This window comes from Oncorhynchus masou, unplaced genomic scaffold, assembly GCF_036934945.1.
Source record: "Oncorhynchus masou masou isolate Uvic2021 unplaced genomic scaffold, UVic_Omas_1.1 unplaced_scaffold_1440, whole genome shotgun sequence".
NCBI lineage: Eukaryota > Metazoa > Chordata > Actinopteri > Salmoniformes > Salmonidae > Oncorhynchus > Oncorhynchus masou.
The window spans coordinates 30,001-152,006 of record NW_027004368.1 but is presented as its reverse complement, the minus strand read 5'-3'; the positions used below and the strand labels follow the sequence as shown (position 1 = coordinate 152,006).

The 122,006-nt window shown below is 46.6% G+C and overlaps 2 protein-coding genes across 2 annotated transcripts; both read left to right on the top strand.

Moving 5' to 3' along the window:
• Positions 1-14,136: 14,136 nt before the first annotated feature.
• On the top strand, positions 14,137-69,618 carry LOC135530852 (b(0,+)-type amino acid transporter 1-like). Its single transcript, XM_064959024.1, is given in 14 exon segments — positions 14,137-14,213; positions 26,765-26,893; positions 48,761-48,908; positions 53,108-53,254; positions 53,257-53,349; positions 54,017-54,142; positions 58,323-58,422; positions 59,575-59,619; positions 61,880-62,003; positions 62,380-62,483; positions 62,734-62,830; positions 66,575-66,724; positions 68,479-68,653; positions 69,132-69,618. Coding segments are annotated over 13 exon segments (1,494 nt in total). The 5' UTR covers positions 14,137-14,213; positions 26,765-26,770; the 3' UTR covers positions 69,194-69,618.
• A 42,098-nt stretch (positions 69,619-111,716) lies between these two features.
• On the top strand, positions 111,717-112,481 carry LOC135530851 (E3 ubiquitin-protein ligase RNF182-like). Its single transcript, XM_064959023.1, has one exon. The coding sequence runs from the start codon at positions 111,717-111,719 to the stop codon at positions 112,479-112,481; it is 765 nt and encodes a 254-aa protein (XP_064815095.1).
• The last annotated feature ends 9,525 nt before the right edge of the window (positions 112,482-122,006 follow it).

Below are 122,006 nucleotides of genomic sequence, written 5' to 3'. Positions count from 1 at the left end.
TCTTCTTATATCTAACAAATAAATTATTCTCCAATCAACTTAAAGCAGAGAATACTTGATATGGAAAATACATATTATGACCTGTCTGTATGTATGTATGTATGGTCAAAAAACTATATCCATCCGCATCTAGCAAGGACTCCCTCTCCCGAAGGCCCAACTTCCTGCCTTTATCCTAACACACTTACCACAATACAATGAATAGGCAAGAGGGGGGACAAAAACTGAGTTACACAAACGACAAATGAATATATCTCAAATCAGGTAAATATAAATCATAATGGTACGTACCTAATATTTCATCATTTACATTAATATTTAATATATTTACACAAATATACATGGAGCTCCATATGTTCAGTCTTTTACACAAATATGTCCAAATCGGCTCTAACATACCGGCCCCAATTGCTGACTGCCTGAATGCACAACAATTACTTAATATTCAGACATAGAGCCAATACACAAAACATTCTATACCAGAGCACTATTACAGTTGATAGCTATATACAAATATACAAGGTGCCATATAGAAAAATAGTCCATAGATCTCAGTCTGAGTTGAAGTGTAAAGGTGTTCAACTTCCAAAAATGTCAAAGAGTTTGACGTCCAAAAATGTTTGACATCAAAGAATGTAAGAGTATCGACATCAACGAATCAGAGGTGCACGTGATTCTAAGATGGAGCACTGTGTGTGTGTGTGTTTCACTCAGTCGCCTCAAGGAGCAGACAGAGTTTATTGATAGGTCTGTAAGATATTGGTCTTAGTCTTAACCATGACGCTCCGGACAAGACCTTTGGCCCCTGGCAAGGCCTCCACCACACGCCCCATTAGCCAGGAGTTCCTTGGGCGGTGTCATCGGCGATGACCACGAGGTCACCAGGACTGAAGTTTCTCTTAAGTTTTGTTCCACTTGTTCCGCTCCTGCATAAGTGGAAGATACTCCCTGATCCATCTCTTCCAGAAGAGGTCAGTGATATATTGTACTTGCTTCCATCTCCTTCGTGTATAGGTCGCTTCTCTGGAATAGTCCTGGTGGCAGGACTGGCTTAGCTTTCAGATGAAGCAGATGGTTGAGGAGTCAGGGGTTCTAGATCATTAGGGTCATTTGTTACAGTAGTGATTGGTCTGTCGTTCATAATCGCCTCAACTTCACACAAGGCGGTCTGCAAAGCCTCATCATCCAGTACTTGCTCTTTAAGGACTGAATAGAGGATCTTTTTCACCAGTCGGATCAACCTCTCCCATACCCCCCATGGTGGGCTCCAGAGGGAGGGTTGAATGACCATGCCACTCCTTCCTTCAGTAATTCATTTTGAATCTTGCTGTGATCCAGCTCTTTCATAACTTCTTCTAGCTCTCTGTGTGTTCCAACAAAGTTGGTGCCATTGTCTGTTCTGATACTTGTTACTGGGCCCCTTCGACAGATAAACCTGCACAGGGCATTGATGCAGGAATCAGTATCCAGATAACTAGCAACTTCTAGATGGACAGCTCGACTCACAAGGCAAGTAAAGATCACACCATACCGCTTCACATGAACGCGGCCTCGCTTCACCTCTATGGGGCCGAAGTAATCTATGCCCACATGGGTGAAAGGCGGCAAATCAGGTGACACCCGATCTTGTGGAAGGTCGGCCATCTTCTGTTCTCCAGCTCTAGCTTGCATCCGCCTGCAAAAGACACAGCTCTTAAGGATCTTCCTTGCTAAAGAGTTGGCACAGGGTATCAATATCGCTGGCGAAGTCTAGAAAGCATGTGACCTCTCCCAGAGTGGCCAACCTGCTCATGGATATGGAGTAAGATCAGTCTAGAGATGTGGGAGTCTTTTGGAAGGATCATAGGATTCTTTAGTTCCGTGAAGCATTGCAGCTTTGCTTAACTTCCTCCCTACTCTCAGAATGCCATTGTCAACAATTGGATCAAGCTTACAGATTGAGCCACTTCTCTTGGCACATTGTTTTCCTTTCACAACTAGTGCAATTTCTTGTTTAAAGTGCTGTCGTTGTTCAAATCGGATGATGACCTTTTCTGCTTCATCTAGGTCATCCACAGACAGACTTTCTTTCCAAACGTCAGTTTGAACTTGTCAATTTGTTCCTTCAGTGAGTTTGTCAGACTCTGATCTGGATCAGTTTGAGAGAGAATTTTCCTTTTCTGGCTTAACTGTAGAAGACGTTTCTTCGGTTTCAGCATCCAGGCAACTGCTTTCTTCAAGCTGTTCCATGTTGAATAGTACTCAATCAGTTTGCTGGTTGGACTCTTTTCTTCCACACTTGTACTGTTTACGATTACGTCTTCCTCACCTCTGGATCATCCGGAGGGATGGAGTTAAGCTCCTCGGGGACTTTCGGCCATTGAGTTTCTGGTTTCTCCAGGAATTCTGGTCCATTGCGCCATCTCTTTGAGTTCAGGAACATTTCAACATGTAATCCTCTTGAGGCATCATCGGCTGGGTTGTGTTTGGAGTTCAAATACCTCCACTGTTTTGCTTTCGATAGGTCACGGATCATAGCAACCCTAGCTAGCCACAAAGGTATGGAATCTCTTGGTATCATTGCGGATGTATTTTGGCACAGACTGGCTGTCAGTCCAAAAGTTGACTCCTCAAGTTCAATCTGGAGCTCCAACCTTAACATCCTGTCCACTCGCACTGCCAATGTTGCTGCAGCAAGTTCCAGTCTGGGGATTGTCATCTGCTTGAGTGGAGTCACCCTTGATTTCCCAGGATGAATGCAATGTGAACCTTTTCCGTACCGTTTGTGAACCTAAGGTAGCTTGCCGTGCCATAACCTTGTTCACTTGCATCACCCGAAGTGATGCAGCTGTGCCGTCATGACTTGACCAAAGTTCTCAGGCTTCATACACCTGTCTATCTGGAATCTGGAGAGCTGGTCCAGCTCTGAGAGCCATCTCTGCCATGAAATAGAGTGTTCTTCAGGGATGACTTCGTCCCATCCACACTTTAGCTTGCAGAGCACTTGAAGAATTTGCTTTGCCTTTAATACAAATGGGGCGAGGAAACCTAATGGATCATAAATAGAGCTGAAAGTTGAGAGAATACCTCTTCTTGTAAGGGGTCTGTTCTTGACAGTGACCCGGAAGGTAAACGCATCACTTTCAATGTTCCATCGGATTCAAGTGCTCTTTCAACAGGCAGCTTTTCTCTGTCCAGGTCAATTCCTTTATCTGCTTGGCTATGTGTTCATCAGGGATAGAAGCCAGCACAGTGCGGCTGTTGCTGACCCACTTGGTCAATTTGAACCCACCCTGAGAGCACACAACCCTGAGGCTTTTGTGAGGGCTATGGCTTGTTCTTCTGTGGCCACTGACTTGAGGCAGTCATCAACATAGAAGTTGGACTTGACTGTTTGGATCACCTCTTCATTGTACCTCTCACAGTTGTCTTCTGCAGTCTTTTGCAGTGCAAAGTTTGCACAACTTGGAGAGGATATAGCACCGAAAAGATGAACCTTCATTCTGTACTCCTCCAATCTTTTGTTAGTATCACCGTCCGGCCACCATAGGAATCGCAGGAAGTCTAAGTAATCTTCATGGACACGTACTTGATGGAACATTCCTTCGATGTCTGCCATCATGGCAATGTGCTCTTGCCGAAATCTTAGCAAGACTCCTATAAGCGTGTTTGCCAGGTCAGGGCCTTGAAGGAGTTCACTGTTAAGAGATGTAACTTTATAGGATGATGAACAGTCAAACACTACTCGTATCGTTCCTTTGCGCTTATGGTGAACGCCATGGTGTGGTATGTACCATACCTTGCCTTTCTCTCTGAGGAGCTGTTCTTGTGGTACCTTCTCGGCGTAACCTTTTGTTATCATCTCTTCCATGAAGCCTTTGTACTCTGCAGCGTAACCTTTGTCCTTCTTGAACTTCCTGATAATATTTAGAGCCCGCTGCTTTGCCATGTCACGATTGTTTGGCAGGACTACATATTTTTTGCGAAAGGGCAACGGTAAGTAGTAGTGATGGTCTTTGAGGGTTATGGGAGCTTGATACGATCTCCATAAACCTACGATCCTCAGCTGACATCTCACTTTTCTCTTCATACCCTCTCTCAGGGAAGTCATGGTTGTACTGATTTACAAGAAGAACCCCAGGTCGGCCATTGAGATACGATTGGCCATCACCGTAGGATGCCCAGATTCTTCTGCCATGGTACAATTGTTAAGAGGACCGTTCATCACCCATCCAAAGAGGGTTTTCACTGCATACGGTCCGTTGCCTTGACTATTTATGATTTTCCAGGGTTCCATTGCCTTTGGAGCATTTACGCCAATCAGGAGTTCGACGTCGGCGTCAATTTCCTTCAACTGAACCTCTTTCAGGTATGGCCACCTTTTGAGATCTTTCTGAGTGGGAATATTTTCTCTTGTCACTGGGATCTTATTTTGGGTGTAGACCTTTGGTAATGCAAGAAATGTGTCACCTTCCACATTGCCAATCTCTAATCCAGATATCTCAAAGCTCTTGGTAGGACTCTCCTGCCCCATTGTGCGTAGCAGAATTTCAGTCTCACTGCCTTTAGCTTGCAACTGCCTCATGAGTCTCTCCGTACAAAATGTTGCTGAGCTACCAGAGTCGAGAAATGCATAGGTTAACGTAGACCTGCTTCCATTTGCCATCTTTACTTGAACTGGCACAATCGCAAGTGCACAATCTGTACCGGCCCCGGTATCTTCACCAGCTTCCAGTGAAACAAGAGCACTGCTGACAGTCTCCTCCGCCTTACTGCTACACCCTCGTATCGGCCTTCAGAGATCTAAATCTCTCTCTTCCTTCAATGTGCAGGATCGTGGGGTGCTTTCTTTGACATTTCTGACAGGTCATCCTTCTTTTACATTCTTTGCTTAAGTGTCCTCTCATCAAACAGCCAAAACAAAGGCCTTTTGATCTCAGAAACTCAACCTTGGCTTCGTGTGGCTGTGCCTTCACCTGTTGGCAGTCGACCAGGAAATGCTCACCAGCGCAAAATACACATGAGATACTGGGAGAATAAGAAGGGTAGGTGCCTGGTTTCTTGACTTTGAATGTTTGTTCTTTTAGAGGTTTTTCAGGGTCACAATCTGCCACTACAGCTACTGCAGTGGCAAAGCTGCTTCCCTACTCTTGGACTTGAACTGCTGCTTAAAGTCAGCTTCTGTTTTGGTTTTAAAAAACCTTTTGTTGATCAGGGATCTTGGATATCTCCGTACAAAGGATCCTGCAGTATTTTGGCCTGTTTTTCCATGAACGTCACAAGGTCACTGAACTGGGCCCTCAGGTGGCTTCTCTCTAAAATATCACATGCCGTAGACCTCCATTTCTCTCTTAGTTTGTAGGGAAGTTTTGACATGATCAACTTTATGTTGGAGGGAAGATTAAGCTCTTCCATGTTCTGTAGGTCTTGCATAGCGTTACAGCATCCTCTAAGATAGAGTGCATAGCCACCTAGTCCCTTTCCATCATCCGGTTTGATGTTTGTCCAGTTCAAGCTTTTTCCATGTAAGCAGTGGTGACTTTGATTTCATTGCCAAAGTGTTCCTTTAACAACCTCTTAGCCTCTGCATATCCTCTTCTGGCTTCCATATGCAGACAACTACGGACCAGATCCTTGGGCTGACCAGAGGTGTACTGTTCCAGGTAATAGAGCCTATCCTGGTGACTGCTGGTCTTATCTTCTATACCATGCTCAAATGCACGCATAAATGGCCTAAAGTTTAGAGGATCACCGTCAAACATAGGTATCTCCCTAACAGGGAGTGTGGCCTGTTTGTGCTGTAGTACAAGGAGGTCAGCAATTTCATTCTGCCTTTGCATGGCAGTAGAGAGGTTATCATGGCTGATACCCGCAGTGTTGATTCCGTGTTGATTGCTAGACCTTGATGTTGGCTGCTGAAGGGTGTGGTTTATGGCTGTTTTCTGAATAGGTTTTGATGGCTTTGTGGTCGGTTGTAAAACTCTTTGTAGCGGGGTCTTTGGAACTGCACCTAATGCAGCAAACTCAACAGGTGATGGTTCAGGTTCCTTATAGACCTCGGGTTCCTGGTTCTCAAAGTAAGAGTTCATTCCATCTTCTTGGCTTAGAAAATGGGCTGCCACAACATGGGATTGAGAAGTTGAGTCACTCTCCAGGACCTTCAGTTTGGCATTATATGCTGCTATGTCCGTTTCCAGTGCCATTTTTTCCATCCTAATATTCAGTTGAGCTTTCTCCAGTTCCAATGCATGCTTGTCCTGTAATGATGCTTGGCGAGCTAGTAGAGCTGCTCGTTCTGCCTCAGCTTTTAGGCGTGCAGAGGACACTGAGGAAGCAGTCTTAGAATATTTTGTTTTACTTGATGTTTTTGACACATTGGAAATGCTGTCATGTGGTTCAATGAGCGTTTGTGGCTCGATTTCAGCTTTTTCCATATTTCCACCTCTTTCAGGAAATGTTCATAAGTTCTCATTCTTGGTTGATAATAGTTAATGCTCTCCTGTTCATGTTCCTCCTCTGTGACCAGCTCTAGCACAGAATCATGAGCATTCTTAAAGTCATTGAGAACAGCATGAAATGCTTCAAGACTCTCCTCCACAGTTTCAATGTTTCCTCCATCAACAAGAAGGGCTTTTATTTCATTCATTTTACGTGTACACACTCCAAGTTTGCCTCTCCGGGCTGCATAGAGTGAATTTAGATGCTCCTCTGCCCTCTCCAGTGGAGTCTTATTTGGGATTTCATCCTCCATCATTCACTTTTAGTAAACTCAATTTACAATGACACAGTTGTTGGTTTTTGATTGTTAAACGTAATGCCCCTTTAGACCTCCTTTAATGCTTTAAAACAGTCCTCCATTTCAGCATATTGACCCATTTTGAATTGCACATGTGCAAGTTCGGCATTTTATATGCGTTTTAAACATTTCATCCCATTATCAGTTGTCCCTTTAATGAAGTTTAAACACACAGTTGGCTTTAGATCCTTAGATTGCATTCGTTGCATTGCATTTACACATGAGGCCAAATATTAGACATAAGATTAACCTACATTGTGCGTAGGATCTCAGTGTTACCCAAACTTAAACTTCTTAATTGTTTTCACAACGCTGTGTTTTGAATTCCATTCCCAAGTTGATCAAACATTCCAATTAAAAGCACGTTTGCGCTTCCATAATATGCATGATCAAACGATCGCATTGAACAGGGCAGCTCATTCATTCGCAGTGGTTACTCACGGCTGGCGAATTCTAGGAGTTCAAATCCTTCCAAGCGAGCTGTCCTTGCGATCCGAATGCAATTACAAATACAACAATATCCAGCGTGTGTCGGAACCGGAGATTTCCTTCCGATAGTAATCCTTCACGGAGTTTTTTGACTTGATTGTAGTGGCTTCCTTTAGCCTTTACCATAGCCACTGCCCAAGCCTGAAGCGGGGTTGTTTGGTACGCATACAGTCCACACTCAAGGTTTCCCAAACGGCCAAACATTCGATGACATCCAGGGATATGGTGCAACAAAAATGTTTATTCTTCTTATATCTAACAAATAAATTATTCTCCAATCAACTTAAAGCAGAGAATACTTGATATGGAAAATACATATTATGACCTGTCTGTATGTATGTATGTATGGTCAAAAAACTATACCGCTCCCGCATCTAGCAAGGACTCCCTCTCCCGAAGGCCCAACTTCCTGCCTTTATCCTAACACACTTACCACAATACAATGAATAGGCAAGAGGGGGGGACAAAAACTGAGTTACACAAACGACAAATGAATATATCTCAAATCAGGTAAATATAAATCATAATGGTACGTACCTAATATTTCATCATTTACATTAATATTTAATATATTTACACAAATATACATGGAGCTCCATATGTTCAGTCTTTTACACAAATATGTCCAAATCGGCTCTAACAGTCTGTCTGTCTGTGTCTGTCCTTATGTATCTGTCTGTCCGTCTGTCTGTCTGTCTGTCCTTATGTATCTGTCTGTCTGTCTGTCTGTCTGTCTGTCTGTCTGTCTGTCTGTCTGTCTGTCTGTCCTTATGTATCTGTCTGTCTGTCTGTCTGTCTGTCTGTCTGTCTGTCTGTCTGTCTGTCTGTCTGTCTGTCTGTCTGTCTGTCTGTCTGTCTGTCTGTCTGTCTGTCTGTATCTGTCTGTCTGTCTGTCTGTCTGTCTGTCTGTCTGTCTGTCTGTCTGTCTGTCTGTCTGTCTGTCTGTCTATCTGTCTGTCTGTCTGTCTGTCTCTGTCCTTATGTATCTGTCTGTCTGTCTGTCTGTCTGTCTGTCTGTCTGTCTGTCTGTCTGTCCTTATGTATCTGTCTGTCTGTCTGTCTGTCTGTCTGTCTGTCTGTCTGTCTGTCTGTCTGTCTGTCTGTCTGTCTGTCTGTCTGTCCTTATGTATCTGTCTGTCTGTCTGTCTGTCTGTCTGTCTGTCTGTCTGTCCTTATGTATCTGTCTGTCTGTCTGTCTGTCTGTCTGTCTGTCCTTATGTATCTGTCTGTCTGTCTGTCTGTCTCTTTCTGTCTGTCCTCATGTATCTGTCCGTCTGTCCGTATGTATATTTCTGTCTGTGTCTTCCTGTCTGTCTCTGTCTGTCATTATGTGTCAGTCTTCCTGGCTGCCTGCCTGGCTGCCTGCCTGCCTGCCTGCCTGTCTGTCATAGAGGCTGTAACAGATCAAGCATTAACAGAACCAGGTCATATAAAGTTGTAAACCAATGACAGTAGTTCACAAAGTGGTCCCTCTGCTTCACTACATTAAACCTTAACCCTCGTAGTTGTCAGGCTGGCTGCCCATCAGTAGAGCTGTTACAGTGTGTGTGTTGTGTTGTCAAGGACTTGTTGCCTTACATCCTGGTATTAAAATGGATTTCTTGGGGGTTTGTATCCTTTGATTTACACAACATGCCTACCATTTTGAAGATGCAAAATAGTTTTTATTGTGAAACAAACAAGAAATAAGACAAATAAACTGATAACTTGAGCGTGCATAACTATTCAACCCCCCCCCCCTCCCAAAGTCAATACTTTGTAGAGCCACCTTTCCTGCAATTACAGCTGCAAGTCTCTTGGGGTATGTCTCTATAAGCTTGGCACATCAAGCCACTGTGATTCTTTGCCCATTCTTCAAGGCAAAACTGCTCCAGCTCCTTCAAGTTGGATGGGTTCCGATGGTGTACAGCAATTTTAAGTCATACCGCAGATTCTCAATTGGATTGAGGTCTGGGCTTTGACTAGACCATTCCAAGACATGTACAGTTACCCCTTAAACCACTCGAGAGTTGCTTTAGCAGTATGCTAAGGGTCATTGTCATGCTGGATGGTGAATCTCATTCCTTCAATTCTGACCAGTTTCCCAGTCCCTGCTGATGAAAAACATCCCCACAGCATGATGCTGCCACCACCATGCTAATCTGTGGGGATGGTGTTCTCAGGGTGATAGGAGGTGTTTGGTTTGCACCAGACATAACGTTTTCCTTGATGGCCAAAAAGCTACATTTGACCAGAGTACATTCTTCCATATGTTTGGGGAGTCTCCCACATATCTTTTGGCGAACACCAAAAGTGTTTGCTTATTTTTGTCTTTAAGCAATGGCTTTTTTTTCTGGCCACTCTTCCGTAAAGCCAGGTCTGTGCACAAACAGTTTGAGCTTCTACTTTTAAAAATCCACCTTCCCAGAAATAAGTCTCTCAATGTTGCCACTTGAGACGCCCCTCTGCCCCCAGCTGTGCCCTGGACACCATATGTGGATTAATTGTCCCCCATTTATCTTCAGAGTTTGTACTGTTAGGTAACCTAAACTGGGATATGTTTAACACCCCAGCTGTCCTACAATCTAAGATAGATTCCCTCAATCTCATACAAATTATAAAGGAACCTACCAGGTACAACCCTAAATCCATAAACACGGGCTTCCTCATAGATATCATCCTGACCAACCTGCACTCTAAATACACCTCTGCTGTCTTCAACCAGGACTCAGCGATCACGGCCTCACTGCCTGCGTCCGTAATGGGTCCACGGACAAACGAGCACCCTCATCACTGTCAAATGCTCCTTAAAACACTTCAGTGAGCAGGCCTTTCTAATCAACCTGGCTCAGGTATCCTCGAAGGATATTGACCTCATTCCATCAGTAGAGGATGACTGGTTATTCTTTAAAACTGCCTTGCTCACCATCTTAAAAAAGCATGCCCCATTCAAAAAATGTAGGACTAAGAACAGATATAGCCCTTTGTTCACTCCAGGCTTGACTACCCTTGACCAGCACAAAAACATCCTGTGGCGTACTGCATTAGCATCGAATAGCCCCCGAGATATGCAACTTTTCAGGGAAGTCAGGAACCAATAGAAATGGGCAGTAAGCTAGCTTTTTCAAACAGAAATGTGCATCCTGTAGCACAAACTCCAAAAAGTTCTGGGACACTGTAAAGTCCATGGAGAATAAGAGCACCTCCTCCCAGCTGCCCACTGCACTGAGGCTAGGAAACACTGTCACCACTGATAAATCTACGATAATCGAGAATTTCAATAAGCATTTCTCTACGGCTGGCCATGCTTTCCACCTGGCTACCCCTACCCCGGTCAACAGCTCTGTACCCCCACAGCGACTTTCCCAAGCCCCATTTCTCCTTCAGCCAAATCCAGCTGGTGTTCTGAAAGAGCTGCAAAATCTGGACCCCTACAAATCAGACCCCTTACTCTCTTTCTAAAATGATCCGCCGCAATTGTTGCAACCCCTATTACTAGCCTGTTCAACCTCTCTTTTGTATTGTCGAAGATCCCCAAAGATTAGAATGCTGCCGCGGTCATCCCCCTCTTCAAAGGGGGAGACACTCTATACCCAAGCTGATACAGACCTATATCAATCCTACCATGCCTTTCTAAAGTCTTCGAAAGCCTAGTTAACAAACAGATAACCGACCATTTCGAATCCCACCGTACCTTCTCTGCTATGCAATCTGTTTTCTGAGCTGGTCATGGGTGCACCTCAGCCACGCTCAAGGTCCTAAACGATATCATAACCGCCATTGATAAAAGACAATACTGTGCAGCTGTATTAATTCTTACTCTGTCAATCACCACATTCTTATCGGCAGACTCAACAGCCTTGCTTTCTCAAATGACTGCCTCACCTGGTTCACCAACTACTTCTCAGATAGAGTTCAGTGTGTCAAATCGGATGGCCTGTTGTCTGGACCTCTAGCAGACTCTATGGGGGTAACACAGGGTTCAATTCTCAGGCTGACTCTTTTCTCTGTATACATCAATGATGTTGCTCTTGCTGCTGGTGATTCTCTGATCCACCTCTATGCAGACAACACCATTCTGCATACTTCTGGCCCTTCTTTGGACAATGTGGTAACAAACCTCCAGACGAGCTTCAATGCCATACAACACTCCTTCCGTGGCCTCCAACTGCTCTTACATGCATGTAAAACTAAATGCATGCTCTTCAACCGATCGCTGCCCACACCCACCTGCCCATCTAGCATCACTACTCTGGACTTAGAATGTGTGGACAACTACAAAAACCTAGGTGTCTTGTTAGACTGTAAACTCTCCTTCTAGACTCACATTAAGCATCTCCAATCCAAAATGAATTATAGAATAGGCTTCCTATTTCGCAACAAACTATCCTTCACTCATGCTGCTAAACATACCCTCTTAAAACTGACCATCCTTCCAATTCTTGACTTCGGCGATGTAATTTGCAAATTAGCCTCCAACACTCTACTCAACAAATTGTATGTAGTCTATCACCGTGCCATCTGTTATGTCACCAAATCCTCATATACTACCCACCACTGAGACCTGCATGCTCTCATTGACTGGCCCTCGATTCATATTCGTCGCCAAACCCACTGGTTCCTGGTCATTTACAGTCGTGGCCAAAAGTATTGACAATGACACGAATATTAATTTTCACAAAGTCTGCTGCCTCAGTTTGTATGATGGCAATTTGCATATGCTCCAGAATGTTATGAAGAGTGATCAGATGAATTGCCATTAATGCCATGCACTGAATCGCCCAAAAAACATTTTGACTGCATTTCAGCCCTGCCATGAAAGGACCAGCTGACATCATGTCAGTGCTTCTCTCGTTAACACAGGTGTGAGTGTTGGCAAGGCTGGAGATCACTCTGTCATGCTGATTGAGTTTGAATAACAGACTGGAAGCTTCAAAAGGAGGGTGGTGCTGGGAATCATTGTACTTGTCTGTCTGTCTGGTTATCCATCAACCATGGTTATCTGCAAGGAAACACATGCCGTCATCATTGAATTGCACAAAAAGGGCTTCACAGGCAAGGATATTGCTGCCAGTAAGATTGCACCTAAATCAACCATTTATCAGATCATCAAGAACTTCAACGAGAGCAGTTCAATTGTTGTGAAGAAGGCTTCAGGGCGCCAAAGAAAGTCCAGCAAGCGCCAGAACCATCTCCTAAACCTTATTCAGCTGTGGGATCGGGGCATCACCAGTACAGATCTGATCAGGAATGGCAGCAGGCAGGTGTGAATGCATCTACACGCACAGTGAGGCGAAGACTTTTGGAGGATGGACTGGTGTTGAGAAGGGCAGCAAAGAAGCCACTTCTCTCCAGGAAAAACATCAGGGACAGACTGATATTCTGCAAAAGGTACAGGGACTGGACTGCTGAGGACTGGGGTAAAGTCATTTTCTCTAATGAATCTCCTTTCCAACTGTTTGGGGCATCTGGAAAAAGCTTGTCAGAAGAAGACAAGGTGAGCGCTACTATCAGTCCTGTGTCATGCCAACAGTAAATCATCCTGAGAACATTCATGTGTGGGGTTGCTTCTCAGCCAAGGGAGTGGGCTACATCACAATTATGCATTAGAACACAGCCATGAATAAAGAATGGTACCAAAACGTCCTCCGAGAGCAACATCTCCCAACCATCCAGGAACAGTTTGGTGACTAACCATGCCTTTTCCAGCATGATGGAGCACCTTGCCATAAGGCAAAAGTGATAACTAAGTGGCTCGGGGAACAAAACATTGATATTTTGGGTCCATGGCCAGGAAACTCCCCAGACCTTAATCCCAATTGAGGTGGTCAATCTTTAAGAGGCGGGTGGACAAACAAAAACCCACAAATTCTGACAAACTACAAGCATTGATCATGCAAGAATGGGCTGCCATCAGTCAGGATGTGGCCCAGAAGTTAATTGACAGCATGCCAGGACGGATTGCAGAGTTCTTGAAAAAGAAGGGTCAACACAGCAGATATTGACTCTTTGCATCAACTTCATGTAATTGTCAATAAAAGCCTTTGACACTTATGAAATGCTTGTAATTATTCTTTAGTTTTCCATAGTAACATCTGACAATATTATCTAAAGACACTGAAACAGAAAACTTTGTGGAATGTAATATTTGTTTAATTCTCTAAACTTTTGTCCAGGACTGTGTAAGTGTTTGTTAGGTAAAGCCCCATCTTATCTCAGCTCACTGGTCACCATAGCAGCACCCACCCGTAGCACGCGCTCCAGCAGGTATATTTAGCTTGTCATCCCCAAAGCCAACTCCTCATTTGGCTGCCTTTCCTTCCAGTTCTCTGCTGCCAATGACTGGAACGAATTGCAAAAATCACTGGAGTCTTATATCTCCCTCACTAACTTTATGCATCAGCTGTCAGAGCAGCTTACCAATCACTGCAACTGTACACAGCTCATCTGTAAATTGCCCACCCAACTACCTCATCCCCATATTGTTATTTATTTATTTTTGCTCCTTTGCACCCCAGTATCTCTACTTGTACGTTCATCTTCTGCACATCTATCACTCCAGTGTTTAACTCACAATCTATTTCGCCACTATGGCCTATTTATTGCCTTTACCTCCCTCATCCTATTTCATTTGCACAAACTGTACATAGATCTTTCTATTGTGTCATTGACTACTTTTGTTAATTGCACGTGTAACTCTGTCGTTAATATCACATTGCTTTGCTTTATCTTGGTCAGGTCGTGTGTGTGTGTGTGTGTGTGTGTGTGTGTGTGTGTGTGTGTGTGTGTGTGTGTGTGTGTGTGTGTGTGTGTGTGTGTGTGTGTGTGTGTGTGTGTGTGTGTGTGTGTGTGTGTGTGTGTGTGTAAGCATTTCCAATATGTGCATCTTTGTTTCAGCTTCCAGAGAGCTATCTGAAGACGTCCCTGGGTTCCTGCATCAAACACAACTACTAGCATTTCTATACAGGAGGTGAGGAATCATATCTATACAGGAGGTGGGTATCATTTCTATACAGGAGGTGGGTATCATTTCTATACAGGAGGTGGGTATCATATCTATACAGGAGGTGGGTATCATATCTATACAGGAGGTGGGTATCATTTCTATACAGGAGGTGGGTATCATTTATATACAGGAGGTGGGTATCATATCTATACAGGAGGTGGGTATCATTTCTATACAGGAGGTGGGTATCATTTCTATACAGGAGGTGGGTATCATTTATATACAGGAGGTGGGTATCATATCTATACAGGAGGTGGGTATCATTTCTATACAGGAGGTGGGTATCATTTCTATACAGGAGGTGGGTATCATTTATATACAGGAGGTGGGTATCATTTCTATACAGGAGGTGGGTATCAGATCTATACAGGAGGTGGGTATCATTTCTATACAGGAGGTGGGTATCATTTCTATACAGGAGGTGGGTATTATTTCTATACAGGAGGTGGGTATCATTTCTATACAGGAGGTGGGTATCATTTCTATACAGGAGGTGGGTATCATTTCTATACAGGAGGTGGGTATCATATCTATACAGGAGGTGGGTATCATTTAAATATAGGAGGTGGGTATCATTTATATACAGGAGGTGGGTATCATTTCTATACAGGAGGTGGGTATCATTTCTATACAGGAGGTGGGTATCATTTCTACACAGGAGGTGGGTATCATTTCTATACAGGAGGTGGGTATCATTCCTACACAGGAGGTGGGTATCATTTCTATACAGGAGGTGGGTATCATATCTATACAGGAGGTGGGTATCATATCTATACAGGAGGTGGGTATCATTTCTACACAGGAGGTGGGTATCATTTCTATACAGGAGGTGGGTATCATTCCTACACAGGAGGTGGGTATCATTTCTATACAGGAGGTGGGTATCATATCTATACAGGAGGTGGGTATCATATCTATACAGGAGGTGGGTATCATTTCTATACAGGAGGTGGGTATCATTTCTATACAGGAGGTGGGTATCATTCCTACACAGGAGGTGGGTATCTAAGATCCTATCTAAGATTCTAGAGAGCATCCAATATTAGCCTGGTCACAGATCTGTTATGTAGAGAGAAACCCCATATAGAGGACAGACTGACCAGTCTAACACCATATAGAGGACAGACTGACCAGTCTAACACCATATAGAGGACAGACAAACAGACTGACCAGGCTAACACCATATAGAGGACAGACAAACAGACTGACCAGTCTAACACCATATAGAGGACAGACTGACCAGGCTAACACCATATAGAGGACAGACTGACCAGGCTAACACCATATAGAGGACAGACTGACCAGGCTAACACCATATAGAGGACAGACAAACAGACTGACCAGGCTAACACCATATAGAGGACAGACAAACAGACTGACCAGGATAACACCATATAGAGGACAGACTGACCAGGCTAACACCATATAGAGGACAGACAAACAGACTGACCAGGCTAACACCGTATAGAGGACAGACTGACCAGACTAACACCATATAGAGGACAGACTGACCAGTCTAACACCATATAGAGGACAGACTGACCAGGATGACACCATATAGAGGACAGACTGACCAGGCTAACACCATATAGAGGACAGACAAACAGACTGACCAGGCTAACACCATATAGAGGACAGACAAACAGACTGACCAGGCTAACACCATATAGAGGACAGACTGACCAGGCTAATACCATATAGAGGACAGACTGACCAGGCTAACACCATATAGAGGACAGACAAACAGACTGACCAGGCTAACACCATATAGAGGACAGACAAACAGACTGACCAGGCTAACACCATATAGAGGACAGACTGACCAGGCTAACACCATATAGAGGCCAGACTGACCGGGCTAACAGCATATAGAGGACAGACTGACCAGGCTAACACCGTATTGAGGACATACTGTCCAGTCTAACACCATATAGAGAACAGACTGACCAGACTAACACCATATAGAGGACAGACTGACCTGGATAACACCATATAGAGGACAGACTGACCAGGCTAACACCATATAGAGGACAGACTGACCAGGCTAACACCATATAGAGGACAGACAAACAGACTGACCAGGCTAACACCATATAGAGGACAGACAAACAGACTGACCAGGCTAACACCATATAGAGGACAGACTGACCAGGCTAACACCATATAGAGGACAGACAAACAGACTGACCAGGCTAACACCATATAGAGGACAGACTGACCAGACTAACACCATATAGAGGACAGACTGACCAGGCTAACACCATATAGAGGACAGACTGACCAGGCTAACACCGTATTGAGGACATACTGTCCAGTCTAACACCATATAGAGAACAGACTGACCAGACTAACACCATATAGAGGACAGACTGACCTGGATAACACCATATAGAGGACAGACTGACCAGGCTAACACCATATAGAGGACAGACTGACCTGGATAACACCATATAGAGGACAGACTGACCAGGCTAACACCATATAGAGGACAGACAAACAGACTGACCAGGCTAACACCATATAGAGGACAGACTGACCAGGCTAACACCATATAGAGGACAGACTGACCAGGCTAACACCATATAGAGGACAGACAAACAGACTGACCAGGCTAACACCATATAGAGGACAGACTGACCAGGCTAACACCATATAGAGGACAGACAAACAGACTGACCTGGATAACACCATATAGAGGACAGACTGACCAGACTAACACCATATAGAGGACAGACAAACGGACTGACCAGGCTAACACCATATAGAGGACATACTGACCAGACTAACACCATATAGAGGACAGACTGACCAGACTAACACCATATAGAGGACAGACAAACAGACTGACCAGGCTAACACCATATAGAGGACAGACAAACAGACTGACCAGGCTAACACCATATAGAGGACAGACTGACAAGGCTAATACCATATAGAGGACAGACTGACCAGGCTAACAGCATATAGAGGACAGACTGACCAGGCTAACAGCATATGGAGGACAGACTGACCAGGCTAACACCATATGGAGGACAGACTGACCAGGCTAACACCATATAGAGGACAGACTGACCGGGCTATCAGCATATAGAGGACAGACTGACCAGGCTAACACCATAGAGAGGACAGACTGACCAGTGCACTATATAGGGAATTGAGTGCCATTTTGGACGCCCCTGGTACCTCACTATATTAAAATATATATATATTTACCGTATATTGTGGCAAAGAAGGGGGTTGAGTGATAAATGGCAGATATGTGGGAGCAGAACTAATAAACGGGCTCTGCCCGATCACTAAAATGGCCATCCTGATCAGAACTACAGATCACAAAATGGCCGACCGTTAAACACTCAAATTCCCAGAAGCAAGGGGAACGACCGGAAGGTGGGGCCGACCCACAGATAAGGGGTCAAGACAAACCAGGAAGAGAAAGAGGAAGGGGCTGGGGGATCTGTTAACTATAGAGAAAGAGGAAGTGACAATATATATTGGCTGGATTTACTGTGTATAACCTGGACTGTTACTGTGTATGACCTGAACTGTTTGGACCTGTTGGCGTTTGGACCTGGACCTACTGAGAACCCGATTTGTGTACCAAACCCTGCTATCCTTGACCACACCTGTGGCCTGGGAAGACCAGGATGGAGAAACCAACATACAGCTCTGTCCTGTTCGAAATAACTCTCATTATGGGGTCAAAATTCCTTTGACCCCCCGAGCCAAAGAAAAGACAGCCTTTGCAACCCCTGACGGTTTGTTTCAATACACCGTCAAGCCATTTGGCTTACGCGGGGCCCACCTTTCAACGGCCAATGGACCAAGTCCTAAAACCCGCACAGATCTTACGCTGCAACCCATTCAGATGACGTGGGGATCTACAGCCCAGATTGGGAATCTCCCTTACCCCAGGTACAGGCAGCGCTAGACGCCCTTAGAAAGGGGAGCTCACGACAAACCCTGCCAAATGTTACGTGGGGTTAGAGGAAACCAAGTATCTGGGATACGCCGTGGGAAGATCAAATCCCAACTGAAGATGGTGGAGGCAATTAGAGGATGGCCGAGACCAGTAAATAAGAAGCAGGTTCGAGCCTTCCTAGGGTTGACCGGTTACTCCCGGAAGTTCATCCCAAATTATGCCACAGTGGACTCCCCACTTACCGACATGACTAGAGCCAGAGGGCAAAACATGGTCAAATGGGATGAAAGGGCCACCAAAGCATTTAGGACATTACAGGAGGCTCTCTGCTGTAATCCAGTGTTGGTGGTACCAGACATTACAGGAGGCTCTGCTGTAATCCAGTGTTGGTGGTACCAGACATTACACGAGGCTCTGCTGTAATCCAGTGTTGGTGGTACCAGACATTACAGGAGGCTCTCTGCTGTAATCCAGTGTTGGTGGTACCAGACATTACACGAGGCTCTGCTGTAATCCAGTGTTGGTGGTACCAGACATTACAGGAGGCTCTCTGCTGTAATCCAGTGTTGGTGGTACCAGACATTACAGGAGGCTCTCTGCTGTAATCCAGTGTTGGTGGTACCAGACATTACAGGAGGCTCTGCTGTAATCCAGTGTTGGTGGTACCAGACATTACAGGAGGCTCTGCTGTAATCCAGTGTTGGTGGTACCAGACATTACAGGAGGCTCTGCTGTAATCCAGTGTTGGTGGTACCAGACATTACAGGAGGCTCTGCTGTAATCCAGTGTTGGTGGTACCAGACATTACAGGAGGCTCTCTGCTGTAATCCAGTGTTGGTGGTACCAGACATTACAGGAGGCTCTCTGCTGTAATCCAGTGTTGGTGGTACCAGACATTACAGGAGGCTCTGCTGTAATCCAGTGTTGGTGGTACCAGACATTACAGGACGCTCTGCTGTAATCCAGTGTTGGTGGTACCAGACATTACACGAGGCTCTGCTGTAATCCAGTGTTGGTGGTACCAGACATTACACGAGGCTCTGCTGTAATCCAGTGTTGGTGGTACCAGACATTACAGGAGGCTCTCTGCTGTAATCCAGTGTTGGTGGTACCAGACATTACACGAGGCTCTGCTGTAATCCAGTGTTGGTGGTACCAGACATTACACGAGGCTCTGCTGTAATCCAGTGTTGGTGGTACCAGACATTACACGAGGCTCTGCTGTAATCCAGTGTTGGTGGTACCAGACATTACAGGAGGCTCTGCTGTAATCCAGTGTTGGTGGTACCAGACATTACACGAGGCTCTGCTGTAATCCAGTGTTGGTGGTACCAGACATTACAGGAGGCTCTCTGCTGTAATCCAGTGTTGGTGGTACCAGACATTACAGGAGGCTCTGCTGTAATCCAGTGTTGGTGGTACAAGACATTACAGGAGGCTCTGCTGTAATCCAGTGTTGGTGGTACCAGACATTACAGGAGGCTCTGCTGTAATCCAGTGTTGGTGGTACCAGACATTACAGGAGGCTCTGCTGTAATCCAGTGTTGGTGGTACCAGACATTACAGGAGACTCTGCTGTAATCCAGTGTTGGTGGTACCAGACATTACAGGAGGCTCTGCTCTAATTCAGTGTTGGTGGTACCAGACATTACAGGAGGCTCTCTGCTGTAATCCAGTGTTGGTGGTACCAGACATTACAGGAGGCTCTGCTGTAATCCAGTGTTGGTGGTACCAGACATTACAGGAGGCTCTCTGCTGTAATCCAGTGTTGGTGGTACCAGACATTACAGGAGGTTCTCTGCTGTAATCCAGTGTTGGTGGTACCAGACATTACAGGAGGATCTGCTGTAATCCAGTGTTGGTGGTACCAGACATTACACGAGGCTCTGCTGTAATCCAGTGTTGGTGGTACCAGACATTACAGGAGGCTCTGCTGTAATCCAGTGTTGGTGGTACCAGACATTACAGGAGGCTCTCTGCTGTAATCCAGTGTTGGTGGTACCAGACATTACACGAGGCTCTCTGCTGTAATCCAGTGTTGGTGGTACCAGACATTACAGGAGGCTCTGCTGTAATCCAGTGTTGGTGGTACCAGACATTACAGGAGGCTCTGCTGTAATCCAGTGTTGGTGGTACCAGACATTACAGGAGGCTCTGCTGTAATCCAGTGTTGGTGGTACCAGACATTACAGGAGGCTCTCTGCTGTAATCCAGTGTTGGTGGTACCAGACATTACAGGAGGCTCTGCTGTAATCCAGTGTTGGTGGTACCAGACATTACACGAGGCTCTGCTGTAATCCAGTGTTGGTGGTACCAGACATTACAGGAGGCTCTGCTGTAATCCAGTGTTGGTGGTACCAGACATTACAGGAGGCTCTCTGCTGTAATCCAGTGTTGGTGGTACCAGACATTACAGGACGCTCTGCTGTAATCCAGTGTTGGTGGTACCAGACATTACAGGAGGCTCTGCTGTAATCCAGTGTTGGTGGTACCAGACATTACACGAGGCTCTCTGCTCTTTGTGGTTCAGACGGATGCCTCAGAGGTCGGCTTGGGAGCCGTGCTCCACCAAGAAGTAGAAAGGTTGGAACACCCCGTCCTGTTTTTAAGCAGGAAGCTGGAACCACGGGAGACCAACTACACAGTCGTTGAGAAAGAGGCTCTGGCAGTAAAGTGGGCTCTAGAAAGGTGTGAAATACTACCTGCTGGGGAGCCACTTCACCCTCATCAGTGACCAAGCCCCACTCACCTGGATGCATAGAGCAAAAGAGAAGAATGCTTGAGTGTTTTTTTTGAGTCTCCAACCATTTCACTTTCACCAACTGACTTGTTGAAAGGTGTCTCCTTTGATGGTGCCACGTTGAAAGTCGCTGAGCTTTTCAGTTCTGGCCACTCTACTGCCAATGTTTATCTGTAGAGATCGGGAATAGGGTGCCATTTGGCTCTGGTCAACAGTAGTGCCCTATATAGAGTGCCATTTGGCTCTGGTCAACAGTAGTGCCCTATATAGGGTGCCATTTGGCTCTGGTCAACAGTAGTGCCCTATATAGGGTGCCATTTGGCTCTGGTCAACAGTAGTGCCCTATATAGGGTGCCATTTGGCTCTGGTCAACAGTTGTGCCCTATATAGGGTGCCATTTGGCTCTGGTCAACAGTAGTGCCCTATATAGGGTGCCATTTGGCTCTGGTCAACAGTAGTGCCCTATATAGGGTGCCATTTGGCTCTGGTCAACGGTAGTGCCCTATATAGGGTGCCATTTGGCTCTGGTCAACAGTAGTGCCCTATATAGGGTGCCATTTGGCTCTGGTCAATAGTAGTGCCCTATATAGGGTGCCATTTGGCTCTGGTCAACAGTAGTGCCCTATATAGTGTGCCAATTGGCTCTGGTCAACAGTAGTGCCCTATATAAGGTGCCATTTGGCTCTGATCAACAGTGTAGTGCCCTATGTAGGGTGCCAATTGGCTCTGGTCAACAGTAGTGCCCTATATAGGGTGCCATTTGGCTCTGGTCAACAGTAGTGCCCTATATAGAGAATAGGGATCCATTTGGCTCTGGTCAACAGTAGTGCCCTATATAGGGTACCATTTGGCTCTGGTCAACAGTAGTGCCCTATATAGGGTACCATTTGGCTCTGGTCAACAGTAGTGCCCTATATAGGGAGCCATTTGGCTCTGGTCAACAGTAGTGCCCTATATAGGGTGCCATTTGGCTCTGGTCAAGAGTGTAGTGCCCTATATAGGGAGCCATTTGGGTCTGGTCAACAGTAGTGCCCTATATAGCGTGCCATTTGGCTCTGGTCAACAGTAGTGCCCTATATAGGGTGCCATTTGGCTCTGGTCAACAGTCGTGCCTTATATAGAGAATAGGGAGCCATTTGGCTCTGGTCAACAGTAGTGCCCTATATAGAGAATAGGGTGCCATTTGGCTCTGGTCAACAGTAGTGCCCTATATAGAGAGTAGGGAGCCATTTGGGATCCAGCCTGTGAGCTGTTTACCAGAGCATACCTCATCAGAACCGGACTTATGTGATTTGAGTGTTATGTGGTTTAATAGGAATGTGCATCTTTCCCTCTCAAGGCGATTTTATACACATCTCGATTTGTTAGAGGAACAAATCAATGTGATTCGGTTCAATGAACAACATTTTTGCTTGCATGTACACACATTTTCCATTTAACATGAATATCTGCTGCTGATGGGAGCTCAAGAGCTGGGCCTCTCTGAGCTGGGCCTGTCTGAGCTGGGCCTCTCTGAGCTTGGCCTCTCTGAGCTGGGTCTCTCTGAGCTGGGCCTCTCTGAGCTGGGCCTCTCTGAGCTGGGCCTCTCTGAGCTGGGCCTGTCTGAGCTGGGCCTCTCTGAGCTGGACCTCTCTGAGCTGGGCCTCTCTGAGCTGGGCCTGTCTGAGCTGGGCCTCTCTGAGCTGGGCCTCTCTGAGCTGGGCCTCTGAGCTGGACCTCTCTGAGCTGGGCCTCTCTGAGCTGGACCTGTCTGAGCTGGGCCTCTCTGAGCTGGGCCTCTCTGAGCTGGGCCTCTCTGAGCTGGGCCTGTCTGAGCTGGCCTCTCTGAGCTGGAACTCTCTGAGCTGGGCCTCTCTGAGCTGGGCCTCTCTGAGCTGGGCCTCTCTGAGCTGGGCCTGTCTGAGCTGGACCTCTCTGAGCTGGGCCTCTCTGAGCTTGGCCTCTCTGAGCTGGGTCTCTCTGAGCTGGGCCTCTCTGAGCTGGGCCTCTCTGAGCTGGGCCTGTCTGAGCTGGGCCTCTCTGAGCTGGGCCTGTCTGAGCTGGACCTCTCTGAGCTGGGCCTCTCTGAGCTGGGCCTCTCTGAGCTGGGCCTCTCTGAGCTGGGCCTGTCTGAGCTGGGCCTCTCTGAGCTGGGCCTCTCTGAGCTGGGCCTCTCTGAGCTGGACCTCTCTGAGCTGGGCCTCTCTGAGCTGGGCCTCTCTGAGCTGGGCCTCTCTGAGCTGGGCCTGTCTGAGCTGGACCTCTCTGAGCTGGGCCTCTCTGAGCTTGGCCTCTCTGAGCTGGGTCTCTCTGAGCTGGGCCTCTCTGAGCTGGGCCTCTCTGAGCTGGGCCTGTCTGAGCTGGGCCTCTGAGCTGGGCCTCTGAGCTGGGCCTCTGAGCTGGACCTCTCTGAGCTGGGCCTCTCTGAGCTGGGCCTCTGAGCTGGGCCTCTCTGAGCTGGGCCTGTCTGAGCTGGACCTCTCTGAGCTGGGCCTCTCTGAGCTTGGCCTCTGAGCTGGGTCTCTCTGAGCTGGGCCTCTCTGAGCTGGGCCTCTCTGAGCTGGGCCTGTCTGAGCTGGGCCTCTCTGAGCTTGGCCTCTCTGAGCTGGGTCTCTCTGAGCTGGGCCTCTCTGAGCTGGGCCTCTCTGAGCTGGGCCTCTCTGAGCTGGGCCTGTCTGAGCTGGACCTCTCTGAGCTGGGCCTCTCTGAGCTGGGCCTCTCTGAGCTGGACCTCTGAGCTGGGCCTCTGAGCTGGGCCTGTCTGAGCTGGACCTCTCTGAGCTGGGCCTCTCTGAGCTGGGCCTCTCTGAGCTGGACCTCTCTGAGCTGGGCCTCTCTGAGCTGGGCCTCTCTGAGCTTGGCCTCTCTGAGCTGGGTCTCTCTGAGCTTGGCCTCTCTGAGCTGGGTCTCTCTGAGCTGGGCCTCTCTGAGCTGGGCCTCTCTGAGCTGGGCCTCTCTGAGCTGGGCCTGTCTGAGCTGGACCTCTCTGAGCTGGGCCTCTCTGAGCTGGGCCTCTCTGAGCTGGGCCTCTCTGAGCTGGGCCTCAGTCTTTAGACCAGGGCCTATAGGGAATAGGGTGCTTGTTGGGATACAGACCCTGAGTTGTGGCTCCAGTTACCAGGACAGGTAGTAGTGTGACATCAGACAGTCAGATAGAGAGACAGACAGACAGTAGGGTGACATCAGACAGTCAGATAGAGAGACAGACAGATAGTAGGGTGACATCAGACAGTCAGATAGAGAGACAGACAGATAGTAGGGTGACATCAGACAGTCAGATAGAGAGACAGACAGATAGTAGGGTGACATCAGACAGTCAGATAGAGAGACAGACAGATAGTAGGGTGACATCAGACAGTCAGATAGAGAGACAGACAGACAGTAGGGTGACATCAGACAGTCAGATAGAGAGACAGACAGATAGTAGGGTGACATCAGACAGTCAGATAGAGAGACAGACAGATAGTAGGGTGACATCAGACAGTCAGATAGAGAGACAGACAGATAGTAGGGTGACATCAGACAGTCAGATAGAGAGACAGACAGATAGTAGGGTGACATCAGACAGTCAGATAGAGAGACAGACAGACAGTAGGGTGACATCAGACAGTCAGATAGAGAGACAGACAGATAGTAGGGTGACATCAGACAGTCAGATAGAGAGACAGACAGTAGTGTGACATCAGACAGTCAGATAGAGAGACAGACAGTAGTGTGACATCAGACAGTCAGATAGAGAGACAGACAGACAGTAGGGTGACATCAGACAGTCAGATAGAGAGACAGACAGACAGTAGGGTGACATCAGACAGTCAGATAGAGAGACAGACAGATAGTAGGGTGACATCAGACAGTCAGATAGAGAGACAGACAGATAGTAGGGTGACATCCTGATCCTCTCAACCAGCTTCACGATGTAGTCACCAGGAATGGATTTCAATTAACAAGTGTGCCTTGTTAAAAGTTCATTTGTGGAATTTCTTTCCTTATTAATGTGTTTGAGCCAATCAGTTGTGTTGTGACAAGGTAGGGGTGGTATACAGAAGATAGCCCTATTTGGTAAAAGACCAAGTCCATATTATGTCAAGAACAGCTCAAATAAGCAATTAGAAACAACAGTCCATCATTACTTTAAGACATGACGGTCAGTCAATACGAAACGTTTCAAGAACTTTTAAAGTTTCTTCAAGTGCAGTCGCGAAAACCATCAAGCGCTATGATGAAACTGGCTCTCATGAGGACCATCACAGGAAAGGACGACCCGGAGATACCTCTGCTGCAGAGGATAAGTTCATTAGAGTTCAGAGGTGACTGGGTGAATCAGGCCTTCGTGGTTGAATTTCTACAAAGAAACCACTACTAAAAGGACACCAATAAAAAGAAGAGACTTGCTTGGGTCAAGAAACACGACCAATGGACATTAGACCGGTGAAAATCTGTCCTTTGGTCTGATGAGTCAAAATGTGAAATGTTTGGTTCCCACCGCCATGTCTTTGTGAGACGCAGAGTAGGTGAACGGATGATCTCCACATGTGTGGTTCCCACCGTGAAGCATGGAGGAGGAGGTGTGATGGTGTGGGGGTGCTTTGCTGGTGACGCTGTCAGTGATTTATTTAGAATTCAAGGCACACTTAATTTCTACCACAGCATTCTACAGTGAAATGCCATCCCATCTGGTTTGCGCTTAGTGGTGTTTTTCAACAGGACAATGACCCAACACACCTCCATGCTGTGTAAGGGCTATTTGACCAACACGGAGAGTGATGGAGTGCTGCATCAGATGACCTGGCCTCCACAATCACCTGACCTCAACCCAATTGAGATGGTTTGGGATGAGTTGGACCGCAGAGTGAAGGAAAAGCAGCCAATAAGTGCTCAGCATATGTGGGAACTCATTCAAGACTGTTTGAAAAGCTTTCCAAATAAAGCTGGTTGAGAGAATGCCAAGAGTGGAGCTGTCAAGGCAAAGGGTGGCTATTTTGAAGAATCTCAAATATAAAATATACTTTGACTTGTTTTACACTTTTTTGGTTACTACATGATTCCATACGTGGTATTCCATAGTTTTGATGTCCTCACTATTATTCTACATTGTAGAAAATAGTAAAAATAAAATCTCCCTTGAATAAATTGGTGTGTCCAAACTTTTGACTGGTACTGTACATGACACTACATAAAGAGAGACCTAAGACAGCAACACAGCATGGCAGCAACGCAGCATGGCAGCAACACAGCATGGCAGCAACACAGCATGGCAGCAACACAACATGGCAGCAACACAGCATGGCAGCAACACAACATGGCAGCAACACAGCATGGCAGCAACACAACATGGCAGCAACACAGCATGGCAGCAACACAACATGGCAGCAACACAGCATGGCAGCAACACAGCATGGCAGCAACACAGCATGGCAGCAACACAACATGGCAGCAACACAGCATGGCAGCAACACAACATGGCAGCAACACAGCATGGCAGCAACACAACATGGCAGCAACACAGCATGGCAGCAACACAGCATGGCAGCAACACAACATGGTTCAAATGTTGGGCACAGACTACAGCACAAAGGGCAAGAAGGTAGACACAACAATACATCATGCAAAGCAGCCATTAACTGTCAGTTTGTGTTTATGATTGAGTCTTTGAATGACGGGGAATTGATGAGACCAGGAAGAGAACTGACTGTCATCTTTACAATGTCCTCTTACGTGTGTGTGTGTGTGTGTGTGTGTGTGTGTGTGTGTGTGTGTGTGTGTGTGTGTGTGTGTGTGTGTGTGTGTGTGTGTGTGTGTGTGTGTGTGTGTGTGTGTGTGTGTGTGTGTGTGTGTGTGTGTGTGCGTGTGCATGTTTGTGTGTGTGTGTGTAAGTAGGGTAACATGGACGAGGGCAGTGTGAGGAAGAGGAAGGACATGTTTAATGGAGGCCCCGGCCCAACCTCCAATATGTCTGCCTCCAAGCCTGCTGAGGAAGACGTGAAGGCTACCGTGCTACAGAAGGATGTGAGTAATGTAGACGACAGTATGTGTGTTAGTCTGTCTCTCTCTCTCTGTGTGTGTGTGCGAGGAATGTAGAGGACAGTATGTGTGTTAGTCTGTCTCTCTCTCTCTGTGTGTGTGCGAGGAATGTAGAGGACAGTATGTGTGTTAGTCTGTCTCTCTCTCTCTGTGTGTGTGCGAGGAATGTAGAGGACAGTATGTGTGTTAGTCTGTCTCTCTCTCTCTGTGTGTGAGTAATGTGTGTAATGCCTGACAAAAGACCATTTTAAAACCGTCCCACTGCTCATGCCGTGTCTACAGACATCCCCCAAACAAACAAAAAGCGACTCGGAGGGAGATGCACAACTGGTAAATAGTCTCCTTTCAGACATGTCAGTCAGTCAGGTGGCTGCCGGCAGAGACTTCTAGTGCAGCAACGTTGAAGGGCTCTGGCCGGTATTACTGAGCCAGCTAGAAGGATGGAGGATGAAGATGACGTTAAACGGAGTCTACCTCAGCAGGAACGAAAACATGCGTTACTCAATGTTCTCATGACTTCAGTGGAAAAAGTTCCCAATTGTCATACAAAGTAAAGATATCGTCATAGAAAATAACTCAAGTAAAATATTACTTAAATAAAACTATTTAGTTTTAAATGTACTTAAGTATCAAAAGTAAATGTAATTTCTAAAATATACTTGACTTGTTATGGCTCCAATCCCAAAACCGGGATCGATATGACAACTGCCAGTGAAAATAGAGGGCGCCAAATTCAAACCACAGAAGTCTCATAATTACAATTCCTAAAACATACATGTGTTGTATATCATTTTAAAGGTAATCTTGTTATTAATCCCACCAAAGTGTCCGATTTCAAATAGGCTTTTCAGTGAAAGCACTACAAACGATTATGTTAGGTCTTCACCAAACCACAATAAGCACAGCCATTTTCCAGCGAAATATAGATAAAATTAATCACTAACCTTGAATTATCTTCATCAGACTAATAGGACTTCATGTTACACAATACATTGGTTTATTAGATTCACAAGTTCCAAAAACAGAAAGTGATTTTGCATAGCCACATCGTTAGTTTTATTTTTTTAACCTTTATTTTACTAGGCAAGTCAGTTCAGAACAAATTCTTATTTTCAATGGTGGCCTAGGAACAGTGGGTTAACTGCCTGTTCAGGGGCAGAACGACAGATTTTTACCTTGTCAGCTCGGGGATTTGAACTTGCAACCTTTCGGTTACCAGTCCAACGCTCTAACCACTAGGCTACCCTGTCGCCCTTGTAGAAGATAATACAAGTAAGTTATACACATGGAATTATAACCGCTGTGTCAGATTTCAAAAAAAGTTTACGGAAAAAAGCAACCCATGCAATAATCTGAGACGGCGCTCAGAACAGAAGCCAAATTAGCCTCCATGTTGGAATCAACAGAAACCAGAAAATACATGATAAATGTTTCCTTACCTTTGATGAACTTCATCAGAATGCCGTCCGAGAAATCCCAGGTCCACAATAAATGCTTGATTTGTTCGTAAATGTCAGTTATCTAGCTACTTTGGTTAGCGCGTTTGGAAAACAATTCCAAAGTCCAAAGCGCGTCCACTATAACGTGATGAAATGTCCAAACGTTCCATAACAGTAGAAACATGTCAACGATGGTCAACTCCTGGCAGTGGTGACTACTTCCTGTGTCATTCCACCCCCCTTCACATTAGAATCATCAGACGAAGTTCTATTGACTGCTGCCATCTAGTGGAAGGTGTAGGAAGTGAAAACTCATCCATATCTCGCTGTAATTTGGTTGAAAATCTGCCATCCCCAGAAAAAGAAAAAAACAGGAAGTGGAATTTCTCAGGCTTTTGCTATATGAGTTCTGTTAACCTCACAGGCATAATTCAAACAGTTTTAGAAACTTCAGATTGTTTTCTATTCAATACTAATAATAATATGCAAATATGAGCAACTATGACTGAGGAGCAGGCCGTTGAATATGGGCACCTCTGTGCACCTTTCATCCAAGCTACTCAATACTGCCCCTGCAGCCATAAGACGTTTAGGATCAAAAGTGAAGGTATAATTTTTTTCAAATTATTTATATTAAGCGAACTAGATAGCTTCATAATTATAAATATACAGATAGCCAGGGGCACACACCAACACTCAGACATCATTTACAAACCAAATGTGTTTATGAGTCCTCCAGGTCAGAGGCAGTAAGGACGACCAGGGATGTTCTCTGTTTAGTGAGTCCTCCAGATCAGAGGCAGTAGGGACGACCAGGGATGTTCTCTGATTAGTGAGTCCCCCAGATCAGAGGCAGTAGGGACGACCAGGGATGTTCTCTGTTTAGTGAGTCCTACAGATCAGAGGCAGTAGGGACGACCAGGGATGTTCTCTGTTTAGTGAGTCCTCCAGATCAGAGGCAGTAAGGACGACCAGGGATGTTCTCTGTTTAGTGAGTCCTCCAGATCAGAGGCAATAGGGACGACCAGGGATGTTCTCTTGTTAGTGAGTCCTCCAGATCAGAGGCAGTAGGGATGACCAGGGATGTTCTCTGTTTAGTGAGTACTCCAGATCAGAGCCAGTAGGGACGACCAGGGATGTTCTCTGTTTAGTGAGTCCTCCAGATCAGAGGCAGTAGGGATGACCAGGGATGTTCTCTTTTTAGTGAGTCCTCCAGATCAGAGGCAATAGGGATGACCAGGGATGTTATCTTGATAAGTGTGTGAATTGGACCTTTTTCCTGAAATACTAAGCATTCAAAATGTAATGAGTGCTTTAAGGTGTTAGGGAAAATGTATGGAGTAAAAAGTACATTATTTTCTTTAGGAATGTAGTGAAGTAAAAGTTGCCAAAGATGACAGATACTGTAAAGCTCTGGGTGTAGCTGGTGCAGAGGACTCAGGCGCAGGACAGCAGAGATGAGTAACACAAAGAACTTTACTCAACATTTCCAAATACATGAAGTAACAACAAGCCCACAAACATCGGACCGAACTTACAACAAAACAATCACGCACAAAAACCATGGGGAAAACAGAGGGTTAAATAATGAACATGTCATGGGGGAATTGAAACCAGGTGTGTAAGACAAAGACAAAACAAATGGAAAATGAAAAGTGGATCGGCGACGGCTAGAAGGCCGGTGACGTCGACCGCCCAAACAAGATGTCGGCGGAAGTCGTGACAGAATTGAATTAAAAATACTTAAGTATTGAAGTACTACTGAAGTTCTTTCCACCACTGACCTTACAGAAAGTAGGCTACTGAGACAGACAGTGATGTGGTGCTCAGTGGTGAGGCTGAGACAGACAGTGATGTGGTGCTCAGTGGTGAGGCTGAGACAGACAGTGATGTGGTGCTCAGTGGTGAGGCTGAGACAGACAGTGATGTGGTGCTCAGTGGGGAGGCTGAGACAGACAGTGATGTGGTGCTCAGTGGTGAGGCTGAGACAGACAGTGATGTGGTGCTCAGTGGGGAGGCTGAGACAGACAGTGATGTGGTGCTCAGTGGTGAGACAGACAGTGATGTGGTTCTCAGTGGGGAGGCTGAGACAGACAGTGATGTGGTGCTCAGTGGTGAGGCTGAGACAGACAGTGATGTGGTGCTCAGTGGTGAGGCTGAGACAGACAGTGATGTGGTGCTCAGTTGGGAGGCTGAGACAGACAGTGATGTGGTGCTCAGTGGTGAGGCTGAGACAGACAGTGATGTGGTGCTCAGTGGTGAGGCTGAGACAGACAGTGATGTGGTGCTCAGTGGTGAGGCTGAGACAGACAGTGATGTGGTGCTCAGTGGTGAGGCTGAGACAGACAGTGATGTGGTGCTCAGTGGTGAGGCTGAGACAGACAGTGATGTGGTGCTCAGTGGTGAGACAGACAGTGATGTAGGAGGAAGCAGAGGAGACCGAGAGAGAGGTTAGTAGAGTGGTTCCCAAACTTGAAGTCGGGGCCCCTGGGAGAATCAGCACTAATCTCATCAAACAAGATAAGAAAAAACATAAGATATGTTTCAATATGAACATCTCAACAGGACCTATCCTCCCTATAGACCTACATCACAATACAATCACTGTATGTTTCAATATGAACATCTCAACAGGACCTATCCTCCCTATAGACCTACATCACAATACAATCACTGTATGTTTCAATATGAACATCTCAACAGGACCTATCCTCCCTATAGGCCTACATTACAATACAACCACTGTATGTTTCAATATGAACATCTCAACAGGACCTATCCTCCCTATAGACCTACATTAAAATACAACCACTGTATGTTTCAATATGAACATCTCAACAGGACCTATCCTCCCTATAGACCTACATCACAATACAATCACTGTATGTTACAATATGAACATCTCAACAGGACCTATCCTCCCTATAGACCTACATTACAATATGAACATCTCAACAGGACCTATCCTCCCTATAGACCTACATTAAAATACAACCACTGTATGTTTCAATATGAACATCTCAACAGGACCTATCCTCCCTATAGACCTACATCACAATACAACCACTGTATGTTACAATATGAACATCTCAACAGGACCTATCCTCCCTATAGACCTACATTACAATATGAACATCTCAACAGGACCTATCCTCCCTATAGACCTACATTACAATACAACCACTGTATGTTTCAATATGAACATCTCAACAGGACCTATCCTCCCTATAGACCTACATCACAATACAACCACTGTATCTGGGCCCTTTACAACATCAGATAATAATAACCCAGACTAGATCAATCTGGGACCTTTACCACATCAGACAATAATAAACCAGACTAGATCAATCTGGGACCTTTACCACATCAGATAATAATAAACCAGACTAGATCAATCTGGGACCTTTACCACATCAGATAATAATAAACCAGACTAGATCAATCTGGGACCTTTACCACATCAGATAATAATAAACCAGACTAGATCAATCTGGGACCTTTACCACATCAGATAATAATAAACCAGACTAGATCAATCTGGGCCACAGTATCCCAGAACGACAGACAAAGACTAATGTTTTTTTCCAATAGATGACAGAGAACATAATAAAGTTTTCAGAGAACCACAGTGGTTTGTAAACCAGGCTTTAGTGACATTTAGTAGAGAAAATCCCCACGTCTTTAAAATATACACTGCGTCTGTGCCTTGCTGTAAATATGTGGTATTTTTATGTTTGAAGAACAACACAGTGGTTTCCACATCCCGTCCTGCTCCAGCAACGTCTAGCGAAGTCAAATCAAGATCAAGAGAGCATGATGTGCTGTTTTTAGCGAATCACATTTCTATCTTTTAGGTTGATTAAACTAAAGTATAAATGCCACCGATTTCCAGCTGTGTTGACCAGTGTAAGGAAGTGGGTACAACAGATTGATGAGGAACTTGTTTTATTTAAATCCATTCTGGATTTCCGAATGCGCCGTGTTTAACTCATAGGCTCCGTGAATGAACCTACAGCAGCCAAGGTGATCATGGCTGGGGTCATTGTATAACTAATAGGCTAGGTGAATGAACCTACAGCAGCCAAGGTGATAATGGCTGGGGTCATTGTATAACTAATAGGCTAGGTGAATGAACCTACAGCAGCCAAGGTGATAATGGCTGGGGTCATTGTATAACTAATAGGCTAGGTGAATGAACCTACAGCAGCCAAGGTGATAATGGCTGGGGTCATTGTATAACTAATAGGCTAGGTGAATGAACCTACAGCAGCCAAGGTGATCATGGCTGGGGTCATTGTATAACTAATAGGCTAGGTGAATGAACCTACAGCAGCCAAGGTGATCATGGCTGGGGTCATTGTATAACTAATAGGCTAGGTGAATGAACCTATAGCAGCCAAGGTGATAATGGCTGGGGTCATTGTATAACTAATAGGCTAGGTGAATGAACCTACAGCAGCCAAGGTGATAATGGATGGGGTCATTGTATGACTAATAGGCTAGGTGAATGAACCTACAGCAGCCAAGGTGATCATGGCTGGGGTCATTGTATAACTAATAGGCTAGGTGAATGAACCTACAGCAGCCAAGGTGATCATGGCTGGGGTCATTGTATAACTAATAGGCTCTGTGAATGAACCTACAGCAGCCAAGGTGATAATGGCTGGGGTCATTGTATAACTAATAGGCTAGGTGAATGAACCTACAGCAGCCAAGGTGATCATGGCTGGGGTCATTGTATAACTAATAGGCTAGGTGAATGAACCTACAGTAGCCAAGGTGATAATGGCTGGGGTCATTGTATAACTAATAGGCTAGGTGAATGAACCTACAGCAGCCAAGGTGATCATGGCTGGGGTCATTGTATAACTAATAGGCTAGGTGAATGAACCTACAGCAGCCAAGGTGATAATGGCTGGGGTCATTGTATAACTAATAGGCTAGGTGAATGAACCTACAGCAGCCAAGGTGATAATGGCTGGGGTCATTGTATAACTAATAGACTAGATGGACTGAGGTAGGTAGATTGAACAGCTAACAGGCTGTGTGTTTGTAGATGGACTGAGGTAGGTAGATTGTATAGCTAACAGGCTGTGTGTTTGTAGATGGACTGAGGTAGGCAGATTGAACAGCTAACAGGCTGTGTGTTTGTAGATGGACTGAGGTAGGTAGATTGTATAGCTAACAGGCTGTGTGTAGTAGATGGACTGAGGTAGGTAGATTGTATAGCTAACAGGCTGTGTGTAGTAGCTGGACTGAGGTAGGTAGATTGTATAGCTAACAGGCTGTGTGTAGTAGATGGACTGAGGTAGGCAGATTGTATAGCTAACAGGCTGTGTGTTTGTAGATGGACTGAGGTAGGCAGATTGTATAGCTAACAGGCTGTGTGTAGTAGATGGACTGAGGTAGGTAGATTGTATAGCTAACAGGCTATGTGCTTGTAGATGGACTGAGGTAGGCAGATTGTATAGCTAACAGGCTGTGTGTAGTAGATGGACTGAGGTAGGCAGATTGTATAGCTAACAGGCTGTGTGTAGTAGATGGACTGAGGTAGGCAGATTGTATAGCTAACAGGCTGTGTGTTTGTAGATGGACTGAGGTAGGCAGATTGTATAGCTAACAGGCTGTGTGTAGTAGATGGACTGAGGTAGGTAGGTTGTATAGCTAACAGGCTGTGTGTTTGTAGATGGACTGAGGTAGGCAGATTGAACAGCTAACAGGCTGTGTGTTTGTAGATGGACTGAGGTAGGTAGATTGTATAGCTAACAGGCTGTGTTTGTAGATGGACTGAGGTAGGTAGATTGTACAGCTAACAGGCTGTGTTTGTAGATGGACTGAGGTAGGTAGATTGTATAGCTAACAGGCTGTGTGTAGTAGATGGACTGAGGTAGGCAGATTGTATAGCTAACAGGCTGTGTGTTTGTAGATGGACTGAGGTAGGCAGATTGTATAGCTAACAGGCTGTGTGTAGTAGATGGACTGAGGTAGGCAGATTGTATAGCTAACAGGCTGTGTGTAGTAGATGGACTGAGGTAGGCAGATTGTATAGCTAACAGGCTGTGTGTTTGTAGATGGACTGAGGTAGGCAGATTGTATAGCTAACAGGCTGTGTGTAGTAGATGGACTGAGGTAGGTAGATTGTATAGCTAACAGGCCGTATGTAGTAGATGGACTGAGGTAGGTAGATTGTATAGCTAACAGGCTGTGTGTTTGTAGATGGACTGAGGTAGGTAGATTGTATAGCTAACAGGCTGTGTGCTTGTAGATGGACTGAGGTAAGTAGATTGTACAGCTAACAGGCCGTATGTAGTAGATGGACTGAGGTAGGTAGATTGTATAGCTAACAGGCTGTGTGTTTGTAGATGGACTGAGGTAGGTAGATTGTATAGCTAACAGGCTGTGTTTGTAGATGGACTGAGGTAGGTAGATTGTACAGCTCACAGGCTGTGTGTTTGTAGATGGACTGAGGTAAGTAGATTGTACAGCTAACAGGCCGTATGTAGTAGATGGACTGAGGTAGGCAGATTGAACAGCTAACAGGCTGTGTGTTTGTAGATGGACTGAGGTAGGTAGATTGTATAGCTAACAGGCTGTGTTTGTAGATGGACTGAGGTAGGTAGATTGTATAGCTAACAGGCTGTGTTTGTAGATGGACTGAGGTAGGTAGATTGTACAGCTAACAGGCTGTGTGTAGTAGATGGACTGAGGTAGGTAGATTGTATAGCTAACAGGCTATGTGCTTGTAGATGGACTGAGGTAGGTAGATTGAACAGCTCACAGGCTGTGTGTTTGTAGATGGACTGAGGTAGGTAGATTGTACAGCTAACAGGCTGTGTGTTTGTAGATGGACTGAGGGAGGTAGATTGTATAGCTAACAGGCTGTGTGTTTGTAGATGGACCGAGGGAGGTAGATTGTATAGCTAACAGGCTGTGTGTTTGTAGATGGACTGAGGTAGGTAGATTGAACAGCTAACAGGCTGTGTGTTTGTAGATGGACTGAGGTAGGTAGATTGTATAGCTAACAGGCTGTGTGTTTGTAGATGGACTGAGGTAGGTAGATTGTACAGCTAACAGGCTGTGTGTTTGTAGATGGACTGAGGTAGGTAGATTGTATAGCTAACAGGCTGTGTGTTTGTAGATGGACCGAGGGAGGTAGATTGTATAGCTAACAGGCTGTGTGTTTGTAGATGGACTGAGGTAGGTAGATTGTATAGCTAACAGGCTGTGTGTTTGTAGATGGACTGAGGTGAATGAACCTACAGCAGCCAAGGTGATAATGGCCGAGGTCATTTTTGCTTGTTTGCTGTTCTCCAAATAGCATTTTAGAGATTTTAAATCGTATAGAAATGCAGTAAATGAGCTTCAACATTGTAATTTATGTTTATGTGGTCACCCTAATGTGTGTGTCTGACAGAGAGGGAGCCTGAGTAGAGTTTCACAGCATAGGATCTCCAATGGCTCTCACGATCATTAATGTAATCCGCCAGCCAGCCAGCCAGCCCAGAGCAGACAGCTTTAACTACTGTGTCAGCTGGTACCAACCTCTATCCCCCCCGTTTTAACCCTGCTGTAGTCTGTTCCACACTCACTAAACTCACTGATCCCAGTATGTCCCAAGTGGAACCCTAATCCCTGTGTGGAAAATAGGGAGCCATTTCATACGCAGACTCTGTCTCACTGGCTCTCTCTGTCAACATTATTCCTCTCAGAACAGCAATCTGGGACCTTTACCACATCAGATAATAATAAACCAGACTAGATCAATCTGGGACCTTTACCACATCAGATAATAATAAACCAGACTAGATCAATCTGGGACCTTTACCACATCAGATAATAATAAACCAGACTGGATCAATCTGGGACTTTTACCACATCAGATAATAATAAACCAGACTAGATCAATCTGGGACCTTTACCACATCAGATAATAATAACCCAGACTAGATCAATCTGGGACCGTTACCACATCAGATAATAATAAACCAGACTAGATCAATCTGGGACCTTTACCACATCAGATAATAATAAACCAGACTAGATCAATCTGGGATCTTTACCATATCAGATAATAATAAACCAGACTAGATCAAGCTGGGACCGTTACCACATCAGATAATAATAAACCAGACTAGATCAAGCTGGGACCTTTACCACATCAGATAATAATAAACCAGACTAGATCAATCTGGGACTTTTACCACATCAGATAATAATAAACCAGACTAGATCAACCTGGGACCTTTACCACATCAGATAATAATAAACCAGACTAGATCAATCTGGGATCTTTACCATATCAGTTAATAATAAACCAGACTAGATCAATCTGGGACCTTTACCACATCAGATAATAATAAACCAGACTAGATCAATCTGGGACCTTTACCACATCAGATAATAATAACCCAGACTAGATCAATCTGGGACCTTTACCACATCAGATAATAATAAACCAGACTAGATCAATCTGGGACCTTTACCATATCAGTTAATAATAACCCAGACTAGATCAATCTGGGACCTTTACCACATCAGATAATAATAAACCAGACTAGATCAAGCTGGGACCTTTACCACATCAGACAATAATAAACCAGACTAGATCAACCTGGGACCTTTACCACATCAGATAATAATAAACCAGACTAGATCAATCTGGGCCCTTTACCACATCAGATAATAATAAACCAGACTAGATCAATCTGGGACCTTTACCAGCTCAGATAATAATAAACCAGACTAGATCAAGCTGGGACCTTTACCACATCAGATAATAATAAACCAGACTAGATCAAGCTGGGACCTTTACCACATCAGATAATAATAAACCAGACTAGATCAAGCTGGGACCTTTACCAAAAACACCCAATTTTCTGTTTGATAAATCTTTGGACGTGAAGTAAAAACCATTATTTTGCTCTTCAAATATAACAATACCACAAATGAAGTATGACATTGCATTCTGGTTCCGTTCGTGTGATAACTGACCAATTATGACATTGCATTCTGGTTCCATTCGTGTGATAACTGACCAATTATGACATTGCATTCGGGTTCCATTCGTGTGATAACTGACCAATTATGACATTGCATTCTGGTTCCATTCGTGTGATAACTGACCAATTATGACATTGCATTCTGGTTCCATTCGTGTGATAACTGACCAATTATGACATTGAATTCTGGTTCCATTCGTGTGATAACTGACCAATTATGACATTGCATTCTGGTTCCATTCGTGTGATAACTGACCAATTATGACATTGAATTCTGGTTCCATTCGTGTGATAACTGACCAAGTATGACATTGCATTCTGGTTCCATTCGTGTGATAACTGACCAATTATGACATTGCATTCTGGTTCCATTCGTGTGATAACTGACCAATTATGACATTGCATTCTGGTTCCATTCGTGTGATAACTGACCAATTATGACATTGAATTCTGGTTCCATTCGTGTGATAACTGACCAAGTATGACATTGCATTCTGGTTCAATTCGTGTAATAACTGACCAAGTATGACATTGCATTCTGGTTCCATTCGTGTGATAACTGACCAAGTATGACATTGCATTCTGGTTCCATTCGTGTGATAACTGACCAAGTATGACATTGCATTCTGGTTCCATTCGTGTGATAACTGACCAAGTATGACATTGCATTCTGGTTCCATTCGTGTTCTCGCTTGCTACAAGTACATAAGCTACTCGAGTGACCAACATCAATCATCCTGGCTTTGTGTACACGGCCTTTGTATGGTAGCTGTAAATGTATAGTGCTGTTACAGTGTACAGGGTTACTGAGTGACTCTGAAAACAGTATCTGACTGACTGAGGAATGTTAGGAAGCTGTTTACGGGTCAGTACCTCTCAATAGAACTACTGCTTCATTCTGTAGTTTACACTGTGAGGCTCTCAGCAACCCAGGGTCAGTACCTCTCAATAGAACTACTGCTTCATTCTGTAGTTTACACCGGGAACCCAGGGTCAATACCTCTCAATAGAACTACTGCTTCATTCTGTAGTTTACACCGGGAACCCAGGGTCAGTACCTCTCAATAGAACTACTGCTTCATTCTGTAGTTTACACCGGGAACCCAGGGTCAATACCTCTCAATAGAACTACTGCTTCATTCTGTAGTTTACACCGGGAACCCAGGGTCAGTACCTCTCAATAGAACTACTGCTTCATTCTGTAGTTTACACCGGGAACCCAGGGTCAGTACCTCTCAATAGAACTACTGCTTCATTCTGTAGTTTACACCGGGAACCCAGGGTCAGTACCTCTCAATAGAACTACTGCTTCATTCTGTAGTTTACACTGGGAGGCTCTCAGCAACCCAGGGTCAGTACCTCTCAATGGAACTACTGCTTCATTCTGTAGTTTACACCGGGAACCCAGGGTCAGTACCTCTCAATAGAACTACTGCTTCATTCTGTAGTTTACACCGTGAGGCTCTCAGCAACCCAGGGTCAGTACCTCTCAATAGAACTACTGCTTCATTCTGTAGTTTACACCGGGAACCCAGGGTCAGTACCTCTCAATAGAACTACTGCTTCATTCTGTAGTTTACACCGGGAACCCAGGGTCAGTACCTCTCAATAGAACTACTGCTTCATTCTGTAGTTTACACCGGAACCCAGGGTCAGTACCTCTCAATAGAACTACTGCTTCATTCTGTAGTTTACACCGGGAACCCAGGGTCAGTACCTCTCAATAGAACTACTGCTTCATTCTGTAGTTTACACCGGGAGGCTCTCAGCAACCCAGGGTCTGTACCTCTCAATAGAACTACTGCTTCATTCTGTAGTTTACACTGGGAGGCTCTCAGCAACCCAGGGTCAGTACCTCTCAATAGAACTACTGCTTCATTCTGTAGTTTACACCGTGAGGCTCTCAGCAACCCAGGGTCAGTACCTCTCAATAGAACTACTGCTTCATTCTGTAGTTTACACCGGGAGGCTCTCAGCAACCCAGGGTCTGTACCTCTCAATAGAACTACTGCTTCATTCTGTAGTTTACACTGGGAGGCTCTCAGCAACCCAGGGTCAGTACCTCTCAATAGAACTACTGCTTCATTCTGTAGTTTACACCGGGAGGCTCTCAGCAACCCAGGGTCAGTACCTCTCAATAGAACTACTGCTTCATTCTGTAGTTTACACCGGGAGGCTCTCAGCAACCCAGGGTCTGTACCTCTCAATAGAACTACTGCTTCATTCTGTAGTTTACACCGGGAGGCTCTCAGCAACCCAGGGTCAGTACCTCTCAATAGAACTACTGCTTCATTCTGTAGTTTACACCGGGAGGCTCTCAGCAACCCAGTTTACACCGGGAGGCTCTCAGCAACCCAGGGTCAGTACCTCTCAATAGAACTACTGCTTCATTCTGTAGTTTACACCGGGAGGCTCTCAGCAACCCAGGGTCTGTACCTCTCAATAGAACTACTGCTTCATTCTGTAGTTTACACTGGGAGGCTCTCAGCAACCCAGGGTCAGTACCTCTCAATAGAACTACTGCTTCATTCTGTAGTTTACACCGGGAACCCAGGGTCAGTACCTCTCAATAGAACTACTGCTTCATTCTGTAGTTTACACCGGGAACCCAGGGTCAGTACCTCTCAATAGAACTACTGCTTCATTCTGTAGTTTACACTGGGAGGCTCTCAGCAACCCAGGGTCAATACCTCTCAATAGAACTACTGCTTCATTCTGTAGTTTACACCGGGAGGCTCTCAGCAACCCAGGGTCAGTACCTCTCAATAGAACTACTGCTTCATTCTGTAGTTTACACTGGGAACCCAGGGTCAGTACCTCTCAATAGAACTACTGCTTCATTCTGTAGTTTACACCGGGAACCCAGGGTCAGTACCTCTCAATAGAACTACTGCTTCATTCTGTAGTTTACACCGGGAACCCAGGGTCAGTACCTCTCAATAGAACTACTGCTTCACTCTGTAGTTTACACTGGGAGTCTCTCAGCAACCCAGTTTACACCGGGAGGCTCTCAGCAACCCAGGGTCAGTACCTCTCAATAGAACTACTGCTTCATTCTGTAGTTTACACCGGGAACCCAGGGTCAGTACCTCTCAATAGAACTACTGCTTCATTCTGTAGTTTACACCGGGAACCCAGGGTCAGTACCTCTCAATAGAACTACTGCTTCATTCTGTAGTTTACACCGTGAGGCTCTCAGCAACCCAGGGTCAGTACCTCTCAATAGAACTACTGCTTCATTCTGTAGTTTACACCGGGAACCCAGGGTCAGTACCTCTCAATAGAACTACTGCTTCATTCTGTAGTTTACACCGGGAACCCAGGGTCAGTACCTCTCAATAGAACTACTGCTTCATTCTGTAGTTTACACCGGGAACCCAGGGTCAGTACCTCTCAATAGAACTACTGCTTCATTCTGTAGTTTACACCGGGAACCCAGGGTCAGTACCTCTCAATAGAACTACTGCTTCATTCTGTAGTTTACACCGGGAGGCTCTCAGCAACCCAGGGTCTGTACCTCTCAATAGAACTACTGCTTCATTCTGTAGTTTACACTGGGAGGCTCTCAGCAACCCAGGGTCAGTACCTCTCAATAGAACTACTGCTTCATTCTGTAGTTTACACCGTGAGGCTCTCAGCAACCCAGGGTCAGTACCTCTCAATAGAACTACTGCTTCATTCTGTAGTTTACACCGGGAGGCTCTCAGCAACCCAGGGTCTGTACCTCTCAATAGAACTACTGCTTCATTCTGTAGTTTACACTGGGAGGCTCTCAGCAACCCAGGGTCAGTACCTCTCAATAGAACTACTGCTTCATTCTGTAGTTTACACCGGGAGGCTCTCAGCAACCCAGGGTCAGTACCTCTCAATAGAACTACTGCTTCATTCTGTAGTTTACACCGGGAGGCTCTCAGCAACCCAGGGTCTGTACCTCTCAATAGAACTACTGCTTCATTCTGTAGTTTACACCGGAGGCTCTCAGCAACCCAGGGTCAGTACCTCTCAATAGAACTACTGCTTCATTCTGTAGTTTACACCGGGAGGCTCTCAGCAACCCAGTTTACACCGGGAGGCTCTCAGCAACCCAGGGTCAGTACCTCTCAATAGAACTACTGCTTCATTCTGTAGTTTACACCGGGAGGCTCTCAGCAACCCAGGGTCTGTACCTCTCAATAGAACTACTGCTTCATTCTGTAGTTTACACTGGGAGGCTCTCAGCAACCCAGGGTCAGTACCTCTCAATAGAACTACTGCTTCATTCTGTAGTTTACACCGGGAACCCAGGGTCAGTACCTCTCAATAGAACTACTGCTTCATTCTGTAGTTTACACCGGGAACCCAGGGTCAGTACCTCTCAATAGAACTACTGCTTCATTCTGTAGTTTACACTGGGAGGCTCTCAGCAACCCAGGGTCAATACCTCTCAATAGAACTACTGCTTCATTCTGTAGTTTACACCGGGAGGCTCTCAGCAACCCAGGGTCAGTACCTCTCAATAGAACTACTGCTTCATTCTGTAGTTTACACTGGGAACCCAGGGTCAGTACCTCTCAATAGAACTACTGCTTCATTCTGTAGTTTACACCGGAACCCAGGGTCAGTACCTCTCAATAGAACTACTGCTTCATTCTGTAGTTTACACCGGGAACCCAGGGTCAGTACCTCTCAATAGAACTACTGCTTCACTCTGTAGTTTACACTGGGAGTCTCTCAGCAACCCAGTTTACACCGGGAGGCTCTCAGCAACCCAGGGTCAGTACCTCTCAATAGAACTACTGCTTCATTCTGTAGTTTACACCGGAACCCAGGGTCAGTACCTCTCAATAGAACTACTGCTTCATTCTGTAGTTTACACCGGGAACCCAGGGTCAGTACCTCTCAATAGAACGACTGCTTCATTCTGTAGTTTACACCGGGAGGCTCTCAGCAACCCAGTTTACACCGGGAGGCTCTCAGCAACCCGGGGTCAGTACCTCTCAATAGAACTACTGCTTCATTCTGTAGTTTACACCGGGAACCCAGGGTCAGTACCTCTCAATAGAACTACTGCTTCATTCTGTAGTTTACACCGGGAGGCTCTCAGCAACCCAGGGTCTGTACCTCTCAAAAGAACTACTGCTTCATTCTGTAGTTTACACCGGGAACCCAGGGTCAGTACCTCTCAATAGAACTACTGCTTCATTCTGTAGTTTACACCGGGAACCCAGGGTCAGTACCTCTCAATAGAACTACTGCTTCATTCTGTAGTTTACACCGGGAGGCTCTCAGCAACCCAGGGTCAGTACCTCTCAATAGAACTACTGCTTCATTCTGTAGTTTACACCGGGAGGCTCTCAGCAACCCAGGGTCAGTACCTCTCAATAGAACTACTGCTTCATTCTGTAGTTTACACCGGGAGGCTCTCGGCAACCCAGGGTCAGTACCTCTCAATAGAACTACTGCTTCATTCTGTAGTTTACACCGGGAGGCTCTCAGCAACCCAGGGTCAGTACCTCTCAATAGAACTACTGCTTCATTCTGTAGTTTACACCGGGAACCCAGGGTCAGTACCTCTCAATAGAACTACTGCTTCATTCTGTAGTTTACACCGGGAGGCTCTCAGCAACCCAGGGTCAGTACCTCTCAATAGAACTACTGCTTCATTCTGTAGTTTACACCGGGAACCCAGGGTCAGTACCTCTCAATAGAACTACTGCTTCATTCTGTAGTTTACACTGGGAACCCAGGGTCAGTACCTCTCAATAGAACTACTGCTTCATTCTGTAGTTTACACCGGGAGGCTCTCAGCAACCCAGTTTACACCGGGAGGCTCTCAGCAACCCAGGGTCAGTACCTCTCAATAGAACTACTGCTTCATTCTGTAGTTTACACCGGGAACCCAGGGTCAATACCTCAATAGAACTACTGCTTCATTCTGTAGTTTACACCGGGAGGCTCTCAGCAACCCAGGGTCAGTACCTCTCAATATAACTACTGCTTCATTCTGTAGTTTACACCGGGAACCCAGGGTCAGTACCTCTCAATAGAACTACTGCTTCATTCTGTAGTTTACACTGTGAGGCTCTCAGCAACCCAGTTTACACCGGGAGGCTCTCAGCAACCCAGGGTCAGTACCTCTCAATAGAACTACTGCTTCATTCTGTAGTTTACACCGGGAGGCTCTCAGCAACCCAGGGTCAGTACCTCTCAATAGAACTACTGCTTCATTCTGTAGTTTACACCGGGAGGCTCTCAGCAACCCAGTTTACACCGTGAGGCTCTCAGCAACCCAGGGTCAATACCTCTCAATAGAACTACTGCTTCATTCTGTAGTTTACACCGGGAACCCAGGGTCAGTACCTCTCAATAGAACTACTGCTTCATTCTGTAGTTTACACCGGGAACCCAGGGTCAATACCTCTCAATAGAACTACTGCTTCATTCTGTAGTTTACACCGGGAGGCTCTCAGCAACCCAGGGTCAGTACCTCTCAATAGAACTACTGCTTCATTCTGTAGTTTACACCGGGAACCCAGGGTCAATACCTCTCAATAGAACTACTGCTTCATTCTGTAGTTTACACCGGGAACCCAGGGTCAATACCTCTCAATAGAACTACTGCTTCATTCTGTAGTTTACACCGGGAGGCTCTCAGCAACCCAGGGTCAGTACCTCTCAATAGAACTACTGCTTCATTCTGTAGTTTACACCGGGAACCCAGGGTCAATACCTCTCAATAGAACTACTGCTTCATTCTGTAGTTTACACCGGGAACCCAGTTTACACCGGGAGGCTCTCAGCAACCCAGGGTCAGTACCTCTCAATAGAACTACTGCTTCATTCTGTAGTTTACACCGGGAGGCTCTCAGCAACCCAGGGTCAGTACCTCTCAATAGAACTACTGCTTCATTCTGTAGTTTACACCGGGAGGCTCTCAGCAACCCAGGGTCAGTACCTCTCAATAGAACTACTGCTTCATTCTGTAGTTTACACCGGGAGGCTCTCAGCAACCCAGGGTCAGTACCTCTCAATAGAACTACTGCTTCATTCTGTAGTTTACACCGGGAGGCTCTCAGCAACCCAGGGTCAGTACCTCTCAATAGAACTACTGCTTCATTCTGTAGTTTACACCGGGAACCCAGGGTCAGTACCTCTCAATAGAACTACTGCTTCATTCTGTAGTTTACACCGGGAGGCTCTCAGCAACCCAGGGTCAGTACCTCTCAATAGAACTACTGCTTCATTCTGTAGTTTACACCGGGAGGCTCTCAGCAACCCAGGGTCAATACCTCTCAATAGAACTACTGCTTCATTCTGTAGTTTACACCGGGAACCCAGGGTCAGTACCTCTCAATAGAACTACTGCTTCATTCTGTAGTTTACACCGGAGGCTCTCAGCAACCCAGGGTCAGTACCTCTCAATAGAACTACTGCTTCATTCTGTAGTTTACACCGGGAGGCTCTCAGCAACCCAGGGTCAGTACCTCTCAATAGAACTACTGCTTCATTCTGTAGTTTACACCGGGAACCCAGGGTCAGTACCTCTCAATAGAACTACTGCTTCATTCTGTAGTTTACACCGGGAACCCAGGGTCAGTACCTCTCAATAGAACTACTGCTTCATTCTGTAGTTTACACCGTGAGGCTCTCAGCAACCCAGGGTCAATACCTCTCAATAGAACTACTGCTTCATTCTGTAGTTTACACCGGGAGGCTCTCAGCAACCCAGGGTCAATACCTCTCAATAGAACTACTGCTTCATTCTGTAGTTTACACCGGGAACCCAGGGTCAGTACCTCTCAATAGAACTACTGCTTCATTCTGTAGTTTACACCGGGAACCCAGGGTCAGTACCTCTCAATAGAACTACTGCTTCATTCTGTAGTTTACACCGGGAACCCAGGGTCAGTACCTCTCAATAGAACTACTGCTTCATTCTGTAGTTTACACCGGGAACCCAGGGTCAGTACCTCTCAATAGAACTACTGCTTCATTCTGTAGTTTACACCGGGAGGCTCTCAGCAACCCAGGGTCAGTACCTCTCAATAGAACTACTGCTTCATTCTGTAGTTTACACCGGGAACCCAGGGTCAGTACCTCTCAATAGAACTACTGCTTCATTCTGTAGTTTACACTGGGAACCCAGGGTCAGTACCTCTCAATAGAACTACTGCTTCATTCTGTAGTTTACACCGGAGGCTCTCAGCAACCCAGTTTACACCGGGAGGCTCTCAGCAACCCAGGGTCAGTACCTCTCAATAGAACTACTGCTTCATTCTGTAGTTTACACCGGGAACCCAGGGTCAATACCTCAATAGAACTACTGCTTCATTCTGTAGTTTACACCGGGAGGCTCTCAGCAACCCAGGGTCAGTACCTCTCAATATAACTACTGCTTCATTCTGTAGTTTACACCGGGAACCCAGGGTCAGTACCTCTCAATAGAACTACTGCTTCATTCTGTAGTTTACACTGTGAGGCTCTCAGCAACCCAGTTTACACCGGGAGGCTCTCAGCAACCCAGGGTCAGTACCTCTCAATAGAACTACTGCTTCATTCTGTAGTTTACACCGGGAGGCTCTCAGCAACCCAGGGTCAGTACCTCTCAATAGAACTACTGCTTCATTCTGTAGTTTACACCGGGAGGCTCTCAACCCAGTTTACACCGTGAGGCTCTCAGCAACCCAGGGTCAATACCTCTCAATAGAACTACTGCTTCATTCTGTAGTTTACACCGGGAACCCAGGGTCAGTACCTCTCAATAGAACTACTGCTTCATTCTGTAGTTTACACGGGAACCCAGGGTCAATACCTCTCAATAGAACTACTGCTTCATTCTGTAGTTTACACCGGGAGGCTCTCAGCAACCCAGGGTCAGTACCTCTCAATAGAACTACTGCTTCATTCTGTAGTTTACACCGGGAACCCAGGGTCAATACCTCTCAATAGAACTACTGCTTCATTCTGTAGTTTACACCGGGAACCCAGGGTCAATACCTCTCAATAGAACTACTGCTTCATTCTGTAGTTTACACCGGGAGGCTCTCAGCAACCCAGGGTCAGTACCTCTCAATAGAACTACTGCTTCATTCTGTAGTTTACACCGGGAACCCAGGGTCAATACCTCTCAATAGAACTACTGCTTCATTCTGTAGTTTACCCCGGGAACCCAGTTTACACCGGGAGGCTCTCAGCAACCCAGGGTCAGTACCTCTCAATAGAACTACTGCTTCATTCTGTAGTTTACACCGGGAGGCTCTCAGCAACCCAGGGTCAGTACCTCTCAATAGAACTACTGCTTCATTCTGTAGTTTACACCGGGAGGCTCTCAGCAACCCAGGGTCAGTACCTCTCAATAGAACTACTGCTTCATTCTGTAGTTTACACCGGGAGGCTCTCAGCAACCCAGGGTCAGTACCTCTCAATAGAACTACTGCTTCATTCTGTAGTTTACACCGGGAGGCTCTCAGCAACCCAGGGTCAGTACCTCTCAATAGAACTACTGCTTCATTCTGTAGTTTACACCGGGAACCCAGGGTCAGTACCTCTCAATAGAACTACTGCTTCATTCTGTAGTTTACACCGGGAGGCTCTCAGCAACCCAGGGTCAGTACCTCTCAATAGAACTACTGCTTCATTCTGTAGTTTACACCGGGAGGCTCTCAGCAACCCAGGGTCAATACCTCTCAATAGAACTACTGCTTCATTCTGTAGTTTACACCGGGAACCCAGGGTCAGTACCTCTCAATAGAACTACTGCTTCATTCTGTAGTTTACACCGGGAGGCTCTCAGCAACCCAGGGTCAGTACCTCTCAATAGAACTACTGCTTCATTCTGTAGTTTACACCGGGAGGCTCTCAGCAACCCAGGGTCAGTACCTCTCAATAGAACTACTGCTTCATTCTGTAGTTTACACCGGGAACCCAGGGTCAGTACCTCTCAATAGAACTACTGCTTCATTCTGTAGTTTACACCGGAACCCAGGGTCAGTACCTCTCAATAGAACTACTGCTTCATTCTGTAGTTTACACCGTGAGGCTCTCAGCAACCCAGGGTCAATACCTCTCAATAGAACTACTGCTTCATTCTGTAGTTTACACCGGGAGGCTCTCAGCAACCCAGGGTCAATACCTCTCAATAGAACTACTGCTTCATTCTGTAGTTTACACCGGGAACCCAGGGTCAGTACCTCTCAATAGAACTACTGCTTCATTCTGTAGTTTACACCGGGAACCCAGGGTCAGTACCTCTCAATAGAACTACTGCTTCATTCTGTAGTTTACACCGGGAGGCCCTCAGCAACCCAGTTTACACCGGGAGGCTCTCAGCAACCCAGGGTCAGTACCTCTCAATAGAACTACTGCTTCATTCTGTAGTTTACACCGGGAACCCAGGGTCAGTACCTCTCAATAGAACTACTGCTTCATTCTGTAGTTTACACTGGGAGGCTCTCAGCAACCCAGGGTCAGTACCTCTCAATAAAACTACTGCTTCATTCTGTAGTTTACACCGGGAACCCAGGGTCAATACCTCTCAATAGAACTACTGCTTCATTCTGTAGTTTACACCGGGAACCCAGGGTCAGTACCTCTCAATAGAACTACTGCTTCATTCTGTAGTTTACACCGGGAGGCCCTCAGCAACCCAGTTTACACCGGGAGGCTCTCAGCAACCCAGGGTCAGTATCTCAATAGTTTATTGAGGAATATTCCAGTGTAGATTAATTGTCACATGTTCCCCTTTTTGTCTGGCTTTGTGTACGTCATTCCGACTCTATAGACTGTGTGAAAATACGTCCCCTGCGATCTTCGGGGGATCTGTGCTTGTCTTACAAATCCCCCTCTAGCTCCTTCCCCGTTCACACACAGACAAATGGTTGGTATCAACAGACTCAGAAGAAACACACCATGTTTAAAAGGGGTTCAGAGGTCCTAAATTCCGCCGGCGTGACAGTGGGACTTATTGAGTTAACTACTCACTAACTCACACTACACTGTGTTTATAAACACTATCATGGGCCTGTCAGTCATTGATTGAGTGGTGAAACAGGACATATTTTATCCCAAGAAAATAATATATATATATCTGAAAGATTAGTGGAATCTGTGAGACTGAGGCAGGAATTCCTTTAACCATAAAGTGGTATATTTACTGAGTAGTGTGGATTCATGGACGCACAGAACTTCTGGATCAGATGGAGTTCAGGAAGAGAAAGCAGTGAGATCAGGCGATGGCCATTTCCTCCTCTTATGGAGTTGAGATCTGTCGGACATTTCCACCTGACCTAATTAAAGCGCCCCTGGCCCAGCTGAGAAAATGGCAATGAATTAAAGGATTATTCCACCAACTCCATGGGCCTTTTCTACAATATCTACCGCCTGTATCACCCTCTCAGGAAGTTGTCATAACCACTTCCTGTCTCTCTCTGCAGGTGGGCCTTTTGAGTGGGATCTGTCTGATCGTAGGGACCATGATCGGCTCCGGCATCTTCATCTCCCCGAAGGCAGTGCTGCTGGAAACGGGAGCCGTAGGACCATGTCTGTGTGTCTGGGCCGCCTGCGGGGTGCTAGCAACACTGGGTGAGGAGACACACACACAGGCTACACTGGGTGAGGAGACACACACAGAGGCTACACTGGGTGAGGAGACACACACAGAGGCTACACTGGGTGAGGAGACACACACACAGGCTACACTGGGTGAGGAGACACACACAGAGGCTACACTGGGTGAGGAGACACACACACAGGCTACACTGGGTGAGGAGACACACACACAGGCTACACTGGGTGAGGAGACACACACACAGGCTACACTGGGTGAGGAGACACACACACAGGCTACACTGGGTGAGGACACACACACACACAGGCTACACTGGGTGAGGAGACACACACACAGGCTACACTGGGTGAGGAGACACACACACAGGCTACACTGGGTGAGGAGACACACACACAGGCTACACTGGGTGAGGAGATACACACACAGGCTACACTGGGTGAGGAGACACACACAAAGGCTACACTGGGTGAGGACACACACACACAGGCTACACTGGGTGAGGAGACACACACAGGCTACACTGGGTGAGGAGACACACACACAGGCTACACTGGGTGAGGACACACACACACAGGCTACACTGGGTGAGGACACACACACACAGGCTACACTGGGTGAGGACACACACACAGAGGCTACACTGGGTGAGGAGATACACACACAGGCTACACTGGGTGAGGAGACACAGACACAGGCTACACTGGGTGAGGACACACACACACAGGCTACACTGGGTGAGGAGACACACACAGGCTACACTGGGTGAGGAGACACACACACAGGCTACACTGGGTGAGGAGACACACACACACAGGCTACACTGGGTGAGGAGACACACACAGGCTACACTGGGTGAGGAGACACACACAGGCTACACTGGGTGAGGAGACACACACACAGGCTACACTGGGTGAGGAGACACACACACAGGCTCCACTGGGTGAGGAGACACACACACAGGCTACACTGGGTGAGGAGACACACACACAGGCTACACTGGGTGAGGAGACACACACACACAGGCTACACTGGGTGAGGAGACACACACAGGCTACACTGGGTGAGGAGACACACACAGGCTACACTGGGTGAGGAGACACACACAGGCTACACTGGGTGAGGAGACACACACACAGGCTACACTGGGTGAGGAGACACACACACAGGCTACACTGGGTGAGGAGATACACACACAGGCTCCACTGGGTGAGGACACACACACACAGGCTACACTGGGTGAGGAGATACACACACAGGCTACACTGGGTGAGGAGACACACATACAGGCTACACTGGGTGAGGAGACACACACACAGGCTACACTGGGTGAGGAGACACACACACAGGCTACACTGGGTGAGGAGACACACACACAGGCTACACTGGGTGAGGAGACACACACACACAGGCTACACTGGGTGAGGAGACACACACACAGGCTACACTGGGTGAGGAGACACACACACAGGCTACACTGGGTGAGGAGACACACACACAGGCTCCACTGGGTGAGGACACACACATTACCTGATCTGACCTGGGTAATCTCTAACCAGAACCTAAATGACACCATAAACTGAGATAGATTAAGTGATTAACCCTATCCTGGGTAATCTCTAACCAGACACTAAATGACACCATAAACTGAGATAGATTTCCTTGACTAACCCTATCCTAGGTAGTCTCTAACCAGTCAGTAGTGGTCGGAAAGAATGTTAGGAATCTCCTAAATCAGGAATGACCAAAGTGAGGAGGACTCTGTGTGAGAAGGGCTCCGTGTGAGAAGGGCCCCATGTGAGAAGGGCCCCATGTGAGAAGGGCCCCGTGTGAGAAGGGCTCCGTGTGAGAAGGGCTCCGTGTGAGAAGGGCTACGTGTGAGAAGGGCCCCGTGTGAGAAGGGCCCCGTGTGAGAAGGCTCCGTGTGAGAAGGGCTCCGTGTGAGAAGGGCGAAGGGCCCCGTGTGAGAAGGGCCCCGTGTGAGAAGGGCCCCATGTGAGAAGGGCTCCGTGTGAGAAGGGCTCCGTGTGAGAAGGGCCCCATGTGAGAAGGGCTCCGTGTGAGAAGGGCTCTGTGTGAGAAGGGCCCCATGTGAGAAGGGCCCCGTGTGAGGAGGACTGGAACTGCATCCCAATGGCACCCTAACCCTATGGGTGCCATAGGGCTTTGGTCTAATGTAGTGCACTATATAGGGAATAGGGTGCCATAGGGCTCTGGTCTAAAGTAGTGCACTATATATAGGGAATAGGGTGCCATAGGGCTCTGGTATAAAGTAGTGCACTGTATAGGGAATAGGGTGCCATAGGGCCACTGACACAACAGTGGTAGGCCTGATCACCGACAACAATGAGACAGCCTATTAGGGAGGAAATCAGAGACCTGGCCATGTGGTGCCAGGACAACAACCTCTCCCTCAGCGTGATCAAGGAGATGGAGATGATTGTGGACTACAGGAAAAACAGGACCGAGCATGCCCCCATTCTCATCGACAGGGCTGCAGTTGAACAGGTTGAGAGCTTCAAGTTCCTTGGCGTCCACATCACCAACAAACTAACATGGTCCAAGTACACCATGACCGTCGTGAGGCGGGCACGAAAAAATCCATTCCCCCTCAGTGGACAGAAAAGATTTGGCATGGGTCCTCAGATCCTCAAAAAGTTCTACATCTGCACCATTGAAAGCATCCTGACTGGTTGCATCACTGCCTGGTACAGAGGGTAGTGCGAACGGTCCAGTACATCACTGGGGCCAAGCTTCCTGCCATCCAGGACCTCTATACCAGGCGGTGTCAGAGGAAGGCCCTATAGAGGGTGGTACGTACGGCCCAGTACATCACTGGGGCCAAGCTTCCTGCCATCCAGGACCTCTATACCAGGCGGTGTCAGAGGAAGGCCCAGTACATCACTGGGGCCAAGCTTCCTGCCATCTAGGACCTCTATACCAGGCGGTGTCAGAGGAAGGCCCTATAGAGGGTGGTACGTACGGCCCAGTACATCACTGGGGCCAAGCTTCCTGCCATCCAGGACCTCTATACCAGGCGGTGTCAGAGGAAGGCCCAGTACATCACTGGGGCCAAGCTTCCTGCCATCCAGGACCTCTATACCAGGCGGTGTCAGAGGAAGGCCCTGAAAATTGTCTAAGACTCCAGCCACCCGAGTCAGACTGTTCTCTCTGCTACCACATGGCAAGCGGTACCGGAGCACTAAGTCTAGGTCCAAGAGGCTTCTAAACAGCTTCTACCCCCCAAGCCATAAGACTCTTGCACATCTAGTCAAATGGCTACCCAGACTATTCACCCCCCCCCCCCTCTCCACACCATTTTTTTTTTAACTGCACTGTCGGTTAGGGGCTCGTAAGTAAAGCTTTCACTGTGCATGTGACTAATAACATTTGATTTGATTGATCAATTAAGACCTAGACAACCAGGTGAGTTCCTAACTAGTCAAATAAGACCTAGACAACCAGGTGAGTTCCTAACTAGTCAATTAAGACCTAGATAACCAGGTGAGTTCCTAACTAGTCAAATAAGACCTAGACAACCAGGTGAGTTCCTAACTAGTCAATTAAGACCTAGATAACCAGGTGAGTTCCTAACTAGTCAATTAAGACCTAGATAACCAGGTGAGTTCCTAACTAGTCAAATAAGACCTAGACAACCAGGTGAGTTCCTAACTAGTCAAATAAGACCTAGATAACCAGGTGAGTTCCTAACTAGTCAATTAAGACCTAGACAACCAGGTGAGTTCCTAACTAGTCAAATAAGACCTAGATAACCAGGTGAGTTCCTAACTAGTCAAATAAGACCTAGATAACCAGGTGAGTTCCTAACTAGTCAATTAAGACCTAGACAACCAGGTGAGTTCCTAACTAGTCAATTAAGACCTAGATAACCAGGTGAGTTCCTAACTAGTCAAATAAGACCTAGACAACCAGGTGAGTTCCTAACTAGTCAATTAAGACCTAGACAACCAGGTGAGTTCCTAACTAGTAAATTAAGACCTAGACAACCAGGTGAGTTCCTAACTAGTCAATTAAGACCTAGACAACCAGGTGAGTTCCTAACTAGTCAATTAAGACCTAGACAACCAGGTGAGTTCCTAACTAGTCAAATAAGACCTAGATAACCAGGTGAAAGGAAATCCCCTGAAGGAAATCCCCTGAAGCAGGACTAGTGTCAGCTAACTGCCCGTCTCTGAGCCTGCCTGTCTGCCTGCAGGGGCGCTGTGCTACGCGGAGCTGGGCACCATGATCACTAAGTCTGGAGGGGAATACTCTTACCTGATGGAGGCCTTTGGGTCAGTGATGGCCTACCTCTACTCATGGAGCACCATCATGGTCCTAAAGCCCTCCGCCTTCGCCATCATCGCCTAAGCTTCGCAGAGTATGCCTCCACGCCGTTCTACCCAGGATGCACTCCTCCCATTGTGGTCACCAAGTGCCTGGCTGCAGCGTGCATATGTGAGTGTAAATACTTCTAGAATTATGAAAAATCCCAATAGAAAACAATTGGCATGCACTTCCTGAATGGACTTAATTAAAACCTCAAAATCTCAATTTTCTTTCCAATCTTATTGGAGGAGAAGATCCAAGCTCCCTCCCCTCTGACCTTCTTCTCCAATGCCTTTTGCGAAGAGAGGATGCCTGGGATCGAGTAACATGACTTGGCCCCCACCGTCCTCTTCCTGCCTTGTGTTCTCCTCCTCCTCCTCTTCCCCTTTTCACCTCCTCCTCTTCCTCCCGCCTCCTCCGGCTCTAGTATCATAGATACTATCAACTGTTGTTGTTCAGTTAACCCCTAGACTGCTCACCATGCTCTTTAACCCTAAACTGCTCACTAGGCTTTCAACCCCTAAACTGATCCCAAGGCACTACACTAGCAGTACACTAGTTCTGTACTGCCCATTGTTCCAGCCTCGTGTGTGTGTGTGTGTGTGTGTGTGTGTGTGTGTGTGTGTGTGTGTGTGTGTGTGTGTGTATGTGTATGTGTATGTGTGTGTGTGTGTGTGTGTGTGTGTGTGTGTGTGTGTGTATCGGAGTGGTTGACTCCAACAGAAGAACAACTTCTGTCTCGTATGGATTAATTAAATATTCCTCCTCTTCTTCCTTCCTCTTCCTCCCCCGACAGTGATGATCGTGTCGGTGAACTGCCTCAGTGTGAAGCTAGCCAACTATGTCCAGAACTTCTTCACTGCAGCCAAGCTTCTCATCATCCTGGTCATCATAGTGGCAGGCATCGTCCTCTTGGCACAAGGTTGGTACTTTACACATTCTGCCTGCCTGCCAAATGACACCCTATTCCCTATATATAGTGCACTACTTCAGACCAGAGCCCTATTCCCTATATAGTGCACTACTTTAGACCAGAGCCCTATGGCACCCTATTCCCTATATAGTGCACTACATTAGACCAGAGCCCTATGGCACCCTATTCCCTATATAGTGCACTACATTAGACCAGAGCCCTATGGCACCCTATTCCCTATATAGTGCACTACATTAGACCAGAGCCCTATGGAACCCTATTCCCTATATAGTGCACTACTTTAGACCAGAACCCTATTCCCTACATACATTTACATTTACATTTAAGTCATTTAGCAGACGCTCTTATCCAGAGCGACTTACAAATTGGTGAATTCACCTTCTGACATCAGTGGAACAGCCACTTTACAATAGTGCATCTAAATCATTTAAGGGGGGGGGGGGTGAGAAGGATTACTTTATCCTATCATAGGTATTCCTTGAAGAGGTGGGGTTTCAGGTGTCTCTGGAAGGTGGTGATTGACTCCGCTGTCCTGGCGTCGTGAGGGAGTTTGTTCCACCATTGTGGGGCCAGAGCAGCGAACAGTTTTGACTGGGCTGAGCGGGAACTGTACTTCCTCAGTGGTAGGGAGGCGAGCAGGCCAGAGGTGGATGAACGCAGTGCCCTTGTTTGGGTGTAGGGCCTGATCAGAGACCCAAACAAGGGCACTGCGTTCATCCACCGTTCCCCTCACAGCTCCGTAGGCAAGCACCACTACTTTAGACCAGAACCCTATTCCCTATATATAGTGCACTACTTTAGACCAGAACCCTATTCCCTACATAGTGCATAGCCCTATGTCATCATATTCCCTGTATAGTACAGTCATGGCCAAAAGTTTAGATTAAACAAATTAAACAAATATTACTTTTCACAAAGTTTGCTGCTTCAGTGTCTTCAGATAATATTGTCAGATGTTACTATGGAAAACTGAAGTATAATTACAAACATTTCATAAGTGTCAAAGGCTTTTATTGACAATTACATGAAGTTGATGCAAAAAGTCAATATTTGCAGTATTGAACCTTCTTTTTCAAGACCTCTGCAATCCGCCCTGGGATGCTGTCAATTAACTTCTGGGCCACATCCTGACTGATGGTAGCCAATGCTTGCCTAATCAATGCTTGGAGTTTGTCAGAATTTGTGGGTTTTGGTTTGTCCACCCGCCTCTTAAAGATTGACCACCTCAATCTGGATTAAGGTCTGTGGAGTTCCCTGGCCATGGACACAAAATATTGATGTTTTGTTCCCCGAGACACTTAGTTATCACTATTGCCTTATGGAAAGGTGTCCATCATGCTAGAAAAGGCATGGTTAGTCACCAAACTGTTCCTGGATGGTTGGGAGAAGTTGCTCTCGGAGGATGTGTAGGTACCATTCTTTATTCATGGCTGTGTTCTTAGGCAAAATTGTGAGAGAGCCGACTCCCTTAGCTGAGAAGCAACCCCACACATGAATGTTCTCAGGATGCTTTACTGTTGGCATGACACAGGACTGATGGTAGCGCTCATCTTATATTCCCCGGACAAGCTTTTTCCGGATGCCCCAAACAATCGGAAAGGGGATTCATCAGAGAAAATGACTTTACCCCAGTCCTCAGCAGTCAAATCCCTGTACCTTTTGCAGAATATCAGTTTGTCCCCGATGTTTTTCCTGGAGAGGAGTGACTTCGTTGCTGCCCTTCTTGACACCAGGCCATCCTCCAGAAGTCTTCGCCTCACTGTGCATGCAGATGCATTCACACCTGCCTGCTGCCATTTCTGAGCAGCTCTGTACTGGTGGTGTCACAATCCTGCAGCTGAATCAACTTTAGGAGATGGTCCTGGCGCTTGTTGGACTTTCTTTGGCGCCCTGAAGCCTTCTTCACAACAATTGAACCGCTCTCCTTGATGTTCTTGATGATCCGATAAATGGTTGATTTAGGTGCAATCTTACTGGCAGTAATATCCTTGCCTGTGAAGCCCTTTTTGTGCAAAGCAATGAAGACGGCACGTGTTTCTTTGCAGGTAACCATGGTTGACAGAGGATGAACAATGATTCCAAGCACCACCTTCCTTTTGAAGCTTCCAGTCTGTTATTCAAACTCAATCAGCATGACAGAGTGATCTCCAGCCTTGTCAACACTCACACCTGTGTTAATGAGATAAATACTGACATGATGTCAGCTGGTCCTTCTGTGGCAGGACTGAAACGCAGTGGAAATGTTCTTTTGGCGATTCAGTTCATTTGCATGGCAAATATAGGGGAATAGGGTAGAACACTATAGAACAGGCTACTGGTCTGTAGACCAGAGCCCGATAGATCCCCCAGAGCCCTATGGATCCCCCAGAGCCCAATAGATCCCCCAGAGCCCAATAGATCCCCCAGAGCCCTATGGATCCCCCAGAGCCCTATGGATCCCCCAGAGCCCGATAGATCCCCCAGAGCCCTATGGATCCCCCAGAGCCCAATAGATCCCCCAGAGCCCAATAGATCCCCCAGAGCCCTATGGATCCCCCAGAGCCCTATGGATCCCCCAGAGCCCTATGGATCCCCCAGAGCCCTATGGATCCCCCAGAGCCCTATGGATCTCCCAGAGCCCTATGGATCTCCCAGAGCCCTATGGATCCCCCAGAGCCCTATGGATCCCCCAGAGCCCTATGGATCCCCCAGAGCCCTATGGATCTCCCAGAGCCCGATAGATCCCCCAGAGCCCAATAGATCCCTCAGAGCCCAATAGATCCCCCAGAGCCCTATGGATCCCCCAGAGCCCTATGGATCCCCCAGAGCCCTATGGATCTCCCAGAGCCCGATAGATCCCCCAGAGCCCAATAGATCCCTCAGAGCCCAATAGATCCCTCAGAGCCCGACAGATCCATCTGAGCCCGACAGATACATTTGAGCCTGACAGATCCATCTGAGCTCTACACTGTATATCCCCCAGAGCCCCTACGCTGTAGATCCCCCAGAGCCCTACGCTGTAGATCCCCCAGAGCCCCATACTGTAGATCCCCCAGAGCCCTACAGATCCATCATAGCCCTACGACTCCCCCAAGGCGCTAAAGATCTCACAGAGCATTACAGATCTGAATATACATCCCTCAGATCTCTAAGCCCTATACATTCTTCAAAGCACTACAGATCCCCCAGAGCCCTACGTATCCCCCAGAGCCCTATACATCCCTTAGATATCTGAGCCCTATAGATCCATCAGAGCCCAATGGATCCCCCATAGCCCTACAGATCCCTCAGATCTCAGAGCCCTATACATTCTTCAAAGCACTACAGATCCCCCAGAGCCCTATAGATCCCTCAGATATCAGAGCCCTATAGATCCCCCAGAGCCCTACAGATCCCTCAGATCTCAGAGCCCTATAGATCCCAATATATCCCCTAAGAGCCCTACGGGTCTCCCAGAGCCCTACGGACCCCTATACTTCCCTCAGATTTCTGAGCCCTATAGATCCATTAGAGCCCAATAGATCCATCAGAGCTCTATACATGCCTCAGATCCCCCAGAGCCCTACGGATCGCCGATAGCCCTATAGATCCCAACGGATCCCCCAGAGCCCTATACATCCCTCAGATTTATCAGAGCCCTCAGATCGCTATAGAACCCTCAGAGCCCTATACTGTAGATCCCCCAGAGCCCTGTAAGATCCTCTAGAATCCAACCAGACATCCCTCAGAGCCCCACAGATCCCTCAGAGCCGTATATTGATTTTAATTGTATTTCGCCTTTATTCAACTAGGTAATTCAGTTAAGAACATATTCTTACTTTCAATGATGGCTTAGGAACAGTGGGATAGCTGCCTTGTTCAAAGGCAGAACAACAGGTTTTTACCTTGTCAGCTTGGTGATTCGATCTTGCAACCTTTCGGTTACTAGTCCAACACTCTAATAGCTAGGCTATCCTGCCGCCCAGTATATATCCCTCAGAGCCCTATGGATCCTGGTCAAAAGTAGGACACTTCTGTATAGAATAGGGTACCATTTGGGATGAAATCCTTTCCATTTATTCCAGTCCCCACCCTGTGTTATCATGCAGAAGTTTCATCACTGTGCAGTGTACTACTTTTGGGTACACCCTATGGGCCCTGGTCAGAAGAATGAATATTAAAATGTATATACTGTCACGTTTGTGTCCAGGAAACACTGAGAATCTGTCCAACCCATTTGAAGGAGCCTCAACCTCCTTTGGATCCATTGGACTGGCGTTTTACAATGGGCTCTGGGCCTACGATGGGTGGTAAGACTACATCTGCATCCCAAATGGCGCCCTACTTCCTAAATAGGTCAATACTTTTGACCAGGGCCCGTAGCACTCTAGTCAGGGCCCGTAACTCTCTAGTCAGGGCCCGTAGCGCTCTCGTCAGGGCCCGTAGCGCTCTCGTCAGGGCCCGTAGTGCTCTAGTCAGGTGGGCCCGTAGCGCTCTAGTCAGGTGGGCCCGTAGCGCTCTAGTCAGGAAGGCCCATAGCATTCTAGTCACAGGGGCCGGTAATGCTCTAGTCAGGGGGCTGTAGTGCTCTAGTCAGGGGGGCCCACAGTGCTCTAGTCAGGGGGGCCCATGGCTCTCTAGTCAGGGCCCATAGCGCTCTAGTCAGGGGGGTCCATGGCTCTCTAGTCAGGGCCCATAGTGCTCTAGTCAGGGGGGCCCATGGCTCTCTAGTTAGGGCCCATAGTGCTCTAGTCAGGGGGGCCCGTGGCGCTCTAGTCAGGGGGGCCCATAGTGCTCTAGTCAAGGGGGCCTATAGTCCTCTAGTCAGGGGGGCCCATAGTGCTCTAGTCAGGGGGGCCCGTGGTGCTCTAGTCAGGGGGGCCCGTAGCGCTCTAGTCAGGGGGGGCCCGTAGCGCTCTAGTCAGGGGGCCCGTAGCTCTCTAGTCAGGGGGGCCCGTAGCGCTCTAGTCAGGAGGGGCCCGGAGTGCTCTAGTCAGGGCCCATAGCGCTCTAGTCAGGGGGGCCTGTAGTGCTCTAATCAGGGAGGCCCGTGGCGCTCTAGTCAGGGGGGTCCGTAGCGTTCTAGTCAGGGGAGGCCTGTAGCGTTCTAGTCAGTGCTCGTAGCGCTCTAGTCAGTGGGGGCCTGTAGCGCTCTAGTCAGGGCCCGTAGCGCTCTAGTCAGGGGGGCCCATAGCGCTCTAGTCAGGGGGGCCCATAGCACTCAAGTCAGGGGGCCCCGTAGCGCTCTAGTCAGGTGGGCCCGTAGCGCTCTCGTCAGGGCCCATAGAGCTTTAGCCTAAAGTAGTCCACTAAGTAGGGGGTCGGGTACCATTGGGGATGTATCCTATCTCTCTGTTCTTATCACTTCCTCAATAAAACAGTTTTATGGTTTTGAGATTTCTGTTTTGAATGTCAACCCAACCTGTTTATATGTGGTTCTATAAACACGTGTTGTCTCTCAGGAATCAGCTGAACTTTATAACAGAGGAGCTGGAAAACCCATACAGGTGAGTGTCCATACAGCTGACATTTAGGGTGCGTCCACGATGGGCCCTGGTCAACAGTAGTGAACTATGTAAGGAACAGGGTGCCATTTGGGACTTAGACTGGATTTCCACTCATTCATCAGATACTCCAAAGTGACTACCAGTGCAGTGAGTGCATCATATACTGCTCACTAGTAGCAGTGCGTGGGTAATATCACTGGGGAAGCCAAGTGTGGGTAATATCACTGGGGAAGCCAAGTGTGGGTAATATCACTGGGGAAGCCAAGTGTGGGTAATATCACTGAGGAAGCCAAGCGTGGGTAATATCACTGGGGAAGCCAGGTGTGGGTAATATCACTGAGGAAGCCAAGTGTGGGTAATATCACTGAGGAAGCCAAGCGTGGGTAATATCACTGGGGAAGCCAGGTGTGGGTAATATCACTGAGGAAGCCAAGCGTGGGTAATATCACTGGGGAAGCCAAGTGTGGGGAATATCACTGGGGAAGCCAAGCCAGTTTAAAAGCCATTAAACAAATTAGTACAATCAACATAGCTAAATATCATGTGACTATCCATAGTACTTGTGTGGGTGTTCAAGTATAAAAAACTTGTTGACTCACCCTATTTGTAGACGAGTTGAACACCAGTGCCATCCTCCTCTCTTTCATGTTCGCTTTTAGTTTGTAGACGAGGCAACCTGGCTAAAAAAACTTACTAGACTAGCTTCCTCGCTGGGCAACAATGAACCAGCTACGTTATTTAGCTAGTTAATGTGAGCATACTATATCTAGGCTACATGTTGAACATTGTCTCAGGCCAGTGGCACAACCTGTGCATTTATGGCTTGATCAGAATCGCTGTTATCATCTTTGGCCTGTACAGAGAATTAAGTAAAAACCAGTCCAAATCTCCGTGTCCATCTATCCATGGTTTAGGAAAGGGCTGATTTAGCTAGCTAGCTACTGCAGGACACTGTCACGCCCTGGTCTTAGTATTTTGTGTTTTCTTTATTATTTTGGTCAGGCCAGGGTGTGACATGGATTATTTATGTGGTGTGTTTTGTCTAGGGTTTTTTTGTAGGTTATGGGATTGTGGTTAGTGGGGTTGTCTAGAAAAGTCTATGGTTGCCTGAAGTGGTTCTCAATCAGAGGCAGGTGTTTATCGTTGTCTCTGATTGGGAACCATATTTAGGCAGCCATATTCTTTGAGTGTTTGGTGGGTGATTGTTCCTGTCTCTGTTTGTTTGCACCAGATAGGGCTGTTTCGGGTTTTCACGGTTATTGATTTTGTATACTGTTTGTGTTTATTAAAGATGTATACAAATAACTGCATTTTGGTCCTCCTCTCTTTCGACGGAAGAAAACCTTAACAGACACAAGCAAACCAGAAACAGACAAGTTTTTCTGACAATGATTACGTTTTGCCCAGGATGTGATTTGATTGGTGTGAAGCCAAATCCAAAGTGGCCTCCCTTGTGGGGTGGTTTTGCTGCACCAGGACTATCCACAGTTGAGCTCATCTCAATGATGATTGGTTAATTATTTTATTTTAAAAAATATCAAAGGAAGTCAAATGCTCGCTGGCATCAATCAATCAAATGCTTCTGCGGTAACATGTCATACTCATTTTGGCCAGACAGCATCGGATACATCTGCTACACATACTGAGACAGAGGGGCGCTGTTTCCCTCGCTCTCATGATTTCTCTGATGAGATAGATTCAGCCACTTGAGGTTCTGAGAATGTTTGATTCAGCCACTTCAATTGATTCAGCCACTTCAATTGATTCAATCATCTCAATTGATTCAGCCATCTCAATTGATTCAATCATCTCAATTGATTCAGCCATCACAATTGATTCAGCCACTTCAATTGATTCAGCCACCTCAATTGATTCAGCCACTTAAGAATTGATTCAGCCACTTCAATTGATTCAGCCATCTCAATTGATTCAGCCACTTCAATTGATTCAGCCACCTCAATTGATTCAGCCACTTCAATTGATTCAGCCACTTCAATTGATTCAGCCACAGATAAATTGATTTAATAATTGTATTTGTTTTATTGGTCTGATTTTCGGGGAAGCCTGGGTTCCCTTGGCATTCACACACCACTGCCTTTCCTGGTGGGGAGACAACAAGAGTTTAATCAACTCTCTGTCTCTGTCTCCATCTGTGTGCTACATAATCCTCTCTATCTCACACTAACACTCTCTCTATATCTCTCTCTCTATATCACTCTCTATATATATATATCTCTCTCTCTCTATCTCACTCTAACAGAAACCTTCCCCTGGCCATTATCATTGGTATTCCCTTGGTGTCTGTGAGCTATGTGCTGGTCAACATTGCCTACTTCAGCGCCATGACCACTACGGAACTACTGCAGTCTCCCGCTGTTGCTGTGGTAAGAGGGTCGTCATGGAGATAGACAGAGGAAGCCATTGGTGTGGCTCATCATATCTCCCTTAGCAAGAACAAGACACATTCTTTCAATAACAAACAATTACATTTTATTTATTGTCCCCCCCCCCCCCACCGTGTCCTCGGAGGGACTTGTTTGTGCCCCTTAGACTTTTGGTGACAGAGTGCTGTACCCCCTGTCGTGGGTAGTCCCTGTGTTTGTCGTCTTCTGCCCCTTAGACTTTTGGTGACAGTGTGCTGTACCCCCTGTCGTGGGTAGTCCCTGTGTTTGTCGTCTTCTGCCCCTTAGACTTTTGGTGACAGAGTGCTGTACCCCCTGTCGTGGGTAGTCCCTGTGTTTGTCGTCTTCTGCCCCTTAGACTTTTGGTGACAGAGTGCTGTACCCCCTGTCGTGGGTAGTCCCTGTGTTTGTCGTCTTCTCCACCTTCGGAGCAGCCAATGGGAGCTGCTTCACAGCCGGCAGGTAAAGGGACAACTTCAGGAAGACATTGTTTTTTGCTCATCAAATTTAATCAAAACAAATGTATTTTATAAAACCCTTTTTACATCAGCAGTTGTCTCAACGTGTTTAAAAGATTGAATCTGCTTTTCTAAAAGAACAGAGCACAAGCAGAGTTAAAAATGGTGAGAAGAAAGAAAGAAAACCAAATTCAGGTTCAACATATTGCCAATATTGTGTTGAACTAACATGTTTGTGCTCTGTCCCACCTCAGGTTGACCTATGTGGCAGGAAGAGAGGGTCACATGGTAAAGATCTTGTCCTACATCAGTCTGAAGCGTTACACTCCTTCGCCCGCCATCATCTTCAATGTAAGTCTGAGATACAGTGCAAAAGTATTCATCACACTTGGTGTGTTTTTTCCTATTTTGTTGCATTACAACCTGTAATTTAAATAAATTTTTATTTGGATTTCATGTAATGGACATACACAAAATAGTACAAATTGGTGAATCTCTTATTTTGAAACCTTTCAAAAAAAACTTTAAGGAAAAAGCATAATCTGAGAACGGCGCTCAGAACCCAAAACAACCAGTGGAATGTCCGCCATTTTGGAGTCAACAAAGATAGAAATAACACCGTAAATATTCACTTACCTTTGATCTTCATCAGAATGCACTCCCAGGAATCCCAGTTCCACAATAAATGACTGATTTGTTCCATAAAGTCATTTATGTCCAAATAGCCACTTGTTGTTAGCGTGTTCAGCCCAGTAATCCATCTTCATGAGGCGCAGGCACTTCGTCCAGACAAAAACTAGAACAGTTCTGTTACAGTCCTTGAGAAACATGTCAAACTATGTATGGAATCATCCTGTTTGCAATAAGGCACTAAAGTAAAACTGAAAAAAATGTGGCTAGGAACTTAACTTTTTGTCCTGAATACAAAGCGTTATGTTTGGGGCAAATTGAACATGTCACATGACTGAGCACCAGCCTTCATATTTTCCAGCATGGTGGTCGCTGCATCATCATTTATCCTTTCAGGGGACGGGTGAGCTAACGTAGGCTAATGTGATTTGCATGAGGTTGTAAGTAAACAAGAAAATTTGCCAGGACAAATTTTGAACAGAAATGCAAAGGTTCATTTGATCAGTCTGACTTTGCACACACACTGCTGCTGACTAGTGGCCAAAATCTAAATTGCAGCTGGGCTGGAATATTTCATTATGGGTTTTCTCTTGCATTTCCAAGATGATGGTCAAAAAAAAAAAAAGAAAGGGTATTTTTTTCTTTGGATTATCTTTTGCCAGACCTACTGTGTTATATTCTCCAACAGTCCTTTCACATTTACATAAACTACAAAGTGTTTCCTTTCAAATGGTACCAAGAATATGCATATGCTTGCTCCAAGGCCTGAGTTACAGGCAGTTAGATTTGGGTATGTGGTTTTAGGCAAAACATTGAACAAAAAGGGGCGATCCCTTAAGATGTTGTTAACAAGAAGACTTTGAATGTTCACGAGTGGCCTAGTTACAGTTTGGACTTAAATCGTGTTGAGAATCTCTGCACATCAGTTGGTAGAGCATGGTGCTTGCAGTGTAAAGACAGTAGGTTTAATTCCCAGGAAGAAACAAACATAAAATGTCTGCATGAATGACTGTAAGTCGCTTTGGATAAAAGTGTCTGATAAATTACATTATATATTATAGCAATGATCAACTACCAACTAACACATTACTGCCCCCCAGTGGTCTAACCTATAACCTGACCCATCACTTTATACATTACTGCCCCCCAGTGGTCTAACCTATAACCTGACCCATCACTTTATACATTACTGCCCCCAGTGGTCTAACCTATAACCTGACCCATCACTTTATACATTACTGCCCCCAGTGGTCTAACCTATAACCTGACCCATCACTTTATACATTACTGCCCCCCAGTGGCCTAACCTATAACCTGACCCATCACTTTATACATTACTGCCCCCCAATGGCCTAACCTATAACCTGACCCATCACTTTATACATTACTGCCCCCCAGTGGCCTAACCTATAACCTGACCCATCACTTTATACATTACTGCCCCCCAATGGCCTAACCTATAACCTGACCCATCACTTTATACATTACTGCCCCCCAGTGGTCTAACCTATAACCTGACCCATCACTTTATACATTACTGCCCCCCAGTGGTCTAACCTATAACCTGACCCATCACTTTATACATTACTGCCCCCCAGTGGTCTAACCTATAACCTGACCCATCACTTTATACATTACTGCCCCCCAGAGGTCTAACCTATAACCTGACCCATCACTTTATACATTACTGCCCCCCAGTGGCCTAACCTATAACCTGACCCATCACTTTATACATTACTGCCCCCCAATGGCCTAACCTATAACCTGACCCATCACTTTATACATTACTGCCCCCCAGTGGCCTAACCTATAACCTGACCCATCACTTTATACATTACTGCCCCCCAGTGGCCTAACCTATAACCTGACCCATCACTTTATACATTACTGGTCCCCAGTGGCCTAACCTATAACCTGACCCATCACTTTATACATTACTGCCCCCCAGTGGTCTAACCTATAACCTGACCCATCACTTTATACATTACTGCCCCCCAGTGGTCTAACCTATAACCTGACCCATCACTTTATACATTACTGCCCCCCAGTGGCCTAACCTATAACCTGACCTATCACTTTATACATTACTGCCCCCCAGTGGCCTAACCTATAACCTGACCTATCACTTTATACATTACTGCCCCCCAGTGGCCTAACCTATAACCTGACCCATCACTTTATACATTACTGCCCCCCAGTGGCCTAACCTATAACCTGACCCATCACTTTATACATTACTGCCCCCCAATGGCCTAACCTATAACCTGACCCATCACTTTATACATTACTGCCCCCCAGTGGCCTAACCTATAACCTGACCCATCACTTTATACATTACTGCCCCCAGTGGCCTAACCTATAACCTGACCTATCACTTTATACATTACTGCCCCCAGTGGCCTAACCTATAACCTGACCCATCACTTTATACATTACTGCCCCCCAGTGGTCTAACCTATAACCTGACCCATCACTTTATACATTACTGCCCCCAGTGGCCTAACCTATAACCTGACCTATCACTTTATACTTTACTGCCCCCCAGTGGCCTAACCTATAACCTGACCCATCACTTTATACATTACTGCCCCCCAGTGGCCTAACCTATAACCTGACCTATCACTTTATACATTACTGCCCCCCAGTGGCCTAACCTATAACCTGACCCATCACTTTATACATTACTGCCCCCCAGTGGCCTAACCTATAACCTGACCTATCACTTTATACATTACTGCCCCCCTGTGGTCTAGCCTATAACCTGACCCATCACTTTATACATTACTGCCCCCCAGTGGTCTAGCCTATAACCTGACCCACCACTTTATACATTACTGCCCCCCAGTGGTCTAGCCTATAACCTGACCCATCACTTTATACATTACTGCCCCCCAGTGGTCTAACCTATAACCTGACCCATCACTTTATATATTACTGCCCCCCAGTGGTCTAGCCTATAACCTGACCCATCACTTTATACATTACTGCCCCCCAGTGGTCTAACCTATAACCTGACCCATCACTTTATACATTACTGCCCCCCAGTGGTCTAACCTATAACCTGACCCATCACTTTATACATTACTGCCCCCCAGTGGTCTAACCTATAACCTGACCCATCACTTTATACATTACTGCCCCCCAGTGGTCTAACCTATAACCTGACCCATCACTTTATACATTACTGCCCCCCAGTGGTCTAACCTATAACCTGACCCATCACTTTATACATTACTGCCCCCCAGTGGTCTAACCTATAACCTGACCCATCACTTTATACATTACTGCCCCCCCAGTGACCTTTTTTTTCTCAAGTTCCTTAAATGTGCTGCTACAGTTTACCCTGTTGTGGTGGTTGTTGTGATTGTAGGGTATTCTGGCCATACTCTACATTATCACAGCAGACATCAACACCCTGATCAACTACTTCAGTTTACCCTGTTGTGGTGGTTGTTGTGATTGTAGGGTATTCTGGCCATACTCTACATTATCCCGGCAGACATCAACACCCTGATCAACTACTTCAGTTTCGCCCAGTGGGCTTTCTACGGACTCACAGCTCTCGCTCTCATCGTCATGCGCTTCACCAGGAAGGAACTCAAGAGGCCCGTCAAGGTAAGACTAGATTCACATTGTCATACATCCAAGTCCTGTATATTAATTTTTGTATTCAGCCTTTATTTAACTGGGCAAGTCAGTTAAGAACAAATTATTATTTTCAATGATAGCCTAGGAACAGTGGGTTGACTGCCTTGTTCAGGGGAACAGTGGGTTAACTGCCTTGTTCAGGGGAACAGTGGGTTAACTGCCTTGTTCAGGGGAACAGTGGGTTAACTGCCTTGCTCAGGGGAACAGTGGGTTAACTGCCTTGTTCAGGGGAACAGTGGGTTAACTGCCTTGCTCAGGGGAACAGTGGGTTAACTGCCTTGCTCAGGGGAACAGTGGGTTAACTGCCTTGCTCAGGGGAACAGTGGGTTAACTGCCTTGTTCAGGGGCAGAACGACATATTTTTTTACCTTGTCAGCTCAGGGATTCGATCTAGAAACCTTTCAGTTACTGGCCCAAAGCTCTAACCAGTAGGCTACCTGCAGCCCCTCATCTCTTGGCTATTGGAAGAACATAGTTAATTTCTTGAAACTCCCCATCCCGGATCCGGGATCGTGACTAAAGCCTCAGGCTCATTAGCATAACGCAACGTTAACGATTTCTGAAAATCGCAAATAAAATGAAAATAATGCGCCTACTCTCAAGCTTAGCCTTTTCTTAACAACACTTTCATCTCAGATTTTCAAAATATGCTTTTGAACCATAGCAATTCACTAATTTGTGTAAGAGTATGCTAAGCTAGCTTAGCATTTTGAGTAGCATTTAGCACGCAACATTTTCACAAAAACCAGATAACCAAATAAATAAAATCATTTACCTTTGAAGAGCTTCGGATGTTTTCAATGAGGAGACTCTCAGTTACATAGCAAATGTGCAGTTTTTCCTGAAAGCGTCTTTGTGTAGGAGAAATCGCTCCGTTTTATACATCACATTTGGCTACCGAAACGAACCGAAAATTCAGTCACCTACAACGTCAAACTTTTTCCGAATTAACTCCATAATATCGACCGAAACATGGCAAACGTTGTTTGGAATCAATCCTCAAGGTGTTTTTTCACATATCTCTTCATTGATATATCGTTCGTGGAAGCCTGCATTCTTCTCTGAATTCCATGGAAAAATACTTGCAGCTGACTTTTGCGCACCAATTTCGGCGCAGGACACCGGGCGGACACCTGGTAAATGTGGTCTCTTATGGTCAATCTTCCAATGATATGCCTACAAATACGTCACAATGCTGCAGACACCTTGGGGAAACGGCAGAAAGGACTGACTCACTCCTCTCGCATTCACAGCCATATAAGGAGACAATGGAAAACGGAGCCTCAAAATCCTGCTCCTTTCCTGGATGCCGTCTCATCTCGGTTTTGCCTGTAGCTCACGTTCTAGGGCACGCACAGAGAATATCTTTGCAGTTCTGGACACGTCAGAGTGTTTTCTTTCCAAAGCTACCAATTATATGCATAGTCGAGCATCGTTTTGTGACAAAATATTGCGCTTAAAACGGGCACGTCTTTTTATCCAAAAATTATATAGCGCCCCCAGAGTTTCAACAGGTTAAAAATATCATGTTGAGCTCGTGGACGGTCAGTCCTTACATCCATAGCTCTGTCTATACATTTTAGAGTGGTTCCATTTCTCCAGTCACATCCCTCAGCTGGTTACCACAACAAATGGGGTGGTAACCTGTTTTTAGAGCAATACTGTCCCAGATCCCTCCTGTGAGACTGACAGGTGGTTATGTCCTGGTTGTCCCCCAACAGTGTCCCATGCCCATAGCAGTGCTGGTGGTGATCGTGTCCTGCTACCTGGTCCTAGCACCGATCATAGACAAGCCAGAGCTGGAGTATCTGTACTGTACCATCTTCATCCTCAGCGGTCTGCTGCTCTACTTCCCCTTCGTTCATCGCAGGTTCAGCTGGACACACAGGGTCATGAGTGAGTAACTACCCACTGCTCAGAGTTGTTGACACTCGAGTGTTGAGAGAGAGCCTTTATCTCAAAATGGCCGCCTATTCCCTTTGGAGTGCACTCGAAGACAACACTGGCTTGTGTCCCAAAATGGCCCCTTATTCCCTGTGTAGTGCACTACCCTATGGGCCCTGGTGAAAGGTAGTGCACTATAATATAGGGGATAGGGTGCCATTTGGGAAGCAGGCACTATTATCTTCTGCAACTTGGGTCTTTATGTATCAAAATGTTTTATTCCTCAGTGAGCGGTAGTGGAGTTCTTCCCTTTACATAACTACAGTCATTGTGGAGTTCAACTCAGAAGGTCACAGAGCCTATAGATCATGCTGTGATTGGGCTGATGTCACCTTTATCAACCTTTTATTAAAGTTTATTTATTTATTATTCACCTTTTAATTAGCCTGATTGGTCCAATCTGACCTTTAACCTCTCACCTCCCCTGCAGGGCCAATCACCATGCATCTCCAGCTGCTGATGGAGGTCGTTCCTCCTGAGAAAAACGAATAGAGGAAGATAATAAACAGCCTAAACTGACTGATGTGGACAAATGTATTGTGCATCCCAAATGGTACCCTTTACCTTATGTGGTGCACTACCCCATAGGCCCTAGTCAAAAGCAGTGCACTACTTAGGGAATAGGGTGCCAATTGAGACACAGCTTTAGGGTACTGTAGGTACTGTACTGTCTCATAATGAACCTTCTGTACTGTGTCATAATGAACGTTCTGTACTGTCTCATAATGAACGTTCTGTACTGTGTCATAATGAACGTTCTGTCCTGTCTCATAATGAACGTTCTGTCCTGTCTCATAATGAACGTTCTGTCCTGTCTCATAATGAACGTTCTGTCCTGTCTCTTAATGAATGTTCTGTCCTTTCTCATAATGAACGTTCTGTCCTGTCTCATAATGAACGTTCTGTCCTGTCTCATAATGAATAATGAACGTTCTGTCCTTTCTCATAATGAACGTTCTGTACTGTCTCATAATGAACGTTCTGTACTGTGTCATAATGAATGTTCTGTCCTTTCTCATAATGAACGTTCTGTACTGTCTCATAATGAACGTTCTGTCCTGTCTCATAATGAACGTTCTGTCCTTTCTCATAATGAACGTTCTGTCCTTTCTCATAATGAACGTTCTGTACTGTCTCATAATGAACGTTCTGTACTGTCTCATAATGAACGTTCTGTACTGTGTCATAATGAATGTTCTGTCCTTTCTCATAATGAACGTTCTGTACTGTGTCATAATGAATGTTCTGTCCTTTCTCATAATGAACGTTCTGTACTGTCTCATAATGAACGTTCTGTACTGTCTCATAATGAACGTTCTGTACTGTGTCATAATGAATGTTCTGTCCTTTCTCATAATGAATGTTCTGTCCTTTCTCATAATGAACGTTCTGTACTGTGTCATAATGAATGTTATGTCATTTCTCATAATGAACGTTCTGTACTGTGTCATAATGAAGGTTCTGTCCTTTCTCATAATGAATGTTCTCTACTGTGTCATAATGCTGGAATCCTGCCTGTTTCTCTCCCATGAGACTTTCGCCAATATAGATTGTCTATTTAATGCCCCTCTGTGTTTAAACTCTGCTTAGGAGGACATATTTGCTTTTAGGATACAGCCAATTTATATTGAAGACATAGAGGCTCTGCTTAGCAGGTTGGCATCAGCCGTCTACATGGTCTGGATCCCAAACTAATTGACTGGATATAGGAGGTCAATGGCTGCTTCTCAACTCACACCCTATGCCCTAGGGAACAAGGCGCCATTGGTCTGCTTCTCAAATCATACCCTATGCTCTAGGGAACGGGGCGCCATTGGTCTGCTTCTCAAATCACACCCTATGCCCTAGGGAATGGGGCGCCATCTCAAATCACACCCTATGCCCTAGGGAACGAGGTGCCATCTCAAATCACACCCTATGCCCTAGGGAACGAGGCGCCATTGGTCTGCTTCTCAAATCACACCCTATGCCCTCGGGAACGGGGCACCATTGGTCTGCTTCTCAAATCACACCCTATGCCCTAGGGAACGGGGCGCCATCTCAAATCACACCCTATGCCCTAGGGAACGGGGCGCCATCTCAAATCACACCCTATGCCCCAAGGAACGAGGCACCATCTCAAATCACACCCTATGCCCTAGGGAACGGGGCGCCATCTCAAATCACACCCTATGCCCTAGGGAACGGGGCGCCATCTCAAATCACACCCTATGCCCTAGGGAACGGGGCACCATCTCAAATCACACCCTATGCCCTAGGGAACGGGGCGCCATTGGAGACCCTGACAATATGCTGTTCTTGTACATGACTAGTGAGAACATAAGAGACCAAAATGATGTCATATTCTCTTGCTTTTTATTTGTCCTCGACATTGTTAAAAATCCCTCATGTTTGCGCTGTTCAAGCACTTGTATATAATCTAAGGTTTAAATTGTATTTGACAAGTTAAAAGACATATTTGTCCCTTGTTGTCTTCTATCTCTCCACCAGCTGCCTGTTGAACCTGGGGACACGGTTCATCTTATAGTGCCTACTGTGTGATGTATTCCTGTCACTCTAAACTCAATGGAGATTTTATACGACTGACTTCAACAGTTTCAAAACCTCTTCTCTTCTCCGAGTTGAAAAGTAGATAGTGAGTTGTTGTGTTTGTGAATAAAACAGTTTACCCTTCAATTAACTTTCTCTTCTACTCCAACAGCATCATTGAATTCTATCGAAAAAGCTAAACCATCCGAACTTCCCAACCGTCTCCAAAATGTAAACGTACCATGTGCTCCGCTAAATTTATATCGTACGTCTGTCGATTCATTAAACATGTAAAATCCTGACTGCACAAAACTGGTATTTCTCTGTTATTCCTTAGAATTCATCCGGTTTAACTTTCTCCTCTATGATACATTTATTTAAATACGACTCCCATCTCAATATATTAATCCAGCAGATCATTTTGGGCAACACAACGTATTACATTGAAATTGCCTCGCCAATATTTTTTAAATGAATTATCCTCTCAATTCAACCTAAACAACCGATTAAAAACTTTCAGTTCATATCTTATACAAACACTAGCGACTGTATTTTTCCAGGCAAAATATATACAAATAGTTGAATTACAATCTAAAATCAATTTTAGTCTATCGGTCTCAAGGCTGAGATACGAACCTCAGTCTCCCACGTTGTCGTCAAAAACTTCACCGCTGAACCACCAACGCTATTGAAAGTTTCCTCGCCAATAACGATGTTATTATAATTGTCTGTAGTCGCCAACTCCGGCACCGAGAATTCCCAGAAAATAGTCCTAATTTAAACCCTTCCCGACTATTTTAGCAGCATCAGCTTCTATTCAGGGTTCATCATCGTCTTTGTCTGAGTCAGACGCCATCTTCCCTTTTTACCCATCTTTCCCTGGAGTTTCTGTTTACAATCGCAGCGCTGATTTTGTTTATCCACATGGAGCATCGCATTCCCTAGCGAAATGTCCGTTTTTATTACAATTGTAACATTTTAGCCCCCTCTTTCTCTCGTCCTTTCTGTTTCTACCTCCCGTTGCTCTGTCTTCTAGCACTGCCATTAAGAACTCATCTTTCTTATTCTCTTGACTGACCCTATATACTTCTAAAATGGATTCCTGTCCTTCTCCTCCCGCCCGTGGGTTCAGTAAGGCAATTAGGGGATATTGACTGAGCTCTTCTCCTTTCTCAGCCTTGACTCTTCTGGCTGCCGTCGTCTCACCACCACGACCCCATCATCGGGCGGCAGGGTAGCCTCGTGGTTAGAGCGTTGGACTAGTAACCGGAAGTTTGCAATCTACCAGGGTTGGGTATAATTTAGGCTTATGAGAGCCCTCCAGAGGAGCTGTGGGAGTTACCACTCTCTGCCCCTCTGCCCGTTGTTTATTTGTTCTATCATTGATTCCAGTTTTTCTTTATTTAAACGTCCATCAAATTCGTACTTACTCCTCCATGTCTGGCTAAAATAGGTGTTCCTCATCTTCTTCCTGCATATATTTCTCATCTCCCGTTCATTTCCTCCTCTGAGGATTTACTACTCATGTTTAATAAATCCCTGCCGCTCCTAGTAGCAATGTTCCTACTTACTATCTATGTGTATATATTTCTATGTTCTATGTATGTGTTGTTTACCCTTACCTAGTTCTCTCCTTCGTTTTCTCCTTTGTGGAAACATTGTCTTTAGCGTGGTATTTATCACTATCTATGTGTATGTATTTCTATGTTCTATGTATGTGTTTACCATTACCTAGTTCTCTCCTTTGTTTTCTCCTTTGTGGAAACGTTGTCTATAGCATTGACTCTCGATCAGATACCATGTCTCACCCTTACAGCTATAAGCTATTACCCAGAGGGTCGTAAATCCCTAGTTAACCTCCCATGTTGCCTCATAGGACTTTTAAAGGACACCAATATCTTGTCTCACTTCGCTATATTAGGCTTCCCTCTCTCCCGGAACCTCTTGTCTATAGATTTGGCTTTGATCCCATTCCTCTAGATTTTGGCTTCCCTCTCTCCTGGAACCTCTTGTCTATAGATTTGGCTTTTATCCCATTCCTCTAGATTTTGTCTTCCCTTTCTCCTGGAACCTCTTGTCTATAGATTTGTCTTTTATCCCATTCCTCTAGATTTAGGCTTCCCTCTCTCCTGGAACCTCTTTTGTCTATAGATTTGGCTTTTATCCCATACCACTAGATTTAGGCTTCCCTCTCCTCATTTGGACTGCCTGTCCCATCTTAATAACCCCTCTGGCCTCCAAGGCACCCGAATCCATTAAGCTGGTTTATTTATGGTGTGCACTTACCCCAGGTTATCTCGAACCTGCCAGGGTTATAAATAACCCAGTGTATATCGGTCATACACAACCCATTGGATATGTTTGGAATAGCAAAGCTCCTATTCTTGATAAATTCTAAACATTCAAAGATAACTTAAATCATTCCCCCCTCAGAATCGAGAATAAAGGCCACTGACCTTGTCGCTGACTGGGAAAAGCTGTTCGTTGGATCTAGTCCCCATCCCTGTCGGTCTGGGGTGTACACCGGCCTGTTCTTTAACCTCAATTCAGAGGCCAGGTCTTACAATAACGGGACTAGACCCGCCCGCCCGTGGTTTTCGGCGTACGACCTTCAGATGACAGAGACAGTTATTTAGACCCAGTGTTCGAAGGACCAATTGTTAGAGGAATTAAATTCCTATATGTTTATTACCCAATTCAATGAATACACTCCGCCCATTTCTAAGGATTTGTAAGATACTCATTTGCATAAAATGGGCGGAGACCAGTCTCAAAATCAAGCACTAGCGTTTATTCTGGAGAGTACTGAACATGATACAATTTACAACAGGTTATAAACTGAAAATGACGTCATTAGGTTTTAACCTCTCTGCAAAACAAACCCGTTAGCGGGATTAAATTTGACAACATACGGTGATCGCTACATAAATAGTCATATTAAATATTCATGAAAATATCTCACATGGTTCGAAAGCCTAGAATCTTGCTAATCCAACTGCGTTGTCAGATTTAAAAAATTATTTATTGCGAAAGAATACGCTGCGATTATCTGAGCACAGACCCCCATATCAAACTACTTATTCAGCCAGCACTTGCGTAACAAAATCACAGATTGCATTGAAATAAATCATTTACCTTTGAAGATCTTGCTCTGGTTGCAATCCCAAGGCTCATTGCTACACAATGAATGGTCTTTTGTTCGGTTAAATCCATTTTTTATAGCCTAACACGAAACATTTTGCTCTCGTGTCATTCAATTTTCGACTTAACATCCAACGTAACATAGACAGACTTTCCCTGACTTCATCCAGTCATTTCCCTGACTTCATCCAGTCATTTCCCTGACTTCATCCAGTCATTTCCCTGACTTCATCCAGTCATTTCCCTGACTTCATCCAGTCATTTCCCTGATTTCCCTGACTTCATCCAGTCATTTCCCTGACTTCATCCAGTCATTTCCCTGACTTCATCCAGTCATTTCCCTGACTTCATCCAGTCATTTCCTGACTTCATCCAGTCATTTCCCTGACTTCATCCAGTCATTTCCTGACTTCATCCAGTCATTTCCCTGACTTCATCCAGTCATTTCCCTGACTTCATCCAGTCATTTCCCTGACTTCATCCAGTCATTTCCCTGACTTCATCCAGTCATTTCCCTGACTTTATCCAGTCATGTTTGGTTTCCTTGCAATCAACGGTTTGTTTGTAACACAGGGTTATCAACGCTTATTACGCACAGCAGTATTTCGGTGACTTGCATCTTCAGCTGTTTATTTATCCAACATCATGGCGAATAAGTCAAGGAAAGCTAATTCTAAGACTGGATATACGAAATGTAGAAATGTAGAAACAATTTTGGAGGAGTTGCTCTCATGCTAATGCCGTTGTTTGAAATGAATATAAAATATTATTTGTGATTGTTTTTACATTTTATTTGCAATATATAAAGACGTAATGAAATGGGTAAAGTACACTAGTCATTGTGAGTGAGGGTCTGTTTGTTTGAATGAGAATGACCATAGCCCATGTCTCTCTGTGTGTGTGTGGGAACACTAAAATAACACATCCTAGATCTGAATGAATGAAACATTCTTATTAAATACTTTTTTCTTCACATACTTGAATGTGCTGACAACAAAATCATACAAAAATGATCAATGGAAATCAAATTTATCAACCCATGGAGGTCTGGATTTGGAGGCACACTCAAAATTAAAGTGGACAACCACACTACAGGCTGATCCAACTTTGATGTAATGTCTTTAAAACAAGTCAAAATGAGGCTCAGTAGTGTGTGTGGCCTCCACGTGCCTGTATGACCTCCCTACAATGCCTGGGCATGCTCCTGATGAGGTGGCGGATGGTCTCCTGAGGGATCTCCTCCCAAACCTGGACTAAAGCATCTGCCAACTCCTGGACAGTCTGTGGTGCAACGTGGCATTGGTGGATGGAGCGAGACATGATGTCCCAGATGTGCTCAATTGGATTCAGGTCTGGGGAACGGGCGGGCCAGTCCATAGCATCAATGCCTTCCTCTTGCGGGAACTGCTGACACACTCCAGCCACATGAGGTCTAGCATGGTCTTGCATTAGGAGGAACCCAGGGCCAACCGCACCAGCATATGGTCTCACAAGGGTCTGAGGATCTCATCTCGGTACCTAATGGCAGTCAGGCTACCTCTGGTGAGCACATGGAGGGCTGTGCGGCCCCCCAAACAAATGCCACCCCATATGCACATTTGTGGCCTGCTGGAGGTCATTTTGCAGGGCTCTGGCAGTGCCTCCTGCTCCTCCTTGCACAAAGGCGGAGGTAGCGGTCCTGCTGCTGGGTTGTTGCCCTCCTACATGTCTCCTGATACCTCTGGCGAGCACATGGAGGACTGTGCGGCCCCCCAAAGAAATGCCACCCCACACCATGACTGACCCACCGCCAAACCTGTCATGCTGGAGGATGTTGCAGGCAGCAGAACGTTCTCCACGGCGTCTCCAGACTCTGTCACGTCTGTCACATGTGCTCAGTGTGAACCTGCTTTCATCTGTGAAGAGCACAGGGCGCCAGTGGCGAATTTGTCAATCTTGGTGTTCTCTGGCAAATAGAAGAAATTATCTTCACACATTTCACAACGAGCCAGGCGGCCCAAACTGCTACATACCCTGACTCTGCTTGCACTGAAAGCAAGAGAAGCAACACAATTTTCATAGTTAATTTTGCCAGCCAGCATGAATTTATTTTAACTAAATATGCAGGTTTAAAAAAAATGTACTTGTCTATTGATCTTAAGAAAAGCATTGATGTTTATGGTTAGGTTCATTGGTGCAACGATTGTGCTTTTGTTAAATCACCCCCCATTTGGAGAAGTGGGCTGTGATTGGATGATAAATGAACAGGCACCGCATTGATTATATGCAACGCAGGACGAGCTCGTTAAACTAGTAATATCCTCAACCATGTGTGGTTAACTCGTGATTATGTTAAGATTGACTGTTTTTTACAAGATAAGTTTAATGCTAGCTAGCAACTTACCTTGGCTCCTTGCTGTACTCTCGTAACAGGTCGTCAGCAGGCTCCTCCTCGTGGTTTGTCAATGTAATCGGCCATAATGCCGATTGTTATGAACACTCTGAATCTGGCTTGTCTCAAATGGCACTCTAATCTGGCTTGTCTCAAATGGCACTCTATTCACTATGGGTCCTGGTCGTAGTTAACTACCGAGGGTACCCTATTCACTATGGGTCCTGGTCGTAGTTAACTACCTAGGGTACTCTATTGGGTCCTGGTCGTAGTTAACTACCTAGGGTACACTATGGGTCCTGGTTGTAGTTAACTACCTAGGGTACCCTATTCACTATGGGTCTTGGTTGTAGTTAACTTCCGAGGGTACTCTATTCACTATGGGTCCTGGTTGTAGTTAACTACCTAGGGTACTCTATTCACTATGGGTCCTGGTCGTGGTTAACTACCTAGGGTACTCTATTCACTATGGGTCCTGGTCGTAGTTAACTACCTAGGGTACTCTATTCACTATGGGTTCTGGTCGTAGTTAACTACCTAGGGTACTCTATTCACTATGGGTCCTGGTTGTAGTTAACTACCTAGGGATTCACTATGGGTCCTTTGTAGTTAACTACAACTCTATTCACTGGTCCTGGTTGTGGTTAACTACCTAGGCTGAATTCACTATGGGTCAGTGGTGAACCTAGGGAAAACACATTTATTTGTAAAATGATGAACAAGAGGACAGTTGTGAACATTTATTTGTAAAGAGCAATCATTACTACCACATATGAAGTTGATTGTTATTTCAATAGAATGTTTTTAAAGCTAAATTGGCGAATAGACGCACAGTAAAACAGTTTGATTGAGACACAGTCAGTCACACGTATCAAATCTAATTAATGACAAAAAAATCAATTCAACATTCAAAATAGAGCTTTTGTAAATAAACTACTTTGTTTTTAACTGTGTAAATCAAGTTAATTAATGCCTTGGTAAATGTTTGAACAGTCTGACCAATACAGACCTGGTGTCAGGGTGGTTCTAGTCTGACCAAAACAGACCTGGTCTTCTAGCCTGGTATCTGGGTGGTTCTAGTCTGACCAATACAGACCTGGTCTTCTAGCCTGGTGTCAGGGTGGTTCTAGTCTGACCAAAACAGACCTGGTGTCAGGGTGGTTCTAGTCTGACCAAAACAGACCTGGTGTCAGGGTGGTTCTAGTCTGACCAAAACAGACCCGGTCTCAGCCTGGTGTCAGGGTGGTTCTAGTCTGACCAATACAAACCTGGTCTTCTAGCCTGGTGTCAGGGTGGTTCTAGTCTGACTAATACAGACCTGGTCTTCTAGCCTGGTATCTGGGTGGTTCTAGTCTGACCAATACAGACCTGGTGTCAGGGTGGTTCTAGTCTGACCAATACAGACCTGGTCTTCTAGTCTGGTGTCAGGGTGGTTCTAGTCTGACCAAAACAGACCTGGTCTTCTAGCCTGGTATCTGGGTGGTTCTAGTCTGACCAATACAGACCTGGTCTTCTAGCCTGGTGTCAGGGTGGTTCTAGTCTGACCAATACAGACCTGGTCTTCTAGCCTGGTATCTGGGTGGTTCTAGTCTGACCAAAACAGACCTGGTCTTCTAGCCTGGTGTCAGGGTGGTTCTAGTCTGACTAATACAGACCTGGTCTTCTAGCCTGGTGTCAGGGTGGTTCTAGTCTGACCAAAATAGACCTGGTGTCAGGGTGGTTCTAGTCTGACCAATACAGACCTGGTCTTCTAGCCTGGTGTCAGGGTGGTTCTAGTCTGACCAATACAGACCTGGTGTCTGGGTGGTTCTAGTCTGACCAATACAGACCTGGTGTCAGGGTGGTTCTAGTCTGACTAATACAGACCTGGTCTTCTAGCCTGGTGTCAGGGTGGTTCTAGTCTGACCAAAACAGACCTGGTGTCAGGGTGGTTCTAGTCTGACCAAAACAGACCTGGTGTCAGGGTGGTTCTAGTCTGACCAATACAGACCTGGTCTTCTAGCCTGGTATCTGGGTGGTTCTAGTCTGACCAATACAGACCTGGTCTTCTAGCCTGGTGTCAGGGTGGTTCTAGTCTGACCAATACAGACCTGGTCTTCTAGCCTGGTGTCAGGGTGGTTCTAGTCTGACCAAAACAGACCTGGTATCTGGGTGGTTCTAGTCTGACCAAAACAGACCTGGTGTCAGGGTGGTTCTAGTCTGACCAATACAGACCTGGTGTCAGGGTGGTTCTAGTCTGACCAAAACAGACCTGGTGTCAGGGTGGTTCTAGTCTGACCAATACAGACCTGGTGTGGTGTCAGGGTGGTTCTAGTCTGACTAAAACAGACCTGGTCTTCTAGCCTGGTATCTGGGTGGTTCTAGTCTGACCAATACAGACCTGGTCTTCTAGCCTGGTGTCAGGGTGGTTCTAGTCTGACCAATACAGACCTGGTGTCAGGGTGGTTCTAGTCTGACCAAAACAGACCTGGTGTCAGGGTGGTTCTAGTCTGACCAAAACAGACCTGGTCTTCTAGCCTGGTGTCAGGGTGGTTCTAGTCTGACTAAAACAGACCTGGTCTTCTAGCCTGGTATCTGGGTGGTTCTAGTCTGACCAATACAGACCTGGTCTTCTAGCCTGGTATCTGGGTGGTTCTAGTCTGACCAAAACAGACCCGGTCTTCTAGCCTGGTATCTGGGTGGTTCTAGTCTGACCAATACAGACCTGGTCTTCTAGCCTGGTGTCAGGGTGGTTCTAGTCTGACCAATACAGACCTGGTCTTCTAGCCTGGTATCTGGGTGGTTCTAGTCTGACTAAAACAGACCCGGTCTTCTAGCCTGGTATCTGGGTGGTTCTAGTCTGACCAAAACAGACCTGGTCTTCTAGCCTGGTGTCAGGGTGGTTCTAGTCTGACCAATACAGACCTGGTCTTCTAGCCTGGTATCTGGGTGGTTCTAGTCTGACCAATACAGACCTGGTCTTCTAGCCTGGTGTCAGGGTGGTTCTAGTCTGACCAATACAGACCTGGTCTTCTAGCCTGGTATCTGGGTGGTTCTAGTCTCCTGCCAACTCTTTATGGAAGTGTCATGTCAGGCTACCAGGCTACTAAAACAGGCTACTAAAACAGATCTGGGACCAGGCTACTAAAACAGATCTGGGACCAGGCTACTAAAACAGATCTGGGACCAGGCTACTAAAACAGATCTGGGACCAGGCTACTAAAACAGATCTGGGACCAGGCTACTAAAACAGACCTGGGACCAGGCTACTAAAACAGATCAGGGACCAGGCCACTAAAACAGATCTGGGACCAGGCTACTAAAACAGATCTGGAACCAGGCTACTAAAACCGATCTGGGACCAGGCTACTAAAACAGGCTACTAAAACAGGCTACTAAAACAGATCAGTGACCAGGCTACTAAAACAGATCTGGAACCAGGCTACTAAAACAGATCAGGGACCAGGCTACTAAAACAGACCTGGGACCAGGCTACTAAAACAGATCTGGGACCAGGCTACTAAAACAGATCAGGGACCAGGCTACAAAAACAGATCTGGGACCAGGCTACTAAAACAGACCTGGGACCAGGCTACTAAAACAGATCTGGGACCAGGCTACTAAAACAGATCTGGGACCAGGCTACTAAAACAGATCTGGGACCAGGCTACTAAAACAGGCTACTAAAACAGATCTGGGACCAGGCTACTAAAACAGATCAGGGACCAGGCTACTAAAACAGATCTGGAACCAGGCTACTAAAACAGGCTACTAAAACAGGCTACTAAAACAGATCTGGGACGAGGCTACTAAAACAGATCAGGGACCAGGCCACTAAAACAGATCTGGGACCAGGCTACTAAAACAGATCTGGGACCAGGCTACTAAAACAGATCTGGGACCAGGCTACTAAAACAGATCTGGGACCAGGCTACTAAAACAGGCCACTAAAACAGGCTACTAAAACAGGCTACTAAAACAGGCTACTAAAACAGACCTGGGACCAGGCTACTAAAACAGACCTGGGACCAGGCTACTAAAACAGGCCACTAAAACAGGCTACTAAAACAGGCTACTAAAACAGGCTACTAAAACAGACCTGGGACCAGGCTACTAAAACAGGCCACTAAAACAGGATACTAAAACAGGCTACTAAAACAGGCTACTAAAACAGATCTGGGACCAGGCTACTAAAACAGATCTGGGACCAGGCTACTAAAACAGATCAGGGACCAGGCTACTAAAACAGATCTGGGACCAGGCTACTAAAACAGATCTGGGACCAGGCTACTAAAACAGATCTGGGACCAGGCTACTAAAACAGGCTACTAAAACAGATCTGGGACCAGGCTACTAAAACAGATCAGGGACCAGGCTACTAAAACAGATCTGGAACCAGGCTACTAAAACAGGCTACTAAAACAGGCTACTAAAACAGATCTGGGACGAGGCTACTAAAACAGATCAGGGACCAGGCCACTAAAACAGATCTGGGACCAGGCTACTAAAACAGATCTGGGACCAGGCTACTAAAACAGATCTGGGACCAGGCTACTAAAACAGATCTGGGACCAGGCTACTAAAACAGGCCACTAAAACAGGCTACTAAAACAGGCTACTAAAACAGGCTACTAAAACAGACCTGGGACCAGGCTACTAAAACAGACCTGGGACCAGGCTACTAAAACAACCACTAAAACAGGCTACTAAAACAGGCTACTAAAACAGGCTACTAAAACAGACCTGGGACCAGGCTCCTAAAACAGGCCACTAAAACAGGATACTAAAACAGGCTACTAAAACAGGCTACTAAAACAGATCTGGGACCAGGCTACTAAAACAGATCTGGGACCAGGCTACTAAAACAGATCAGGGACCAGGCTACTAAAACAGATCTGGGACCAGGCTACTAAAACAGGCTACTAAAAGATCTGGGACCAGGCTACTAAAACAGATCAGGGACCAGGCTACTAAAACAGATCTGGGACCAGTTAAAAACAGATCTGGGACCAGGCTACTAAAACAGATCTGGGACCAGGCCACTAAAACAGATCTGGGACCAGGCCACTAAAACAGATCTGGGACCAGGCTACTAAAACAGATCTGGGACCAGGCTACTAAAACAGATCTGGGACCAGGCTACTAAAACAGATCAGGGACCAGGCTACTAAAACAGATCTGGGACCAGGCTACTAAAACAGATCTTGGACCAGGCTACTAAAACAGATCCAGGGACCAGGCTACTAAAACAGATCAGGGACCAGGCTACTAAAACAGATCTGGGACCAGGCTACTAAAACAGATCTGGGACCAGGCTACTAAACAGATCAGGGACCAGGCTACTAAATCTGGGAACAGGCTATAAAACAGATCTGGGAGAGGCTACTAAAACAGATCAGGGACCAGGCCACTAAAACAGATCTGGGACCAGGCCACTAAAACAGATCTGGGACCAGGCTACTAAAACAGGACTAAACAGATCTGGGACCAGGCTACTAAAACAGATCAGGGACCAGGCTACTAAAACAGACCTGGGACCAGGCTACTAAAACAGATCTGGGACCAGGCTACTAAAACAGATCTGGACCAGGCTACTAAAAACAGATCTGGGACCAGGCCACTAAAACAGATCTGGGACCAGGCTACTAAAACAGATAGGGACCAGGCTAAAACAGATCTGGGACCAGGCTACTAAGATCTGGGACCAGACTAAAACAGATCTGGGACCAGGCTACTAAAACAGATCAGGGACCAGGCTACTAAAACAGATCAGGGACCAGGCTACTAAAACAGGCTACTAAAACAGATCTGGGACCAGGCTACTAAAACAGATCAGGGACCAGGCTACTAAAACAGATCTGGGACCAGGCTACTAAAACAGATCTGGGACCAGGCTACTAAAACAGATCTGGGACCAGGCAGGCTACTAAAACAGATCTGGGACCAGGCTACATAAAACAGATCAGGGACCAGGCTAAAAACAGACCTGGGACCAGGCTACTAAAACAGATCTGGGACCAGGCTACTTGTCCCCTGGGAAGACCAAAACAGATCAGGGAAAAGGCACTAAGAACTAAGAGGAATAGAAGTCCATGCCGTTCTTCTCGCTCTCATCTGAGGAGGGGTTCTGGTGCTGGTCCGAGTCAGACTCGAACATAGGGCTGTGGTGGAGGCCGGCCCTGCCGCCGCTCTGGGGAGAGGAGGTGCAGGGAGGCGGGTCAGCGCTGTCAGGGTGCGGACGGGGGTAGAACACCCTCATCCTGGCGGTGGGAGAGCCAGCTGGGGAGGGTCCATGGCTCCAGACCCCTGCCATGGTGCACTCTGGCTGGGCTGAGGGAGGGAGAGATGGGCTGGAGTCCTGAAGGGTCTCCCTAATTCTTTGGTTCTCTCTGGTCGCTGCCTCCACACCACCTCCACACCTTCCACCTCTCTGGAGGCTAGAAAGAGAATTAATTGAATTGAGAGGGAGGCGAGAGAAGGAGAGAAATAGAGATAGAGAGAGTGTGAGAATGGAACGTTTTATCTATTGTGTTATTGACAGTTGAGAGACAGATACGAACAGTCACACAAATGTGATTACACAAAAAAATGTTCCCATTAGTCAAAAATCATTATCACAGAAAACAGACAAAACCTGCATATTCAAACCTTTGATTCAGGCACTAAGACGATTCAGGCACTAAGACGATTCAGACACTAAGGTGATTCAGGCACTAAGACGATTCAGGCACTAAGACGATTCAGGCACTAAGGCGATTCAGACACTAAGACGATTCAGGCACTAAGACGATTCAGGCACTAAGACGATTCAGACACTAAGACGATTCAGGCACTAAGACGATTCAGACACTAAGGGCAAAATGTCACAGAATCTCAGTGGCAATACTGATGAGTGAGTCAACACACCCTAAAGTATATTACATTAGTGGACCCAGTAACCAGGCCTTATGTCTCAGCACCACAGGGAGAGAGAGGGAGAAGAGAGAGGAAAAGAGAGGAGAGATGAGAAATGGAGAGAAGGGAAGAGGAGAGAAGGGATAGGGGAGACAAAAAGAGAGACGAGAGAGAGAAGAAGGGAGAGGAGAAGAGGAGAAAGAGGGAGAGGAGAAAGAGGGAGAGGAGAAAGGGGGAGAGGAGAAAGAGGGAGAGGAAAAAGAGGGAGAAGAGAAAGAGGGAGAGGAGATGGGAGAGAAGAACACCAGAGGAGAGAAAGTCATCCAGAGGAAGAAAAAGGGAGAGGAGAGAAGGAAGAGGAGAAAGAGGGAGAGGAGAGAAGAAGGGAGAAGAGAAAGAGGGAGAGGAGAGAAGAAGGGAGAGGAGAGAGAGGGAGAGAAGAAGGGAGAGGAGAGGAGAAGGGAGAAGAGAAAGAGGGAGAGGAGAGAAGAAGGGAGAGGAGAGGGGAGAAGGAGAAGAGGGGAGAGGAGAGGAGAAGGGAGAGAAGAAGGGAGAGGAGAAAGAGGAGAGAAGAAGGGAGAGGAGAGAGGAGGGAGAGGAGAGAAGAAGGGAGAGGAGAGAGGAGAGGAGAAGAGAGGGAGAGGAGAAGGGAGAGGAGAGAGAGAAGGGAGAGGGAGAGAGGGAGAGAAGAGGCAGGGAGAGGGAGAGGAGAAGGAGAAGAGAAAGGAGGGAGAGAAAGGAGGAAGAAGGGAGAGGAGAGAAGAAGAGGAGAGGAGAGAGGGAGAGGAGAGAGGAGAGAAGGAGAGGAGAAAGAGAGAAGGGAGAGAGAGAGAGAATGGCTGCTGTGGGAGAGAAGAAGGGAGAGGAGAGGAGGAGGAGAGGAGAGAGAGAGGCCTTGGTCAAGAGGGAGAGGAGACAGAGGGAAAAGGAGAGGAGAAGAGGGAGAGGAGAGAGAGAGAAAGGCAGGGAGAGAGGAGAGGAGGGCGAGAGAGAAAAGGAGGAGAGAGTAGAGAGAGAACATAGGGAGGGAGAAGGGAGAGGCCCTTGGGAGATAGGGAGAGGAGAAAGAGAGGGAGAGAGAGAGAGGGAGAGGAGAGAAGGGAGAGGAGAGAAGGGACAGGGGAAGGGACAAGGGAGGAATAGAGGGAGAGGAGAGAGAGAAGGGAGCAGGGAAGAGAGGGAGAGAAGGGCAGAGGGAGAAGGGAGAGGAGAGGAGAAGGGCAGAGGAGAAGGGGAGAGAAGGGAGAGGAGAAGGGAGAGGAGAGAGGGAGAGGAGAAGGGTGCAACGGAGAATAAGGGATAGAAGAAGTGAGAGGAGAGGATCAGAGAAGGTAATTGCTGCTGTGGGTTGTTATAGGGTGCATCCCAAATGGCATCATTTTACATGTGGGCCTTGGTCAATAGTAGTGCACTACATAGGGAAAAGGGTGCATTTCCCCTTGGTCAATAGTAGTGCACTACATAGGGAATAGCGTGCATTTCCCCTTGGTCAATAGTAGTGCACTACATAGGGAATAGGGCGCATTTCCCCTTGGTCAATAGTAGTGCACTACATAGGGAATAGGGCGCATTTTCCCTTGGTCAATAGTAGTGCACTACATAGGGAATAGGGTGCATTTCCCCTTGGTCAATAGTAGTGCACTACATAGGGAATAGGGTGCATTTCCCCTTCATCTGACAAAAACCAATGAAGGACCTGTCACAAATAGTGTGTTCTTGTTGCACAACAAGGAGCCTCTCCATTTCACCAGCTGCCACTGAACCAGGATGTGTGTCTCCCTCCCTCCCTCCTTCATGCCTTCCTTCCTTCCTTTCCTTCCCCTCCTCCTTCCTCCTCTCCCCTTCCTTCCTTCCTTCCTTCCTCCCTCCTTTCCTCCCTCCCCTTCTCCCTCCATCTTCACTCCTTTCCCTCCTCCCCCCTCCCTCTTCACTCCTTTCCCTCCTCCCCCTCGTTTCCTCCTCACTCGTTTCCTCCTCACTCCTTCTCCTCCTTTCTTCCTCTCCCTTGTCCTTTCCTCCTCTCCCTCATCCTGGAGTGAAACTCCAGGTTTTTTTGAGAGTAGACTGAGCTGCTGAATACGAGGCTGAAACACCCCTATCCCCTTGCTGCTGTTGGTGTAACCCATGGGGATTGGTACCCTTTCACTGGAGGGGGAATAGGAAGGCATATTGATCCAGTCTGGCTGTGAGGGGGAATAGGAAGGTCTATTGATCCAGTCTGGCTGTGAGGGGGGAATAGGAAGGCCTATTGATCCAGTCTGGCTGTGAGGGGGTATAGGAAGGTCTATTGATCCAGTCTGGCTGTGAGGGGGAATAGGAAGGCATATTGATCCAGTCTGGCTGTGAGGGGGAATAGGAAGGCATATTGATCCAGTCTGGCTGTGAGGGAGGAATAGGAAGGTCTATTGATCCAGTCTGGCTGTGAGGGGGAATAGGAAGGTCTATTGATCCAGTCTGGCTGTGAGGGGGAATAGGAAGGCCTATTGATCCAGTCTGGCTGTGAGGGAATAGGAATAGGAAGGTCTATTGATCCAGTCTGGCTGTGAGGGGGAATAGGAAGGTCTATTGATGCAGTCTGGCTGTGAGGGGGAATATGAAGGCCATTGATCCAGTCTGGCTGTGAGGGGGAATAGGAAGGTCTATTGATCTAGTCTGGCTGTGAGGGGGAATAGGAAGGTCTATTGATCCAGTCTGGCTGTGAGGGGGAATAGGAAGGTCTATTGATCCAGTCTGGCTGTGAGGGAGGAAGAGGAAGGTCTATTGATCCAGTCTGGCTGTGAGGGGGGAATAGGAAGGCATATTGATCCAGTCTGGCTGTGAGGGAGGAAGAGGAAGGCCTATTGATCCAGTCTGGCTGTGAGGGGGGAATAGGAAGACCTATTGATCCAGTCTGGCTGTGAGGGGGGAATAGGAAGGTCTATTGATCCAGTCTGGCTGTGAGGGGAAGATAGGAAGGTCCTATTGATCCAGTCTGGCTGTGAGGGGGGGGAATAGGAAGACTATTGATCCAGTCTGGCTGTGAGGGGGGAAGAGGAAGGTCTATTGATCCAGTCTGGCTGTGAGGGGGGAAGAGGAAGGTCTATTGTTAAGACAGCAGCATGACGTCCATCACATTAGCAAATTACCAGTGTTCTGTCCTGTACTGTCTCTGTAGCCTCACACACACACACAGTCACACACACATGCTGTCGTCAGAAGTTAACTACCTGTGGTCTGGTGATGTGACCTGGTCTCTGTAGCCTCACACACACACACACACGTGCTGTCGTCAGTAGTTAACTACCTGAGATGTGACCTGGTCTCTGTAGCCTCACACACACACACACGTCACACACACGATAGCTAAGGGTCAGTGTTAACTACCTGTGGTCCTGTGACATGACCTGGTCTCTGTAGCCTCACACACAAACACCGTCACACACACACACCGTCACACACACACATACACACACACCGGGACACAAATACACACACCCGTCACACACACACACACACACACGTCACACACACACACACACACACACACACACACACACACACACACACACACACACACACACACACACACACACACACACAGTCAACACACATGCTGTCAAGAAGTTAACTACCTGTGGTCATGTGACCTGGTCTCTGTAACACACACACACAGTCACACACTCGTGCTGTCGTCAGTAGTTAACTACCTGTGGTCCTGTGACATGACCTGGTCTCTGTAGCCTCACACACACACACCGTCACACACACACATACACACACACCGTCACACAAATACACACACACACACACACCGTCACACACACACACCGTCACACACACACGTCAAACACACACCGTCAAACACACAGTCACACAGACTCGTGCTGTCGTCAGTAGTTAACTACCTGCGGTCCTGTGACATGACCTGGTCTCTGTAGCCTCACACACACACACCGTCACACACACACACACAGTCACACAGACTAGTGCTGTTGTCAGTAGTTAACTACCTGCGGTCCTGTGAAATGACCTGGTCTCTGTCACACCACTACTAGAAAAGTCATCCATTACAAATGTAATAAATAACATCCGAAATAAACAATTATTCAAATATAAACTACTACAGATGTCAGCAGAGAGCATTCTAGACTAAAGGTATCTCCCTATAGATAGAAAGACAGACAGACAAATGGACAGGCAGACAGCTCGACCGACTTGATAGACGGACAAACAATCACAGACAGACAGGGCAACTACATCTCAGGGAGAAATTGATCAAGCCAAATCGACATTCACAATATGATTGACTGCTCTCAGAATCGCCCAAATCAAATCACTCAAACTTTCTTTGTTGCCAAGTCATCGTCCTCCTGCTCTGTACCGTAGGAAGCTTGGGGAATATTGGATCAATTCTGTCATGCTAATGTTCAAATAACTATAAATAAATAAATAATTTAGATGGTTCAATTTTAAAATAGTATGAGCTAAGGAGAGAGAGAGAGACACAGAGAGAAAGGGCATGAAAGAGAGAGAGAAAGGCGAGAAAGAGGAAGAGAAAGAGGAGAGAAAGGGCGGGGAGAGAGAGGAGAGAGAGAAGAGGCAGGGGAAAAGAGGGAGAGAGAGAGAGAGAGAAAAGGCAGGGATACAGGAGAGAGGAGAGAAAGGCAGGGAAAGAGGAGAGGGAGAGAGAAAAGGCAGGGAAAGAGGAGAGAGAGAGAAAAAGGCAGGGAAGAGAGAGAGAGAGAGAGAGAGAGAGAGGGAAAGAGAGAGAGAGAGAGAAAAGGCAGGAAAGAGGAGAGAGAGAGAAAAGGCAGGGAAAGGAGAGAGAGAGAGAAAAGGCAGGGAAAGAGGAGAGAGAGAGAGAAAAGGCAGGGAAAGAGGAGAGAGAGAGAAAGGGCAGGGAAAGAAGAGAGAGAGAAAAGGGCAGGGCAGAGAGGAGAGAGAGAGAGGAAAGGAAGGGAAGAGGAGAGAGAGAGAAAAGGCAGGGGGAAGAGGAGAGAGAGAGAAAAGGCAGGGAAAGGAGGAGAGAGAGAGAAAAGGGAAGAGGAGAGAAAGGGGCAGGGAAAGAGGAGAGAGAGAAAAAGGCAGGGAAAGAGGAGAGAGAGAAAAAGGCAGGGAAAGAGGAGAGAGAGAGAGAAAAGGCAGGGAAAGAGGAGAGAAAAGGCAGGGAAAGAGGAGAGAGAGAGAAAAGGCAGGGAAAGAGGAGAGAGAGAGAGAAGGCAGGGAGAGAGAGAGAGAGAGAAAGGGCAGGGAAAGAGGAAGAGAGAGAGAGAGAAGTCAGGGAAAGAGGAGGAGAGAGAGAAAAGAGGCAGGGAAAGAGGGAGAGAGAGAGAAAGGCAGGGAAAGAGGAGAGAGAGAAAAGGCAAGGTAGGGAAAGAGGAGAGAGAGGAGAGAGAGAAAAGGCAGGGAAAGGAGAGAGAGAGAGAGAGAGAGAGAGCAGGGAAAGAGGAGAGAGAGGGAAAGGGGAGGGAAAGAGGAGAGAGAGAGAAAGAGTGAGGGAAGAAGGCAGAGAGACTAGAGAAAGACAGGAGGACATGCAGGGAAGAGGAGAGCAAAAGCGAGAAACAGCATTAAGAGAACAAAGGCAGGGAGAGACAGAGAGAAAGGAGGCAGGGAAAGAAGAAGGAGAGCAGGAAGCAGAGAGAGAGAGAGAAAGAGGAGAGAGAAGGCATTAAGAGAACAAAAGAGTGAGAGAGAGCGAGAAAGGCAGGGAAAGAGGAAGAGGAGAGGACAGAGAGAGACAGAGAAACAGAGCGTAACACCCAGAAGAGAGAGAGAGAACAACAGAGAGAGAGAGACAGAGAGAGACAGAGAAACAGAGCGTAACACCTAGAGAGAGGACATCAGAAAGAGGGATTAAGAGAAACAACAGAGAGAGAGAGAGGAGAGTGACAGAGAGAGACAGAGAAACAGAGAGAGTGACTGTTCCGTCTCGCTCAGGCAGAAGAGAGACAGAGCTGACTCCCCTCCTCCCCCACCTTGCGCTCCCTCCGGGGGCCTGTCATTGGTTTGCGTTGCTAGTGACTCGGCTGCTGTGCCTGCTCACTACTCCTGCCTGTGTGTGACTCGGCTACTGTCTCTCTGCCTGCATGTTTCCCTGGCTGAGTAGCTGCCTGGCTGGCTGCCTGGTTCTCTGACTGTCTGCCTGTTTCCCTGGCTGAGTAGCTGCCTGGCTGGCTGCCTGGTTCTCTGACTGTCTGCCTGTTTCCCTGGCTGAGTAGCTGCCTGCCTGGTTCTCTGACTGTCTGCCTGTTTCCCTGGCTGAGTAGCTGGCTGCCTGGTTCTCTGACTGTCTGCCTGTTTCCCTGGCTGCCTGGCTGGCTGCCTGGTTCTCTGACTGTCTGCCTGTTTCCCTGGCTGGTACCTTTTCTGCTGCAGCACTCCGTCCAGGTCCTGCTGTTTGTCTCGTAGAAGCCTCTGGAGGTGCTGTATTTCTGTCTGGTAGGAGGCTGCCCTCCCTGCAAAGTCCTCCTCCTGCTCCACCAGCCTCTGGCCCAGAACCCCCAGGCTGCAGGCTGCCTGCTTCTTGTACACCTGGAGGGGAGAAGAGGAGACAGTCAGACCGCTGCCTGCTCCTGGAGAGAGAGAGAGAGAGAGAGAGAGAGAGAGAGAGAGAGAGAGAGAGAGAGAGAGAGAGAGAGAGAGAGAGAGGGAGAGAGAGGGAGAGAGGAGGAGAGAGACGCTTAGACGGCTGGAGGGGAGAGGAAGAGAGAGTCAGACCGCTGCCTGCTCCTGGAGGGCGAGAGAGAGAGAGGAGACGGTTAGACTGCCGGCTCCCTGTGAGAGAGAGGAGACCCTGAGAGGGGGATGGCTCCCACCACAGAACGGACATTTAGCACCACCACTACTACCAGCACCTTGAGGAGCATAGGAGAACTAAGGCTATTAAGTACTCAGACACTGGACCACTGGAGTACCCAGATACTGGACCACTGAGACACTGGACCACTGGAGTACCCAGACACTGGACCACTGAGCTACTGGACCACTGTAAGTACCCAGACACTGGACCACTGGAGTACTCAGACACTGGACCACTGGAGACACTGACACTGGACCACTGTAGTACTCAGACACTGGACCACTGTAGTACCCAGACACTGGACCACTGGAGTACCCAGACACTGGACCACTGGAGTACCCAGACACTGGACCACTGGAGTACTCAGACACTGGACCACTGGAGTACTCAGACACTGGACCACTGGACCACTGAGCCACTGGATTACTCAGACACTGGACCACTGGAGTACTCAGACACTGGACCACTGTAGTACCCAGACACTGGACCACTGGAGTACCCAGACACTGGACCACTGGAGTACCCAGACACTGGACCACTGGAGTACTCAGACACTGGACCACTGGAGTACCCAGACACTGGACCACTGGAGTACCCAGACACTGGACCAGTGTAGTACCCAGACACTGGACCACTGGAGTACCCAGACACTGGACCACTGTAGTACCCAGACACTGGACCACTGGAGTACCCAGACACTGGACCACTGGAGTACCCAGACACTGGACCTACTGCAGGGAAGGTAAGGATTTGGGGAAGGGAGAGAGAGGAGTACTTGTTTTAACTTCTAATGTGTGTGGTAGTGTGTTTGTCTCAGTATGTGTGTTAGTGTGTCTGTGTGTGAGAGCACTGTCCAGCAGCCCATCCAGGCATTCATAAACTTCATCCACTGTCCAGCAGCCCATCCAGGCATTCATGAACTTCATCCACTGTCCAGCAGCCCAGCCAGGCATTTATAAACCTCATCCACTGTCCAGCAGCCCATCCAGGCATTCATAAACTTCATCCACTGTCCAGCAGCCCAGCCAGGCATTTATAAACCTCATCCACTGTCCAGCAGCCCATCCAGGCATTCATGAACTTAATCCACTGTCCAGCAGCCCAGCCAGGCATTTATAAACTTCATCCACTGTCCAGCAGCCCATCCAGGCATTCATGAACTTCATCCACTGTCCAGCAGCCCATCCAGGAATTCATTAACTTCATCCACTGTCCAGCAGCCCATCCAGGCATTTATAAACTTCATCCACTGTCCCACAGCCCAGCCAGGCATTTACAAACTTCATCCACTTCCCACAGCCCAGCCAGGCATTTATAAACTTCATCCATTGTCCCCCAGCCCAGCCAGGCATTCATAAACTTCATCCACTGTCCCCCAACCCAGCCAGGCATTTACAAACTTCATCCACTGTCCCACAGCCCAGCCAAGCATTTATAAACTTCATCCATTGTCCCCCAGCCCAGCCAGGAATTCATTAACTTCATCCACTGTCCCACAGCCCAGCCAGGCATTCATTAACTTCATCCACTGTCCCCAGCCCAGCCAGGCATTCATAAACTGTATCCACTGTCCAGCAGCCCACCCCAGGCACAAATAAACTTTATCCACTGTCCCCCAGCCCAGCCAAGCATTTATAAACTTCATCCACTGTCCCCCAGACCAGCCAAGCATTTATAAACTTCATCCACTGTCCAGCAGCCCATCCAGGCATTCATAAACTTCATCCACTGTCCAGCAGCCCATCCAGGAATTCATTAACTTCATCCACTGTCCCCCAGCCCAGCCAGGCATTCATAAACTTCATCCACTGTCCAGCAGCCCATCCAGGCATTCATAAACTTCATCCACTGTCCCACAGCCCACCCCAGGCACAAATAAACTTTATCCACTGTCCCCAACCCAGCCAGGCATTTACAAACTTTATCCATTGTCCCCCAACCCAGCCAGGCATTTACCTTCATCCACTGTCCCACAGCCCAGCCAAGCATTTATAAACTTCATCCATTGTCCCCAGCCCAGCCAGGAATTCATTAACTTCATCCACTGTCCCACAGCCCATGGCATTCATAAACTGTATCCACTGTCCAGCAGCCCACCCCAGGCACAAATAAACTTTATCCACTGTCCCCCAGCCCAGCCAAGCATTTATAAACTTCATCCACTGTCCCCCAACCCAGCCAGGCATTTAAAAACTTCATCCAGTGAGACAGGGCTGTCCTGAGTAAATCAGGGCTCCAGACAGGGCTGAGTAAAACAGGGCTGAGTAAAACAGGGCAGGGCTGAGTAAAACAGGGCTGTAAAACAGGGCTGAGTAAAACAGGGCTGAGTAAAACAGGGCTGAGTGAAACAGGGCTGAGTAAAACAGGGCTGAGTAAAACAGGGCTGAGTAAATCAGGGCTGAGTAAAACAGGGCTGAGTGAAACAGGGCTGAGTAAATCAGGGCTGAGTAAAACAGGGCTGAGTAAAACAGGGCTGAGTGAGACAGGGCTGAGTAAATCAGGGCTGAGTAAAACAGGGCTGAGTGAAACAGGGCTGAATAAAACAGGGCTGAGTGAGACAGGGCTGAGTAAAACATGGCTGAATAAAACAGGGCTGAAAAAACAGGGCTGAGTAAAAACAGGGCTGAGTAAAACAGGGCTGAGTGAGACAGGGCTGAGTAAAACAGGGCTGAGTCAGACAGGGCTGAGTAAGACAGGGCTGAGTGAGACAGGGCTGAGTAAGACAGGGCTGAATAAAACAGGGCTGAGTAAAACAGGGCTGAGTAAAAAGTAAATCAGGGCTGAGTGAACAGGGCTGAGTGAGACAGGGCTGAGTAAAATCAGGGCTGAATAAAACAGGGCTGAATAAAACAGGGCTGAGTAAACAGACTGGTAAAACCAGGGCTGAGTAAACAGGGCCTGGTAGGGCTGAGTAAAACAGGGCTGAGTAAAACAGGGCTGAGTAAAACAGGGCTGAGTAAATCAAATAACCATTAAAACAGGGCTGAGTAAATCAGGGCTGAGTAAAACAGGGCTGAGTAAATCAGGGCTGAGTAAAACAGGGCTGAGTAAAACAGGGCTGAGTAAAACAGCTGAAAAAACAGGGCTGAGTAAAACAGGGCTGAGTAAATCAGGGCTGAGTAAAACAGGGCTGAGTAAACAACACAGGGCTGAATGAAACAGGGCTGAATAAAACAGTAAATCAGGGCTGAGTGAGCTGAGTAAAAGTAAAGCAGGGCTGAGTAAAACAGGGCTGAATAAAACAGGGCTGAGTAAAACAGGGCTGAGTAAAACAGGGCTGAGTGAGACAGGGCTGAGTAAATCAGGGCTGAGTAAAACAGGGCTGAGTGAGACAGGGCTGAGTAAATCAGGGCTGAGTGAGACAGGGCTGAGTGAGACAGGGCTGAGTAAAACAGGGCTGAATAAAACAGGGCTGAGTAAAACAGGGCTGAGTAAAACAGGGCTGAGTGAGACAGGGCTGAGTAAATCAGGGCTGAGTGAGACAGGGCTGAGTGAGACAGGGCTGAGTAAAACAGGGCTGAATAAAACAGGGCTGAATAAAACAGGGCTGAGTAAAACAGGGCTGAGTAAAACAGGGCTGAGTGAGACAGGGCTGAGTGAAACAGGGCTGAATAAAACAGGGCTGAGTAAAACAGGGCTGAGTGAGACAGGACTGAGTAAATCAGGGCTGAGCGTCAGACAGCATGGGAACAGCAGCAGTAGCAGCAGTGATGTGATCATGTGGTCTTAAAGAAAAACAGTCTGAAGTCAACAGTTTGCCTCAGGATATTAACAATCTACCTCTACATACTGCAGTCTGGTAATGAACCAGCAACACAACACAGACCTGGTAATGAACCAGTAACACAGACCTGGTAATGAACCAGCAACACAACACAGACCTGGTAATGAACCAGTAGCACAGACCTGTTAATGAACCAGCAACACAACACAGACCTGGTAAGGAACCAGTAACACAACACAGACCTGGTAATGAACCAGTAACACAACACAGACCAGGTAATGAACCAGTAACACAACACAGACCTGGTAATGAACCAGCAACACAACACAGACCTGGTAATGAACCAGTAACACAACACAGACCTGGTAATGAACCAGTAACACAGACTGGTTAATGAACCAGCAACACAACACAGACCTGGTAAGGAACCAGTAACACAACACAGACCTGGTAATGAACCAGTAACACAACACAGACATGGTAATGAACCAGCAACACAGACCTGTTAAGGAACCAGTAACACAACACAGACCAGGTAATGAACCAGTAACACAACACAGACCAGGTAATGAACCAGCAACACAACACAGACCTGGTAAGGAACCAGTAACACAGACCTGTTAATGGACCAGCAACACAACACAGACCTGGTAAGGAACCAGTAACACAACACAGACCTGGTAATGAACCAGTAACACAACACAGACCAGGTAATGAACCAGCAACACAACACAGACCTGGTAATGAACCAGCAACACAACACAGACCTGGTAATGAACCAGTAACACAACACAGACCTGGTAATGAACCAGTAACACAGACTGGTTAATGAACCAGCAACACAACACAGACCTGGTAAGGAACCAGTAACACAACACAGACCTGGTAATGAACCAGTAACACAACACAGACCTGGTAATGAACCAGTAACACAACACAGACCTGGTAAAGAACCAGCAACACAGACCTGGTAATGAACCAGTAACACAACACAGACCTGGTAATGAACCAGTAACACAACACAGAGCTGGTAAAGAACCAGCAACACAGACCTGGTAATGAACCAGTAACACAACACAGACCTGGTAATGAACCAGTAACACAACACAGACCTGGTAATGAACCAGTAACACAACACAGACTTGGTAATGAACCAGTAACACAGACCTGTTACTGAACCAGCAACACAACACAGACCTGGTAATGAACCAGTAACACAACACAGACCTGGTAATGAACCAGTAACACAACACAGACCTGGTAAGGAACCAGTAACACAACACAGACCTGGTAATGAACCAGCAACACAACACAGACCTGGTAATGAACCAGCAACACAACACAGACCTGGTAATGAACCAGCAACACAACACAGATCTGGTAATGAACCAGCAACACAACACATACCTGGTAATGCACCAGCAACACAACACAGACCAGGTAATGAACCAGCAACACAACACAGACCTGGTAATGAACCAGCAACACATACCTGTTAATGAACCAGCAACACAGACCTGTTAATGAACCAGCAACACAGACCTGGCAATGAACCAGCAACACAGACCTGGTAATGAACCAGCAACACAACACAGTCCTGGTAATGAACCAGCAACACAGACCTGTTAATGAACCAGCAACACAACACAGACCTGTTAATGAACCAGCAACACAACACAGACCTGGTAATGAACCAGCAACACAGACCTGTTAATGAACCAGCAACACAACACAGACCTGGTAATGAACCAGCAACACAACACAGACCTGTTAATGAACCAGCAACACAACACAGACCTGTTAATGAACCAGCAAAACAACACAGACCTGTTAATGAACCAGCAACACAACACAGACCTGGTAATGAACCAGCAACACAGACCTGTTAATGAACCAGCAACACAACACAGACCTGGTAATGAACCAGCAACACAACACAGACCTGTTAATGAACCAGCAACACAACACAGACCTGTTAATGAACCAGCAAAACAACACAGACCTGGTAATGAACCAGCAACACAGACCTGTTAATGAACCAGCAACACAACACAGACCTGGTAATGAACCAGCAACACATAATACACACCAAAAAAGTACTATAGTCTACCTACACCAAAACAATAAATCCATGTAATATAGCCTACACCTTCACAATAAATCCATGTAATATAGTCTACACCATCACAATAAATCCATGTAATATAGTCTACACCATCACAATAAATCCATGTAATATAGTCTACACCATCACAATAAATCCATGTAATATAGTCTACACCATCACAATAAATCCATGTCTACACCATCATAAATCTGTAATATAGTCACCATCACAATAAAGCCATGTAATATAGTCTACCTACACCATCACAATAAATCCATGTAATATAATCTCACAATAAATCCATCACAATCAAATAAATCCATGTAATATAGTCTACACCATCACAATAAATCCATGTAATATAGTCTACCTACACCATCACAATAAATCCATGTAATATAGCCTACACCATCACAATAAATCCATGTAATATAGTCTACACCATCACAATAAATCCATCTAATATAGTCTACCTACACCTTCACAATAAATCCATGTAATATAGTCTACACCATCACAATAAATCCATGTAATATAGTCTACACCATCACAATAAATCCATGTAATATAGCCTACACCATCACAATAAATCCATGTAATATATTCTACACCATCACAATAATCCATGTAATATAGTCTACACCATCACAATAAATCCAAAACAATAAATACATGTAATATAGTCTACTTACACCTTCACAATAAATCCATGTAATATAGTCTACACCATCACAATAAATCCATGTAATATAGTCTACACACATCACAATAAATCCATGTAATATAGTCTACACAATAAATCCATCACAATAAATCCATGTAATATAGCCTACACCATCACAATAAATCCATGTAATATAGTCTACCTACACCATCACAATAAATCCATAATAATATCCTACATTTAATAAATCCATTTTAGTCTAAACCTTCACTTACATCACAATAAATCCATGTAATATAGGTCTACCCATCACAATAAATCCATGTGTTGCATCACAATAAATCCATGCTCTACCGTCTACACCATCACAATACCCATGTAATATACACCATCACAATAAATCCATGTAATATAGTCTACCTACACCATCACAATAAATCCATGTAATATAGTCTACCTACCATCACAATAAATCCATGTAATATAGCCTACACCTGTAAATCCACGGTTGGGATGGTGTTCTTCGGCTTGCAAATCCTCCCCTTATTCCTCAAACATAACGATGGTCATTATGGCCAAACAGTTCTATTTTTGTTTCATCAGACCATCACAATAAGGACATTTCTCCAAAAATATGATCTTTCTCCTCATGTGCAGTTACAAACCGTAGTCTGGCTTTTTTATGGCAGTTTTGGAGCAGTGGCTTCTTCCTTGATGAGCGGCCTTTAAGGTTATGTCGATATAGGACTTGTTTTACTGTGGATATAGATACTTTTGTACCGGTTTCCTCCAGCATCTTCACAAGGTCCTTTGCTGTTGTTCTGGGATTGATTTGCACTTTTCGCACCAAAATAAATCCATCTCTAGGAGACAGAACGCGTCTCCTTCCTGAGCGGTATGACGGCTGCGTGGTCCCCATGGTGTTTATACTTGCGTACTATTGTCTGTACAGATGAACGTGGTACCTTCAGGTGTTTGGAAAGGTAGTCTTATTGAGCCTGAAACTATGAGTTTATATCAGATCCCCTCTCTACAACACAGCAGAACTATGTGTCTATATCAGATCCCTCTCTACAACACAGCAGAACTAGGAGTCTATATTAGATCCCTCTCTACAACACAGCAGAACTATGTGTCTATATTAGATCCTCTCTACAACACAGCAGAACTCTGTGTCTATATTAGATCCTCTCCGTTCCATTGTCAACACAGCAGAACTAGGAGTCTATGTTAGATCCTCACTAAATTCAACACAGCAGAACTAAATCCAGTCTATATTCCCTTGATCCCCTCTACACACCACACTAGCAGAACTCTGAGTCACTATATCAGATCCCCTCTCTACAACACACAGAACTAAATGAGTCTATATTAGATCCCCTCTCTACAACACAGCAGAACTATGAGTCTATATTAGATCCTCTCTACAACACAGCAGAACTATGAGTCTATATTAGATCCCCTCTACAACACTTCAGCAGAACTCTGAGTCTATATCAGATCCTTGTACAACACAGCAGAACTATGTGTCTATATTCCCCAGATCCTCACTACACACAGCAGAACTACACTGAGTCTATATTAGTCCCCTCTACAACACAGCAGAACTATGAGTCTATATTAGATCCATCTCTCTACAACACAGCAGAACATGAGTCTATATTAGATCCCCAGCACCACAACACAGCATTGAACCATCAGGAGTCTATATTAGTTCCCTCTGTCCCACAGCAGAACTCTGAGTCTATATTAGATCCCCTCTCTACACTCACTAATTCATTGTCAGCAGAACTCATGAGTCTATGAGACACCACTCTCCATTGTCCCCAGAGGAAAGGTTTCAGGTTTTTAGGTACACTACACTATTTTAAATCCAACACTACACTTCTGTTAAGCACACTAGAAATGGATGTCCCCAGGACAACTCTAAATCCATGAACTCTTTAACCATGTCTAAATCCATGTACACTAGGTTGTATAAATGCGTTGATGTGGCTCTAGGGTGTTGTGTTATCGAGTGGTTACAGTGATGGGAGCTCGATGACTTTATGAATTCCTTCAACAGTATTTCCCAAAGCAGGGGGTGTGAATATCAAACCGTGCCGTGTTTCCTGGGGGTGTTACTTCAAAGTAATATGGGTGTAGGGTTGCAAAATACTGCGTTTCTACCATCACAATAAATCCATGTTTAACAGAAATCCCGGTTGGAAGATTCCCGAATTAGAAGGGAATAAGCAGGAAACAAGGAATGTTCCCACAAGCATTTAGGGAAAACATGGACATTTTGGGGGAAGTTGCATGTTGGCAAAACCTATTGGTGTGTTTCTATGGTTACTTGACTACATAGCCAGGGAAATGTCTGAACAGTAAACCACACACAGGGTGTTTCCTCTACTGCTACTTAGGGGGATTGAAAGCAAAGGTTTCTCTCCATCTCTCTCCCTCCTCTCTCTCTCTCTCTCCAAGTGACAACAGCTCATTAGCACAGAGAGACAGCACCGCTTCCTCTCTCTAGGGTGTCAGTCGGTCCTCTTCCTCTCTCTAGGGTGTCAGTCGGTCCTCTTCCTCTCTCTAGGGTGTCAGTCGGTCCTCTTCCTCCCTCTAGGGTGTCTAGAGAGTTCAGCCACCTCTAGGGACTCAGTCGGTCCTCTTCCTCACAGAGAGACAGCCAACTCTAGGGTGTCAGTCGGTCCTCTTCCTCTCTCTAGGGACTCAGTCGGTCCTCTTCCTCAGAGAGACAGCCACCTCTAGGGACTCAGTCGGTCCTCTTCCTCAGAGAGACAGCCACCTCTAGTCAGAGAGACAGCCACCTCTAGGTCCTCGGTCCCCAGAGAGACAGCCACCTCTAGGGTGTCAGTCGGTCCCCAGAGCAGACAGCCACCTCTAGGGTGTCAGTCGGTCCTCTTCCTCTCTCTAGGGTGTCAGTCGGTCCTCTTCCTCAGCCACCTCTAGGGTGTCAGTCGGTCCTCTTCCTCAGAGAGACAGCCACCTCTAGGGTGTCAGTCGGTCCTCTTCCTCAGAGAGACAGCCACCTCTAGGGTGTCAGTCGGTCCTCAGAGAGACAGCCACCTCTAGGGGTGTCAGGGTGGACGGTCCTTCCTCTTCAGCCACCTCTAGGGAGTCAGTCGGTCCTCTTCCTCAGAGAGACAGCCACCTCTAGGGTGTCAGTCGGTCCTCTTCCTCAGAGAGACAGCCACCTCTAGGGTGTCAGTCGGTCCTCTTCCTCAGAGAGACAGCCACCTCTAGGGAGTCAGTCGGTCCTCTTCCTCAGAGAGACAGCCACCGCTTCCTCCCTCTAGGGAGTCAGTCGGTCCTCTTCCTCTCTCTAGGGTGTCAGTCGGTCCTCTTCCTCCCTCTAGGGAGTCAGTCGGTCCTCTTCCTCAGAGAGACAGCCACCTCTAGGGTGTCAGTCGGTCCTCTTCCTCAGAGAGACAGCCACCTCTAGGGAGTCAGTCAGTCCTCTTCCTCAGAGAGACAGCCACCTCTAGGTCAGTCGGTCCTCAGAGAGACAGCCACCTCTAGGGAGTCTCCTCTTCCTCAGAGAGACAGCCACCTCTAGGGTGTCAGTCGGTCCTCTTCCTCAGAGAGACAGCCACCTCTAGGGTGTCAGTCGGTCCTCTTCCTCAGAGAGACAGCCACCTCTAGGGAGTCAGTCGGTCCTCTTCCTCAGAGAGACAGCCACCTCCTCTTCCTCTCTCTAGGGTGTCAGTCGGTCCTCTTCCTCCCCTCTAGGGAGTCAGAGAGACAGCCACCTCTAGGTGTCAGTCGGTCCTCTTCCTCAGAGAGACAGCCACCTCTAGGGAGTCAGTCAGTCCTCTTCCTCAGAGAGACAGCCACCTCTAGGGAGTCAGTCGGTCCTCTTCCTCAGAGAGACAGCCACCTCTAGGGTGTCAGTCGGTCCTCTTCCTCAGAGAGACAGCCACCTCTAGGGTGTCAGTCGGTCCTCTTCCTCAGAGAGACAGCCACCTCTAGGGAGTCAGTCGGTCCTCAGAGAGACAGCTGAGGAGAGAGCAGAGCTGCTGCTGTGCAAATCAACAATGAACCTTTCAGCCAGGAAGCAGAGGGGTGGGGCAGTAAAAAGACCCGGTCTATTAAAACACATTGGAGGCCCCTCACCCTTCGATGTTGTCTAAATGTACTGCTCATGTGATAAAATAGGTCCTAGCAGACATTATTCTTTACGATCAGACCGGATTCTTTTTTCAACTCCTATAAATAATCTTCAATAATAACAGTATTACCGCCACAGTTCTACTGCCTGGTATGCGCTCTCTCTCTCTCTCTCTCTCTCTTCCTCACACACAATCTCTCTCCATCGCTCCCATCCCCTTCATCTCTCTCCTCTAATCCCCCTTCTCTCCCCATCAAACCCCCTTCTCTCCCAGCTTTCTCCATCTAACCCCCATCTTTCTTCCCATCTAACCCCCTTCTCTCCCCATTAAACCCCCTTCTCTCCCCATCCCCCTTCTCCATCTAACCCCCATCTTTCTCCCCATTAAACCCCTTTCTCCCCATTAAACCCCCATCTCTCTACCCCTCAAACCCCCATCTTCTCTCCCCCCATCTCTCTCCCTCCATCTCTCTCTCCCTCAAACCCCCTTCTCTCTATCCATCTAACCCCCATCTTTCTCCCCCCCCATCTTTCTCTCCCATCTCTCTCTCCATCTAAGCCCCATCTTTCTCTCCCCCATCTCTCCCCCATCTCTCTCTCTCCATCTAAGCCCCATCCTCTCTCTCCATCTAAGCCCCATCTTTCTCCATCTCCCCCATCTCTCTCTCCCTCTAACCCCCATCTCTCTATCCATCTAAGCCCCATCTCTCTCTCCCCCCATCTCTCTCCCCCATAACCCCCTTCTCTCTCTCCATCTCTCTCCCCTCTCTCCCCATCTCTCTATCCATCTAAGCCCCATCTCTCTCCCCCCCTCTCTCTCTCTCCATCTCTCTCTCCCTCTAACCCCCATCTCTCTCTCCATCTAAGCCCCATCTCTCCCCCCATCTCTCTCTCTCCATCCTCTGAATATATCATGGTGTGTATAGAACCATCTCTCTCTCTCCATCCTCTGAATATATCATGGTGTGTATAGAACCATCTCTCTCTCCATCCTCTGAATATATCATGTTGTGTATAGAACCATCTCTCTCTCTCCATCCTCTGAATATATCATGGTGTGTATAGAACCATCTCTCTCCATCCTCTGAATATATCATGGTGTGTATAGAACCATCTCTCTCTCTCTATCCTCTGAATATATCATGGTGTGTATAGAACCATCTCTCTCTCCATCTTCTGAATATATCATGGTGTGTATAGAACCATCTCTCTCTCTCCATCCTCTGAATATATCATGGTGTGTATAAAACCATCTCTCTCTCCATCCTCTGAATATATCATGGTGTGTATAGGACCATCTCTCTCTCTCTATCCTCTGAATATATCATGGTGTGTATAAAACTCACGGTTGGATTTGACTGGATTTAATAATGCACAGACTAGTCCAAAAATAAACTCACAACAGAAATAGCAATCGACCCATAAATAAAACACCTGTCCAAGGCTACAGTCCACTCTCCACCAATGGGCTTCACCATAGGGTAACCAGTCTCTGAGCAGTCAGACACACTGAGCAGTCAGACACACTGAGCAGTCAGACACACTGAGCAGTCAGACACACTGAGCAGTCAGACACACTGAGCAGTCAGACACACTGAGCAGTCAGACACACTGAGCAGTCAGCCACACTGAGCAGTCAGACACACTGAGCAGTCAGACACACTGAGCAGTCAGACACACTGAGCAGTCAGACACACTGAGCAGTCAGCCAGGCTAACCCGTCTCTGAGCAGTCAGCCACGCTAACCCGTCTCTGAGCAGTCAGCCACGCTAACCCGTCTCTGAGCAGTCAGCCATGCTAACCCGTCTCTGAGCAGTCAGCCACACCAACCCGTCTCTGAGCAGTCAGCCACGCTAACCCGTCTCTGAGCAGTCAGCCACGCTAACCCGTCTCTGAGCAGTCAGCCAGGCTAACCCCAGTCTCTGAACAGTCAGCCAGGCAAAGAAGTATTATGTCTCTGAGTAGTCAGCCACAGTGAATAACCTCTATGTGGAGAAGTCATTATGTTATCTCTCTGAGTAGAAAGAAACACAGTGAATAACCTCTATGTGGAAAAGTCATTACATTATCTCTCTGAGTAGAAAGAAACACAGTGAATAACCTCTATGTGGAGAAGTCATTATGTTATCTCTCTGAGTAGAAAGAAACACAGTGAATAACCTCTATGTGGAGAAGTCATTATGTTATCTCTCTGAGTAGAAAGAAACACAGTGAATAACCTCTACGTGGAGAAGTCACTATGTTATCTCTCTGAGTAGAAACAGACAGTGAATAACCTCTATGTGGAGAAGTCATTACATTATCTCTCTGAGTAAACAGACACAGTGAATAACCTCTATGTGGAGAAGTCATTACGTTATCTCTCTGAGTAGAAACAGACAGTGAATAACCTCTATGTGGAGAAGTCATTACGTTATCTCTCTGAGTAGAAACAGACAGTGAATAACCTCTATGTGGAGAAGTCATTATGTTATCTCTCTGAGTAGAAAGAAACACAGTGAATAACCTCTACGTGGAGAAGTCATTATGTTATCTCTCTGAGTAGAAACAGACACAGTCTGCCTTCTGATCGACCACATTATGAAGAACACAATGAACAGCTCAGACATGAGGAGACAGTCCTGATAGAGGTCAACAACAGTCTGATGTGTTGTTCTAGTATAGATCCTTGTGACATGGGTCCGTGCATTATCATGCTGAAACATGAGGTGATGGAGGCAGATGAATGGCACGACTGCGAGCTTTTGGTTCTCGTTACAGTATCTCTGTACATGCAAATTGCCATCAAAAACATGCAGAACCCCACTTCAGTCCTAAAGAGATCGTTGTCCGTAGCTTCTGTCCATACCAGAACCCCACTTCAGTCCTATAGAGATCGTTGTCCGTAGCTTCTGCCCATACCAGAACCCCACTTCAGTCCTAAAGAGATCGTTGTCCGTAGCTTCTGTCCATACCAGAACCCCACTTCAGTCCTAAAGAGATCGTTGTCCGTAGCTTCCGTGGCTTCTGTCCATACCAGAACCCCACTTCAGTCCTAAAGAGATCGTTGTCCGTAGCTTCTGTCCATACCAGAACCCCACTTCAGTCCTAAAGAGATCGTTGTCCGTAGCTTCTGTCCATACCAGAACCCCACTTCAGTCCTAAAGAGATCGTTGTCCGTAGCTTCTGTCCATACCAGAACCCCACTTCAGTCCTAAAGAGATCGTTGTCCATACCAGAACCCCACTTCAGTCTTCTCCGTCCTGTCCATACCAGAACCCCACTTCAGTCCTAAAGAGATCGTTGTCCGTAGCTTCTGTCCATACCAGAACCCCACTTCAGTCCTAAAGAGATCGTTGTCCGTAGCTTCTGTCCATACCAGAACCCCACTTCAGTCCTAAAGAGATCCCGTAGCTTCTGTCCACTTCAGTCCTAAAGAGATCGTTGTCCGTAGCTTCTGTCCATACCAGAACCCCACTTCAGTCCTAAAGAGATCGTTGTCCGTAGCTTCTGTCCATACCAGAACCCCACTTCAGTCCTAAAGAGATCGTTGTCCGTAGCTTCTGTCCATACCAGAACCCCACTTCAGTCCTAAAGAGATCGTTGTCCGTAGCTTCTGTCCATACCAGAACCCCACTTCAGTCCTAAAGAGATCGTTGTCCGTAGCTTCTGTCCATACCAGAACCCCACTTCAGTCCTAAAGAGATCGTTGTCCGTAGCTTCTGTCCATACCAGAACCCCACTTCAGTCCTAAAGAGATCGTTGTCCGTAGCTTCTGTCCATACCAGAACCCCACTTCAGTCCTATAGAGATCGTTGTCCTTCTGTCCATACCAGAACCCCACTCTCCTATAGTCCAGCTTCCAGAACCCCACTTCAGTCCTAAAGAGATCGTTGTCCGTGGCTTCTGTCCATACCAGAACCCCACTTCAGTCCTATAGAGATCGTTGTCCGTAGCTTCTGTCCATACCAGAACCCCACTTCAGTCCTAAGATCGTTGTCCGTAGCTTCTGTCCATCCAGAACCCCACTTCAGTCCTAAAGAGATCGTTGTCCATAGCTTCTGTCCATACCAGAACCCCACTTCAGTCCTAAAGAGATCGTTGTCCGTAGCTTCTGTCCATACCAGAACCCCACTTCAGTCCTAAAGAGATCGTTGTCCGTAGCTTCTGTCCATACCAGAACCCCACTAAAGAGATCAGTCCTATAGAGTCCTATCGTTGTCCGTAGCTTCTGTCCATACCAGAACCCCACTTCAGTCCTAAAGAGATCGTTGTCCGTAGCTTCTGTCCATACCAGAACCCCACTTCAGTCCTAAAGAGATCGTTGTCCGTAGCTTCTGTCCATACCAGAACCCCACTTCAGTCCTAAAGAGATCGTTGTCCGTAGCTTCTGTCCATACCAGAACCCCACTTCAGTCCTATAGAGATCGTTGTCCGTAGCTTCTGTCCATACCAGAACCCCACTTCAGTCCTAAAGAGATCGTTGTCCGTAGCTTCTGTCCATACCAGAACCCCACTTCAGTCCTAAAGAGATCGTTGTCCGTAGCTTCTGTCCATACCAGAACCCCAGTTCAGTCCTAAAGAGATCGTTGTCCGTAGCTTCTGTCCATACCAGAACCCCACTTCAGTCCTAAGAGATCGTTGTCCGTAGCTTCTGTCCATACCAGAACCCCACTTCAGTCCTAAAGAGATCGTTGTCCGTAGCTTCTGTCCATACCAGAACCCCACTTCAGTCCTAAAGAGATCGTTGTCCGTAGCTTCTGTCCATACCAGAACCCCACTTCAGTCCTAAAGAGATCGTTGTCCGTAGCTTCTGTCCATACCAGAACCCCACTTCAGTCCTAAAGAGATCGTTGTCCGTAGCTTCTGTCCATAACCCCACTTCAGTCCTAAAGAGATCCCGTAGCTTCTGTCCACTTCAGTCCTAAAGAGATCGTTGTCCGTAGCTTCTGTCCATACCAGAACCCCACTTCAGTCCTAAAGAGATCGTTGTCCGTAGCTTCTGTCCATACCAGAACCCCACTTCAGTCCTAAAGAGATCGTTGTCCGTAGCTTCTGTCCATACCAGAACCCCACTTCAGTCCTAAAGAGATCGTTGTCCGTAGCTTCTGTCCATACCAGAACCCCACTTCAGTCCTAAAGAGATCGTTGTCCGTAGCTTCTGTCCATACCAGAACCCCACTTCAGTCCTAAAGAGATCGTTGTCCGTAGCTTCTGTCCATACCAGAACCCCACTTCAGTCCTAAAGAGATCGTTGTCCGTAGCTTCTGTCCATACCAGAACCCCACTTCAGTCCTAAAGAGATCGTTGTCCGTAGCTTCTGCCCATACCAGAACCCCACTTCAGTCCTAAAGAGATCGTTGTCCGTAGCTTCTGTCCCATACCAGAACCCCACTTCAGTCCTAAAGAGATCGTTGTCCGTAGCTTCTGTCCATACCAGAACCCCACTTCAGTCCTAAAGAGATCGTTGTCCGTAGCTTCTGTCCATACCAGAACCCCACTTCAGTCCTAAAGAGATCGTTGTCCGTATACCAGAACCCCACTTCAGTCCTAAAGAGATCGTTGTCCGTAGCTTCTGTCCATACCAGAACCCCACTTCAGTCCTAAAGAGATCGTTGTCCGTAGCTTCTGTCCATACCAGAACCCCACTTCAGTCCTATAGAGATCGTTGTCCGTAGCTTCTGTCCATACCAGAAAGAGATCCCCCCCACTTCAGTCCTAAAAGAGATCGTTGTCCGTAGCTTCTGTCCATACCAGAACCCCACTTCAGTCCTAAAGAGATCGTTGTCCGTAGCTTCTGTCCATACCAGAACCCCACTTCAGTCCTAAAGAGATCGTTGTCCGTAGCTTCTGTCCATACCAGAACCCACTTCAGTCCTAAAGAGATCGTTGTCCGTAGCTTCTGTCCATACCAGAACCCCACTTCAGTCCTAAAGAGATCGTTGTCCGTAGTCCCATACCAGAACCCCACTTCAGTCCTAAAGAGATCGTTGTCCGTAGCTTCTGTCCATACCAGAACCCCACTTCAGTCCTAAAGAGATCGTTGTCCGTAGCTTCTGTCCATACCAGAACCCCACTTCAGTCCTAAAGAGATCGTTGTCCGTAGCTTCTGTCCATACCAGAACCCCACTTCAGTCCTAAAGAGATCGTTGTCCGTAGCTTCTGTCCATACCAGAACCCCACTTCAGTCCTAAAGAGATCGTTGTCCGTAGCTTCTGTCCATACCAGAACCCCACTTCAGTCCTAAAGAGATCGTTGTCCGTAGCTTCTGCCCATACCAGAAACCCACTTCAGTCCTAAAGAGATCGTTGTCCGTAGCTTCTGTCCATACCAGAACCCCACTTCAGTCCTAAAGAGATCGTTGTCCGTAGCTTCTGTCCATACCAGAACCCCACTTCAGTCCTAAAGAGATCGTTGTCCGTAGCGCGTCTGTCCATACCAGCTTCCTAGCTTCTGCCCATACCAGAACCCCACTTCAGTCCTAAAGAGATCCATAGCTTCTGTCCATACCCCCCACTTCAGTCCTAAAGAGATCGTTGTCCGTAGCTTCTGTCCATACCAGAACCCCACTTCAGTCCTAAAGAGATCGTTGTCCGTAGCTTCTGTCCATACGTAGCTTCTGTCCATACCTGTCCAGAACCCCACTTCAGTCCTAAAGAGATCGTTGTCCGTAGCTTCTGTCCATACCAGAACCCCACTTCAGTCCTAAAGAGATCGTTGTCCGTAGCTTCTGTCCATACCAGAACCCCACTTCAGTCCTATAGAGATCGTTGTCCATACCAGAACCCACTTCAGTCTAAAGAGATCTGTCCATACCAGAACCCCACTTCAGTCCTAAAGAGATCGTTGTCCGTAGCTTCTGTCCATACCAGAACCCCACTTCAGTCCTAAAGAGATCGTTGTCCGTAGCTTCTGTCCATACCAGAACCCCACTTCAGTCCTAAAGAGATCGTTGTCCGTAGCTTCTGTCCATACCAGAACCCCACTTCAGTCCTAAAGAGATCGTAAATACCAGAGATAAAGAGATCGTTGTCCGTAGCTTCTGTCCATACCAGAACCCCACTTCAGTCCTAAAGAGATCGTTGTCCGTAGCTTCTGTCCATACCAGAACCCCACTTCAGTCCTAAAGAGATCGTTGTCCGTAGCTTCTGTCCATACCAGAACCCCACTTCAGTCCTAAAGAGATCGTTGTCCGTAGCTTCTGTCCATACCAGAACCCCACTTCAGTCCTAAAGAGATCGTTGTCCGTAGCTTCTGTCCATACCAGAACCCCACTTCAGTCCTAAAGAGATCGTTGTCCGTAGCTTCTGTCCATACCAGAACCCCACTTCAGTCCTAAAGAGATCGTTGTCCGTAGCTTCTGTCCATACCAGAACCCCACTTCAGTCCTAAAGAGATCGTTGTCCGTAGCTTCTGTCCATACCAGAACCCCACTTCAGTCCTAAAGAGATCGTTGTCCGTAGCTTCTGTCCATACCAGAACCCCACTTCAGTCCTATAGAGATCGTTGTCCGTAGCTTCTGTCCATACCAGAACCCCACTTCAGTCCTAAAGAGATCGTTGTCCGTAGCTTCTGTCCATACCAGAACCCCACTTCAGTCCTAAAGAGATCGTTGTCCGTAGCTTCTGTCCATACCAGAACCCCACTTCAGTCCTAAAGAGATCGTTGTCCGTAGCTTCTGTCCATACCAGAACCCCACTTCAGTCCTAAAGAGATCGTTGTCCTGTCCATACCAGAACCCCACTTCTCCTAAAGTCCATACCAGAACCCCACTTCAGTCCTATAGAGATCGTTGTCCGTAGCTTCTGTCCATACCAGAACCCCACTTCAGTCCTAAAGAGATCGTTGTCCGTAGCTTCTGTCCATACCAGAACCCCACTTCAGTCCTAAAGAGATCGTTGTCCGTAGCTTCTGTCCATACCAGAACCCCACTTCAGTCCTAAAGAGATCGTTGTCCGTAGCTTCTGTCCATACTAGAACCCCACTTCAGTCCTAAAGAGATCGTTGTCCGTCGGTTCTTAGCCAAACGTGATCTGAGGTATGTTGCACTTAAATTATCTTTTGCCTTTTGTAATATTTTATATTTCTGGAGTAAGATAAGTATTTCTAGAATATAATTCTCCTGTTGAAATCACATTTTGTTACATTACAGCCTTATAATAAAATGTATTAAATATATTTTTCCCTAATTAATCTACACACAATACCCCATAATGACAAAGCAAAAAACAGGGTTTTAAATTTTTAGCAAATAGCAGAAATTTGACCCTTTGCTATGAGACTTGCAATCGGGGCGGCAGGGTAGCCTAGTGGTTAGAGCGTTGGACTAGTAACCGGAAGGTTGCGAGTTCAAACCCCCGAGTTTACAAGGTACAAATCTGTCGTTCTGCCCCTGAACAGGCAGTTAACCCACTGTTCCCAGGCCGTCATTGAAAATAAGAATTTGTTCTTAACTTGCCTAGTTAAATAAAGGTAAAAAAAAAAATATTGAGCTCAGGTGCATCTTGTTACCATTGATCATCCATGAGCGGTTTCTACAACTTCCACCTGACTTCCACCACAAGTCCACCTGTGGTAAATTCAATTGATTGGACATGAATTTGAAAATACACACAACTCAATTGAGTCTCATAGCAAAGGGTCTGAATATTTATGTAAATACATTTTTTTGCAAGTTTCTAAAAAACTGCTTTTGCTTTGTCATTATGGGGTATTGTGTGTAGATTGATGAGGGAAATGTTTTATTTAATCAATTTTATAATAAGGCTGTAATGTAACTGAATGTGGAAAAGGGGTCTGAATACTTTCTGAATGCCCTGTAGCGACTAGAAATCATTTTTTCTTTCCAGCTTTCCAGCTTGTAGCAACACAACCGAGGTGGAGAAGAGAACGGCCAGACAAGAAGAGGCCCTTCTCAGAGGAGGAGAGAAGAATGGGCCAGACATGAAGAGGCCCTTCTCAGAGGAGGAGAGGAGAATGGGCCAGACATGAAGAGGCCCTTCTCAGAGGAGGAGAGGAGAATGGGCCAGACAAGAAGAGGCCCTTCTCAGAGGAGGAGAGGAGAATGGGCCAGACAAGAAGAGGCCCTTCTCAGAAGAGGATGAGAGGAGAATGGGCCAGAAGAGGAGAGGAGAACGGGCCAGACATGAAGAGGCCCTTCTCAGAAGAGGATGAGAGGAGAATGGGCCAGAAGAGGAGAGGAGAACGGGCCAGACATGAAGAGGCCCTTCTCAGAGGAGGAGAGGAGAATGGGCCAGACAAGAAGAGGCCCTTCTCAGAAGAGGAGGAGAGGAGAACGGGCCAGACATGAAGAGGCCCTTCTCAGAGGAGGAGAGGAGAATGGGCCAGACAAGAAGAGGCCCTTCTCAGAGGAGGAGAGAAGAATGGGCCAGACATGAAGAGGCCCTTCTCAGAGGAGGAGAGGAGAATGGGCCAGACAAGAAGAGGCCCTTCTCAGAAGAGGAGGAGAGGAGAACGGGCCAGACAAGAAGAGGCCCTTCTCAGAGGAGGAGAAGAGAACGGGCCAGACATGAAGAGGCCCTTCTCAGAGGAGGAGAGGAGAATGGGCCAGACAAGAAGAGGCCCTTCTCAGAAGAGGAGGAGAGGAGAACGGGCCAGACAAGAAGAGGCCCTTCTCAGGAGGAGAAGAGAATGGGCCAGACATGAAGAGGCCCTTCTCAGAAGAGGAGAAGAGAACGGCCAGACACGAAGAGGCCCTTCTCAGAAGAGGAGGAGAGAACTGGCCAGCCATGAAGAGGCCCTTCTCAGAAGAGGAGGAGAGGAGAATGGGCCAGAAGAGGAGAGGAGAACGGGCCAGACATGAAGAGGCCCTTCTCAGAGGAGGAGAGGAGAATGGGCCAGACAAGAAGAGGCCCTTCTCAGAAGAGGAGGAGAGGAGAACGGACCAGACATGAAGAGGCCCTTCTCAGAAGAGGAGAATGAGAACGAGGCCCTTCTCAGAAGACGAAAGAGAACGGCCAGACACGAAGAGGCCCTTCTCAGAAGAGGAGGAGAGAACGGGCTAGCCATGAAGAGGCCCTTCTCAGAAGAGGAGGAGAGGAGAACAGGCCAGACAGGAAGAGGCCCTTCTCAGAAGAGGAGGAGAGGAGAATGGGCCAGACAGGAAGAGGCCCTTCTCAGAGGAGGAGAGGAGAATGGGCCAGAGAAGAAAAGGCCCTTCTCAGAAGAGGAGGATAAATCCTACCCTGGCAGGAAAAAGATGATTGAGTTGACTATGGCAATTGATATCTACACTGTTTGATAATTTATTGATTATTACCTGACTCGCTACCTTGATGTTTTATTCCAAGCTGAAATGTGTCTGATTTGCATACTAGTAACACGATTGATAGTGACATTTTGATATCGATTGTTGACTGCTGTAATACCTGATTCTCCTTCCTCTCTGAGTAAAAAAAAAAATGAAACATCCCACTTGGTGTAAATCTTTTGGTCCGCATTCACCATCACATGTACTTGACATGATATTGAGAAACTCATTTTCATTAATGTTTTTGAAATTGTTAAAATATTCTAAATGTCTCGAGTACCTTTGACCTTTTTAATGAAATTGAAAAATGTACCATAAGGTGTAAAGAAATTACCTAACTTCTGTCTCTCTCATCTATCCATCTCCCTCCCTCCCTCTCCATCCCTCTCTCCATCTCCCTCCCTCCATCTCTCCCTCTCTTCCTCCCTCCATCTCTCCCTCTCTTCCTCAGAGCATGCGTCCATGATGAGTGTTCCACAGCCTGACCCGGATGAGATGCCCCCCTCCACCGTCACCCCTGTCACCACTCCCACCCTGAGCCCGACCCCACCAATCACAGACGAGCTGGAGTGTAAGATCTGTTACCAGCGTTACAATGTTCACAACCGCAGGCCCAAGATCCTAGACTGCCTCCACCGGGTGTGTGCCCGCTGCCTCAACAAGATCCTGGACGCGGGGGACGTCTTGGGCTGCATTTCCTGCCCCTTCTGCCGACACGAAACAGAGGTCAGCGAATACGAAGTGTCGGGCCTCCCCGACGACTCCAACGTCATATCCTGCCTGGCTGTCAGGGATAAGTCCTGGAGCTCCGACCGAGAGGTGACCCTCACCCCCGAGAGCCTGTCCTCCACCTCCACCTCGCACCACTCCTCCAACTGCCTGGTGATCACTATCATGGAGGTTCAGAGAGACACGGGGCCCGGGGGCCTGGGCAGCTCAGACCACTACACAGAGCACAGCCTGGACTCTAACTCTGTGGGCTCCAACGGGCAGGAGGTTCAGGAAGCCCTGTCCAAGATGTGTTCGCACGTCCCCCGGATCCTGGTGTGGCTCCTGGGGCTGTTCTACTTCGGGTCCCTGCCCCTGGGCATCTACCTGCTGGTGATCCAGAGGGTGACGCTGGGCATAGTCTGTGTGAGCCTGGTACCGTCCAGTCTGACTGTGTGTCTGGTCTATGGGTTCTGCCAGTGTCTCTGCCAGGGCATGTGTGACTGCTCGTCTAGGGGCTGACTGACTGACTCAACAGGGTACTGACTGATGCTGGGGTTGGAGGGAGGGATACTGGACTGTTGGAGTCAACATGGTGTCCTTTACTGCCCCAATCTAACGACCAGCCGGGTTGGAGGGAGGGATACTGGACTGTTGGAGTCAACATGGTGTCCTTTACTGCCCCAATCTAACGACCAGCCGGGTTGGAGGGAGGGATACTGGACTGTTGGAGTCAACATGGTGTCCTTTACTGCCCCAATCTAATGACCAGCCGGGTTGGAGGGAGGGATACTGGACTGTTGGAGTCAACATGGTGTCCTTTACTGCCCCAATCTAACGACCAGCCGGGTTGGAGGGAGGGATACTGGACTGTTGGAGTCAACATGGTGTCCTTTACTGCCCCAATCTAACGACCAGCCGGGTTGGAGGGAGGGATACTGGACTGTTGGAGTCAACATGGTGTCCTTTACTGCCCCAATCTAACGACCAGCCGGGTTGGAGGGAGGGATACTGGACTGTTGGAGTCAATCATGGTGTCAGTTACTGCCCCAATCTGACCAACTTGGAGGGAGGGATACTGGACTGTTGGAGTCAACATGGTGTCCTTTACTGCCCCAATCAAACCAGCCGGGTTGGAGGGAATACTGGACTGTTGGAGTCAACATGGTGTCCTTTATAATCTAACGACCAGCCGGGTTGGAGGGAGGGATACTGGACTGTTGGAGTCAACATGGTGTCCTTTACTGCCCCAACCTTCCAGCCGGGTTGGAGGGAGGATACTGGACTGTTGGAGTCAACATGGTGTCCTTTACTGCCCCAATCTAACGACCAGTTGGAGGGAGTAAAGGACTGTTGGAGTCAACATGGTGTCCTTTGCCCCAATCTAACGACCAGCCGGGTTGGAGGGAATACTGGACTGTTGGAGTCAACATGGTGTCCTTTACATCTACCAGCCGGGTTGGAGGGAGGGATACTGGACTGTTGGAGTCATGGTGTCCTTTACTGCCCCAATCCACCAGCCGGGTTGGAGGGAGGGATACTGGACTGTTGGAGTCAACATGGTGTCCATAATCTAATGACCAGCCGGGTTGGAGGGAGGGATACTGGACTGTTGGAGTCAACATGGTGTCCTTTACTGCCCAATCTAGTCCAGAGAGTTGACAATCAGGTATAAAGATGTCTGCTGAACTGTCTCCATACAGTCTGTGGATTGAGAACTGGGGCCATTACCATTTAGCCCATCTAGTCCAGAGACTGGAGACAAACAGGAACACTGGATTGATGTCAAATTATAAAGCAGGTTTGTCTCCAATATGTCCCAGACCTTCCAGTTCTATAGGTTAGTTTTATTTCCATGTGTCCAACGGGGCCCTTTGGCAGTTAACAGTAAAGGACAAGGGATGTTGCAGTTTGGAATGGATCCCTAACTGGGTCTCATTACCATTTAGCCCATCTAGTCCAGAGAGTCTGGAGACAAACAGGACCATAAAGATGTCTCTCTGTCTCCATGGTCCCTCAACTGGGTCTCATTACCATTTAGCCCATCTAGTCCAGAGAGTCTGGAGACAAACAGGACCATAAAGATGTCTCTCTGTCTCCATGGTCCCTCAACTGGGCCTCATTGCCATTTAGCCCATCTAGTCCAGAGAGTCTGGAGACAAACAGGACCATAAAGATGTCTCTCTGTCTCCATGGTCCCTCAACTGGGCCTCAGAACCATTTAGCCCATCTATGTCTGGAGACAAACTGGACTCATAAAGATGTCTCTGCTGTCTCCATGGTCCCTCAACTGGGTCTCATTACCATTTAGCCCATCTAGTCTGGAGACAAACAGGACCATGAAGATGTCTCTCTGTCTCCATGGTCCCTCAACTGGGTCTCATTACCATTTAGCCCATCTAGTCCAGAGAGTCTGGAGACAAACAGGACCATATAGATGTCTCTCTGTCTCCATGGTCCCTCAACTGGGTCTCATTACCATTTAGCCCATCTAGTCTGGAGACAAACAGGACCATAAAGATGTCTCTCTGTCTCCATGTTCCCTCAACTGGGCCTCATTACCATTTAGCCCATCTAGTCCTGAGGCTCTATGGGGACCATATAGATGTCTTCTGTCTCCATGGTCCCTCAACTGGGCCTCATTACCATTTGGCCCATCTAGTCCAGAGAGTCTGGAGACAAACAGGGTTATAAAGATGCCTCTGTCTCCAGCTGGCCCTGAGGGGACTCTTACCATTTATCCCAGTTATTCTGTCTCTCTGATATAAACAGGACCATGAGATCCTCTCTGTCTCCATGTTCATCTTGCCAGTACATAACCCATCTGTGTCTGGAGAGTCTGGAGACACACAGGAGATACGATACATCATTGAAATAAACTGAAAATAATGATTAAATAATGACTTGTTGCCTCTTTCTTTCTTCAAAACAACACATTTAGCTGATCAATGATTGGAGTTATTTCCCCCCAGATTAAACCAATCAAATGCATCCTACTTCCATCAACAGAATAAAGTCTTCAGGAATAACATAAACTAGACTATAATGAGGGGACAGAGTAGAGGCCGGCATCCTGCTACAGCCAGAGTAGAGGCCGGCCAGCTTCCTGCTACAGCCAGCCTCCTGCTAGAGCCAGAGTACAGCCACACTACTTCTTATGGGTCCTGGTAGTGCACTACATAGGGAATAAGGTGCCATCTTGAGCCAGAGAGACCACCTCCTGACTGACCCAGAGCCTTATGGGTCCTGGTAGTCCTGCACTATAGCCTCCTGGGAATAAGGTGCCATCCTGTGAGCCAGAGTAGAGACCAGCCTCCTGCTAACCTGACTGACCAGAGCCTTATGGGTCCTGGTAGTGCACTATATAGGGAATAAGGTGCCATCTTGAGACGTAACCTGACTTGCAGCAGACATTATAGGATCAGTCTGGCACACTGTCTTCCTGTATATGAACAGCAGGACAGGATCAGTCTGGCACACTGTCTTCCTGTATATGAACAGCAGGACAGGATCAGTCTGGCACACTGTCTTCCTGTATATGAACAGCAGGACAGGATCAGTCTGGCACACTGTCTTCCTGTATATGAACAGCAGGACAGGATCAGTCTGGCACACTGTCTTCCTGTATACGAACAGCAGGACAGGATCAGTCTGGCACACTGTCTTCCTGTATACGAACAGCAGGACAGGATCAGTCTGGCACACTGTCTTCCTGAATATGAACAGCAGGACAGGATCAGTCTGGCACACTGTCTTCCTGTATATGAACAGCAGGACAGGATCAGTCTGGCACACTGTCTTCCTGTATATGAACAGCAGGACAGGATCAGTCTGGCACACTGTCTTCCTGTATACGAACAGCAGGACAGGATCAGTCTGGCACACTGTCTTCCTGTATATGAACAGCAGGACAGGATCAGTCTGGCACACTGTCTTCCTGTATATGAACAGCAGGACAGGATCAGTCTGGCACACTGTCTTCCTGTATATGAACAGCAGGACAGGATCAGTCTGGCACACTGTCTTCCTGTATACGAACAGCAGGACAGTCAGTCTATTAACAGAGACCCAGGTAAACACTAGACACTCCTGGTCATAACATGTCTATTAACAGAGACCCAGGTAAACACTAGACACTCCTGGTCATAACATGTCTATTAACAGAGACCCAGGTAAACACTAGACACTCCTGTTTATAACATGTCTATTAACAGAGACCCAGGTAAACACTAGACACTCCTGGTCATAACATGTCTATTAACAGAGACCCAGGTAAACACTAGACACTCCTGGTCATAACATGTCTATTAACAGAGACCCAGGTAAACACTAGACACTCCTGGTCATAACATGTCTATTAACAGAGACCCAGGTAAACACACCTGGTCATAACATGTCTATTAACAGAGACCCAGGTAAACACTGGACACTCCTGGTCATAACATGTCTATTAACAGAGACCCAGGTAAACACTAGACACTCCTGGTCATAACATGTCTATTAACAGAGACCCAGGTAAACACACCTGGTCATAACATGTCTATTAACAGAGACCCAGGTAAACACTAGACACTCCTGGTCATAACATGTCTATTAACAGAGACCCAGGTAAACACTAGACACTCCTGGTCATAACATGTCTATTAACAGAGACCCAGGTAAACACTGGACACTCCTGGTCATAACATGTCTATTAACAGAGACCCAGGTAAACACTGGACACTCCTGGTCATAACATGTCTATTAACAGAGACCCAGGTAAACACTAGACACTCCTGGTCATAACATGTCTATTAACAGAGACCCAGGTAAACACTAGACACCCCTGTTCATAACATGTCTATTAACAGAGACCCAGGTAAACACACCTGGTCATAACATGTCTATTAACAGAGACCCAGGTAAACACTAGACACTCCTGTTTATAACATGTCTATTAACAGAGACGCAGGTAAACACTAGACACTCCTGGTCATAACATGTCTATTAACAGAGACCCAGGTAAACACTGGACACTCCTGGTCATAACATGTCTATTAACAGAGACCCAGGTAAACACTCCTGCTGGGTAAAACATTCACTCTTCTCTCCTGTCCTGAAACATGTTTTGTGTTAGAAAATGGTGCAAAATGGCAAAAACAAACCATTTAATTCTGAAGCAAAACCCCAAATCTATATACGGAAAACAATCAAATATTCAACACCTTTTAAAGGCATTTCAGGCAAATGTGTTGAATGAATTTTAATAGTGCTTTAATAATTTAGTCAATCTCCTCTCTCCCCTCAATTCTTTCATTCCCTCTCTCTCCCTCCCTCTCTCTCCCCCTCCCCTTCCTCTTCTCCTCTCTCCCTCTCCCCTCTCATTCTTTCATTCCCTCTCTCCCTCCCTCTCTCTCCCCCTCCCCTTCCTCTTCCCCTCTCTCCCCCCTCCCTTCCTCTTCCCCTCTCTCCCCCTCCCCTTCCTCTTCCCCTCTCTCCCCCTCCCCCCTCCTCTTCTCCTCTCTCCCTCTCTCCCCATAATTCTTTCATTCCCTCTCTCCCTCCCTCTCTCTCCCCCTCCCCTTCCTCTTCCCCTCTCTCCCCCTCCTCTTCCTCTTCCCCTCTCTCCCCCTTCCTCTTCCCCTCTCCCCCTCCCCTCCCCCTCCCAGTTTTAAACTGGGTTTCTGTACAGCACTTTGATATATCAGCTTATGTACGAAGGGCTTTGAAACGACATTTTTTTTGATTTGACACCTCAAATCCACTTCCCCCTTTTTCCTCCAAACATAACGATGGTCATTATGGCCAAACAGTTCTATTTTTGTTTCATCAGACCAGAGGACTTTTCTCTAAAAAGTATGATCTTTGTCTCCATGTGCAGTTACAAACCGTAGGTAGTCTGGCTTTTCTATGGCGGTTTTGGAGCAGTGGCTTCTTCCTTGCTGAGCAGCCTTTCAGGTTATGTCGATATAGGACTCGTCTTACTGTGGATAGAGATACTTTTGTACCTGTTTCCTCCAGCATCTTCACAAGGTCCTTTGCTGTTGTTCTGGGATTGATTTGCACTTTTTGCACCAAAGTACGTTCATCTCTAGGAGACAGAACGCGTCTCCATCCTGAGCAGTATGACGGCTGTGTGGTCCCATGGTGTTTATACTTGCGTACTATTGTTTGTACAGATGAACGTGGTAGCTTCAGGCGTTTGGAAATTGCTCCCAAGGATGAACCAGACTTGTGGAGGTCTTGGCTGATTTCTTTTGATTTTCCCATGATATCGACAAAGAGGCACTGAGTTTGAAGGTAGGCCTTGAAGTACATCCACAGGTACACCCCCAATTGACACAAATTATGTCAATTAGCCTATCAGAAGCTTCTAAAGCCGTGACATAATTTTCTGTAATTTTCCAAGCAGTTTAACCTCTTACACTTATGGTGGCGCTATTTCATTTTTGGAAGAAAAACGTTCCCGTTTTAAACAAGATATTTTGTCACAAAAAGATGCTCGACTATGCATATAATTGCTACTGTTCGAAAGAAAACACTCTGACGTGTCCAGAAATACAAATATCTTCTCTGTGCGTGCCCTTTAACGTGAGCTTCAGGCAAAACCAAGAGGACTTGGCATCCAGGAAATGACAAGGATTTTTGAGGCTCTGTCTTTCATGATCTCCTTATATGGCTGTGAACGCAAGAGGAATGAGTCTGCCCTTTCTGTCGTTTCCCCAAGGTGTCTGCAGCATTGTGACGTATTTGTAGGCAGATCGTTGGAAGATTGACCATAAGAGACCACATTTACCACGTGTCCGCCCGGTGTCCTGCGCCGAAATTGGTGCGCAAAAGTCACCTGCCAGTATTTTTCCATGGGGCACAGAGAGAAAGCAAGCTTCCACGAACTGCATGTCAATGAAGAGATATGTGAAAAAACACCTTGAGGATTGATTCCAAACAACGTTTGCCATGTTTCGTCGATATTATGTAGTTAATCCGGAAAAAGTTTCACGTTGTAGGTGACTGCATTTTCGGTTCGTTTGGTAGCCAGGCGCAATGTAGAAAACGGAACGATTTCTCCTACACACAGACGCTTTCAGGAAACACTGCGCATTTGGTATGTGGCTGGGAGTCTCCTCATTGAAAACATCAGAAGCTCTTCAAAGGTAAATGATTTTATTTATTTGGTTATCTGGCTTTTGTGAAAATGTTGCGTGCTACATGCTACACAAAATGCTATGCTAGCTTTGCATACTCTTACACAAATTAGTCAATTTCTATGGTTCAAAAGCATATTTTGAAAATCTGAGATGACAGTGTTGTTAAGAAAAGGCTAAGCTTGAGAGCAAACGCATTATTTTAATTTTATTTGCGATTTTCAGAAATCGTTAACGTTGCGTTATGCTAATGAGCCTGAGGCTTAGTCACAATCCCGGATCCGGGATGGGGAGTTTCAAGAGGTTAAAGGCACAGTCAACTCAGTGTATGTAAACTTCTGACCCACTGGCATTGTGATACAGTGAATTATAAGTGAAGTAATCTGTCTGTAAACAAGTGTTGGAGAAATGACTTGTGTCCTACACATAGTAGATGTCCGAACATGACATGCCAAAACATGCCAAAACTATAGTTGGTTAACAAGAAATGTGTGGAGTGGTTGAAAAACGAGTTTTAATGACTCCAACCTAAGTGTATGTAAACTTCTGACTTCTACTGTATTCTATTCTACTGTATTCTATTCTACTGTATTCTATTCTACTGTATTCTTTTCAACTGTATTCTATTCTACTGTATTCTTTTCAACTGTATTCTATTCTACTGTATTCTTTTCAACTGTATTCTATTCAACTGTATTCTTTTCAACTGTATTCTTTTCAACTGTATTCTATTCTACTGTATTCTTTTCAACTGTATTCTATTCAACTGTATTCTTTTCAACTGTATTCTATTCAACTGTATTCTATTCTACTGTATTCTTTTCAACTGTATTCTTTTCAACTGTATTCTATTCAACTGTATTCTTTTCAACTGTATTCTATTCAACTGTATTCTTTTCAACTGTATTCTATTCAACTGTATTCTATTCTACTGTATTCTTTTCAACTGTATTCTATTCAACTGTATTCTTTTCAACTGTATTCTTTTCAACTATATTCTATTTTACTGTATTCTATTTCACTGTATTCTATTCAACTATATTCTTTTCAACTGTATTCTTTTCAACTATATTCTATTTTACTGTATTCTATTTCACTGTATTCTATTCAACTGTATTCTTTTCAACTGTATTCTATTCTACTGTATTCTATTCTACTGTATTCTTTTCAACTGTATTCTATTCTACTGTATTCTTTTCAACTGTATTCTATTCTACTGTATTCTTTTCAACTGTATTCTATTCAACTGTATTCTTTTCAACTGTATTCTTTTCAACTATATTCTATTTTACTGTATTCTATTTCACTGTATTCTATTCAACTGTATTCTTTTCAACTGTATTCTATTCTACTGTATTATTTTCAACTGTATTCTATTCAACTGTATTCTATTCTACTGTATTCTATTCAACTGTATTCTATTCTACTGTATTCTATTCTACTGTATTCTATTCTACTGTATTCTATTCTACTGTATTCTATTCTACTGTATTTTAGTCAATGCCACTCCGACGTTACTCGTCCTAATATTTATATATTTCTTAATTCCCATTCATTAACTTTTAGCTGTGTGTGAGTTGTTGTGACTTGTTGTTGTGACCTAGTTGTTGTTGTTTATCAACTCCACCCAGTTGGTGAATATGTGGAAGCAACCTCCGTCATTCTCGGAGGTGGAACCTAAACACACATTCCGTATAAATAGTGGGTGTGGGGGGTTAGGTTAGGTGGGGGGAACCTAAACACACATTCCGTATAAATAGTGGGTGTGGGGGGGGGGGGGGGGTTAGGGTTAGGGTGGGGGGGGAACCTAAACACACATTCCGTATAAATAGTGGGTGGGGGGGGAACCTAAACACACATTCCGTATAAATAGTGGGTGTGGGGGAACCTAAACACACATTCCGTATAAATAGTGGGTGTGGGGGGGGGGGTAGGGTGGGGGGGGAACCAAACACACATTCCATATAAGTTGTGTGTGTGTGGGGGGGGGGGACCTAAACACACATTCCGTATAAATAGTGGGTGTGGGGGGGGGGGTTAGGGTGGGGGGGGGGAACCTAAACACACATTCCGTATAAATAGTGGGTGTGGGGGGGGGGTTAGGGTTAGGGTGGGGGGAACCTAAACACACATTCCGTATAAATAGTGGGTGTGGGGGGGGGGTTAGGGTTAGGGTGGGGAGGAACCTAAACACACATTCCGTATAAATAGTGGGTGTGGGGGGTTAGGGTTAGGGTGGGGGAACCTAAACACACATTCCGTATAAATAGTGGGTGTGGGGGGGTTAGGGTTAGGGTGGGGGGAACCTAAACACACATTCCGTATAAATAGTGGGTGTGGGGGGGGGGGTTAGGGTTAGGGTGGGGGGGAACCTAAACACACATTCCGTATTATATGTGTGTGTGTGTGGGGGGGGGGGTTAGGGTTAGGGGGAACCTAAACACACATTCCGTATAAATAGTGGGTGTGGGGGGTTAGGGTTAGGGTGGGGGGAACCTAAACACACATTCCGTATAAATAGTGGGTGTGGGGGGGGTTAGGGTTAGGGTGGGGAGGAACCTAAACACACATTCCGTATAAATAGTGGGTGTGGGGGGGAACCTAAACACACATTCCGTATAAATAGTGGGTGTGGGGGGGAACCTAAACACACATTCCGTATAAATAGTGGGTGTGGGGGGGGGGAACCTAAACACACATTCCGTATAAATAGTGGGTGTGGGGGGGGGGGGGTTAGGGTGGGGGGGAACCTAAACACACATTCCGTATAAATAGTGGGTGTGTGGGGGGGGAAACCTAAACACACATTCCGTATAAATAGTGGGTGTGGGGGGGGGTTAGGGTTAGGGTGGGGGAACCTAAACACACATTCCGTATAAATAGTGGGTGTGGGGGGTTAGGGTTAGGGTGGGGGGAACCTAAA

What these genes read in the sequence shown, in the direction of transcription:
- LOC135530851 (XM_064959023.1), top strand. Translation starts at nt 111,717, where the DNA reads ATGAGTGTTCCACAGCCTGACCCGGATGAGATGCCCCCCTCCACCGTC.